We start from the raw sequence: 101346 nt of genomic DNA on the forward strand, positions 1-101346 counted from the left end.
TTAACTGAAAGAAGTCTTAGCCACAGAAAAATCTGTTAATTATTTGACTAATAAGTTATTACGGTCACGAATGAAGATAACACAAGGTCATGCTTATAAAATAGGACTTTAGTTTAAAATTGAGTCATAAATAGAAACTCGTCTCAAATTCTCTCTGGAAACTTAAATTTTAGTGCCTCAATGGTAATGAACTGGTAAATATCTGATTATCTCTTAATTGGTACTAATGGTTTACAACTTATCTGTAATATAGGTAAATTTTCTTAAGGGAGATTCCACACGTATTTAAATTTCGTGAAATATTATACAAAACTGGTAAACTATGTACCAGAAATATTTACAGGTGCAAATGTTTTCTATAAATGGTGTATCAAAACACATCATTAATCAACAAACCAAAACATGTTACACCTGCGATTTATTGGAACTCTGTATTGTAACACAATAATGCCTGTTTGTAAAAACACCGGTAGGCTAAAAAGTCTGCTGCAGTCGGAGCTTCTGACAAAAGTACTGTGAAGTCTACTGCAAAATCTAAAAAAAAAAAACATGGTAGATACTTGTTACAAAGAGCATCTGACATGCAAACGGGAATTATGTATGAGTGTAAAATACGAAAATGATTCCCCTCTAAAATACGTTACGCTTGAAAAGGCTGCAACCTTTTTATATGCTAGGGCATTCTATCCACCAGGAGGCAAAACATCTGTCTGTGACCGTTGCACTTTATATCTTATCAGTATTGCCAATATTTCACTGTACCAATTTTCCCCCAAATTCTGTTTGATAAGGTCCTCACACAGACCAGTGGCTTATTAAGACAGGCAGAATAAGTCTAAACAGGGGATCGGTCTCTCCTTATAACAACAATCTTACTGCCCCGCACCTTACTTAAAGAGGTCATAAAAGCTTCCAAAAGAAGCTGTAACAACTGCAACCTTTCAAGGTCAGAGAATAAGGTTCGAGGAATATCATGAATTATCGAACTAAAATATTTACGATAATACACGTAATCAAAAAGATAAAATTTTGTTAATGATTATTTTTATTCTAGATTTTATGGAAAATATTCCCAATGACTATTAAAAAAATTATGGTTGCCTGTAAAGTCGGTTTTACGGGCGAAGATTTTACGTGACAACGTCTTTTTTCTCGGTAGAATATTTATTGATATGAATATTATTAAATTGCACAATAGGAACAAGGAATTGAATGAAAATAAGAATTGCACAAATTTTAACTATAGAAATATATTTTGTTAACATTGTACATAATTTGAAATTAATTAAAATTTGTTATTGTAAATGGTAAAGTTGAATAAAACATTTACTAAAATTGGAATTTGAAATTCTTGCTAAACACAGTTAAATTCTAACTTCGCGCGTGGTGATTGGTCGGTTTAGTTCGTTTGTTTGGTTGCACTGTTATGACAGGTTAGAGGTTATAATTTGTTATTTTAAATGCTTGACTAGCAATACGCGCTGTTTCTTCTCAATCGACTGAATTACGATTGATTGCAGAGTGATTTAAACTAATAATTTACTTAACACTATCAACATTTGTCAATAGTATGACATAACCTATAAACTCAGTTTCTCAACTTTTGTGTCAATCTAACAATTAATCAATCAATCATAGTTTACGTTTACGATAATGAAATATCAGTGTACAATTATTTACCTTTATTGTTGTAGTTGTTGTAAATGACGAATCTAAGCACTCCACATTTTCACGAATAAACATAGTTATCTGCTTTATCCCGTGCGGCGGACCCACAGTTATCTGCTTTATCCCGTGCGGATCCCGTGCGGCGGACCTACTGGACGGGCATCGTAACGTTACCGGGCGTTACACTTTTTCATGAGTGACTCCGAGCCGCAACCTAATTTAAGACGTTGTCACGTCAAAAAAACTATGGAATTATCATGGTTATCTATAATTCTATTAAAGAAGAGTTAAATATGTTGAAATTAACAAAACAACTTCTATGTTTTTGTTTCTGACAACGTTGAAGAGGTTTCTACTGTTATTGAGTCTTTAAAAACGGATGATCATCGCGCTGGAATGGACTCTTCTGACTTACTTAAGCCTTGTTCTGACGACCTTGTCTCTCTAGATATATCTCTATTTCAAACTCTAACTCTTCATAATCATCGGTGACACTAATAGTGTTATCAACAGATGCATTGTTTATTATATCCGGTTAAAAGAACGCACAAACTAAGGTATAAAAAGAACAACAAACATGGTTGTATTTAAATATTTAATACATAATTACAAAAGAACAAATAATTTAAATGCGAAGTTTTACTATACAACAGTCTTAGTGGAAAGTGTGACACTTAAACTAATATAATGCTATCCCGATTTTACTTTCTCAGTTGAAACCTTGAATCAGCAATAGCAATTGTGGCTAATGGGGATTGGTAAGAATCTAATAAGAAACTACCACCTGGGGCACCATATTCCCGTGCAGGGATAGGGGGAGGAGGTGGTGCATATGGAGCAGGAGGGCCGTATTCTGCTGGAGGTGGTGGTGGTGGGGGAGGAGGAGGTGGTGGTGGCGGTGGCGGCGGCGGTGGTGGTGGTGGAGGAGGAGGTGCATAAGGAGCAGGAGGTCCGTACTCGGCTGGAGGAGGAGGAGGAGGTGGTGGTGGTGGAGGAGGAGGAGGAGGCGGTGGTGGTGGTGGAGGGGGAGGTGCGTAGGGTGCAGGAGGTCCATACTCAGCGGGAGGTGGTGGTGGTGGTGGAGGAGGAGGAGGTGGTGGTGGTGGTGGAGGAGGAGGAGGAGGCGGTGGTGGTGGTGGGGCATAAGGAGCGGGTGGCCCATATTCTACTGGTGGAGGGGGTGGTGGAGGTGGTGGCGGTGGTGGAGGTGGGGGTGGCGGAGGTGGAGGAGGAGGTGGTGCGTAAGGAGCGGGGGGTCCATATTCTGCTGGTGGTGGCGGCGGCGGCGGCGGTGGTGGTGGTGGCGGAGGGGGTGGTGGAGGGGGTGGTGGAGGAGGTGGTGCGTATGGAGCCGGTGGTCCATATTCTGCTGGTGGTGGCGGCGGCGGCGGCGGCGGTGGTGGTGGTGGTGGTGGTGGCGGTGGTGGTGGCGGCGGAGGTGCATAAGGAGCTGGAGGTCCATATTCTACTGGTGGGGGTGGTGGTGGAGGAGGAGGTGGTGGTGGTGGTGGTGGAGGTGGCGGAGGCGGAGGTGGTGGTGGCGCATAAGGAGCGGGTGGCCCATATTCTACTGGTGGAGGGGGTGGTGGAGGTGGTGGCGGTGGTGGAGGTGGGGGTGGCGGAGGTGGAGGAGGAGGTGGCGCGTAAGGAGCGGGGGGTCCATATTCTACTGGTGGGGGTGGTGGCGGAGGTGGTGGTGGAGGTGGTGGTGGTGGTGGGGGAGGCGGAGGAGGAGGTGGTGCGTAAGGAGCGGGGGGTCCATATTCTGCTGGTGGAGGTGGCGGTGGTGGAGGCGGTGGCGGTGGCGGTGGTGGTGGTGGCGGTGGCGGCGGCGGTGGCGGTGGTGCGTACGGAGCCGGTGGTCCATATTCTGCTGGTGGGGGAGGTGGTGGTGGTGGTGGTGGTGGTGGTGGCGGCGGTGGCGGTGGTGGTGGTGGTGGCGGCGGAGGTGGTGGTGCGTAAGGAGCAGGAGGTCCGTACTCAGCATGAGGAGCAGGGTAAGGTGCGTCCTGAATGAACGTTCCAGTGAAGGGCACGAAGCCCCCATCTACGGGTGTCTGTAGAAATGTCTTGACGGATGGGTCGTTCCGGAGATTAAACGTAGGGCTGGCCGAGACAGCCAGGGCCGCATAGGCCCACACCATGAACATCCACTGTAACAAGTAATACTTACTGTACTTAATTTAATGTTTTATTTACTCAATAAAACCCAAGCAAAACATGGTGTGTTTATATTACGGTGTTGTCATAAGGTGTAATAGTGTTGCAGACAATATATACAAATAAATACATAAATTATTTATAAATATCCATCAGAATACGCTATTTTGTCATTAATAAAACTAAATGTTTCGTGTACTGATAGTGACAATAAATGATGATAACAGTTATAGTTTTATAACTGGTGGGGGTTGCAGCCTGTTTTGGCTGCTACCCCCATTTAACACGGTGTCGTAGGAATGAAGAAGAAATGATGTCTATGTGTGTATATTCTCTACATATTTTACATAACAATTTGGAGAATTTAGGGGATTCACTTCTGATCCAAAAGTAAAACATATAATAATATAATATATATTAAAAAAACTAGGGTAAGCGCTAGCAAGTAATTTTTATTATCTACTATTATTTTTATAAATTAATTCATATATAAGAAATCCAGCAAAGTTGTCAAATTATAAGTTTAAATATAGTCAGATCGTTTGTCTTATATTATGAATTTCTTTTAACGCACGCTAATCTATTAATAATTTTTGACAAAATCAAAGTTAGTCAGTTGTGTACCGACGTAGTAATATTAATTCTACCAAAGCGGATAAGAAAGTATATCAACACGGAACAATCTTTTGAATAGTCACGTAATATGATGCTTATTATAGAGTATAAAACATATCTTTACTATTAAGTTATAGACAATACTTGTATTTCAAAATGTTATTATAAATCAAAGTTATATTGAAAGAGAGAATACCATATAATTATACAACTTTCAGACGACATGTTAGGTTTATCGAACATTTCAATGCCCTTGGTAAAGCCCTACTCGTTTTCCGTAGTGTCGGATTGGTACAGAAACCTAGACCAAGAAGAAAATTACCAGAAGGTAAGGCGACAAAATGTGTATCTTAATATTTACCATATTATTATAACACGACATAATATTTTTAAAATGTAGTTTCTGGAATTATCTAATTAATTTAATCAACTGAACCACTCACTAATCCATTTCAATTCGGTTTTCATAGCGTTACAAGTTTTCACAAACTTACATGCATTTCTAAAGATTCAACACAGTCTCGGCTGGTAGACCAATGTTTGGCCGAAATATCCTACTCGTGTTGCTTTAATATTACAATTTTAAAATTAACTAAAAAGTCAAGTAAAGTTTTTTCATATTTTAAACTAAGTAGTGTTTTAAACTGTATGTTTTAAGTAACCGGAAAGTGTAAATTCTTACGAAAATAAATTACTTACTTTTACTCTTATGTTAATTAGTAACGTTTTCACAATAAGTATGTGCGCCACTAAAAATCGTCTTAAATGTAATTGTTACCCAGTCAAATAGCTTTTTTTTTAAATGTTTGAATTTTTAACAACTTCTATTCTTTGGCAATCAAATTATAACAATGAAAAGTGAGAATTATTACTTTATATTTATTATATTACTCGATACACAATTTTAAGAATTTTGTATCCATCTATGGTATTTAATATTTATTTGTAAAAACAACACATTTATTTTATTAATAAAAAATGAAATAGAAAAAAAGTTAATTATCCAATACACCAATGTATTATTTTAAGTTACTAATTACTTATTTTGAAGTTGATACAATTCCATTATGTGCACCTTGTTTTTTTTATATTGATGCGCATGTATTTAATACACGTGTAGTGACTTAAGTACCGACGCCTAAAAACCTTAGCTTGAACAATGGTATCTATAGATTTTACATTATTAAAAGTCATTAAAAGTTTTTTCATGAAAAAATGTATAAAACATTTTTGTTGGAATAAGATAAGCAGTATAGTTTTATAAACAGATGATTAATAGTAAAATAATATATACATTAATTAATTTCACAAATTATTTTATAATTATTTGATTATAATATTTACTCATATTTTATTTTTGTACGAATTGTTTAAATAATATTTTTTAGTGTTTTAATAAATGTTATGTTAACTGCCGTTGTACTCACCATGGCGATGCTGTCGCTGATACACTGTTAACACTGACTGTAGCCTCCATGTTTATATAGGAAGGCCGAGGTATTTCCCAAGAAAGCCCTCTCGGGGTAGCAGCCGCCGTAAACAAGCTGGGGCGATGCGCCGCCTGGCCTGCAGTGCGCAGTGCTGGAGAACCCTGACGTCGGAATGCACAGACCTCTAGTGTGGCTTCCGCATCTTCTGTTCTAGGACACTCTTATCATTATAACTATAAACTCTATGCAAATATGAAAACTATAGATTTTAGAATTATTTGTTTTAAAACCTTTTTTACCGTTAAACACTATAACTTCAACTATGTACATAATGGATTACTTTGTGGATACACAAGATTATCCAAAGATATTCAGATGTGAACTATTATAAAGTCACATGACTGTACAGTGGTCCAATATTTACTGTCAGATGACAGTCCTGCCGCCAGGTGTTATTGTTGTCGGGCAGTTTCGATCATTGATAAGAGATAGAGCAGAACAACGATGTAATACTTTCATCGTAGCTATTTGCTAATAGGTCTGTTTCGATCTGTCTCTGCGAGATCGTTTCAGATGTTTAATGACCTCCTTTTCAATTGGGAAAATATGGGTCAATCTCTTTTAATTTATTGTGAATAAGTATTGAATGACCATAGAAATTCGTGCTTACGCCTCCCCGATTCCGGAGCTCGAGTTTTCTGAGGCCTATTATAATTGCACAATATGTATTTACCATACAAATCTTCGTTATGTACCCCACCTGATTAATCTGTACGAAAAGTAACCAACGATTAAATAGGTTTTATTTACTTTTGCCATACTTGCTACAACTCAGAAATTCCGACAGTTTCATGTGGATATTTTATTTTATTTTCAAATTTGAAAAAGTGTTTTGCCATTAGCAATGGGCCATTCTAGAATGGTTTCCTATGTCGGTCTCTCCAAGTTCATCTAAAACATAGGTTTATAAAGCGGGATAAAAAGACATGAGCAGTCGTGGCTCATATGCATGTATATTTATGGATTTTAATGTGAATAAAATGGCCCCTAGGCATCCGCATTGGGGTCTCTGCTTGGTAGAGGCGCGTGACGTCTCTCATCTTCCAATCTTACAAGTTGCAGCCTGTCTCCTAGGTACGACTTCATCCATAAAACTAAGTATTGTCCATTAAACTAGTATTTATGAGTTCATAGATGTAAGTCGTACTAGAACTAAGTTAGACATTCTTCGGGATTTGGGCTAGAACACGGAGTGGGATTTGTGATGCTTTGGAAACTCATCAATTCGCAATATTGCCACAGTATATTCTACCCGAGAACAGATAAGGAAAACCAAGGATATTAGGGTAAGTTACCTTTGTATGAAATTGTACCCACCTGGTATTGATTTAGCCACATTTTTTCATATATGATCTTGATTTAAAACCGAACTATAGGAAGTTGTCTGCACCTCTTTATTATTCAGAAAAATAATCTTATTCATTAACTGTTCTACACAACAGAGTGGTTATTTGATTCTTTGTTTGTAAAATTCGGTCCAGTATTTATGGAAACATTGTGTTTGAAAAACTTGGTCTTCAAATATTATGCGAAGTATGGTGAAGCAATTTATAAGTTATATAATATAGATGTTAAACATTGTGATGTTTTAATAACTTTCCTCCACATTTGTTTTTTAAATTTTCACTCAAAGGGTGACCATCAGTTGAGTTTGAGCAAAAATCCATCTTTTGTGTTACTCAAACAGTTTGGAAGTTATTTGAAGATGTTGGACTTGCTCTGTATCTTCTCTCAAGATGGTGTTATCTTAAGCTTAATAACAATAGAAGACAATTAATTAAAAAGATTTTTGAATTGAACGAAGTGCGAGAAGTGCAAAATGCCATGCCGAGAGTTTTTAGCGTTGTAAAAGCTTCTGTCATCCAGTATGACACCCATTCCAGTGTCGCTGATTGACTTTACTAGGTTGTATGACGCAATGGACCATCCTAGAATATTCTCCAGGTCGGTTCCCAAGGTTCATCTGACAATTAGCTTTTTGCATTAATGAATAAACAAAATAAATAATGTCTTTATTCAGCAAGGGTTCCTCAAAGTTACAGACTCTGATTTACAAGACAACTCTTGTCATAGCATACAGATAAATAATCATCATTCAAATTTAAAACTAAATAAAATTACATAAAAATCTGTGACATAATTTTTAAACGAACGGTAACTAAGGCTCTTCAAAGTAGGGGGCAAAGTATTGTATATTTGCGGTCCAAAGTATCTAAAAGCTTTCTTGCCGATTTCTAGATAAATGGTAAATGAAGTAGGCCATGAGCAGTTGTAACTCACCTTCAAACTGATAGGTTGTAAAGTTATTAAAATGGGCCCTAAGTAACTGCTTAAAGGAATACCTCTATTTGCAAACAGGTTTAACGTCTCACCCTCCAGTATAATAAGTTGCAACCTGTCTACAAAGTACGACTTTATCCATAAAACTAATTTTCAGTCACAACGATAATACACATCTTCGTAGTCACATGTCATGTGGTTCGTAGAATCAAATATGTTAGAATAGTCTAATACACGGGAACCGTATCTTTCCATGTCCCTGGCATCAATAGATTAAATAGCTTTATACGGGTTGTAACCATCAATCGGAAAAATATTTTATGAAACGTTGTAGGTAATTTTTCCAGCTGGCACATTATTTATTTCTTTACTATTTTATAGAAGGCTTGCTCTATAGAAATAGGGCTTAACTGGTCTACGTTAGTGGATGCACATACATTATACCAGAGCTACCTGAGGCCAAAGTGCTCAGAAACCAAAAGCTCCTAGAGACCGAAAGCTACCAGAGACCGAAAACCAAAAACTGGGAGGTGCCATCAGCCGGACCTGCAAGAAGTAGGGAACTTCTTGACATCAATAGCTCCCAGATTCTGGGTGCTGTTAAAGAGAGTTCAGAGAGATCGGGAACTTCAAGAGTCATGATATAGCAGAAAGCGGAAGCTCTCTTAGTTCTGTTATTTCTAGGAACAGAATTTTTTCCAGACTGGAATTGTTTATAGGCTCTAGCCTTTTATATGACAGGAGATTCTATCTTCCAGGAGGCAGAGACATCTCCTGTCTGTGACCCTTGCACTTCATATTTAAACAGTACTATCAACCTTGTACAAACAGACTCTTATTCTGTTTGATAATATCCACGTACAAGCCAGTAGCCCATAAGGATGGGCAAAATAATGCTGAAAAGACCCCACATACAGGAAATTTCCAATCCGGAAGCTCAATGAAACTGAGATTTCCCAGAGGTCTGGCGCTCCTAGAAATTTGAAGCTCAGAAAGACGAGGAGCTTCTAGAGTTCGGCATCTCCCAAACGCTGTTATCTCTCAGCCACAGAGAGGTCGTAGAGGCTAGGATTTCCAGAGATAAGAGAGAATAGTCTTGCTAACTATCTCGGTATCTAAAGCACCTTCACAAAACGATTGTTGTTGTCTTTGAGTTTATCTAGCTCTGTTTTTTCACTGCGTGTGGGCTTATCTATAGATTCACACCATAATTTAGTATGGGTAGAAATTGTGATAAAATGTTTGTAACTAGTGTACTAGTGTACTCCAGCGCTCTTCATCGTAAACTGAATTATTGCCTGGACTAATATTAGAGCTATGGAAGTTCACGAGTTTTTCGAAATTTTAGAAACGATCACACATTTTTATTGAGGCTACGACAGACCTATTATGTAAAATAATCACATGCATCATTTGAAACTTGGCGAGAAAATGTAATTGGAAATTTAACTCATTAAAATTATTGTCAGTTTACAAACTGAACTTCCAAATTGATTTTGGGACGATTATTTTTTCTAGTAATACAACGTATCTTTGCTTAAATACACGACAATGCCAAGCAAATTAGTCCTTTAACTTTAAACAATTATAAATAAAATGTATTTGATAAAGTCAAACTGTGAATTATTGAATGAATGTCAATCACTATCTCTATCTAGTGAGGGAACATGGGGGAATGATTTGAAAACCAAAGTTCCTCCTTTAAGACATCCAAGTTCCTTGGACAAATGTCATAAAAGGTAAAAAAATTATGAATTATTCCACTTGTGTAATTATAAAATCTTAAAACTGGCTTACAATCTTAAAACTAAATAAAATTGTTAGTCTTGAAGAATACATAGGCTGATCATATTATTTTGTTATCTCAGTCGAGGGTAGGAATGCTCAAGGCCAATCACAAGGAAACCACGTTGAGGTCAGCGCCACGAAGTGTCGTATTGCAAACGTGTTTGTTGCTCTGAATAACTTCAAATAGTTGGGTATCGATTATCGAGACAAGCAGTTATTGAGACTGATATTGTCTTAGGAATACAATACTCACAATACAGTCGAATCGCATTCTCATCGTACACGAAAAACTTATTTATGACCTAAAGCTTATTTAAGTTTTTAAAATGACATTTTTAACAGCATATTCTCACTGTTATGTAAGTACCATATTGTAACAAAAGTTGCAAGATTGCATCGTTTCCCAAATCAATAACACATTAGTGTAATTAATCAATCACCGAGACGAATAAAAATTGTTATGGTACATACTAGTTTGTCAGGTATGGTGGCCATTAAAATCACACTTTTATACGATGTCGATTATTCACTAATTACAATAAGGTTGAAGTGCTAATCTTTAACACGGTAGTTCATTTAACAAGGTTTTTGATATCAGCAATTATATACTCAATTGTGCTTAAATATGGCGAAACGCAGCATAATCGAGTAAGGTGAAACAATGTCAAGAACAGTTTTTAATTAAGGTATTTTATATTAAAAATTGCAAGAAAAAAGAGCGTCCTTAAGGATTTTAAAGTTGGTAACTAATGTATATTAAAAATGCCAGTAAGATTTTGAATTCGAAATTCATATTTGAACTGACTGGCTTATAGGCGACTAACTGAAATCCCTATTGAAATCCTCCACTTAAATTTTAAGTGATATCACTTTTATTTTAAGTGATAGTGCAATTAAGATGGAAATCCTGTATACTATCATCAATACTTAGCAGTAGAGTTAATTATCTATGAATAAATGTATTGAATAAATACATGTTTTGATAGGTCAAAACAATGCTTTTATTGTTAAATGTTAATCGATTACGACAAATAACAATCACCAGATCACAAACATGACCTGGTGATGAACGCACTTCTAAAGAAGTATATAATTTTCGAGGGATACTCGAAAATCTGTAAATAAATCTAAACAAGACATCAAGTTCACCCATCTTGGTAATTCTTCCCAGAATAGAGTTACCATTTCCCAAAATACTCAGAAGTTGTAGATAGAGCCAACGATGGAGTTCTCGGATGGTATTTATTTCATACAATGTTCGTATTAAGCACCAAATTCAATTATTCAGACTCGAGCTCATAGTGGCAAAATCCATTTTGCCAAGTCCTTACAATGTATGCTGACGGAGTGCATAATTTTCAATCCTACCGGATAGTACTCTTCTTTTGACTCAAAATAATCCTGGAAACCCCCAGAGACCAGTCACAGAAGCCAAACCGAAGTTAGTAATTTCATGTGTTCCTTTCACCCTGACCAATCTTGATCTCGGTCCGCACTCACACTGCTATACTTGAATGACGCATAGATATTCACAGATAATTTAAAGAATACCGCCGTTCAAAATTTTAATTCCCTCAAACATATCTGAGCTTTCCAGTAATTATTTCTTCAAAGTATTCATCTAGAATAACAATCATGTAGAATAAATAGTATTAAGTTCAATCGGTTCTTAAGATTGTATATAAATTTAAATGTTTTAATTAAGACTAACAATATAGTCATGTGAAGTCAAATTATCTAATAATGCTTAATTTATGAACAAACACTCCAATAATTAAGACATTTTAAAAATAAATTTCTTAATTATTGGAGTGTTGGTTTATAAATTAAGCATTTGATTCCAATGAGAAGAAGCTGGTAGAATGTGGTATAATAATACATCTATTAGTAGCGTTTTGCAGTGTAAATTTAAGGGTCATATTTAAAAAACAACTACAACCATAAGTAGACTGTACTTGCTAAAACCTCATACATTTTCGTTTTACTTACTACTAATATTATGAAATTGGAAGACTTGATTTCTATTATAACTTAATTGTGGAGGAATATTTTGAAAAAGTCTCCATTTTATGCAAATCCCACCTACTTTTCAAAGAAACTTTGGCTTTGAAACATTCCATTGAACAAGGAATATGGAACGAAAACAAGTAGGTCTTGCACAAATTCAAATCACAAAATTTAATGCCACTTTTGATCGGACTGCTAAAAAGAGATGAGCTCTCAGTAAAAAAAGTCTGTAACTTAATAGTTATATACAAAATAATTCACAATGTTTTAAAAGTTTTAATTAAGTTAAAATTTAGTTAAGATAAAAATGGTTTAACCTAATTTTGAAGGACAAGCTTATTTACCTGTGGAAATTTATAAACTGATATTACAGCAGGTCACAGCTAGTAGAGAAAAATCAAATATTCAGTTGTGAAAATTGTCTCTTTTTTAAGCTGAGGGTTGTTTTTCTTATTAGTAACATACCCTCAGTGTGGAGCTCTGTATCACGTTGCAGAGCTTTTATAACGATTTCAAAATTTATAGTTATAAACGAGCAAAAATATTTATGAATTTGTGAGTAATAAAAACTTTGTTAACAAATGTGAATATTTTCATTTTACGAAGTTCAATAATTAAAGTCAATAATAATCACAATAAAACACCTTCAATAAACACAATAAAAAAGCTCGTTTCTCCCTGTATCGTTACGGTATATAGCTGATGGCGAGAAGAGGCAATCTAAAAGTATCCGTAGTTTTCTCTGGAAGTGTTATTGGTAATTAGACCGAATATAGACCTATTACACCGAGTGAATTGGTAATTAGTAACCACTCAGACAAGCAGAACAAGCTGAACTTTGCCTCTATTTGGCAGAGACAGCTGTTCAGGGGGTTCTTTACTCGCGCTGTTTGATTTAACGGTGTCATAGTTAATATAAGCCCAACACTGCTTTACAATATTTATAGTCTGAATACATTAAGCAATAACTGCAAAACTGTCTTTGTAATTTGTTTATTAGAAGAAGAGTTAGACAAAGATAAACGGGATTCTCACCATGAGGCTTTGTTTATTCAACCAGATGACGTTATTCTACATCACAGAAAACACTGGAAAAAATAGAAATAAACAGCTAATTGTATTCAACATTTGTACAAGCCTGGTTTTTATTAGACAGTGGCATTTAAAAAAATAATGAAATCGACCATAAGCCGCGATAGTTTTGGTGGAGCTCAAAATAAGAGGTTATCGGAAGGTAAAAAAATAAAAAAGATAATATTTTTTTAGACAGCCAGACACATTATATCGCCATCAGACAACTAGATAGGGACCGAAAGTCGTGATAAAATCAGATGACAGTGACTTAGAGTCTGACGGTTTGTTGTTAAGTGTGTCGTTAAAGAAATATTATCTGATAAAAGCTATTATTACATATTTTTACCCTTTTTATACCCTTATATTTCGACCTCCACCAGGAGGCTTTTCTTATTAAAGGAATGGAGATACCGCTTTCTAACCTCAAACATAGGTACAACACCACCTAGAAAACAGTATTATGACCTTAACTCAATTTGAAACTTTTCTGGACTTTTCTGGTATTTTTCCATTGTAGGGCAGTGTTCTCTAAACTGAATATTATTGTAATAAACACATCGGTTCGAACAAGTCTGTGTTCGTGAAAGGGTTCTGATTCAATCCAAAATATAACAATGAAACAGCTGGAATTCTAACTGTAGATGGATGATTAACTCGTTGGTCAACATTTTTATCTGAGATAAATCTGGAAAACAAGTTAAGTGCCAAACGCAGCTGACTGTCACATGATGGTCCTCGGGTTTCCCTTGTGATTGTGTAAGGTTACCTTGGCGTTGACTGAAGTAGATCGACACGTATACGGTCAAGGTCACAGATGAGTTATTTTGGTCTTCTCGAGATGTGGACCGATTGATTCATTCATTGATTGAAGCTGTGCTTGTGTAGGCTGCTTTACAGACCGGAAGTCATGAGTTTGATTATGTACAGTCGGGCCGGATCTTGCGATGAATCAGGGCTTAATTTTCCTCAGTGAGTAAAACCCAAGTACATTTTAGACACCTTGATTTCCCTGATCACTTAGTTAATTCCATTTGTAGAACATCTCCTGAAGCATGTTGAGTCACAGTCAGGATCAAGCAAAAAACAATGAGGTTTCTAATTCCGATTTGGTTTTATTTTTTAAATCATGAACATTTGCTTCATGTTTATAACTATTTCAGAATTAACGTATTCTCCGTGTAGCCTTGATTATGCCAACTGTTTGTACTTTTTTAAGATTTCAGATGATTAAGCTCGGTGGCCGCCTTCTTGAGATGATATTTAAGAATATCAGTTTTGGCCTAGAACATTTTATAATAGTATTTTTAAGAATATATAAATAGTTTTTGCAAATGACAAATTTAGAAAAATGAACAAGAACGAAGTTTGTTATGATCTATACTGAATAACAGCTGAGATGATAATTTAGTACCAATATGAATGGCCGGAAATAAAGAGTGTAGCATGAATAAAAATTTTAATGAAAGGTCTGGCTAACAATCCATTCATTACTTTTGCCACTAATATAGGTACTCATACGGAATGTGCTCTATAAATCAGTTAAAAGTCATGATAGTTACTGTTTACACAAGCTCGTGTTACATTACAATCCATTCATTACTTTTGCCACTAATATACTCATACGGAATGTGCTCTATAAATCAGTTAAAAGTCATGATAGTTACTGTTTACACAAGGTCGTGTTACATTGCATACACACATGAATAAGATAACAACTTATACAGAGTTCGTTTATTATATCTATATGTAATGTCTGCAAGAGTCTATATTCCAATTATTTAATATTGTTATATAACTATAATAACTTATTATAGTTATATAATAAGTTATTCTTGGCTCATTGAGAATTAAAAAGAAGTTATATAAGAACAAAAGTACCTTTCCACTACAGCGAATAGCTCCGTCTCCAAGTTCGTAAATGATTATACATGTTTGAGCGCAACGAGTAAACGAGTAATTCAACATTACTTTCGTTTTTAACAAACTGCTTTCGTTTGCAAGAACTTTAAAATGAGAGTTCACAAGGAATATTCGGTTAAGATACTTGTGAACATCAGTTCGAGGTTTTCGAATACATATTGTATATATACTTTTGAAAGGGGAATGGGAGGTTGGGCACTTTCGAAACTGGTGATCATTACCGGTGAAACATTGTTCGTACTGAAATTATGATTGTTATAAGTAGCCTAGTCGTAGATGTTCTGTGAAATCTGCTTACAACAGAACAAACAAACAATCCTAAAAACAATAGGATGAGTAATTCTTCATCTGTCGCAACAAGCTCTTATTATCTTTCTTTAGACTTTCAGGGCTCTTCCTTTCTCAGAGACTCCTGACCCTCTTAGTAAAGATTTATGCAGGCATGAGTTACAGATCCTTTCCATCTGAAGTTTTTTCCAGTTTCTACTAACAACTAGTTCCTAACTGAAGTCGGTACTTATTTCCTCATTCATAAATATTTTCCCCTATGAGTTGATTCATCACATTCATATCATCTGCTCCCTGTAAGAGAACCATCAACAAAATTATGGATAGGATCGATCTGAATTTGAATTATTTAGTTTTTTCATCCTGAAGTGTGACGTTTAACAATCTATATATACTTAATTCCATTTCTTTATCAACTACTGAAATGTTTCGTTTTTACTTATAAATTTATGTCTTGTATTTTATGTAATTTAAAAATTAAATGGGTGGGTTTTTCTCTTTCTATTTTGGAAACTCAAACGTAGTTAAATTATGCAAAAATTGACATTCCTATTTGAACCCTAGATGTCCTTCACTTGAGGCCTATTTGATTTGCAAAAAAAATCGTGTAAGATAGTTGAACGAAGTATCCAAGAACGAATTTTAAGACAAATACGAGCGCACACTAACTTAGCTTGGTCGTATTATAGTGTAGGATATTTTACAAGGGAAACAAACCAAAACAAAAAATATTTAAACCACATTATGAATCAAATACCAACTTAATGGCTACGAGAGGGGTTGTTTACTTGTCATTAATGTGATTTGTGTCAAACATCCGTAAACATTGGGTAACTAACATCCTTTAATACGGCAAAATACTCCGCGTCATACAATGAAATCAATTGGAAGATGAATCAGATTGTTAAAACTGCGCCAAAATTAGAATCAGAAATCTTTTATTTCGGTAATAACAAAATGTTATATGAAATATTTAAGGGGAAATGGAGCACTAATTGATTTGAGTGTCTAAACTGTAATTGGAAAGAATCTGTTATTAACAAATCCAGTCAATTAATAGGCATTTTAATTCAATCCAAGAATAAAAGTCAAACTTAAAATTGACATAATTAAAATTGTTGCTTACAGCTATGAGGAGATGAATTACAGAACACATCTCAATAAATTTCACTAAGTTTTGAAATGCGGTAAATCTCACCCAAGCTCTGGGTCCTATAGTTATTGCACCTGGAAGATTTGTAATCCCAGCTAAATCGGCAGAAGTTGGAAAATTAATAACTGCACATTTGGAGATGATGGGATACAACATCAGAATTTGTAATTTTACACAGGCCTAGTTGAAGCAAGATAAAAATAAATTAAATGTAGCAACTGTTTTTAACTAACCTTAATATTTGTTTCATGTACTCTGTTCAGCTTAATGTGTTTCGTAGTATGAATAAAGAAATGTTTGAAATACTTGATTTTCTTCCATGCTTGTCTTTTCCTGCAAGGCAATGTTTCAAAGAATAACTTTTTCTATAGTATCATTCAAAACGTGTCTGGTCTAAAATTAGCGTTATGATTAAAATAAATTAATAAACTAAAGTCTATGTTTATTAAATAAACTAAAGATAGTTTTAAAATCTAAATATTTAAAATCTAATTTTTTATCTAATATCGAGCAATAATATAAAATTAAAACACACACTTTGAGCGTTTCCTGAACTCAATTGAAATTTTGGAAATACAGTATGCATTTGTCAAATCACTAATTAGCTTTTAAATCCGTTACACAAATACATTTAAAGGAAGTATATATTAAATTTTAACTTGTGTGTTTGTTCTTGTGTATTGTCACTGTTATATAAGTAAAGTGAGTGAGTAATTAAAATAAGATATTAGTTCTTAATTTAGATGGACCTACAGGCTTGGAAAATTTTGCATGAAAATTTGTATAGGCAATATCCAGTTCGATTTTAGTACGTCACTTAATGGGATTTGGCTGAGGGTTAGTGAACACTTTTACGTTTGTCTTAGGTAACCATGATTGGAATGAGAAAATTGCAGAGTAAATAAATTTATAAACGTACGGAGTACAATCACATTCCACATAGTAAAATAAGTAGCTATAGACTTTCATACAACCTCACGAAGTCTGAAAGCACAGAAAGCCCACATTTGACGAGTTAGACAATTTGTTTTCCACCTTGCACATTTCAATGTCACCACTTTGAATGGACATTGCACGTTTCATGGTACGGGAGGTATTATGGACATTACCCCAAGAGAGGCTGTTGTCAGTAAACAGGACGTGAGGCGCACGAAACGCGTTACATCCGCTCATATAAAAAATCTGGTGCTATTAAAGTTAACCACTATACTCGACCTACAAATGTAGGATTGAAAATTTTCCCAATGACTGAAATCAACATTAACCGGACTCGGAAAATCAAAGGGGTGATAGCGTGCTTCCCCCAAAAAAATCGAGATTGCCAATTTACTGGGGGTACCTATAGTATGAGTATTTATGTAATGTAAATATATTGTTGCTTTTACTATATAATTTAAATATGTGTTCTAAGTTTCAAACACATAAATAATAATAGATAACTATATCGTTCTATAACTACCTATCGCTACCTAAGTGGCATAATGTGAGTATAACAAAGAGGCCAAACGAATCAAATGAGAACGATTCAACGTCAATCTAGTCAGCAGGCTAAATTTACCTTGAAACGGATTAGGTGCTATGATTTGAAAATGTACAACTTTTTGTTCTACAGAATACATTCCATTACGTATATCTCCCTAAATAATGGAGGTTAGGTAGCTAAGGATTAGGATTTAATGTTTAATTTGTAATATATAATATAGATAAGTATGTTGGGAAATCAGATGTTAGGGACTGATTGCATACTTTTGTTTGTGACGTTTTGCATTTTGAGAAATTTTGGCTAAACTTTTGAGGTGTGTACCTTGGCATCTACTAGGCTGATAAAAGTAGCCGATTAGTGGATTTTGAAGTAAATTTATGATATTTCATGTTTTAAAAGAAATTATTCTCTTTGGGACGTGTAGTTTTTCGAGTTATAGGCAACACACAGAAAACAGTTCGAAAATAGCGCGGCCCTTTTGAAGTTTCTACAGACAAATTTAGGTGGAAAATTTGTATATTACATATTATACATACTCAACAAACCAACATTTTATTAACTTTGGAATTGTGTCCAAGTGACAGTCCCTGAATGCTGGGACTATATAGATATTCAATCAAATAATACGAAATGTTGCAGAGAAACTCACAGCTTTTTATACCCACATTTACTTACAACACATGGAGGGTTTCCGACTCCAGGAGCTCAAAACACTGCATTCTAAACATAAATTTCAAATTGATCTGGAGATTGAAATAATTATTTTCTTGTGATCATCACTTTTTAGGAGTGTTTAGAATATCATTAGCTAAGCGTTAGCGAAGCATATCAGTTTAAAAAGGATATGCCTATCATGTTCCTGTTTTTCAGTAGGAAATTACCTTGCGAAAGCCGCGGACAACTGTTTTTACACGAATAGGTTTGAAAACTGTCGGGAATAAATGATAATGCCGGAAGATTTGTTTTAGATTTTATTCATATTTGAGTATTTAGTTACAAATTCAATTAAAGTAAGAATAAATTCCACTGTTAATTTGTGTGATGGTTCTATAAGATCGATAAAGTCAGTATCAAGTTATGTATGTTAAAAGTGTAGATAATTATGATAAGGAGCTATTTTGCGAATAGACAGAAATTAAATGTTTTTGAGTCTCTCGAGTAATAGCTAGCCTTCTTTTGATGTTGTAATTATCTACATGACAGATTATAATTTTAGTATCGGTAAACTATAAGTTATGTATGATAAGAAGATGGTTTATTAAAAAAAGACGCAATTTTATAATTTGATGTTTAACAAACTTTTTGGAATTAGATAAAACATTTAATAATAATTAGTTTAATACACATACATTAATTAGATACCTTTTTATAGAAATTTAACTATATTGTCTGCATGTATTAGAAAGAACTAAACGGGTATATTTGGGCTCTTAGTTTGAGAATCCCGTAAATAATCTCCAGTTTGTTCTTAGTCCGACCCACTAAACTTTATCAAGGGGTTGGGGCTCAAACTGGTAGATTTGGACTGTTAGTGCGAGAATCCCATAAAATAATCCCCAGTTTGTTCTTAGTCCGACCCACTAAATTTTATCAAGGATTGGGGCTCGAACGGGTAGCTTTGGGCTCTTAGTGCAGGAATCCCGTGAATAATCCCCAGTTTTGTTCTTAGTCCGACCCACTACATTTTATCAAGGATTGGGGTTTGAACGGGTAGATTGGGCGCTTAGTGCGGGAATCCCATGAATAATCCCCAGTTTTGTTCTTAGTCCGACCCACTACATTTTATCAAGGATTGGGATTCGAACGGGTAGATTTGGGCTCTTAGTTTGAGAATCCCGTAAATAATCTCCAGTTGTTTCTTAGTCCGACCACTAACACTTTATCAAGGGTTGGGGCTCGAACGGGTAGATTTGGGCTCTTAGTGCGGGAATCCCGTGAATAATCCCCAGTTTTGTTCTTAGTCCGACCTACTACATTTTATCAAGGATTGGGGTTCGAACGGGTAGATTTTGGGGTCTTAGTTTGAGAATCCCATAAATAATCCCCAGTTTGTTCTTAGTTCGACCCACTAAAATTTTATCAAGGATTGGGGCTCGAACGGGTAGATTTGGGCTCTTAGTGCGGGAATCTCGTAAATAATCCGCAGTTTGTTCTTAGTCCGGACCAACTACATTTTATCAAGGATTGGGGCTCTAACGGGTAGATTTGGGCTCTTAGTGCGGGAATCCCGTAAATAATCCCCAGTTTGTTCTTAGTCCGTCCCACTAAATTTTATCAAGGATTGGGGCTCGAACAGGTAGATTTGGGCTCTTAGTGCGGGAATCCCGTGAATAATCCCTAGTTTTGTTCTTAGTCCGACCTACTACATTTTATCAAGGATTGGGATTTTGAACGGGTAGATTTGGGCTCTTAGTTTGAGAATCCCGTAAATAATCTCCAGTTTGTTCTTAGTCCGACCCACTAAACTTTATCAAGGGTTGGGGCTCGAACGGGTAGATTTGGGCTCTTAGTGCGGGAATCCCGTGAATAATCCCCAGTTTGTTCTTAGTCCAACCCACTACATTTTATCAAGGATTGGGGCTCGAACGGGTAGATTTGGGCTCTTAGTGCGGGAATCCCGTAAATAATCCCCAGTTTGTTCTTAATCCGACCCACTACATTTAATCAAGGATTGGGGCTCGAACGGGTAGATTTGGGCTCTTAGTGCGGGAATCCCGTAAATAATCTTCAGTTTGTTCTTAGTCCGACCCAATCCCCAAACTTCATTTATCACTACATTTTATCAAGAATCGGGATTCGAACAGGCAGATTTCGGTTCTAAATCCAGAATCTAACATAAAAACACGTATAATTTGGTGGAACAATATTATGACTTTGTTATCTACGCTTTCTGGTTCATACAGCATTGAATACATTAATATTTTTGAAATATTTCGGTCTCACTGTGAATAGCCAAGGTCTTAAACCGAAATCTGCTGTGTGAACCGAAAAACCTTTGTGTCATTTATGACACCGATCGTGGACTAAGATTATGGCGTAACCTATGCGTGTACATGTACAATATTACAGACGGCTCACGGCACTTCATAACGTTTCTTCTCATAATTAAATGACGATGACAACCAATTTTTTCTCGCTCAAAAGTGTATCGTTGCAATCTAGGCTGGACTTACAAATGTATGAGACCACAAATTATTGCCCTTGCGCCACAAGACGGTATGGAGAGCAGAAGCATAGATTTCTTCCAGTGATCTTTACTAACTTTTGAGACATGTATTTTACAGGCCTGATGGACAGTTACGACTGGATGAATAGATGGTATTCTGAAACTCAGATCAGACATGTCGATGACATTTAACCACCTTGCAATTTTTTTATGGCTGTTAATGAGGGTTTCGATTTGTAACTTTCTTCAATGGCTTAGGAATGCCGTTACACATTTTAACGTCGGGCGAGAGTTCACAGTAAATATGTAAAGATATATTTGGAAGTTGCTATGTCCAATCAGTATTTGATAGAATATGAGTATTTTGAATCTACTCGTAAAATCAATGCAGTCACAGTCAGCGACGGGTAGCAGCTAGTTCAAATAAAAGTAGATAGGTGTTTTAATTATACGAAAAACAAAGGAACTACCCTTAATCTGAATGCATATTTATGTGATAAGCAAAGTATAAAATACGTTAATACAATAATTAAGAATGATTAGCAATTCATATTATGTGTGTATACTTTTATAAACAATATTCAATTCAAGACTTGCTTGAGTTACAGCAGTACAATTTAGATATAACGGTTGTCTAGAAATATTTAAAGGGTTTAATTGAAATATTCTGTAATATTACACATGATTTTAAAATAAAAGTATATCCCGTGTTAGGGTAACGTAATTTTCAGATTTTTTAGATTAATGTGCTGTACAGATTGATGGGTATCATGAAGTTTATTAGAGTCCATAGTTAAAATATTTATTTAACTTAAATTAAATAATCGTACATTTTGTTTCCTATGTGAGTTATTTTAGTTACTCAAGAATCAAGTGTTTTACATTTTTCTTATTGAGTTTTTTATTACTTGGGACCTTGTATTATGTCTCGGTAAATTTATAAAAATTAATTGGGTGAAAAATCATTTCAAGAGTATTTTAAGGATAAAATATCACATAAATTTTCTTTATTGCAGGGTTTTGTAAGTTTTGGAGTAAATACGGTTTGTAAGCCTCTGTCTGGAAAAGAGTACTGCCTTACACCCACAAGCCTATAGTCTTAACATGCTAAAAAACAAGAACAACCCCTGACTAATTTTAACGCTACGTACTCACAAAGTTCATATATTCTAAAAGCCAATAGTTCTGACTATTTGTGTTTGAAATATCATCAATAATTTACTATAAATGTTATGTCTGTTGTATCTATTATTTTATAAAAGAAAACTCATATTTATCCAATATTTTTTTTATTTTCATACGAGGCCTTTCGACATCAAAGATGCCATCGTTAGGTGTGAATAAACAATTCGAGATAGTATAAATATTTTACAATTTAAAACAATTATCAACTGAGTAAAATTTAATACAAGATTTGTATAGTTAAAAGTAAAATAAAATAAATATTAATATATGTATAAAAGTTTGGGTCAAAAAGAATTTAGTTGTATTTTAAAGGAATGGTGAATTTTGAATCGGTCCAGAATCATTACTTAATATTTTATCATTATGTTTATTTATGTATAATGTATCATAAGCATCGAGTCTTCTTGTTTATGGACTTGTATTAATAATGTGAAGTTTTTAATTGTGTAATTTATTTCAAATGCATGTTTGGTAATAGCTGATTTCTCAGTTTGTCCGTTACAATATCTTTCGTGTTCTTTAAATCTTTTATAATGGTTCCTTTTGTCTGGCCAATGTAAATCTTATCACAATCTTTATAAGTTATGAATAAGAAGAGCTCCTCCTTATGTTATGTCTTTGGTATATATTTTAAAAACTTGATTCAAGATTCATTATAAATAACGGGTTGAAATAACAGTCTTGTTCAGAAACGATCCAGCATATCTTCACTGTTAAGTGGACTCATTTAACTCATATATAAGTGACGACGTGCTCTGGTGGCTACAATACTTGTTGTTGTCGGGCCGACACTTTCTCTCTAATGAGTTCCTGAGGCACTTTGCTCATTCCGTCACAACAACCACATCCGCAGTCCTCAGTGACAGGGTGTGGTGGTGGTAGGGGTCGCCATAACTTCTAATGGTAGTGGCAATAATTCATCTGCTTAGTAACAGCAAACAAAACAGCAGAAATCTAAACGTCGGGTTTGTTGGGGGTGATTCACTTACCTCACTCCACATTGACACGTCCATGTCTATTGGGTGGGAGAGATAAAAATTCAATGAGGGGTGAACGCCCAAACGATCTGACGTCTTCCCCTTACCTTAAAGTGACAGGTTCACGGCACTAGGGGAGGGTACAGACACGTTCAGGGGGCCGTCACTCATCATTTGTCGTTTGTCACAAATATTTCCCTTACAAATGAGTTTTGTCGATGAGTTATCACGACATCCGCTGTTGACGCAGACGGTCACAATAAGGAAATTTACTACTTTGAATGTTAATATTGAACTTATCGGTAATATTTATAAACATATTTTGACATCTCGCACAACATTTTGTAATAGAATTTACAAGAAATTAAAATCTTTTAATATTTCACTGTAAAAGATCAAATTACTCAAGTTATTAACTTATCCACAGTCAGTATGTAGATATGTACAAGGGGTTTCAACTACTGAAATTGGAAACTGCAATCAGATAAATTTTTGGTTCAAGAACGAATAAGAAAGTTAGCTTAGTCAGTCAATTCTAGAGACGTGAATTTATACAGCAAGCTATGTGTTAGCCAACTTTGCTATTGGTAATTCTGGATATACACAGATATAATCTAAGATAAAACGTAATTAATATTGTACAGAACAAAAAATATGATTCAAGAAGGATAATGATACTATAGCAAATTGAAACAAATTATACACTAAAAATTTAAATGTATAGCTTCTAGTAATAATTTATATACCATTGAGTGTTAAATATGTAAAATGTATTTATGTAAAAGAGCTAATAACGTTAACTATATAATGTAATTTTCACCTGGAACAAAAATAGGAATGTGTGAGATCATTCCAATAATCAACATTTGGGAATTAGATAATTATTTTAAACTTAAAGTAATTATCTAATTGCCTTATTATCTCAGTATTTATTTACAGACCGGTTTAAAGAAGACGCATGGTGCTTGCGGTTAAAATTGGAAATAACTTTAACCTTCAGATGTTATTTGTTACAGTATATTTATTATTAAATATATTTTTCCTCTTGGGTAATACTTTCAGTGTTATCATGAAGGACGATATTTTCCTTTTCACACTTTTTAATACACTTATATCCTTATTTATGTATCTCTGGTGTTTGTATTGCCAATTTAGTTTTTACGGTTTGCGTTACACTCCCGGAAAAATGTTATGTTTTGAAACATATGTTGAACATTTCATAATTAATTTTTAAAAGGTTTAAATTGATGTTCAAATATAACTTCATGCTTTCGCCAGTTATTAAATATAACGCTTTATAAATGAAATAATTCCTCTAACCACATACCTATGTGGTTCGTTTCCCTGTTTTATTTTTTTTAACTCTGCGAATCTAATGTTTGGCTTAGATTTCCACATAATAATGTTGCTTGCATTCGAAATACTGAGAATTAATGTAACGAAAAATAATACATTTCTATTTACGAATGTAACTTGTTCGTCATATTGGGCATCAAAGTTTTAAAGTCGCCCTTTATAAATACTTAAATTTTTAATTTGTTGCATGAAGTTACGTCGTTTACGTTACCAGTTTGAAAATACCTGTACAATATGTTAATGAAGAGACTTAAATAATTCGTAATTATAAAATAAATATATGTAAACAAATATCTAAAAGACAAGTGATACAGGTGTTAAAGAAACAGAGGATCTTTTTAAAATTTGAAGGCATGACCTTACTCTCAATTTCATAAAACTTGTTTTAAAACATTCCGTATACAATATTACCACGTTATGCATATATACATGAATTTTTGTCTGTATGTCCTTTATAGAATCGTAAACTATGAGACCGATCATTATCAAAATTTGTATGTATATGTATTTTTTCACGGAGAAGGTTTATATGCTACGCCAATTGATGTAACTCGCTACCAGGCGGCGCTGCAAAAGATGTTTTCAAAGCTCCTGCACATTATAAACTGCAATTACGAAACAGTTATGTATATTAAACATCCAAACACTATTTGAAGGTGCTAAGTTATGATTTTATATTTGTCTTTAAATTTAGTTTCTGGTTGAATTTAAAGCTTGAGTGTTAGACCACTTTATAATCAAGTACATGTACGTGTACAATACACTTTTGACAGATCTTATTAATCGTTACATGAAGGAAAACTCTAAACGGCGTTGGAAATATAATTAACTTGAACCGGATGTGCTCATACAAAAGCAAAACTTACGAAAAGAGTTCGATGCCGCAGGAAACAGCTGGTAAAATTAAAAAATAATTTGCCGAAATATTTTTATATGCCCGATGGAAAGTAAAAATTGGAACAAAAGAAAATAAAAACAAGTGGTTCTGGACAATACAAACCATTAATGGCTCAATTTCAGCTGTATTAATACTTTTCCAAAATTTAATTTTGTATAGTGTTTTTTAAATTTTTGGAAAATTGAATGCTTTGCAAGAAGACAATCAGGGATCTCAAATTGGTATCTGTTTTGACTAAAAACAGTTTCTAGGAATATTCTTGTTATTATGCGTGTGAAACAAATCTCATGCATAATAGAGAGGTCGCTATAAGAGCAATATGAGTTTGACGCATTTCGATGCATTCCCCTCCCTCCCCCCTTGAAGGGAGGGGAAATGGATGCATTTTGATGAAGCAGCACCGAAAGGACTAGTATTCTTTGGGGCATTGCATCATTTCCAGTAAAAGTATTATTAAATTTCTAATACGTTAATTTTATTTTTCTATAAATAATGTCAAGTATTTAAAGACTACAAATTTTTTTATATTTTCTGGTAAAAAACCCGTATTGCTTACGATACTGCAATAAAGATAGTAAAATTTACGGGTAATAATATGTTATGGTTGATATACGCGAAGATTAGTTAAGCGATTGATGTGGATAATACAAAACAAATTTTTATTAACATTACTAATTAACTTAAGATTAATTTTTTCTTGATTGTTAAGATCTAATTTTTAATACTTCTGAAAATCAATTTAGATATGATTAAACTAAATAAAGAAGGTGATAAAATTAGGATTCGCGGAACAATAAACATTACTGATCTATGAACTGGTTGTTCTTTGAGTATTATATTGTACTGCGAAAGTGTGATCCTTCAAAGTGAACGATGCAATATACAATCTTAGCAGTTTGTCGCATACATTTCTGCTAAATCACGGCGCACTACATTCAGTGGAACTAACGAGCACAACTCTCGTTTTTATCAAGTAGTTAGGATCCTTTATGATACTCTTTCCATAAATGTTAATTTTAGAAAATATTGGAGTTATTCTACACATAGCTTTCTAGGTGACAATGAATATTTTACTAAGCAGTGATTTTTATTTTGGGTAAATTAATGTTTCGCCACGTTAAACATGAATTGTTCGAGATTTATGGTAAAGCTATAGATAAAATTATTTTAAAACTGTTTAAAAGCTAAATAATAAAATTAAGTACACATAAAACTGGTGTCTTATAATTACTTTTGATGTAAAATCTAACTTCTCACTAAATATAAGTCTAACAAAATGTGAGTGCAAATACTATAGGCACACATGTATTTTTGTGTTTCACAAATTATAGAATTTCCTGTTATTCCAATGAACTTTGCAATAATTGTTATTCAAACTGAACTATACTTGAGCAACGGTACTGAATATGTAAGGGGTAAAATATTAATAATCATGTAATTAGAAACTTTTGTTATGTTTATAAAACCACTTAAAAGCACTCGGTAAAATAGAAAACCTAATGATGCTGAAAAAATAATAAAAAAAACACGTCATGTTTCCTGTATAATTTTAGTGGCTATTACACTCCTTTTACCTCACTAAAATAACTCACTAAGCCAAAATATAAAATATTGACTTTTTAATTTTGCCTTTTTGTAAACTATTATATTCTTTGTTTTACGTATGCTTACATATGTGTGACTTACAAGCACATTTGAATTTAATAGCTTATACAGATGTTTATGTATGTATAAACTAATTTTTTAAATACGGAATTTGCATTACTTTTTTTTGCAGTAGGGCTCGTAAATTTAGTAATGCATTCATAAATACTATAAATAGTACGTTGTTATTTTATATAGTATAATCTCTTGAAGTATACATTAAAAATGCAGATTTAGATTGCATTTTTTGCTACTGTTTCTTTCTTTATATTAAAACCCTCTTCCTTCTTACAGCTTCTTACTTTACCTACATCTTAGATTGTTAAAACGTTATTTTTATAATTCACACAGTGGAATTGTAATTAGAAAGTAATAATTTGGTATGGCAATTTATTTGCTATTTTAGAAGTAGAGTGGTAGAATTTGTACTTTCTTTGAAAAATTACAATTGTTACACAAATTTTGATATGTTTCTTTTTATATATAAATTTATAGGTGTGATTTCTTATTATAAATATTTATATGTGAAAATGTTAGATAATTGCAGATTTCACATGCCTGGACTAACCCTATACCATTGTAACGTCATGAAGGTTTATATAATAAATTGTATAACATAGCAAAGTTTTTAAATGCCGAAAACAAGGCTCGCTTGTTTGACAAGCTCTCTTACAGATTTCACACGTAGTCCAGACAACAGAATTGGTGTGAGAAGGAGGAAGAGTGACCGTGTCGCTTTTCATTTCACTCAGTGAGGCACAGAATATATAACACACACAATACGTGTTAAAAAACTTCATAACTTCGCAAAACATGTAGTTACTGACTGAAACATCAGTATGTAAAAAAGGTTGTTTAATAAACCCGTGCAAAGTAAGAGGGTAGTATAGTTTTCAATATTCATTGGTTGAGCTTACACTAATTTTCATTTTTATTATATTATTTTTAATAAGATAAAAGAAGGATGTCACCCCTGAGCACATAATCAGCTATAACTTTAAACAGTTAATTAACATAATTTTACTAGTTGAGTTAATATATTTGGAGTACAAAATTTAGAATATTTTTGTTCAACTTGTGTTCAGTCCTGAGGGAAAATGGCTCAACAAACGATATTATAGCTGTACAGTTTGTATATAAAATTGACTCATAGGTATGACATAATTTTTATTTGTAAACATCTTTAATTTACTTAAATAAAATTTGATTTAAAGAATTAATCATTCTTAAATTATATATATTTTCAAATTATATAATTAAATCATGGGAATACCTGAAGTAGAAATTTATGTACATACTGTAAAATTCATATTCTTGTCTTCAGTAATGATTTCTTGGGCTTGTTTCTAAAAACTGCCATAAAATATTACTACTTTTAATGTCTATAATAACTGAATGGATTGATTAAAACAATTTTTCTTTGTTTACAGTCATCAGGAAAATTACCTTAAAAAAGGCAATGACTCAAATAAAAAAATAACCCAACCAATAATAGTTTTCATCAATTTAAGAGTGATACTGTCTGAAAATTGTTATCAGTTCTGCCGAGGAATGCTACTGAACTCAAATACCTCCAGTTCACATTACTACTGCAATCACTCAAATATACTCGGACTTATCAAAACATTCACATATCACATCCAAATTTTCTGAAATACTGATTTACTTTGACGAAATAACAGATAAATTTCAGTAAATATGACCGATTACATTGAAATTCAGCCTTCGTAAAACAACAATTGGGCGATACAACATTCGTTATGTAAATGTGAAGAGTTTTTAGAGAACCGTGATAGCATTACGTACATAAAATTAATATTAAGGAAAATGAATTGAATGAAATCTTTAAACTGGGTGTAAAAAACGTCCCGCACTGGCTTGATAATTCCCGAACGATTAACTAAAAAATTATTAACTTTGTATCTTATTATAAAACGTGGAATATAAGAGTAATAAAATGTTATTTTCTAAATTGATAATTTTTCTTATTTTTCTATTTTTAGCATAGCATCTGTGTAGTCTTTCTTTATGTTTAGTGATATATACTGGAGCCCTCTATCCTAAGTGATTAGTAGAGTTAAAGATTTTCACACCTCACTCCCAGAGTATTCAGCTTTTATGAAAATCATTTTGAAAACATTCAGCCTCTAGGATTATCCAGTATCAAATCTTTTCCACCAACTTCAAAATATCCTAAACAACTCACTAACTCCTACCTTTGGCACTGAACCTGCCTACGGATCCTAGTGAGTGCTTTCCATTTCAGGTACTAATGAATAGTTTAAAACTAACAAGTTCTGCGGAACAAGTTTTTATGTTTTCAGCTTACTTATGGAAGTAAGTAAATAAGTTTACTTAAATTCCTTACTTATTCTATTTACATACCTTTAATTCTTGTAACAATTACTTATTTGTATATTAACAATTTCTTATCAACTAAGGTCTTTTATATACCTTTGTCATGCGGTCTTTGATCCAATAGGTATTGTTTCTAATGTTTATTGGAAAAATAAAATTACTAGATTATTCATTTATAAATAACCACTTGATAGTTGGTTGGCCTGCGCGGCGGCTAAGGACGTCAAGTGTTCTGGATTGTCTCCGGTCAGGGACAGGGTTACTCTAGGCTCCAGAACAGCAATGTCATTGTCGACTGGTAGATTAGTGGAACAATGGGCCAGCGAGGTGAGCTGCAGGTGCCGAATGGGATGTGGTGTCACTCATTTCTCCACTTAGCATACCAGCGTTATTGCCACTCTATTATCATGAATACTTCTCAAATCATAATACAACCTAATGTTTTTATTCTTTTTATGTTAAATTATTCTTGCTATTCACTGCAGTTAGTGTACGTTACAAATTTGGATTTGTGCCTTCCGAAAGAATCATAAAATCAGACCGATCTAGGTGAACTCAATTTTGAAATATGGGCGTTTAATCAGGAATACGTTACATTTATCCTATGATTAATGTGCTCTATCATAATTTTCTGATATTAATAACCTATACATTCTTCTCAATAAACTTATCATTGGAATGCCAAGTTTAGGGAGATAGTGAGTAAAATGTATTCTGTAAACTGGATATTCTTGAAGAAATGTCATGGTACTTAAAAAAAATTAGGAATCAAATTCGTAATATAATTCCTTATCCGTTTAAAGATAGTTTCTGTACCATCATATACTGCTAATAAACCATTGTCGATTTTAATAACTGTTGAAAATCCGCAAAGGTTTTGCGGACGCAACTGAGTCAGCAAAAAATGAATGAATCCGAATGTAAAAATTGAACTTGAAAAGACTTCACAATACCTGATTTGACTCGTTGTACCTGATTTGCTGTTTGATCTGTTACTAAACAGATAAAGAGCAAAATCGGTCTTGCTTACCATATGTTTTATATGGCCAATCTTGTGTTAGTTTGAAATTTGTATAAAGTGTCATCAAAGAAAAGTGTAAGAAAAGGTGTGATACGAAATATTTTACATAATTTCGTGTAATAGATAATCCTTTCTAACGTAAAAAAGTAATGGCAACGTTTAATCACTTACAGAAAATTATTAATCACATGCTACACCAAATGGTTTAAGAAAACTCTAAGATCTTTTTATAAAATTGCACTGCTCCTGTATCAAGGATAACCCTGCCTTGCTGTGTGAGGGCTTTTAAGGAGTAAGATCAGGCATATTATACTGTTTTAACATAAATACCAGTACATTAAACAATACATTAAAGCTGAACTTAAACATTATTAATTTCTTTCTACAAATCAGTCTACTAGATCAAAGCCATTTTTGAATGATAAAAATAATATAAATTACATAAACTCAATAATGCTTTTGCTATCGTAAACCTAAATGCACCACTCGTGATCTTCAACTACGTTTTTGGCTAAATAGATGTTAAAGTAGACAGTCTGTATAATGTCCAATTTACAAATTATGGTTTGAATTGAATGGCAAAATTGTATTTTAACATTGCTGACCAATAGCTTACTGAATGGATAAGAAACCATTACATTGTTTTTTTTTTTTTTTTTTTTTTTTTTTTTTTTTTTTTAATACTTCCATTCATTTCTATGCAGTTATTTTTAGCACAGTTTAGCCAGGAATTAAAATGCGAGTTTAATCAAAATGACTTATAAGTCCGCAAACCATGTCAAAAATAAGTTTAACATATTTGCTGACAAGGTTTTCATTATTAAAGTGAGGCGTTAAGGCTGTACCAAGGCACTGTGATGCAAGGCAGTAAAAAGATTAACAATATTGACGGATAAAATACACAACAAGAAACAAGGACTTAATAAAACACAGGCTATTACAATGATTTTAATGAGTGAATTTCTTCAATAAAGTATATTGTAATTACATAAGAGATTTAATTATCTATTCTTAAATCTAGATCACACTTAATACTATCCCTAAATAAAAGTATTGCATCAAGAGAAAGGACGTTGAAACCATAGGTCATTCCGATCATAGATCAGTTTGGCACATTTTGAATTGACTAACCGATAGTAGTATGTCGATAACAGCAAATATTTACAATACCAGAATTTTCACCGTGGCTTTTTTTAAATGAATGAACATTGATTGTCAACATCCAGAACATATCTCTACGTGAACATAAAGCAAGTAAGTTGTACGAAAATGCAAATAATGAACCATGATGATAAAATACTACTTTCAGTTTGTGAACAAAGAATGCTACAAAGTTATAAATATACGTGGATCAGCTTGAGTGGTTTTTCCTGACAGAATCTCTATGGTTTGTAAGAATGCGTAATGGTTCAGCAATTTAAAGGCAGACCATTACAAATTGATAAAAACAACATCTTTGCCGCTAGTTCCAAAGCAGACTGCAACGCATACTACGAATAAGGAGTATATAACACTCCTGCAATAATGGTACAAAAGTGTAGCCTGACACGAGGTGAGGACATTATTCAGACCGGGTGGCCAGCGACCTCGTCACAACACCCTCTCACTCTGCATGGGCGTCACTCGTACTAGAGTAGCCTACACTCACAGAACTGCCCAGTCCTTCGGCAGAGACGCTGGGGCAGTTACCGCAAAGGTCGGGAATAAACTAAAGGATTTTACGAAACATATGTCGCAAAGTGTAGTACAAAGTGTCACGGTAGTGGAGGAAGATATTAATTTCAACCCTCACAGGATAAGTTGGAGTATACATTATTATTTAGTTTCCTCGTGAAAACCAAAACACACTTTTTTTTATTAATAAAGTCAGTTAAATTAGAAAAAAAATCTTCATCTCCTGCATGTGGTTGGTGATTTCCTCATCAATATCGATGGCATTCTGATAAGTTATAGAGCTCACACTCACTTTACTAAAATGACTTGGCTGAATTGATAGGAAACGAAATATCACAATATGGGCATGTAACTGTGGAGTATGGAAGCATAATCAGATAAGACATAATCCAGGATCTGGAGGTAGTCGGCTATTGTGCTCTATATGGTTGTGACATCTAGGCCAGCGTCTCAGTGACCAACGGGCGGCTCTCACATGTGGAATGTCCCATGGCCAGGGGTGGGCGATGGGTGATTCGACGATGGCCAACCGCCTCTCCGTTACAATGGAGGCTGATTTCCTAAAAGAGGTTTCCGAAGGTTTCCGTGTAGTATTTTATTCCTATTATTGCTGAAGCGAATCCATAGCATATTTAAACTTGGTATTTATTAAGTACTTTAAAACCACTTTACTTTATGAACGTAGAGTTATATAAAATAACACCCAAGTTACATAATCGATAAATTAAATTCCTTATAAGCACTTATACGACAGTTATTAACTTAACCTTAAAATATTAACTCTGTAGTTATAACATCATAGCTAAAGCTAAATAAATTATTAGTAGACTTAAATAGAGTGTTCGACATTATTCGTCGTCCTAATTAATGAAGAGAGCGTATTTACAGAAAGTATAAACATACTGTAATACGGATCACAGTTTGTTTTTATAATTTATGACACTTTAATCGATATCAATCGATATGGTATGTTGATTTCGATTTTCTTGGTTAGATTATAAATCTCACAATCTTTAACGTAAATGATTTGATCATCTTACAATTAATTGCTTATAACGCTTGCATATTATGATGCTAATCAAGACTTAAAACTCAACAATTTTTGATCTGCAAGATTTTTCCAGATAAATAGACAACACTGAAAACCTCTAATCACAGATAAAGTTTTATGTCCTTATTTTGTTAAGGATCATAGCACATTACTTATGTCATACCTATGGCTGCACAAAAAAATAAAACTCGGTGGATGTCTTAAAACCTAGGATCGTAAGGAGTCGATTCGAATCCGACGTATCGGTTGTTCTTCCTGTGGACAAAGCCTGAGCCAGGTGACGCGTTATAGTAGATGACTCTGCGAATGCCGAAGGGATCGATGTAGCCGAAGCTGCCGGCCCTCTTATCGCCTGGGAGATTTTCTTCTTCGTGGTAATGCCTGGGAAGGTAGTACCGGAAGCCGTTATGGGTCATGGAGACGCCGTCGTAGAGCGGAAACTGTTGTTCCTGGCCGGAGGAGTAGCTCTGAGCGCCCACGGCATCGTACACCCGCCTGGAAGCGCTGGGTGAGTAGTAATTCTGAGACGATACGGAGTTGGGGTCAAAGTACGGCCGGAAGGTCTGTGCTCTCACGGGAGTGGAGGTAGGGGCGGGAGTTGTGTACTCGTAATAAGGAGAAGGAGTTGGGGTGTTGGTGGGATTGTAGGAGGGAGCGGAGGGATAATAAGAGTTGGGGGTGATGTAGACCTCCGGACCATTGTTGACGTAGGGACTAACCGTCGGGGCAACAGTGGAGGATGGATAGCTCTCGGCCTCCTTGCTCTGCTTCAAGAAGTCGCTGAGGGAAATAGGAGCCACCGTGGACGAAGAGTAGTCCAGAGCGTTAGAGGCCAGTTCAGGCCGGTACGTTGAAGACACGTACGACGGTTTGGGTTTCTCGTATATCTTTGCGTTCTGGACACCAACTCCACCCTGGCTAGGAACTTTCTTGGCGGCGGATACAGCGTTGGATATAGGAGTGTCAGCACCCACCAGGACCTTCTTGGTGCGGACTATTCGGTACCCCTTGCCGTCAGCGATATAGTCTCTGAGTCTGAGGTAGCCGTTGGGGTCGACCCAGCCGTAAGTGCCTACCACCGTTCCATCCTCCAGGCGCTTCTCCTTGCGGTACTGCCCGCTGATGGTCTGGTACTTGAAGTACCGCTCGGGCCCTTCGTCCGTCTGGATGTGGTACTGTGTGTTGGGCGCTGTGTCCCAACCACCGATCTTGGCGCTCGCCACTCCCACCACCACGACCTGCAACAGTACAACTCTGATCAATATGTGGATTAGGTAACATCACTGACCTTGGCGTGTGACCTTGTGTACAGTTTTGGTGTTGGCATTGGCGCTTATAAATGACAAAGTTTACATCAGCTGATCTCATCTAACCCAGTCTGTCGTCACTTTTGTCTTTGGTAAAACATTCACGAATCACCTTAACGAACGTACTGTAGTAGAATATTAAGTGTTGTATTCATATTTATGTACATTATGAATATTTTATATTATTTCTTCCAGAACAATTTCTCAAGCAGATTAAATAAAATAATAGTTTAAATCAGTTCAACGGTGTCTAAACATATATCTATCGCAGTATGCTAATAGTGGTTTGCGACCAAGGTATACTAGAAATTTCCTGTGACACCTGACGTCAATACTAGCACTTTGGTTGTAGTCTAGGCATGGATGGGATTCTATTCGAAAATAGGATTTTAGGGAACTGGTACCTCTTTGGTTTAGATTTCATATGCAACTGTGGGGCATCTTGGTTGCCATTGATAAATTGGCTATTGATTTAGGTTGCTAAGAAAGTCTAGAAATAAAGCTCTCATTACGTAAAAACACATATTTTCTCATCACCGTATCGTATGCATCAACAATGCCTTCAAATACATACTTGGGTATATTGGCGTTCCAATGTGGTAGTTGATAACTACTAGAAAATGGAGGTGCGTATAGAAGTGATTTAAAAAAATACGCTACACGTTTTATTTGAAATGACTTTATACACAGTTTTTATTAAGTCGAGTAACAAAATATAGTGTAAGGAGGCATTTTTATAGATGTAGTGCAAGCTTCTAGAATTTGTAACAACTTGATGTTACGCCGGATATTTAGTATTATGTAAGTTTGTGTCTCCAGTTCCTAGTTTGATAGGAAAGGAACTGGAGCCGAATGATTTAACGTCAATACAATATATATATATATATATATATTTATATAAATATAATATATATTTAACGTAAATATTTATATTAACGTCAATATAAATATATATATATATATTTTGCATGTGTCACATATGTGTTAAAATACGTCCAAATAAACAGTTTAAAGGACTAGAGCAATTTAGTCATCTTTTCAGATCAACTCTCAGTCTTGAAATTGGTCATTGATTGGTCATTGTTAAGATTTTTATTTATCTGAGGCCATTCAACTTCAAGATCTTTGAATTAATATAATAGGGTGTTATATACTCATCTCTCCTGAGATCAAATGCATATCCCATACAATAAGTTTGGGTTCTCTGGAGTTTTTTTTAACCCAAAGCCACAGTCATTTCGTTCATCACAATGTTACAGTAAGAAAAATGAGGTAGTATGAGTATTTTAACTAACAAAAATTTTACGTGAAGCGGCAAAAACCTCTGCACTTTTTTCAGGGAATGTATTGATGCCAAAACTTTCTTACAAGTCTCTCTCACCGCATCAGTCCAGCTAAGAGTACAATTTATTGTCGCCGCAAATAAAAAAAATATTTCATTTCATTTCTCTTTATACCTTACAAGTGTTGTTTCAAGTCGCCCAAGCTACAATTTAAATAACAATAGATACAATTGTAGAGGAGATATTTCATTATTACGAGATAACTATCAGACAATTAGGAAACAAGCTCGGTCTTTGACTCACCCGACCTACACCACCCAACCCAGGATGTTGACGGGAGTCGCCAAGGACGACGGCTTCCTACGGGAGCAGAGGCGGTCTAATATTTCGCAAATTGCCCCTGACTTATGATTAACTCAGCCTTGATTACAATAGAGAATGTTCCATTGTTTATCAGCTGTTTCCATAAACCACACGAGATGCGGCTTGTCATACTCTAGCTTCCTGACAAACAGCAAAGATGGAAAATGAATCCAGGATTGTAAATTGAGACATTTGAAATACCTGAACTACTAAGGGTGTAAATATATGCAATATGTATGCATATATCCTTTAGTTGTAACACGCAATTTAGTTATATACAGTAAGTATTATACTTATACTTCAATGGATCGGGGTGACGTGGAAGTAAAAAAGATTTGTCACAATTCATATGGACACATAGGACTTTCTACTCTTAATAGAAAGATACCAAGAAAATCTCTAAATCCTTTTTGAAAAAATGCTATTTTATCTGGTATTCGGGAAGTATATCTTATCTTGTCCAAGTAACTCTGCAGAATTCTTTAACATTTTCAGACTGTTAAAATGGATAAGAAGATACTTAGCTTTGGAATTTGCCCTAAAAATGGATTAGCACATGGATCACAAATATTCTTACAGTATACTCCTCAAGAACACCGAGATAGAGCCATGGCCTGTTGTATTTGTAAAGTCATGGTTCCGAGAAGTAGAACTTGGTCTATGTTCCTCCCACTAACGTGTCTCCCTGCAAGAGCTTGCTGGGTGGAGCCGAGATAGAGCGATGGCCTCAGATAGTGACATGGAGTGGTCATATGTATCTCGAGGAGTTGCTTGACCTATATGTACACTATAGTAAGTGCCAAAGAGAGAGAAAGCAGGAAAACTAAAACGAAATTAAACTGGGGAGCAGGTCGATGAAAATAAAAAAAAATTAGAAAAAATTTTTTATTGCATTTTTTAATAGTTTTTAAAGTGTGTATTTTAAAAAATATGTAAGTATTAATGCTCAAATAAATTTATAAATTACCAAAAAAAATTCACAAACAAAAGATGTTCACTAGTTTTTTGCAGCAGTTCGTAAGATTTTGGCTGACACAATTCATATATATCATGTGTGTTAGTTATAAGTATGTTATGGCTTTGCTCTGTTGGTCAACCTTGGTACTGACAACTGGGAATACAGATGACAGAAAGAATATTGCTTTATTTGTTTTGATATGCTTAGGAGGTTATGTTTATATGTGTTTGTGTCGGATAATTGTGTTTTACTAAAAGTGTTGCACTTTATTCATAGTTAGTGGTAGATTAGGAGTGTGTATTGTTTCTTGAAGTGTTTTACAACTTCTTATAACCATGCCAAGAGCAAAGGTTAGTTACAAAAACTAAATCTAAACGTGAGTTTAGAGGAAACAAGTACCGTAAGTTGGACTCTAAATCTAGGCCTACCCAAACAGATTCTGCTAGCCCTAGCCCTAGGCCTACTACTAATGCAAACATTAGCTCTGCTTCTAAAAAAACTGTCCTTTGATAAATATGACAATTATGAAGGAACTGGAATGGGTAGTGTTATTTTGGATCTTAGTTTATTTAGTGAGCAATTAAAAAAATTTGTAAAATGTAAATTCTGCGATAGCGAAGACTGCATAGAACTTTGTACTACGGATAAAGAAAAGATTTGGATTGGCTGTGAATATTGAACTTGAAATGTTGTGTTTGTTTGGAATCAACTAATTTTTACAACTCTAAAAAAAAATGAGAATGGAAAATATGAGGTAAACTTGAAATTTATTTACGGCATGAGAACGATCGGAAAAGGTATCAGTGCAGGTAACATTCTGTGTTCATTATTAGACTTACCTTTACCACCTCAAAAATAGGACCTTGTAGTAACATAATATATCAGGCTGTTGAAAATTGTGCTAGTGAAAGTATGAAGCAGGCAATTGAGGAAGCTGTGTCTGTAAATGAGTGTGAAGAAACGTCAAAAAGAGATTTGACGGTTTGTTTAAATGGGTCTTGGCAAAGGAGGGGACACAAGTCACTGAATGGGGTTGTCAGCGTAACATCATTAGATACTGGCAAGGTGTTGGATGTTTCCATAATGTCCAAATACTGTCAAATCTGCACTGTACATGAAAATAAAAAAAATAGTACCTGATCATATATGTTCCAAAAACTACGAAGGGTCAAGTGGCGGCATGGAAGTTGCGGGTGCCCTAGATGTTTTCCGAAAGTCCAGAGATCGAAATGTACGGTATGTACGATACTTAGGAGATGGTGACAGCAATGGTTTTTAAAAAGGTGGTTGATGATAAGCCATATGGAGATGAAGTATAAGTAAGAAAACTGGAATGCGTCAATCATGTCAAGAAGAGAATGGGGAGCAGACTAAGGGAATTGAAAGAAACGGTTGGGAAAAAACAAAACTAAAAGATAATAGAGCAATAGGGGGCAAGAATAGGCTAACAAATAATGACATAGACAAGCTGCAAGAATATTATGGCCTAGCTATAAAAAGAGGTGGATCAGATCTTCAACAAATGGTTAAAAAATGTGTGGGCAACTTTATTTCCACAAAATATCGAATGATGACACTCCGCAACATGGCCTATGTCCAAAGGGGCCGGAGTCGTGGTGCGGTTATAATAAAGCCGAAGCCCTACATCAGACTTTCAGCCATAAGTCACACAATTTGCCATATGAAGTGATGGTACAGATCAAACAAATTTATAGAGATTTAGCCAATCCGGATCTTCTAAAAAAATGCCTTGACCAAAAGACTCAAAACCAGAACGAAAGTTTCAACAATGCCGTCTGGTCTAAGGTGCCTAAAAATGTTTTTGTAAGGCTAAACACTCTAAAACTTGGCATATATGATGCAGTTTTAACTTTTTAATAATGGATTCACCAGCAAATTGGATGTGTATAACAAGCTAGGAATCAAACTGAGCGAGAAGTCTGTTGCCGCATTGCGAAATTTTGATACAATACGATTGAAAAAGGCAGAAAAATCTGCTTTAGACATGACCAAGGAGGCTAGAGTTGCTAGGAGGAAAAGAAAACTTGCATTAGAAGAGGAAAATGAAGACCCAGATGACCCTGAGTACGGAGCTGGGATGTTTTAGCAGCAAAAGGTTAGTTTAGCAGTCATTTTTGCCTTTACCGGACATTTCCCGGAAACTTGGTTTTTTTTCATATAAAGGTACATGTATCTCAAAAACTATAAATGCTAGAGAATTGAAATTTGGTATGAATATAGAACAGTGCAATTCCAAATGGTGTTGCATCTTTTATCATTCTATCTAAAAAAACAAATGAGAAAAAAAAATTTTTTGGTATAAAAAAATAATTTTTTTACACACAATATTTAAAAAATTCCTAAAAAAATTTTTTTTAAAGATTTTTTTACTAAAGTTGCAAAGAGATGTTTATAAAGGAGTACTCTTTGCCTACAAAAAATTTGAAGGTTGTAACTTACTTAGTTTTGACAATACATGTACCTAAAGTTTTGTAAATTTAAACATGCGCGGGATAGGAACGACCCGCTCCCCTTATACGAGTGGGATAAACTCATAATAACTCATTATTATTGCAAGTTTATCAAGTTATTCTCAAAACTAAGATTTATGTATGTACTATCACGAATCTTGAAATATATCGGCCTCACCGTGAAGAATCATCCACACTCAACAAATGTTTTACCAAAGCATGTGAGATTTATAAATGTTTTTGGTAAAACGTTTGTTGATTAAAGACGAGTCTTTATTGCGAGACTGAATTATTTCAGGATATGAGTTAATTGGGTTAGCAGTTTTTTTATACAGTGAGGACCGAAAAGCCTTGATGATGGTCACGACAACGGCCACGTAAGCTTAAGATTAGAATTTTGTATTTATTTGGGTTGAAGATCGATTGCATAAAATACTATTAATTTAGTGTCATTTTGGCCTATTCTAATCTACACAGTAACTTAGGCTTCATTAATAAAGATTTGTTCACCATAGTAAGCGGAAAAGCAACAAAAATGTAAATCAATATATAAATACCTTTGGCGAAGGTAAACCTTTTGCCAAACCTTTCACAAAATAACCTTTGCCAAGTACTAAAACGGCATAAGTTCAGTTACGCTTTTCATGATAAATACCATATATTACAATCTTCTAAAAAGAGACAGACATCTAGAATGCACACAAAATATATTAAACAAAAATAATTCGTGCAAAAGGTGTAGTATGCAATATTATACTATAGTAATTTAAATAAAACCTTAATTTGTTTATAACACTAGTGGAGTTTTTTTAAACAGCATAATTTGAAAACAAAGTTTCAAAATACAAGATCTTTAAGTTACAAGTTTCTTTAATTTATCTTGTTTGTTTTATGAAGTGCGGTGTAGGCTATAAAATGTAGCGTTTCAACTGAAGAAGAAAGTGCTGTAACTAACGTTTCAATCCTGACTGATTAATTTTATGGAGACTTAAACGAACTGCACCGATGTCGTCTTACTTTTAATCAAACATATTCTACTTAATATTGCTATTGGATAGGAATTCACAATGGTTTCATGTTTTAGTACACAGTGCGTGAGGGATATAAAACTGCAAAACAATGGAAAATAATGTCTAATGAAGTTACTGAATGTATATTTAATGTCTGCACTATTAATTATTTAATAGTTTTGATATTAATATAAGTAATATCATTCTTATTGAAAGAATGCGCCCTCAAACACGAACATTCTATCGCTTATTACCTTTATTTCGTAAGTTTTCAAGATACAATCGCCAGGGCGTCTCCCAAGGTGTCATTATGATCTCATTGTTTTCTTGGAAAACTACTGCAACAGTGACGCAACGTTTTATCTTCCGCGGAGAGGAAACAGGCGTGGAAGGAGAGGTTATAGCGCCAGGAAGTAACCTGGGCCTGGAACAGGGACTGTAGTGCCATACAGGGACTGGCGCAGCAACATTGCCTAACAGACGGAGCGGTGCGGTGTAACCGGCCAGCTGACAGTGAAATGTTCCATATCTGGTTCCGCTTCTGGTCGCTACTCCAGCCACTACTGCAGTCGGTACAGTATCATCAGGCAACTGAAGGTTGATAAGTATCAGGTAAAAATGTTTTTTTTTAAGGAGTTGTCATTACCCTTGTTTAATGTCATTCTCTTCGTCCTCATGGACCTCTGGTCTGTGCGAGGATCTTACCAAACAAAATAAGAAGGAGAGCCAGTACAGTACGAGGTCTACGTTCTTGATAAAAGTACAACAGTCAAAGACAGATTTGAACCTGCGCTATCTCTACATGTTAAAATTTCGACGCTTAGACTTTGTGGCCCGGTACTCCATAGTATTGAAACAAAGCAGTTGTTGTTGAAGAACTGTTGTTCAGATGCTAACTACAACGGGAGTTGAAAAATATAACCAAACAAGTAAGATAATATGTTCCACTAAAGAATAACTAAAAAAAATCTATTAAAAAAATAAAGTTATAAGCAAATTTTCTTTTGCGTAAATTATTTTTGACTCAAAAGTAGTTGCCTCAAGAGAGACACGATCGAATAGTTACGGCAATGATATTACATGTGATAATAGCATATGTTTTCATATTGGATGTGTGTGTGTGTGTGTGTGTGTGTGTGTGTGTGTGTGTGTGTGTGTGTGTGTGTGTACGAGCGTTTGTCTAGGTTAACAGAAAACAGCAATAAAATTCCAAATTGAAAATATAAAATACTGGTGACTCCCACGCAAAAACAGAAGAATTAACCTTCTCTTACGTGTGTATTTATTCTCTCAGCAGCTCTGCAACAGCTTAAATTTCTGTTTCGTTTAATAATTCCTATTATAAAATAATTTGTGTTAAAGAATAGAAAAATACATCCTAATTAGTTAACACTTTATTTGATAAAAAACTAGGTATATAAATATAATATTATTGTTGTTTTGTTACAATTAATTGATTGTGAAGAGAGAATAAACGTTTCATTTCATTTCAAGAGAAAATTTGACGGAGTCTTTTCACGTCTTGCGGACGTTTTCAATCAATATGCATTCCTGACTTTGATAGTCTACTCCGGGGAGTAATTCGTAGGGCTCCCTAGGTGTTAAGGGCTGTTGCTAGCCTAGACATAAGGGCGTGTCACCCCTGTCCGCTTTGACTGGAGAGGTTGATACAGAGCTAATCTTCCTTTCTTTTAAGGGGATATCCAGAATACCCTATTACTCTGGAAGCAAAGCAAAAGTCCTTTTCGGACTAATGCAAATTCTCAGTTTCATGTCTTAAGAGAAAAAAGGAAAATACAGTTGTTATTGAAAAATAGGAACTAGGTAGTATGTTATTTTATTCATCTAAGAATAAATGGAATCCAGGTATCCTGGTCACTAGGTTATTGGAAATGTTTAAGTTAGTCTTGATATTTACCGAGAATATGCACAAGAGACGTAGTCAAATGCAATAATTTAATTACACAAAGTTCGATTTGGTGCAATTGAATACCAATATTAGGTAATTGAGACAACATAATTTGTTTATATCCTTATTAGTATTTTATGATGGTTAGATAGGACTTATGGAACAGAATGCTGTTGTAAGGAACCAAGGCTTGTAAAACATTTCAGCATTTAGTACAGTGAGTTAAGTAACCATGGAACCGTTGATGGATACACCTATTTATCTAACTAACGACTACGTTTCAACCACGGACAACATTACTGCACATTAACTTGTGCAATGTAAGAATTGAGCTGTTATTTAACCTTAAATAAACTGAAATATAGTGTAAAAGAACAATTCGTATGAATATATTTCTTGCTTTCAAATGTTCTTGTACTCATATTTTCTATTATGTTAAAAAGTATGTTCCAAACAGTAAATCGAAGAAATTTAGAGACTTGGAATTATAATGTATACGTCATACCAGGAATGCACAAATGCCTGCAAAATGAACACGCTTTAAGACGTTGATATAAATAATTAAAATTTTCTTTATGTATATGTATATTTTCTTTTCAAATTGATATAGGAATCATTAATGATCCCACCGGTCCATCTTAAAATCATTTCGGTGTCTCTCTGTTCTGTACCACTGTTGATGGAAAGCCCGTAGAGGCTTGAACTTTGTACATAGATTCTTCTCGGTTCAAGAAGAACTGTATTGATTTTGGCTCAAAATGTAAAAAGGCAGTCTATACGTATGTTTTTTCGCATGTGCAATAGATTGTTCGTTACGTTCTGTGATGTCCTGCTGTGATGCGTTTTATGGGTTTATACAGGGCTAATACTGCTTTATTTAGTGCACATAAGCGATCTTTATGGCAGACAAGGGCCATGACAGTGATATGAGGAGCTATAAAGATGGCTTCTCTAACTGGCCATAGAACTCGCTTTATGTTACTACACCGATGACGACATATGGCAGTTTTTGCAGGAAGACTCGTCGCTGCGCGCCCACTGTGCTCTATATAAGGCGAGACCGCCTGCCCGCCCATCCACCGGCTACATTGCGATCGTCTCACCAACTCGTATCCGAATAAACCTGCAACGCACTCAGGATCTTTCGTCAATTGTAGCCTGAAAATGGTTTGCTGTACGTTTAGATATTGCAATGTCTTTCTAGAAGACTTTTAAAATTTTGAAAAATTCTTGTTTATAATATGTAATTTCAAAATATTCAGGCAGTTAATTAGCATTAAAGTCAGCTTTAAGATGACTGAATGATAAAGTTATGGGTTGTAACCGGTTAACGGTTACAGACGTCTCTCTGGACTGACTAGGGTAGGTAGGATTTCACATAGTAAGGGAATTTCATGGTGTGTTTATACTAAAGTACTTCAACGTATGTTCAATTTTGAACACGCATTAGAGTTGATCGTTTTACAAATTTAGAGGAACGGCAAACTGAGAATGTAGTTTACAATGTTTGGTAGCAGTTTTAATTACAATTAAAGCAGTTTTAGCTGTCCGAGAAGTTAAATAAATCAGCTTTGTTTGTTTATAATATTTTATACAAAAATATCTTAGTAATAATCCTACATTTCGTTAACTTAATACTACGTAGTGTTAATTTGGCGATAAGCTGGTTTCATGACAGTCACAAACTAACGGGCTAATAAAACAATTTTAAAACATATGAAAGGTTTAAGCTATTATGTAATTCTACCTAATGTCAAAATCTACCCAGGTGGCCCTCAAAATACATTACTTTTAGAGTGATACAGATCAGGGTTTTTGGAAACCACAGGGACTTTTGGCTGATTGCGCCTTGAGTATCACATATTATTTCAAGGTAAATGGAACACCCTGAAAGTAATGTATCTTGAGGAAAGTGATATATCATATGGAGTAATCTGACTACATATAGGATATGGAGTCAGATTAACTTCTGAGAACTCGTATACATAACATTATACGAAAGTTTCAACATTTTGAATCTGAATCTTTGTTATTCTTTCTATCTAACTAAACTAAATACACTACAAACAATAAAAAGTAAATATGTTTTGTAAATAACATTTCCCAAATAAAAATAATTGACTGTTTATATTAGCAAAGGTAACCCAGCAGTTCCGCGTCGATTGACGTTGGAGAGAGACGCCAAGGACAAGATGTCCTTTGATTACTCAAGCAGAGACAAGTACTAAGTAGAGTAGTTAGCCAAGGCCGTGGATTGCGCGGGAGATACTGCTATTAACAGCTGAAGTGGAGCAACTGGCAGCCGGGTTAATGGCAGTTTCCTCATCCGGTACTCAGAGGAACCTGATAGAGGAATGTGTATGAGTGGCTCATGGATAACTCAAAGCTGACATTTCAGCAAATTAAACAATACACGAAAATTGCATTCAAAGGAGGAGCTCTTTTTATTGGAAAAACACTATTTTTCTATTATTTGATAAAAGAAAATTCACAATTATCCAATAATGTTATTTTTCACACGAGGCCTTTCAACATGATGGCATCATTGATATCGAGAAGCCTCGTGTGAAAAATAAAATTATTGGATAATCGTGATTTTTTTATCATATAATAGAAAATACACGAAAAGTTTGTATCCCTTAAATAACCCCCTTAATATGGGCTTTGTATTTCCTTTAATTTTTGTTAGGTTTGTATGTTCTTTTATAGGAAAAGTTACATTATACATGTGCAACTAATGGAGTGTACCATGGTATTTACGCTTGGGTCTTGACTCTTATTTCAATAAATTTACTGGAAATACGACTAATCACAAAGTTATAGTCTTAGGACTACATACGTAAATTAACCATAGATAAATTAACATTGATGGGTTTTTAAGGGGTAGAAATAAAAGGTACCATTTTATAAAATGTAGTTTACCCAATAATTTGAGATTTTCCATTTTAAGACTTGTGTTTATTTTATGAAAACTCTGTTTATAAAATAAATTATTCGATAAAATATTTTACAATTCAATTGAAATAGTCCGAATCATTCGAAACAGCTCTACAAAATATCATGTACAGAGTCAGGAAGCGAAGAACTCATGTTCAACAATAGGTGACCTTGGGATCAGCTGACGAATGCTGATGAGGCACGCCCTTGACAACGAAGAAGGCGGTCCTCATTTACAAGTTATCCAACTGCCACCGTAGTTCAAGTGCGACATATCTCGCCGTATGAGGTCTAGTTGTCAATCAGGTTCCTGTGCTGCAGGGCACCCGTAATGTACGGGAAACCAGTACAATTATTGTTGAGTATTTCGTAATACATGTCATGAAACATGTGGCGTTATTTTCATATGAAGTGAAAAACAGTAAACCGTTTAATATACTACGTAACAATTTATTATAACAAAAAATTAACACTTATAAAGAATAAGACAATATATGAGAGTGTACGAGAACATAAGGTTCAAAGAAAGTGTAAAAAGAAAATGGGACAGTTGAACACAAGTTTCTACATTTTTATATCGACAACTGACGTACATTTTAGATTTGCAGTGAATATTTAACAAGTAAGGTTAACGTAACTGCATAAATTACTAATTTATCTTCTAAATGAAAGTAACGTCTCGAATTATAAAACTGTTTACGTTCGCTTATTATCAAGCGTTATAAATTTAATATACAGTAGTTTGAAATCAAAACCAAAGTATAAAAAATGGAGGATATTATTTCCCTACATACATTTATATGTTGACATTTTCTATAGTCTGAGTAGAATGACTATAGACATCAAGTACTATACACTTTTTTAAGTTAACAGGATGACCATTACATACATTAAATTAACTTTGGAAAAGCTTACTTCAATTAGCACAGAAACTAGTCGCACAAAAGAAAATAATGATTGTATTGAAAGAATAGGTAAGGGTCAAGCGTGGATCCTTGGCACACTCCACCAATTGTGTTCTGGTTGTATTCGTTATGGTATCATTGCGGTCTGGCACCGTTCGGTGGCGGTCCCTGCGGTTCCAGCGATTGCCAGGCGCGGGCGGGCGTGCCACTGGCGACCTTGGGCTACCTAAGACCCCCGCTACCAGGGCTACAAGTGCCGGACTTAAGATGAGCAATTAGCGTTAATTATAGGACAGATGCTTGTGGGAATTAACCGAGATTTGGGTCCCGCAATTTAGACGTGTTGGAGCTATACGGGTCTACATAACACGCGTGAAGGAGAAAAAAGTGTTGGCAACACAAGGACGGCCAAATACCGGTTTTAAGAAGGTGACAGTTGACGTTTTGTAAAAACATGATCACCAAGGCTCACAAAAATCGAACTTTAAACGTCCATTTAATGAATACAGCTATTGAAAACCTTAAAATAGCTTAAAAGTATTATAAGAAATTATTTAATACATTAGGGATCATAGCGTATGTGCAAGCAAAGTTCATATATAAATATTTAATTATATAATTATTGGTTATCATTATTTATTACCAAGGCCCTAATCTGGGTATATGATAGTAAAGAGTGTCTTCGATTAAGCAATATAAATAATCCATACATTCAACTTGATAACATAGTTTTTAAGGTATTGCATTTCGATTTTAGGAATTAAACATTGTAATAGTATAAACCTCACATTACGTAGTATATTATTAGAATTGGTGTGCTTATTAATATTCCAACTATGAAATGAAACAAAACTTTAGAAAGAACATTCAGAAGTAATTAGGTTGTGTCCAAATTTACATAGATATCTATCGATAGAGCATTTGCATCAACGCATTGAATTTGCATCAGCCTTACAGTGACGCAAACCTTAAACACCGTGTCTGAGATAGTTACACGCCTATGATACAGCCACAACCACGGACAATGTGACGTGAGATCGTGTCGTAGCGAGAAATGGGTGATCATAGGCTGCGACAGGGACGGGGCGGGACCGAGCCCCACAGGTCAAGTGCCGACCGTGATAATCTGTGGGAGATGAGAAGGAGGCAATATACTGCACCCGGGCTGCGGTCTTTGGATACAGAGTAGTTGTACGTAATATCAAAAATGTATTTGGTTATATAATAAAAGGAAGTAAAAAAGGCATTACATTATATGCAGTATTTATGAGAGAATTTGGTAAAAAATCTGTTTTTAACGTAATTAAAATATTATATATTACATTCTGTCTGTAGTACAGATTGTTACATTATGTAGATAAAATGTTCATACAATTTGACATTATTAGGTAAAATTTATTTTAACATACCGATACAACGGAATATCGAAGAATGCGACAGAACGTTACGGAACAGGTAGTGGACAGACGGACATTTCTCGAACCTTAAGACCTCAAAATACACAGGGTTCTTTCTTGGACCATGAGCAACATATGTTTGAAGTCTCTAGGACCTTTCTATCAAGAATTATCGCACAAACGGGCAGAAGGACAGATAGACAGGCTGACTGCCCTTTGATCACGTGATCCCAAAATCAATAGAGTTCTTCCTTAGACCGAGAGAAAGCTAAGTATCAAGTTTTATACCTCCAAAACCTTTCTATCACAATTTATAGAAGGACCTCTCGGGTCTAGAATAATACATTAAACTAATACTACAGATAAAGATAAATGACAAAATATTTAATCCAAAGAAATAGACTAGGACAATGGGTGCAAAACAACCAAATTGCTGGTGACAAGGACTTGACGGTCATTATAGACAATGAACCGAAACAGCCATAACGGGACCATCCTTGGCACATTGTCCCGCTCGTGCTGATAGGGATAGGGCAGGTAATCAAGGTCGCCGTCAACAGCGTTCATCCGCGAGATATTTTTGATTATATGTGGTAAAATTGAGGTCCATCAAATTATGAACTGCAATGAACGATGCAAGTATTGAAACTTAAATAATATTCTGATGTTACTGTATAGAGAAGGAATTTTCTCGGTAATTATTTTTGTTTATGGGACTAAAACGATAAGGACAATTTCTGATTGTTTCTATATACATTTTATAACATTATTTCACTCCTAAAAATAAGTTACTAAAATGTCAATTGAGGCAAATTTTATTACAAAAAGAAATGTTCCATGTTGACAATGCTAGTTTTATAGGACTACGCAGAAACGTTGACAACTCGTTCCTGTACTTTTTCACACCATAAACAAGAATCACGATAGTCGTAACATTCCTTTTTTAAATTACACCAGAAAATTACTTAACAGGTAAGTTCCAATACAGCTGTCGCTCATTTCAATTCCTATTTTGGAAGTAACGGCTTCCATTGTGATCATATCTCGTCAGTCTCCTGCGGTTGAAGTACGGTTGACGGCGACCTTGACTCCCGCCCATCACAGTATCAGCACGAGCGGGGCAATATGCCAAGGATGGTCCCGTTATGGCTGCTTCGGTTCATTGTCTGTAATGACCGTCAAGTCGGTGGCACACGAAATTTGGTGTCATTTGCACCCATTGTCCTGTTCTATTTATCATATGTGTTACTTCTATAACAACAACTAGGCACATGGCCGACTTCAGGTCAACGTGAGACAAAGTCTCCCATTTCACCCTTAAAATTAACAATTTCTGTACTCCCTAGACATGTGTTCACCCTAATCAATCACCACTACTTCGTAATAGTCTAAGAGCCAAGCGCCGATTTCCTCTGTGTTGGTTTTTATCGAAATCGATAAACAAATATTTTCTAAGAAAGAAATTGACTGTCAGCCTATCATGAGACGTTGAGTATTAGTTCAGCAAAGTTCACTGGTTACCAATTCACCCATATAGTATCTTATAGCACGCGTCCTTTGTACCTGGAAAACAAGAGACCTTCTAAATCAGTACATAACTCGTCAGGTGTTCGTTTAATTGCCTTCTGTATACTTTAGCTATCGGGTTTGAAGTGAACATTTATTTTAGTATTTTCATGATAGTATAACATTTAATACTAAAAAAATAACACGGTGACCATTTAATAACTGTTTACCCATTTCTAAAAACGTGTTTACCCATATTTCAATAAGTATTTAAAGGATTCCTGTACATGATAATGCACATTTTTGCATTCAATATTTCTGAAATTATTGTTTTCATTTCTAAACATGTTATGAATTCTTTAACACATCTTGTATACATATTAAAATATAGTACCTTAAATTAATTTATCTTCGGTTTTTATATTTAAATGTTAAGTCATTTTAAAATTAAATCAGGGTTACTTTGTTGAAATATTTCAACTTGTGATTAGCTAAGAATGATCATATCTAACCAAACTCTGTAGTATTTCAGAAAAAGTACTTTTTCTCTAAACAAAATAAAAAATATTACATACAGTATGACATGACATGAAGTTTTGAACAAATCTTCAGAACCTTAAACGTCTAAGGCTCTTATAAGTACAATTAACTGAAGATTAGAAATCCAAAATCAAATTTGATGACATAATACATTAAGAATTTTCAAAATAATATAGTAAAAGCTAAACATGCCACATACGTTAGTCGATTCGCCAGATTTTCAATTTATATCTAATAACTAAACATCTTCTTAGTTAGAAGTTCTGCCACTTCTTTTATATTGCTTGTCAATTTGAAATTTCGAAAGAATAAACATATATAATAAATTTTATATTTCCAAATGAAATATTATTTAAAATAAATAAATATTAACGTTATTTAAGGACGGTCCGATTTGCTCAACTCATAGAAGGATGTAACGCATCAATAATCTAGTGGTTTATTGCAACTGAGATATTAACTAACTCTAACATTTCCTGGTGAAACCGGAAGTATTGTTTTCTTTTGGTTCTTTAACTATGCCAATCAACCGGATCTCCTGTACACCGCAATGAAGTAAACACAAATGGACTGTTTCTATGGCATTGACTTAGCTAGCCGGTCGTTTTACATCGATAACATTGATTTCTAGCTGACTTCATCTGCAGTAACGTTTTATACCGGCAGTTACTTTTTTGGAGTGCTGTTTTGAAGAGCATTCAAATTTGATAATTAAAAGACTATGATTGAGTCATATTGCTTCAAGATTACTGTATACATTCTTACAGTATACAGTAAAGTAACTTCATACCCAAATTTAAACCCGTATTACTACACATAAACATGGTGTAAGTAAAATCAGTATCCAGTTCTTCATCAAAACTGTCACCGAACAAATCCACACACAAAAAAATCAATATTGGCTGAAAACAAGATTTAAATATTATTACGTCGATAGAAATAAAACAATATTGAACATAATATTAATAATATATCCTACAGAATTAAAACCGACGAATATCGTATCTATTAAAGTATGCAATGTTTAACGTAGGTAACAAACAGGTTATGTCAAAACAATAATTATGTTATTATGAATTTGCAGTTTATAGCCGTTCGGTTTTAGTTTATTAAATTATTTAATACCTCAATTAAAAGGGGCAATTTATTGAAACCTCAGAAATAATATTTTGACTGAGTATATTTCAATCTTACTATGAGACACGCGAAAGTAAATAGTGTAATTAATAATTTACATTATTAATTCAAATCACTGGAAATGAAAACATATATTTGAACAAATCTCCGTATTTTTGGGGTTTCTATTTACTGTTAATGAAAACTTCTAAGTTAAAAATAGTTTCTTCACATAGTCATTGAAATGCGCCCTTAATTACCATGTAAACAAATTTCAAACCTTAAGGTCCATTTACTTGGTTGTTTTTATGTGTACATGGTATAGATATCGATTATCTCCCGATGTTCGATTCACTTATACGTATCATAAAATTGATAAAAAAACACACTAAAGTTACAATGAAAATTGCGTTGGTTACAGGGATTTTAGAATTATTTTAGAATTTCGTAATACCATCAAGAAAACATTCTCTTTCTAATTAATAAAAGATGTTTAAAATTGATTACAAATTGGAGACTTCTTCGAATATACGCAAGATATATTCGTATTATATATTGCGTATTATATACGCAAGAGTATAGTAAACGTAATAGATAGTCAAGTGAATTGATAAAGTCGGCAAGGACTAGTCAACCTTTAAGAAGACCGCATACTCCAGTGAGACGACCTTGAGAGGCATTCCTGGGTCCGTTAAGCAATAGCCTTGGCTACCAATCACATCTGGACTGAAGAGCGACTGATGGACTGTACTGGACCTAGTCAATGGCAGAAACTCCTTGACATTACAAGATCTCACGATCCGGCTGAAACTGGAGCACAAGTGCTGACCATGACCAAAATCCTCTCTACCTTTCTAAAGATTTGAGCTAATGCGATTAAACGTGTTAAAAAAGTTACTTCCAGCAAGGCTTTATAAAGGATTTTTCAGGTAATTTTCGAAATGACCCTTTCATAAGGTGTTCCGTACTTTCAATAATTTTCTTCCAATGAATTGTTTAGACTTTTTGGAACTCTTACCTCTTCATAGATGAAGTACATGAAAAAATTTTTTTATATGATTAGTCCAAATTTTACTTGTTACTTGAACCATTGTTTGCATCAAATCTTTTCAATATATTTTTCCAATAGCACTATAGGGTTTCCGGAGTGGTATGATGGGTAAGGGTGGGAGGAACAGAACCGTCTCCTGCCGAGTTCTCAGGGTGCAGCTATCATGAAGCCTGATGATGGAATCTTTGATTACGAAAGGCATTGCACAAAATAAAAGTTATATTGGAAAATGTTGTATTCATTTATACTAGTGATAGTACAATAAACCTTTTTTCCAATGCCCCAAGATTCTACTATTATTCATGCCAACTTGGAATAAGGAAAGACCTCTGTTTAAGGATCTACCAATCAAAATTTGTTGGAAAAAGATTCTTACGCATGTCTGGGCATGTTAAAAATTAAGGTAGCGCACCGAACCCAATATAAACAAATATCGCTTAAAACTATTAATCTATCGATCAAATCACCCCTTTACCCCGATATTTTTGGCTAGTAATGGACCGTTCTTGAATATCCGCTCTATTGCCCATATACGAATGACAAACTTATTTTTTCCGTACCCAGTGTTGGTTCTACTGGCAGGAATAAACCAGTCAGAAGTAAATCTCTCTTACTGAATTCCAATACCTTACTGAAAAACAATAATCACTGTATAATTGTATCAGACAAGCAAGGCTGCAAGAATGTCCAGATTGTACGATATACCCTAGCCTATACCTTTGGTGATGACGAATGTATACCTGTTTGTTGTAGCTTCTTCACTTTCTCTCATAAATAAGACCAGGGTCAATCAATATTTTATGCAAATTGATCTCAGTGGATGCTGTTCAGAGTGGTATTTTGTAATCCATTTGATGATGTAAACTCTAAATTTAATATTCTTTCGTTCCAGGTCTAATTACATTAGTTTAATATTACAACACCAAATCATATATTCATAGTTTATTATACGAAATGGCAAATAAATCGGTTGCATATTCGAAACCTTTCCTAATAATGTATATTTTGATAGTAAAAGGTTGATTGAATTGTTATATATTACTGTATATCTAAAAGTCTAATTAAAGTCACCACGGGATAAAGTAAGGTAGTCGTAAACACAAAAATACATGACAGTGAACAAGCAGAACATAAAGTCTCAAAGAACTACTGTAAAGCTGAAGCTTTTGTTTTTGTTTTTTACTTTTAACTCTTGAAAAATAATAAGCATATATTTAATACTACTATTTATACATAGCACAACTGCTAAAATAATACGATTAAAATAGGATAAAATACTATCCTGTTGAAAATATAACAGGACATAGGACAAAGAAATTTACCATCGCTATATGTTATAAGAATAGAAAACGAAGTTTCTAGACTTGGAATTTATCCTCTTCTTCAGCCGACCAAAACAATACATAGGGTTAAGCAAGTACAGATCAATACATGGTGATGGACTCGTAGTCAAAATTCGATACAGGATAAAGTTAGAGCGATAGAGATAAGATAAACAAAGAAGTATATTACTTTTTCAAAATTGATTAATCATATTTTTATCCTATTTTCTTACTACTTATTATCATATTAAGACACCGAAAGGAGATTAACAATTTGCAAAGAAAGTTTCAGGTTCCGGAAATTAAGGAATTTTTAGACTATAAATTAAACAATTAAGACCAACAAGTTCATTTACAGCTGTAATTTAATGAGTTAATGTTTTCCCAGGAACTCTATCACACAGTTCATGTAGTCGTGGTTTACAGAACCAACAAAACTATTTCAATTTTAATGGTTAGAAAGTACGAGCTAAGGTTCCAAAATACTCGGAGCACTTTCACTTCATTTATAGCAAGTAGAGGAAGGTGAAACTGGCTGGTAGATGTAAACATATGGAGGAGATAAACATAAACAAGCTTGGATGGAGTTATATAAAATTAACTACAGAAATGAATTTTGTGACCATAAGGAAAGATTTGATTATAGCCACAGAGACTGATGAAAGCAAGCTGCAGTCTGTTTATGCTTACAGTTAATTTATAAAGAATAAATAATTTACAAAATTATGTTACCGAACAAATTATTAACCGACAATATATTTTAGAAATTAAAAATTAAATTATTAGGGATTTAAATTAAAAAAAATTAATAAACAACATTTTAAACGTTTGTAGCGATGCAAAATAAATTCATTATCCTTATCGATTTCCTAGATCATTGTGCCTCTTTAAATACAAGATTACAGGTTCAATTTTCGGCAGATTTGACAAATTTCCTTTTGAATCTTACATTAAACTAATTACAATGGAATTGATATAGAAAGAACACTAATGAATTATCTACATTATAAAGGAGCAAACAAGTTTACCTTCGAGTATTGTTTATATAGATAAAAAAGCCTGTAAATCTTACAACTTGGTATTAACTTTGTATATTTCAGATCAAATATGTATTCACATGAATAGGTGAAACAGAGGGCAAAAGAACTCCAGTATCACAACCCATATCTTTTGGGTTTATAATAATATTTACACGCAAATAGTTACAGTACAAGGACACAAGTTATTGTTCAGGGTATTTCAAGACCTTACAGTAAACAAGCAAGAACATTTTACATTTTAACGAACCGATGTGATGGGTCGAACCTCACTGTCTAGTTTTTATATCGATTGTGGTGAACAGATTACATAAACCAATCTTAACTTCCATGAAAAAGTCTTTATGAAAAAAGTGCTTTACAAGTTTTAAACATACATCTTTAATAAAAAAATATAATTTATTTATTCATAATTGTCAATGGCTGCAATTATACTTGTGTAGTGCATCATAGGAAAAAGTTAAGCATGCAATATTAAGTGGCACGCGGAGCAAAATAAGTACGTTTGTTTGAATTTGATAAGGAAGAAATACTAGAAGAAAAACATGTTTAGATAGTAAAACTACTACATATTCCGGGAGCAAATATAACGGCTGGGGAGGAACACCCTAGTGCAGATTACCCAGAAGTACTCCAACCTTCCCCAACATTTGTGTCTGAAAAGTGTCCAATCTTCTCCCGTTGATGCCAATATGGGGTTGACCAACACTGGTTATCAAGGACCATGACGATCAGTGAACTGAAAAGTGTTTTAATTGGCTTTTTGCATCTGTCATCTACATAACAGCACCAAAACTGAGTTTGTGGTCTAAGACCGTTCCAATATCTTTGATGGTTGTAAAATCTAAGTGGAATTTCTGAGATGATAGTCAACCACGATAATTTTCCTTGGCAGTGAAATATGAAATATGACAGAACATTTTTCCACGTGTATGCCACTAACACGAGAATGGTCGAGATAAATAAAAGGACGTTATTGTCCAGGTTATTTGGTGATAATTTTATATGGGACAAGGATAAAACTGCGAGGATTTATAACGGTTCTTTGTTCGAGTATATGTCCCTAGATCGCCGAGTAGGTGGAGGTAAGGCGCCCACAGCCAAGGGCTCTCAGCCGTGGGCAGATGTAGCACCACGCCGCCGCCGTGGTGTCCTTACTGTCGCCGGTAAGCGCCAGTACATCTGTGGGCGCAGGCAGAGATCCGGGAGTCAGTTGCAGAAGGAAACCCCAGAGTAGGTGCACCCGTACTTATAGTGATTGATTTAAACTGGAGTAATCCATTATTTTTCTAGTAGGAGGCAGATGGAATAAATTACGAGACCAAGGTCTAGAGAAAATCCAGGATGTAACTGGACGAGTGAAAAACACTACTACGCTTAAGATTTATGATACTGAATAGAATAGATAATAGTCCAATACATAGAAAAACGCTTAACAGAGATCAATTGAAACGGACTTAGAGGATAAATTTAAATATCTAAAATATACATACAAATGTTTAAAAACTGGCAGCCTTTCAAAATGTTCGAAGATAGAGACTCAATCATATGATCGAACAATACTTGAGCAAATCAAAAGTCCTTATTTTTACCCAAGAAAAATATCTCACGCATAATGTTACTATATTTCCAAGAAGATTTAAGTTCTAAAATTCTAAAAGATTTGGCATTTTTGAATATTTAGAAAGCACTATTCCTAGTAGTAATCAAAATCATGACGTTTTTAAAATAATCCATTCAAATCCCCCAACAGATGGTTATCATAACATTTCTGTAGACTTGTAAAACTGTAGAATATGTGGTATTTAAGTTTCAAGCTTCTCCTTTCAAAACTTAAATAGAATTGAAGTTTTATTTCGCAGTAAGTGAAGAGATGTTCGAATAACTTCAATTAGAACAGTGACCACAGGGAGGCGTGGCGCTGCTGCCTGAAAGGTTAACACGGGTTGCATAACGTTGCTCCACTGGAGCTGACCGTACCTCAGCCACAACCTTGATCTGTATCCTGCTTCCCGCCAGACCACTTTCCCTAGCCTCCCGCTATCTCCGACTCCGAGCGTTCACATCGGCTGTTCTCCGTTCACACGCCCTCAAACATACGCATTCTCAGGAAAACGTGAACCAACTACTGAACAATTCTAAAGTATTAATGTGGACGTCAAGTGAAATAAAAAAGATGTAAACGAACATGAACAATTTTAGAATTGGTGTGATTTTAAATATGGCGTTTTAGAATTGGACGCTGAGTATGTGAGGGCGGTAAGAAGAAACATTGACAAATGAGAAAAGTTTTGTTTTAAGGTAGAAGTACGCCACATCACGTGTCGCGTAGGTTTCGCAGAAGCTGCAAGCAAATTCTCGAGTCTATGGCTCATTTAAGTCTCAAGATATTCTGCGGACAGACAGACGAACAGACAGTCATACGGAAGAGAAATGTTACTGGCTTACTGAGTGATTGACTTCAAATGATGTGTAGTTCACATGATATTCCCTAGATTGTTCCCTATAATTCAAATGATGTTCAGTCAAATACCGTGAAGTGAAATGTACCATTATCGAAATCAATAATCTCTGTGGAAATTAAATTTCTTACATAACTTAAATTCTACAGATTACCTATTTCTCGTGATATCAGGTGGATAGTTATGCAACGCTTATACTCAGCCAAATTTCACAGATATTAACAATAATATAAAACGATGTTACCTGTGTAAAATGTTATATCTAAAGCTCAATTCGTTCTCGAGATGTTCTGCGAAAATCAGATAAACGGACAAACAGATGAGCAAACAGGCAGAAGAAGACATTACCAGGCCCTCAGACGATAGCAATACATAAATACTTGAAGTCTCAATTCTTTTTGAGATCCCACCTGGGTTATAGTTTTCGCTCAACAAAATTTCTTGCATGACATACAAAATCATTGATCTTGCTTGATCTTGTCTATATGAAAGAGAACTTCATTCATATTTTCAAATATAAGGCTCAAGTTGTTTTTAAGATACCCTGCGGTATTTAAGCTTCACTAACATACAGCCAAATCCCATTGAAGGAGATTCGAGAATTCCATCTAGCCTGATGAAATAAAAGCTGTATGAAAAATTTCTATTTATAGGTCAATTCTTCTCTAGATACGTGCGGACAGACAGATTAAACATAAATTTTGCCAGCCCCCTTCGTTTACGGTCAGCCAAATATTTAATATAGGACTGTTTTTAGACTTTTTAGGATTTAATTTGCACCATGGAATCTAAAATTGCTGATTATGTCGGAACATAATATCTTGTGTAGATTTTACTTTTTACATTAGGATAGGTTTTTATAACCAGAAATTCTTTGAATTAAAGAGATTTTAAATAAGTCCATCTTAATTAAAGGACTAAGTTATAAAAAAAACCTGAGCAGAGTATTTTTCCTCGTGGTCAACACAATAAATTACCGCAGACAGGCCAATGCCAAAGATCCAGATCCATCCCATATTGGCAAGCGAGAAGGTGTCGTGGGAGTTGAGGACATCGGGCCTATCTATCGAACTTACAAGGCCATGTGTCTCTCTGTTACACCTCGGTTTATAATCCAGGATTAGTGAATGATGTATGGGGATATATCCACAGTAATTTTGTTTGAAATTCTCATGATCGTTAATTGACAATTTAAATGTATACGGTGATTCCGATAAAAGTGAGCATTTTTCAGGGTTGATACAGGATATACAAACATTTTTGTTCAATACACATGGTGTCGCAAATGTTTAGTTTCCGAGAAAATTGAGAATTTGCGAAAAGCCTCCTTGTAGACAACACGTTGTGTTACCTTTGAGATTCGGCCAGAAAAAGCTGCTGAACACAAATGTGCTTTCTTCTTAATAAAAAAAAGACCACTTCATGCAAACAAGAATGGAAAAATATATTATTTAAAATTATACTAAGCAACAGAAGTGGGAGAAAACCCCCAACTCTTTCAAAACGTAAGAGTCGATGTTAAGGTGAGCTCTGATTTGCATCGACACAAACGGGGGAAGTTTTGAACATTTGCTGTAATAATAATGTTTTACGTACTTGTCCTCATTATGTATGTGGTTATGTTATATGTTACTAAGAAGGAAATAAAGATTTTCCAACAGTGAGGCGTTTCACGGATTCTCAATTTTCACGCAAAGAACATATGCGACCCCATGTGTGTTGGAGAAAATTTCTATATTCACATCCTGTATCAACCTTTTATCGAAATCACTCTGTACATCTACTGTAATTTAAAGTTATTGTATGTGTTTATTTAAGAATAAATATATTAAATTAATGTGAACATGCAGTAAATAAATAGCTAGTTTTATAGAAATTGCTTCTCTTTTCAACCCACAATTCTGATAATCCACAATTTTTAATTTTAAATAACGGCGTATACTTCGTGACACTTAAACTTAATTACATCCAGTGGAACAGATGTTAAGGAAATATTGGACTAACACAAATTTGACAGTTTTAAAATGAATATAATCTTCGATTGCATTTGTTACACAGGAAATAAATCATTTATACGGGCAACATGTGCTGTGGTCCAGGTGATTATTTCAGTTAGTTCTGAGATCTGACGCTAAGACTGTGCTGCGTAACTTTGATACCGTTAAAATACGAGCTACCACCTCTCACTCCACAGATGGCTGACCGAGCGTTCAATTTTGCCGTGTGTTTTAATTTATGGCATTGGATGAGTTATCTTTGTCTCTTGCTACACAAACATTACTAAACATAATTTAAAATGTTATGATTAGACTTCCTTAACACCTTCACGTAGTCATAAAAATGATTAGTAACCGATGTATATAAAGTAGGTTCATGTCTACATTATGAATAAATTAATGTATTTTTAAGAAAAATTTTGATTATATAGAAATGACTTTTGCCTTGTAAAAATAAAGTTGTATATAATTGTATTACGAATTAGTATTGTTTCTTTTGAAATGACAACTTTAACGTAATGACAGCAAGAAGTTAAAAAAAGTGGAAGATAAGAGCAATAAGATATTGGTAATAATCAAATGTGAACATTTCGCGGCATTTCAACATGAGGCAATTTCAATCAGTCGCCATATTGACCTTTTCAACAAACCTATCGCCACGTCATATAGTGGAGCGGAAATAGTAAATAAAAGAAGTTACTCACTTTCACTTGAGATCGGTGTGCTGTCCGTTAGTTATTACAGGCGGAGAAAACTTATAGAGAGTCTTTACATATCGATACAATATCTTAAGTAAATTTAAATTTATACAAAATATTTGAAATAATCAAACAAGTGAAAGGAGACAAAACATCGTTAAGCGTTCTACGTTCGTTTTGTCATGTTTACGAAAACTGTAGTGTAGCAAAGTTCCCCTTGGAATTTGCCATACATAACAGGTGAGAACTATTTATGTCAGTATAGACTAAATTAACCATTTCTATGTAGAAACAAACGTGTATTCCGTTTCTGAAAAACATTGCTATTGTTTACTGGAGTAAACAAGTCACTGTACTGTTTAGTGAGATAAAGTAAATTATTATTTAGAATATTCTATTACTGTGTAAGAAATATACCTAACAGATTAAAACAAAATTCTGTGTTTTACACAGAAGTAAATTATTATTTAGAATATTCTATTACTGTGTAAGAAATATACCTAACAGATTAAAACAAAATTCTGTGTTTTACACAGAAGTAAATTATTATTTAGAATATTCTATTACTGTGTAAGAAATATACCTAACAGATTAAAAACAAAATTCTGTGTTTTACACAGAAGTAAATTATTATTTAGAATATTCTATTACTGTGTAAGAAATATACCTAACAGATTAAAACAAAATTCTGTGTTTTACACAGAAGTAAATTATTATTTAGAATATTCTATTACTGTGTAAGAAATATACCTAACAGATTAAAACAAAATTCTGTGTTTTACACAGAAGTAAATTATTATTTAGAATATTCTATTACTGTGTAAGAAATATACCTAACAGATTAAAACAAAATTCTGTGTTTTACACAGAAGTAAATTATTATTTAGAATATTCTATTACTGTGTAAGAAATATACCTAACAGATTAAAACAAAATTCTGTGTTTTACACAGAAGTAAATTATTATTTAGAATATTCTATTACTGTGTAAGAAATATACCTAACAGATTAAAACAAAATTCTGTGTTTTACACAGAAGTAAATTATTATTTAGAATATTCTATTACTGTGTAAGAAATATACCTAACAGATTAAAACAAAATTCTGTGTTTTACACAGAAGTAAATTATTATTTAGAATATTCTATTACTGTGTAAGAAATATACCTAACAGATTAAAACAAAATTCTGTGTTTTACACAGAAGTAAATTATTATTTAGAATATTCTATTACTGTGTAAGAAATATACCTAACAGATTAAAACAAAATTCTGTGTTTTACACTTCTCAGCAGGGATGGGAAAAATCCGATAATTTATGTCTCGATTCTCAGCAGAATCGACGTATCAAAGATTCTCGATTCATCGATTTTTTCAATCGATTATACTAGCATTTTAAAGGCCTGCATTACAAAATTATGGATAAAATCAACAGAAATGCTTAAAATACTCATGGAAAATTATGATTTCACAATATATCGACATGATGTGTCAAATCGGAATCTCGAATCCACCGAATCTTTAAACAATTCAGATAGGATAGGAAGAGCTTGTCTTTAGCATATTGGAATGATATTCCACTTATTTTTCATAGAGTGTGTTCTTTTTAATGTCTCCATGACTAAAAAGAGGAATATCCTTCCGTATAGTAAAGGTAAGTACGTTCTTCCTACCGTATCTTAATTCTTTACTAATGTTTATTTATTAGTTATTGATAATATTTAGTTATTACTTATACAGAACTAGGCATCGAATTCAGAATGGTTAATGGAGACCACATTTTGATATCATTATCGGAATCTGAAGTGAATCTGTTTGGTATCGGCCCATATCTAATAAAAAATTTGGTGAATTTTATTTTGAAAATTGAGCTACATTCTTATTTCTTACTTACAGGAATTGGAATCGAAAACCAATACCATTATTTTGGTACAGGAATACGAATTGAAATCATTTTTTTTTAGAATCTGCTCATCACTACTTCTTAGTTTAACTAAGAATATCCTAACAATATATCATTCTGAGGAATCGTGAATCTATTCTGTCACGAAATTACCGTAGGATCCAAGTTAGGTGTGAAAATGTACTTTGCCCGGTTGACTAACCATCCGCGACCGCATTAGTCACACGCGACACTGTTTGATACACCATCCCATGTCATCGTCACCGGCGTGACACTCGTGTGACCTTCTGGCGAATCGTGACCTCATCCACTTCAGGCTCCAGCACTTTCGTCGTCCTGAGACACCTCCAGTTTACATTCCACTACATTCCGACTCATTACATCGTAATAACTACTACCCTGCATACACTAAGACATTATAAACCACTTTGTGGCATTTTTATCATTTCTTAAAAGAGGAAAGTCCAAAATTTTGTGTCATTTGAATGAAATTGAGAAAGATTTTGAAACTCAAGATTTGTCTTATTATACTATACAAGGTGGTTTGGTACTTCAAGGTATATCAATTAATTAATAGTCCATGCTTCAGGAAAATTATGTGAAGTATGAACCACATAAACTAAACGAATTAAATCGTGAAGTTGATTCTGGTGAAAAGAAACCAATGTTCGGTTGTTAAGCATTGTATATTTTCTACATGTTTAAAAATATTTACTGCAAACTTCACAAAAATCTGTAAGGTTTTATAACTCAATTGGTATTAACAGGTTTTGTCTAAATATTTCCTGGAGCAGCACTATATTCCATGCATATCCGGTTTATCTGTTAATGCTGTCACTTTTAGACATCCATACATGTTTTTTCACTCTGTTGTATTTTTTGTTTGATGAAAAACAATATTTAGGGGTCTTGCTTTAACAGAATCATTATAAGCTTTATTAGGTATCTTCACGGGAATTTGGACTAGATTGTAAAATGTATTTCTACTTTTAGAAACATTCAAACCGAGAACATGACACTGGCAAACTTTAACAAAGGACACATTGCTAATTATTTGGAAGATTTGGACATGATAGTATAAAAAGGGAGGTAAATTCTTGCTCCAGCTGTTAATCTATAGATCTCCCTTATAAGAGATCATATACGGTGTAAATTGACTTCTTTGATTAATTGAAAAAGTGTGATAGGATACGTATTTAAAAATTATGTAAATGAGGTTCAAGAAATTCCGGACAAGAAAAGCAAGAAATGTAATCAAAAGAAACTTTTGGAGTTAAAGGAAGACCCAAAAACCCCATCACCATTACACTATTAAATGATTGTATATGCAATAAAGTAGCGCACTTTTTTCATTTTTCCGTAACTTAGAATTATTAATACTTTTTTCAGAAATCATGCAACATATAAAGCTGAACTCTTCACCACATAGTTTAAGTATAAAAGTACAAATTCGTATAATCTTTATTAGAAAACATACATGCCAGTAATTAAAAACCATTTTTATTACAAAAATTAATAGTCTTAAATATTTCATGACAAGAAGGAACACAACATATTAAAAAATTAACATGGTGAAGTCGCTCTCTACGAGTCCGCTAAAATATTGGTCTCATTGTACTGATACGTTGTTATAACGCCAATAACCGATAAGGAAGTAAATACAATTTTTGTCGCGGTCTTATGACAATGAAAGATATAATAATTGTAATATTTTATCCACGGCTAGCTTTAGAATAATTTACACGAGCTATTATCAACCCATTTATACCAAGTGGAGGATCACACGTTAATAGACGTGAGAGAAAACGAAGCTAAGCTTTTACTTTCTTTGGCTTTGTTCTCAGTTGAATTACTCAGCGGCGCATGCGAAATACGTTTTGAGCGAACAAACAATCCAGTACAATAATGTGCTTCCAAACTTTCGTCGAATAGAATCAAAAATATGGGTGTACTGTAGATAAATTTAATTTTAATGTTTTGGTTGAGTGTTATTGTAAACATTCCAAATGTTAAATTGTAGTCAAGACAAAGGAAAATTTCAAGTGAAAAATACTCCATAATATGTTTATTTGTATATTAGAAAATGTATTTTGGTACAATGTTTAGTAACATATGGTATATAAGTGAATCATATACAGTTAGGTAATCACACAAACATAACGATTTTGTTGTTTTTTTTTTAAGGAGAGGCCGATCCCCTTTCAAGCCCTTTTCTGTCCGTCCTCATGAGCCACTAGACTGTGCGAGGATCTTATTAAACAGAATAAGGGGAAGTGTCGATACAGTACACGGTCAATTATATTGATAAAAATTACTTCAGCCAAAGTCAGGACTTTAACCTGCGCTATCGCTAACTCAGACCCAAACTCCAACGTCTTAGACCGCTCGGCCATCGGCATTGAACAATTATTACGTTAACACAGGGTTTCCAAACATGTTACACCTGGAGTTACCTAAAGTACGGATTATTTCTTTAGTAAATAGACCTTCGACATTTAAAAAAAGAACTAAACAGTACTATTTATTTTGAGTAAATCATAATTTATTGTATTATGAACCAGGTTGTCTGGTGTTATATATATGTATTTTTAATCATGTATTTTTGTATTTGTGTTGGATAGACAACTGCGGCACGATTGTGAATCTCTGAATTGCAGGAATAACCTGAAGGTTTGCTAATTATTATTGCTACAGTGGCCATATGGATACACTCCCATTCATATTTATGGAATGTAGTTTGTACAAATAGTGCGTACTTAGTAATGCTGTACTTCAGTCACATCGAGATTGCAGCTTGGCTGTTACAAATGCACTTGGTTTGCACACTTGTAACTAATTACTTGTGTTGTACTGCACTAGTAGGCTATAGCGTGATACATCAGTATCGGCGGAAGCTAAACCAACGCTACCGCACACTACTTGACGGCTCAGAATGCGCGAAGAGAAACGAACACATGCTTATGTGGGGCAATTAACTGGAGATTTCCATATCAAACTCGCGAGGGTTTCTATCTTAATTTAAAAATCTGTTATTAGCTTTACTCGCGGAGAGTGTATAAGTAGAATGTTACTTCAGAGATAAACAGTTGCGTCTCTCAACACTCACACTTAATTACTGATGTTACTTAATTAATTACTGATCTCTACTTTATACTTTGAATATTAGTATTTACGTTAAAAGAGTTGAATAATGTTAGACACGTTTGTTGATAAATGGTTTAACCTAAATATTATTATAGGTATTTAAGGGATTTAATCTGGGAAATTCTTGATCCAGCTATCAACCCTCAGGTCTCCCCCATTAGAGACCAGATATGGTGTTTTTTATAACTTTTCGAAGACAATTATTGTTGAAAATTATATTACCCGCAGTAACCGAAAGGGCCTTTTTAAAATCATCCAGTCCCGTTCGTCTATCCGTCTCTGGGATAGCTAGCACTTGATAGAACGGTTCTGTAGACCTAAACTTGATGTATGAGTTTCTCTTGGTTCAAAGAATACTACAATGATTTTGGGGTCACCAAGTAAAATGTATGTCCGTCCGTCATTCTTTCTCCCTGTGCGATACCTCTTCGTTACATTCTATCAGTCCTTCGATATACAGTTGTATCGGTTTGTTTATGAATTAGGTGATAGATGTTAATAACTTTATTTGTTATTCCTGCAACACAGTTTACAATCAGATGACATCACAATTGTTCAATGTTGTTATGTGATTTACGTTTAGTAACTGTTAAAAGTTTATAATAGCTGTACTACGAACTCAATAAATGTTCTCCAGGAAATCGACAAAGATTATAGAGCTGCTTTGTCCGTGAGGAAGCAGGAAGCGGTAGCCAGTGCAGGAAGCGGTCCTCCACTCTTGGTACGGACTCTTCTGCACGTCTTCGTACACACCGACAGCGGACAGACGGGCGGTCGGGTGGCGGAGAAAGTGTTGTGGACAGCCCGGTTGGGTCTGATAGCTGGAACCAATTTCAGTAATGAATGGTGCCTCATCAGCTCCTAATGAAGCCGCCTTCAAGTGTCCCTTGGAGCTTAATTCAATCTGGACATTAATGACTTACGGGAGAAAGATGAGTAGAACAGGCGGGTAACCTTGTAAAATGTGTTGGTAATCGATTTTGAAACGGAGAATGTCAAGCAACAGAACTTTTCCTCAGTTGCATCATTTTCTAATTTCTTTGGACATTCAACAAAGACTGGTCCTTGGATATCTCAGATCAATTATCGAAATGATCACGTACAGTCCTCTGAGATAAGCGTTTAAAACTTTAATAGATAAAACAGATTTGTTTTATCATCAAAGCTAAGCTGCTAGAGCTGTGCGGTGTGAAGTGATTATTTTCTCATTTAAAATGTTGAAGTTTAATAAATTAGGAGTCAATATTGTACGTATCGTTTCTTCCTATAGTTCCATTATCTTCCCTTATGTCATATCCCTTGTCTGTTTTGTATATATTATTGGAAATTCAAAAATCTTTACAACGGTGGGAGATTCAGAATAAATTACGATTAAGAAAAATTAACTTATTTGTACAACACATAATGCGTAAAATATTTCATATTTCAGTACACCCTAAAAGCTGAAGGAGGTACACTTAAAAGTAATATAAAAATAATATTACTGCATAAAGAGTGGAGAAATAAACCGATAAATCGGAATATAGAAAGCCGATAGAAGGTAAAGACGTTTCAGGTTTCTTTCGTTAAAAAAGACACCGATCCACTTTCTAACCGTATTATATAAAACCAACTAATTAAACAAAATGTAGTCATCACACGTGTTTGTTAATTACTGGAAATGTCATATGATAATTTTTATAGTGTACTCTTTATCAATGAATAGAGCTTCTTTGGATTAAAGAATCTAAGTACCAAGTTTTAAGTTTTAGGACCTTTCTACCAAGTGTTAATGCACATATATATATATAAACAACATGATTTTAAAAAGGACCTGTCAAGTCCTTAATATGTTAACATATAGTCCAAAAACAATTTTATAACAGTTTAACTCCATGAATTATAACAGAAAAGTATACTGAACAAAAAACGTCACTTTCAAGCAGTGATATTTGAATAAATAAATCAATATTATCATAACAAATTATACATATTAATATGACATTATGTTTTTAATTCGTTTTATTTATCTGTATACTTGTTTCAGACCAAGGTTCGATGCCGTTACTGTCAGATGTAAATAACATAATGGAATTCGGGCCGGTCGTAGTTGTCACCCTTGAAAGCGGTTCGTGTATACATTCAGCATTTCACCGTTCGCCGCGCCTGAGCCCGGGGGTTAGAGTCATGGCCACCACAAGTACTGTTACGGTATCTGATTTATGTTATCTGAACGGCTGTAGTAGTGCTGCTGTAGTATCACGAGCTACAAATGCCTTTGAAGTAACAATAGCATTCAAATGAGGTCACTTCTGTATAAGGATGTTAGAAAAATTACTACTATTTCACTTGATAACAGATTTCCGGACATTTCCCATCGTTAGTGTTACAAAACTAGAACACTACGTTTCGAAGATTAAAATTTATACTCTTCCTCAAAAAAATGTAAAATATATGGTTAAGAAATCATAAGTGAAGAAGAGGATATACTCTAATCCTTAATTATTACATTATCCTCAATACGCTAAATTATTTCACGACTATATTGCTCTAAAATTATCGTATTTCGAGTGAGGCATTCTCGTTGTATTTCTATCCCGGTCGAATTTTAACTGTTGTTTTATACATAAGATATACCACTTTATGTTATATACCGGTGAATAATTTCTTTTTTTTTTTAAACTGAACATTTAATGAGAACAGCAATGTGCAGTCTTGGCGAAGAAGTAAAGTGAGTCAACGCCAGCCAATTTTCAATGTGCCGTCTAGTAAATTTTGAGTTACGTAGTTATTAACACTGAATGTATAGATCAATGACCAGCGACAACCAACTAGACACGTGCAGTGTGTTGTTTTATTATCTCGAGTGTATAAAAAAAAAAAAAAAAAAAAAAAAAAAACCAGAAACGTGGAGTCCTTTATACTTTTTTTTTTTTACTTATTTGACCTTTGTTTTATCTTCCAAGCAATATAGTTACCACGTCTGTGTGGCCAAATAACCACCAACAACCAACTAGAAACGTGGAGGGCTTTGTTTTATATGCGGAGTAATACAGTGACCACGGTCTGTGTGGCCCAATGACCCCCAATGGGCCAACAAGAAACGTAGAGGGCCTTTGTTTTATATGGAGAGTAATGCAGTGACCACGTTCTGTGTGGCCCAATAACAACCAAAAACAAATTAGAAACGTGAAGGGCTTTGTTTTATATGCGGAGTAATACAGTGACCACGGTCTGTGTGGCCCAATAACAACAAAAGCCAACTAGAAACGTAGAAGGACTTTGTTTTATATGCAGAGTAATGCAGTGACCACGGTCTGTGTGGCCCAATAACAACAAAAGACCAACTAGAAACGTGAAGTGTTTTTTTTATATGCAGAGTAATACAGTGACCACGGTCTGTGTGGCCCAATGACCCCCAATGGGCCAACAAGAGACGTGGAGGGCTTCGCTGTGCCACGTTACTGTGTTCGTGACTCTGCTACCCTCCATTCCCACATTCACTTTCACTGTTCTGCTCCGCCACGTGACTTGACTATTCACAAACAAAGTTTCACTTTCAATTTCTGTATTTTTCATAACAGAACTGACCTGTTCAATTCTAATAATAGTATAAATGCGGTAGTGCCTTTGTCTGTTTGTTTTTGCTTTCACACGTAAACTTTTCAATCGATTATAGTGTTACAAGTTTTCCATGGACATTCTTACGGTGCCTGGGATGAATATAGGCTTATTATTATTTCGAGAACTCTGTGGGCTACGCCACACTGGTCTTTAAAGTACCGAAAATTCTCGCCCCTTTATAATATTGAAATATTAATTAAATGAGCATGTATAATGAAACTCTTCTGTGTAAACATTGTTTATTGTTTTCAATTTGTTTGTGTAGTGAGTAATATTCTAATATTAGTAATTTCTAATAATGGTAGTAAAACCATTATTTTTAAAGCCATTTTAGATTTCAGCGATTTGGTAAGTACTCATCTACCTTATAAAATGTCCTAATACATAAGATAGAATTTGACACCCAAGACTCCTTTTGAAGCAGTCGGCAAGAACTATGCTAGATGAAAGTTCGCTGGACTGCGCTTTTGAACTAATATACTAATTCCAGCTTTAGATGTACTAAACGATTTTTCACCTTATAAATAAGCAAACGCGTAGTGCCATTGTTAATATAGTTTTAACTGTACATTTTTACCGAATACTAAGCATTAGGTCTAAAATGCAATGTTACTATCTAGCTTTTACTATAAATAACTCTAATCTTAGTTTACTTTTCAAGGAAGTGGGCTTCCATGATCTGTTATATATATTTTCTTGAACGGGAAACATTACAAAATCAAATATGGAACAAATCATACTGAGAACAAGTAATTAAAGTGGCCATAACTATAAACCTTTTGACGTATTTTCTTGATAGTGCAACAAGGCAAACTCAACATTGGCGTCGGATATATAATAATTCACTTGAACCAGCAGTGGTCATACTCGTGCAACACCTACTAAACTGCGTGCAAAGCGGCGGGCAACTGCTTGCAGTACAGTTATAATAGACGATGTAGTTTAACTTTTACTTTACATTATTAAAGACTATTATGAAACCTAAATTAGTTGTCTATTGACAAAAGTAGGCTTCTCAGAGCTGTGTAAGTATATAGATTTTCTTCACCGGGAAAGAGACAAATTAAACTTTGATGTTAGAAATAAAATTTACTCGAATCAGAGGTGCTCATACAGGTTTAAAACCTGAGAAATTGCGTGCGAAGCCGCGGTTAACTGCTGGTTAGAATACCTACTTTGTATGCAACCAGTATATTTTTCTTTGCTATTGTAAACATTTATTAAATAGTATCGTTATGAACAAATAAATTCCTAATTTTCACATATTACTTCTAATTATCTATAGAAAAGGTTAATCTTAATTTTTTTGAAAAATTGAAAACATTTCATTGTATTTTTAACAGCCGTACATATTATTCCTATCAAGATTCTGAATATACGTGTTGCACACACTCTGCAGTCAACATATGATTCACTCCGTTATGCGCAGTATTGTAAATTTATCAAGTTTAAATTCCGAATATACCCTAAGTTAATGTACCCTAAAATGTATAAGATATACAAGTATCTCTCTAAACACATACCAGGTGCTTCTTGATTTGTTTGAGGCTATGTCATGATTCTCAAAATAGGGCAGGCTAATTTCTTCCTCTACGATTTTATTTATTATACAGGGAAGGCTATCCACTTTCAAGGCTTGTTTCTTAACTAGATGAAGCTGTTTCTCTATTGACTGAGTACCAAAAAAACAAAATTTTTGTAATAATGTGTTTTATAATACGACATCAATTTAGTTAGAGTAAGTCAATCCAACGTTTTCAAAGTAGATTATTGATGGACTAATTAAGGGTTCTTCGACTATGAAAAAATACTATTTCATATTATAATTAATATTCAAATTGAACTTGAATGTATTGCCTTCACAAAAAATATATCACCAAATATAAAGTTGTAATGATTATTAGGCCGCTTAGTTAAACATATTACAGTATATAGTTTTATAGCAGTTTTAAACTCAATACAAACTAATATGACATTAATGTCATTTAATTACTGAAAGTAGTTTTATATAAACAAGACAAGAAACAAAAAAACCATATATAAGCACAGAAAAGAGACTTAAATTTTGCAAAGTAATAACTAATTAATAAAAGCAATTTTAATTTTAAAAGTTACAATAAATAAATTTAATTATGTTTCTGCATTTTAACCAGTTTTTCACAAATTGAGCGTTTTAACAAACGTTATAGTACATTTTGTTAATAAGAATATTAACAAATTACCTTGAGATATGAAAATTAATAAAACCCTCGAATCTAAAATATATTTCCTGGCAATACACACAAATTATATTGTTTCTCCACTGTTTTGCTTTGAGAATATTATGACAGAGAATTTAATTTAGTTTACTAAAACGTAAAACGTATGTGTTTAAAGTATAATTAGCTAAAATATGATTTTTTAATGTTTACAACATGTATTCAAGGTATTGAAAATATTATTAGTGCCACTTTTTGTCTGATTAACCTACTGGTATTAAAGTGGTTTTATGAGAAATACTCCCTGTTTGTTATTAATATCTAAAATATAATTTACAATAAAACGAATAGGCATATGAACGTTCTTGCGTTATTAAATGTATTTATCGTTATTCTCAAAAGCAACTTTAGTCTTAGTATGGGATACACCATATCAGTAAGTGGTGTTAGTAAGAGCCTATAAATGACGTAATCAAAGTTTGCGAGCTCAGGAGTCATTGTCACGGACGTCACGAGAACAATTGACAGTCTGATAGTGACCGTAGTCAGGGCCGTGTTGTTGAGGTCAGGTCGCTGACTGTGTTCGTCATAAATATTACATTGAGTACAATCAACATTTTAGCAATTAATCCGTCAAGATTGTGATGATGATGGTTTATTAATTACGAGTGACGTTGGCTGGAGCCAATGGAGTGGCATTAATAGGCACATGGCCAAGGATATCTTTATACCTTCCTGCGTTTAAGTGTTTTTGTAAAAGGCTGATGACGTGGTCATTGTAAATAATGGTTCACAGCAGGGCTGGTACCTCAATCATCAACGGTAATTTTGTTGATGATGAGCAATATTGTACTTGAACTTGAAAGTTATCAGTGTCAGGGTGTACAAAGATGCTAACCATTGTACATAGAGGAAGTCCTCGCCAAATAGTACTGAATAAAAAGGCCATGTAGTGGTGTTTATGAAATAATCAGAACTTCTGTGTTATCCAGATTACACATGTGTTTCATAACACCTGCGGTTTGAAGTGACAATTTGAGGTCGACCCGTGGTGTGGGTCCTCATAGTAGGATTGTGTAATCACTACACCACGCCTTCACGCACGGCATTTCACTTTGTGGTGGAAATCCGCTTTTTGTCATGTAACTGACAAGGGGACAAACAAGCCATTCTTTCTACATCAAAAGACCCATACGAGTACTGTTTCTAATTATGTATTCACACTATAAGGCTTAAAATTAAAATTTTTCAAAAGCGAATTCTCAGTGGAACAATGGGTTGTTGCGATAGCCATTGTATCAACAACTGAGCCCAAGAGAGTAAACTTGGAACCTGTTCTTTAGCACAAGTTTATCTAATTTATATATATCCTAAATCTGTAACTAATAGATGTCTGCTTCTCTTAACATTTTTCATACACTTTATTTTTTTTTATTAATTAAACATCGGTAAATAGGCCTATGAAACGAAAAGTAGAATGTTTTGTATTGGATTATTTGGGAATCCCCTTCCGTTTCACTCTCTTAAATGAGAACGTCTTTATTATTTAAGACATCATTATCTTTTTAACTTTGATAGTTCTAGAAAAAAAATTAAATTGAACTTTATATTAACAGAAAAGAAGTGTGGCCTCTATGCTTTTTTACTTTTCCCATGCATTGGTCTGTCTTTTAACTCGTTCTATCTAAAATAACGGAAAAAATTGAATCAGATTTTAGACATCTGTTACACAAAAACAATTTTAAATACGCTGTCTAGGGGATTGTTTCAATCATTTACAGGATTCCGATCTGGGAGAGATATGTTTTAAAACCAAGTTTTCAACAAAATGTTTTATTGTCAGCGCTGCTTGCATCAACTTAAACCAAATAGTCATAAAAACTATTTCAATTACTTTACCCGACAATTGCATAGTTTTTTAGTTAGGCTAAGTGTTAAGTCGAAGATTGGTTCAAAAGGTTAAATCTTATCAATGAAAATCTGTTTTACCAAAGCAAGCATTTGGCTTATGTAACAGAATCTGAATCATCATTAGACGAAGGAAATTCGGTAAATCCTGGGAATCCTGAACCTTTTTGGAAGAGTTTCAAATCTCTTTAATTTGCTGCCTTATAAGGACGATAAACTCCGATGAATTGTATGTTGTCTGAAAAAATAGACCACTATGCCGGGGATGATTGTAATTTTGACTGAAGACAATTCGCGGACGTTACAAATCTGCTTGTCGTGTCTCCTCCCTTCATTATACTTCACACTCACTCTGATAACTGTAAAGGCATATATATTGGATCCAATCTGATATGTGCTTAAAGTGTTGGCTGAATCCTCTATGAGAGACTTGGGTAGTCCAAAACCCATCTACCGCTCGCTCAGTGGAACTTTAGAACCTAACGTGTAATTTTAGAAGGAAAGAAACTTATCCCAATTCAACCAAGCTAACGCATAAATATGGCTCGCACTAAGGATAATAAGAAGGAAAAAGCAACCGTCGGGGGTTAGGAATGAAACTGATGCCCACAGAAAACCACAATCAGCTAGCGGTGAGTGTTCTGTGGTCAGATTCTGCAGATACAAGGCCTTGCAAATGGGACACGCAGATCGCTTACAGGCCTCGACCCCGAGGTTTTGCGATTTGGACGTCCGTCTTGTGCTAACGGTTTAAACGCTCAAGGGGATTAACATAGTGGTGAATGGTCTGTGGTCAAATTTTCAGTAGAAACCTTGTACGGTACCACGACTAGAAAGTCATAATTCAAGCACTATGTAAATCTGGGACGAGCAAATTGTTGGCCATAAGTCTCAAGAGAGGCAGTTGCCAAATTTGGTCATTCTTCAAAATTGGTGTTTTGGTGCTGAATTGGGAGGCTCGGCTCATTATTTTCGAATTGTTGGTGGAAAATTCAAAGATTAAATTCCAGACCAAACAAGACTTTGAAAGTTTAGTTATCTATGGTATTATTGAGTTTAATTTTAAAATTGTCTCCTGCTTACAATAATCTGTCAAATCAACCAAATAAATTTCCTGTTAACAAAAGGAGTGCATTATTTATTTTAACCTGGAAACTACTTTGAATAATTAGCCAAACCAAGTACAAAAATAAAAAGGCATTCTGAAATAAGTGAATTAAAAAAAGCTTTTCCAGTTTTTAAAAATCCTTGCCTTGAGTTTTTTGTTACAACACGTTAATTAAACATTTGCAACAGATAGAGTAGTAAGTTAGCAATTGCTATCACAACCCATCGGAACATCGGAACCGAGGGAACAGTGGAGTGGAGTGGCCGTTACGAGCTATTGGCTTGATGGCCGGCACGAATTGACTATCGAACCGAACGTTATAGACGGCTGCGAACTTGATTAGACAACAACGCGGGGAAGATGAAGCAGCGAGAGTGACGTAAGCGTTACCACAGAAGCGAAAGTGGTCCGGGACCGAGGGGGGCATCTGAGTGGTCCACATACACGGACCTTCCTGTTGTCCCATTGTCGCCTCGGCCGCACGCCGCGCGGTCCGGTCAGTAGACCGCACAGTAGCGGCGACTCGCTCTCCCTGCGTGTGTTGTGATCAACACGATAATAGCAGTGAGGTACGAGATCCAATGTGTCACCTGCATCTGATATAATGCTAAATCCGGAAGAATTTTTATCTAAACTTTCCTCTACACAGTTTGGTATTGTAAAACACTATGTAGAATAGCTAGACCCACACTGTATTGAATAAGCTTGATTATGTAAGTAGTAATTTACGGGGACAATGACATAGGATTAGACGGCAAACAAGTACAATAATGAAACTTTAATTACGGTAAAGTACTTGAGCAAAAGGCGTTAACGGAGAGAAAAACTGAGAAGAATAAGATCAGATTCAAGACCGGTTGTAAATGATTTTGGGTTTAAAAATGGTTGTAAAGGTAAACATTATAGTACAACGGAGTATTGAAGAACCCGATGGAATGTAACAAAAGAGTTATTGCCAGAAGAACAGATGGAAGGAATAAGTTTTAACCCCAAATTCAATACAGCTCGATCTTGATCAAGATTGAAGAAGTTTCTAGGACGTTCCTATTAAAAGTTATGGCATAGGCGGACAGACTATGGCACGATTTTAAGAAGGCCTTGTCAGATCCTTGATTCAATAGCTCATTTGAGTTATTCTCATAAACACAGACACAAATTAGTATGGAACTCAATATTAATAAATCATAAAGAACTTATAGTTGTTTCGAAGCCACGATGGTATTTAGCGGCAGAATTTTATAATAAATTGATAAAAATTAGTGGATATGCAATTTTATCTGTCAAGATTTTGTATGTGATTATCACAAGTAAGTCTCAAATATGGTTTTTTTTTAAATATTTTACTGCAAATAACTGCGTGTATATTGTACGCATATTTATTTATTTTGCTATATTAATATGCCTATTTTATATATATATATATATATATATATATATATATATATACCGGGTGAGTTTTTTAAAGTGATCCAATAGCTAACTTTTTAATTACACAACTTAGCACAACACTTTAAATTTGGAACTTGCTCAATTTTAAGTTTCACTCAGGAATACACTTTCAAATTTTTTGAAGAAGGCCGCCATTTTCCAATATGGCAGCCAACTTTAAAATCTTTAATGTAACACCCTGTATTTTATGTTGTTTTTAGATTCTACTCTACAAAATAAGACATTTTTGCTTTTCAAAGTTTTTCAATATCTCTAATGGTTCAGGAGCTACGTGGGACTGGAAGTTTTTATAATTTTTTCCAATATGGCAGCCAACTTTTAAATCTTTAATGGAACACCCTGTATTTTATGTTGTTTTTAGATTCTACTCTACAAAATAAGACATTTTTGCTTTTCAAAGATTTTCAATATCTCTAATGGTTCAGGTGCTACGTGGGCTGGAAGTTTTCGGATTTTTTCGGACTGATGATGAAAAACTTCCAGTCCACGTAGCTCCTGAACAAGTAGAGATATAGAAAAACTTAGAAAAGCAAAAATGTCTTATTTTTAGAGTAGAATCTAAAAACAACATAAAATACAGGGTGTTCCATAAAAGATTTTTAAAGTTGGCTGCCATATTGGAAAAAATTATGAAAACTTCCAGTCCACGTAGCTCCTGAACCATTAATGATATTGAAAAATTCTCAAAATCTAAAATGTCTTATTTTGTAGAGTAGAATCTAAAAACAACATAAAATACAGGGTGTTCCATAAAAGATTTTAAAGTGTGGCTGCCATATTGTGAAAATGGCGGCCTTTTTCAAAAAATTTGAAAGTGTATTCCTGATGAAACTTTAAAATTGAGCAAGTTCCAAATTTAAAGTGTGGTGCTAAGTTGTGTAATTAAAAAGTTAGCTATTGGATCACTTTAAAAAACTCACCCTGTATATATATATATATATATTTACCTGTAAAATGTCCATTATATTTTTAATAATGATCGAAATTTTATCTGTTGACATCTAAAAATGAACCTATCACTGCAAGTAGAAAGAAAAAAACGACATTTCTTAACAATTCTTTAGAATATGAATATAGAGGATCCGACAATAATGATGTTGCCTTTCTGGGCCTGAGCTGCATTGTTATTATGATAACAAGTCATTCTTTTTTTAATACCAAACACACTATCAAAACAAAAGCCTATGAAAAGGATGCTCAATTGGAAGCCCTGAGCTAGAAAAAAGTATGAAAGTTCATCAATCACCTCAGACCCCGACGGGGGGCAGAGGCAACGAACTAGAGGAATGTTATATTGGTCAGTCAACTTCGTTGCATTTTAATCTCGTATGAAAAGAAAGTTGCATGTAGTGCGAAAGTTGCATTAGTGTTGAATTCAAGATAAAAAAACTTTATAGGTGAAAATGATTTTATTAATTATTTGAGGACCATGTGTAAGAAAGTGTCTTCTGGACCTACTTTTGCATTTTTTAGTTTAATTTGATTTTAACAACTTTATTTGTTGTGTGAACATTTTGTAGACGACGACGATACAGAGTGATTTATAAATAATTCGTAGTGAAATTAATTGCTTCCTCAATTCTCCCGTTGCAGGTGAAAGTAGTGTAGGAAACTACAGTAATCAGTAAAATAAAAGAGTGAATGTAGCACTTGAGTCGGAAATATATATATTTGAGTGTTTTATGATTCGTAAAATTTTATTGATGTTTGCTATATTGGTAAGAAACATTCAATAGGGTGACTGTTAATGATAGTTTAATGAATAGAATAGAATAGAATATATTTATTTTTCGAAAGTAATTACAATCCATCACAACTAAAATAATCTGGTGCAAAATTATCAAAAAAGATGGTAATAATATTATTAATTCACATATAGTCTTGAATTAATGACTGCAATTAAACAACACAATATTACAAATTATCATAATTAAAAGAATAAAAATACTATATAGGTTTAAATGCAACACACACATTCTAGTATATATCCAATATATATTTACTTTCAAAAAACATAGGGCCTCTAAGGCAAAGCCTGTGTAGAGGTTCCTTCTCTAATATTAAACATTTTGCGCTACAAAGATTTTTACATTTTATTTAACCACATAAAGTCCCACTACATAAATGCAATCGTGGCAATATAACTTCAACAAACCTAGCCGCTTAGAATAATGTTTGTTTCTTTAAGATATAGATTAAACACAAATTAAACTTGTATATTAATAAGATGATCAATATTATCTTTTTTTAAAAGCCAAAACTTCAATTTTTTTACAAACAACTTAGCATTTGTACAATTTGCAATGCTTTTCGGAATAATATTAAAAATTCTAGGACCCATAAAACAATAACTTTTTGTAAAAAAATGTCAAATTTGGCTTGGGTACTTCCAAACGTTCTTTATACCTCAATTTTTCTTTGTAACAATCATTTAATTCATGAAAATTCCCATTTTTTACGAAAAAAAATGTTTAATACTTTATATACAAACATATATTTTAGAGGGAGAATTCTTAAATCTACAAATAAAGGCCAAGATGGTTCAAGTTTATTTTTTCGTTTAATTAATCTAATAATTTTCTTTTGCTGTGTAAAAACTGGTTTCAAATAGTTGTCAAAAGTCCCACCCCAACAGAAAATACCATATTCCAGTCTACTGTTTACTAATGAAAAATACAACATTCTTAAAACATCTTCCGTGCACATGTTTTTCAAAAAATAGAAACATCTTAGTGTATTGTATAATCTTTCTTTAAACTTTCAATGTGTTTCTTCCAATTTACCTCCCTGTCTAAAATTACTCCCAAATATTTCAAAATATCAGCCTGCGACACAATTGCACATCTACTATCGCAATTTTTAAGCAAACAGTCCATACATTTATATATAAGTTCATTATCAAATTCTTGCTCACTTCTTAAATTTAAATTTATGTATTTTGTTTTTTTCCGGACTTAAAAGCATACAATTGTTTGTAAACCACCATTGAATGGCGTTCAAGTCTGAATTCATGGCTTGCTCTATTTCAGTCCAACTATTTTTTACGTAACACAAAGCTGTGTCGTCCGCAAAAGATGTTCATTTTCCATTTAATTTTGCATTACAAAGATCATTAATGTAAATTAAAAAAAGAATTGCTCCCAAAACTGACCCTTGGGGTACTCCACTACTGATGTAACCAATTTCACTAAAAACGTTGTTAATTTTCACACATTGACTCCTATTTGATAAATAACTTACAAACCAGGAATACGCATTTCCTCTAACCCCGCTCATATATAACTTTTCCAACAGAATTTTGTGATCTACTGTGTCAAATGCCTTTTTTATGTCTAAGAAAATTCCACTAACTTTTTTCAGGAATTTAAGGACTCATAAACTAAATCCATGAAACGTTTTAATGCTACTTCTGTACTCAACCCTTCCCTAAATCCAAACTGATTTTCACTAAAAAACTTGTTTCTTTCAAGAAATGTAACTAATTTCTTTTTCACTAATTTTTCTAATATTTTTGCGAAAGTAGAAAGAAGAGATGATGATAATAGCACATAACGATAAACATTCTGATTGCTTTGAAAATACATCAACATAAACATTTGAATTTATTCGAGCTTCTTTGTATAGATGTGATTTCGTGACACAGAGGATTTCCTGCTCATAGAGATAAGGAAAATCTTACGGAAAATCAAACGACGGTTTCAAGCAGAAAAAATGAAGTTTTTTAGCTTTCAAAGAAAAAACGTTTGAAATTGAACAGGACTAACAAGTTTTAATGAATAAGGTATATAAATATTGAATTTGATAAAATTTAATGAAAACGATTTTAATAGCGGTTGCTTTTAGAGGGATTCAATAATTACACTTAAATAGGAAAATTTAAATAATCAGGTTTTGGGAAAATCATGTAGTGTTATAAACAATATTTAGGAATTAATATTGAGGAGTAGTTTACTGGAAATTAGTTTACACAAATATTGCATTATTATCACCATGTAGAATATACAAAACTTTAAGAATTTGTGTTTAAGTAGTCGGTTATGCTCTCCAATTTCAAGAGTCCGGCGTTGTTTTAAGCTAGAAAGTACTATACTATTATTGCACATGAATAATACATCACATTCGGCATAAATATTCGTGCAACTTCAAAGAATTGGCCACTGAGAAATATCTCTTCAATTTACTACTTCGACCCACTCGCCATAGAATGCTTATGTAGTAAAAACTGAAATTCTCGCCCTGATTGTTGTACATGGGAATATTAACGAACCCGTTAAGCATTATCCTGTACGTCTTAAAATTCGCTCCAAACTTTGTCCATGTTTTTTTGCACTGGGAAACGAATAGATCTTATTTTTCATGTAGGTTCGCAACACTTTGTTTGTAAATAAATAAACAAACAAAAACAATGTATAAAGTATGTGAATAAGTTTAAATACCGTACAGAACAAGTGTTCGTATTTTTGTATTTTCTTTAAATTTACACAAAAATACCTTCATGTGCTCTATTCACTCAGAGCTTGAAGTGTTCCGGAATGCTAATTTCTACCGACAGCATTACCTAACTTGGCCAGGAATTTCTCCTAGCTGACGTGTATTATTCTCTTCTCAGAATGCCTGAGGGCTAAACTAATTAACCCTTATCCAGCAACTGTTGTAATTTATGCGTTTAAACCACCGAGTGCATCTTCTATAACGAACCTTAGTAAGCAGAAATGTTTTAATTAAGCAAGAATGTGATAGTCTACAAGATTATTTTCTCACTTGTAAGAATTTAACTATGCATGACAAATAGATGGGTTAGGACTAGAATAGTTTGTAGTAAATTGCCGTACTATAACATAATATACGGTATGACGGCGGTCTTGAGACATTACAGGGGTTGATTATTTTCGATGTAAATCTTGAAAGATAACAACAATATAGTTTAAATATCTGAATACCAACTATGGGATCTAAAAGTTCAAGTCTTCCTTTAACGTAATTAGACATTCAAGCATAATAGATAACATTGACAGAAAGGAAATATGTAACTGTTTTATCTACTATGTAGCTTACCGAGAGTATGGTGGCAGCGCAGAGGAGGAAATAGTTCATGGCGTTACAACAATGTCACTGTTACACACATCACTGTGACATGAAGTTATGACCTTCGTCACTTTTATCTCCGTAGATTATTCACACTTTTATAACATAGTTCGTCGAATTATGAGCTATTTGTTTTCTAGAAGGCTGGACAAACCCGAGAAAGACAATATAGTAAAGTTTCCTGCCGTAAAATAGTTCTGCTAGTGCTAAAAATAGCTGGTTGGTTACTCTTTATTAAGATTTTCTAAACGATAGAACAATGGAAGAATGTTTTAGGAATAAGTAACACAGTTTAACCACAATACCTATATCGTTTTAAATACTATTAATAAATACACTTTGCGTGACCAAATCAGGTATAGGAAATGATTTTTTTTTAATTTAAGACTCGCTTTGGTCAACTGTACGATTAAACATTTACATTTTATTGCTTAGGTTAATCCATAATTTAAAAAAGTGAACCCGTAACAAAGTAATTTTTTTGAGAAAGTAAACAACAATATTTTAATATCATTAATACAAACGTTTCTATAGTATTTCGTTCACTTCCTACCAGGTAAAACTTTTTATTGCACTTTTTAAAAGCGCCAATGATAACTATGTGCTACATACGACACAATTTCTCGGTAGACCTTTAATTGAAATTTGCAACACGAAGATATTTCACATTGCTAAACGAATTAGCCCAGTTGGAGCTAGCCAAACGTTCTAGTTACTATATATTTAAACAGCACATCAACATTCCGGTCACAGCTCTGCGCCTATAGGTCCGGTACACAATAGAGCTCACAGCAAGGCACGGCACGAATCCGACTGGCACTTTCTACATACCTGCTATGATCCGATCGGAGCCTAATTATTGTAGGGTAGAAAGTGACTAACTAAGACAGTATGTTCCCCGGAACCGAGATATGTTCCACCGGAACTTCCGCCGGCGACTGGTGCGGAGACCCGGTTTTTTCGAGTGACCAAGAATTACTCAACTTGGTCTGGACTTTCACTGGTTTGTCGTTTATCTGCCCTCTTCTCCGTAATGTCTGACTGGACCGATCCAACTGTAGCCGGTACGTGTGGAGTGCGTGTACAATATCACGGAGGTACAACTATTTTCTAGAAACAAAATTCTCTTTTATCACCTTCTCATTCTAATCCCAAAATAAAAATTTATTTATTTAATTTAAAAGGTTACATTATTGAAACCCTGGATCCACGTGTGTACTTCAGAGCATGCATAATATTATTTAACATACATGCAGCTAAGGGCTGAAACTACTGAAAATCATGTTGCTGATTAATTAAAATTTTTACATATGGAAATTCCTTATAAAATAATTAAGATAATTTGTTTTGCTGATATGTTAAAGGCAAACAAAAATTATATATGGTTATAAAAGTAAAAACATTTTTCAATAATCTCTTAAATTGTAGTAAAATTAACGTTTCGCCTCAATAATTTAAAAGTTTATTAAATGGCTTCGTAAATAAATATGTGTTAAATTTACTGTACCCTTTATTTTAGACTGTTAAACTAACGTATGGTATTAAAATACGATAAAGAGATATAAAAAACCAGAATTAATTATAAATCTCTCGAACTATTAATCTTCGAAAAAGTTCGTATCAACTAGATTTTGTGTTAGCCTACGTGCACTCATAACAACCGAATAAAAATATTGACAATGTTGATAAATGTGAGTTTCAGTCATTAAAAGATCATTATTTTGTACATTGCTATTCAATGCCATCTACCTAAACTATTTAAAAAATTTGTTAATATGGGGTTAATTTTCATTTTAATAAGTAAATCTAACACTATACCTATTGTACTGGAAATTTCAAGACTATTGAAGTGAATTCTTGGTAACCAACCAGATATTTGTTTCGCTTGATATTAATTTAAAACTAAAACCGTAATATCAAATATAAAATCGTTCGCCCTTGTTGCACTCAGTATAAAAAAATAGACGCAATATAAAATAAGAGTATACAATAGAGCAAACAAACACAAGCGCTGACGATGTAGACACTAGACAACAGGTAACACAGTCACACTCCCGCACAGCCCGCGGCGCTGCAGAGACTGCCGGCAGGTGAGAGAGAGAGAGAGTGATTAGAGCGAGGTGTTATCAGTCGGCCCTGGTTCCCTCACTGGCCCTCCCCAGCTCTGCGTCATAGAGTAAGGTACACCTCTGTGACGTACTGTGTACTGAACACTGGTAAAACTATTAGTCACGATATTTTTGTGTTCATAAGAAGGCGAGTTCAACGATTGAGTGATAAGGTAGCTCGTAAAAATACATACGTTTAAACTATGATACATTTGTCGTATATAATCCTACAATATGCAGATTCAGATTTCCATTGGCAGTTTGGAAAATAAATATGATAATAATTCAAATTACAATGTTTATTACGTAGTGAGTTTTAAAGATTTTGAGAAAAATGAAGGAAACCGGATTTTCGGACAATTGCCATCGTTCAGTGATACAAACATCCAGTAACATTAACGTACGTGTATCATTACAAATGTCCGAAAATCCTTCACAATCCTTCCATCGCCAAAAAAAACTTCAAACAAAGCATAAAAACGTGGTGTCAATGATTTATAGCTTTTTATTATTTTGCGATGAATAAAAAAAGTTTGCAGATGATAAAATACTCGTGGAAAAAACTAAAAGCCAAAATAATAAATCACGTTATTTCTTTGTCGTATCATATACAGATAATAATTTTATACTTTATGGTCACTCTACTCTTCTCCAACAGTTTCAGATTCACTGAAAATGACACGCGATATAGCTAGTTAACATATAATTCGATTAATTAATTGGTGCCCAAATAAGTGGAGACGTATGCAATTGCCATTATAACGTATGCCATTATAACGTATGCAAGAAGTTACCGCTAAAATATAGCATAGTAGAAGTCAGATAATCCAACTCACTGGGTTAACCTAGGTAACCTGGGTTAACCTTTTTCTAATTAATATGTATGCTCTGAAAAAATTATACTGAGGATACACGTTGATCATAGTATTATATGGTGATATTGTCCATCTACACATTTGATGTTGATTGTTTAAATAACGTTGAGTTAAATAATTCAAGGTCAAACTACAAGAATGCTCCTAGTAACAATAAAAAGTAGTAAAAACATAAACCTGATTATTTAACTTAAATTAGCGCGGTTAAAATTAGCGCATTATACAAGAGTAAAAACTTCACGATATCAGCAATTAGAAGATGAATCTAGAATAAGACAAAATTGTGTTTAATGTATTTACAGTGGATCGCTTCAAATTAAAAAAAAAAAAAAAAACCATTAAAGGCTTAAGTATGGTACTTCAAGTAAATAATCTTATATGGAGGCACCGTATTGTATTTAAATTTTAAGGAGACAAATTTGTCTACAATTATTTCTTATAAAACATAAACCTTGGGGAGCCTCATTAGCTATTCATTATTGTGGTTTCTACAGTCTCGAGGGCTTGTTACATAACGAGGAAGCAATTGGAAGATAGGTGCAGTAAGTGTAGCCACATAAATCGTAACAAAAACTAGACTGGTGATTAACGAGCGCTGAGACAGTTAGCGGCAGTGAACTTCAACTTGACGGAGAAAGTGCGGTTGCCGCCTGCATCGCTGCGAGCGTCACTCCGCACTCGCCCTCATCACAGCGCCTAATGCTGCTCTTGCTTCTTCAGTAGCACTCTTAGTCCGGTACTACACTGTAATATATTTCGCTCATGTTAATAGAAAAATTGATGCTTACTTATAAAATGCCTCCATTAAAAAGTAATAACTATTTACTAAGTTCAGATCAATTGGAATGACTTAAAGCTGGATTTTACTATAAGATTAAGAAGATTGTCAATAAGCTTTGACTATATTAAAGAGTAATTTACTACTTAAAATTTAGTTTAATAATCATTATAAATGTATGCATTTATTTCATTTGCCTACAATTAGAAAAACTATATTGCCCCAAATAGTAAAATCTACGTATATGAGCTCCCGTATAACAGAAAAGGTACTTACTTCAATTCAAATATTAAACAATTGTTTGCAATACGCAGTGTAGAGTTTTTGAATTATAAAATAAAAATAGTGCTTATTTTTATTTGTTATGGCAAAAATAAAGTTTATATTAGTAGATTATAACAAGGACTAATAAATATAAATACAAGGCTGTCAATACAAATATCTGATGGGAAAACTACCCCTGTTAAAATTGATCCTGGGATTGATATTAGTCGATGACAGTAAGTAAATTATAGAAAATATTGTCCTAGCAAATTGGAATGCTTACTTCAGAGAACGTTTTCAGAATCTGAAAACCCCCTTTGATGCAATAACTAAATAATTTTTTTGTAATTGGTTGAGTAAACTACTTATTTAGGAATATAGTAATGTGGCAGATTATATTGTCGATTATTTTTAAGATTGTCCTGATAGCTTTGTGCAATTTTATCTATTGTACAACTACATGTTAATGGATAGCACTTCTTAAGATGGTTGATTGTAGAAAACAGATGATCACATGAGGAGGGTGCCATGTATATAACGACCACTTTCCAGAGAGGTTGTCAATTTTTAGGTCAACTGTAGGGAGAACAATTCAATGCTTTTTGGAAACATAAAGTATTTACGATCGTCCTAGGAGAGGAAGGCCACTTAGTACAAGAAATGAAGAGAAGTCTTGATATGTCTATTGCAGATATGTTATTTAAACAATGTACCAACATCAAATGTGTAGATGGACAATATCACCTTATAATACTATGATCAACAGGTATCTTCAGCGTAATTTTGTTTTGTTTTCTAAAAGAAATATTAATTAGATAAACTACCTTTAGTTAGATTAACCTAGTAAGTTAGATTACCGGACTTCTACTATACTATTTTTCAGCGGTAACTTCTCGCATAAGTTATACTCCACTTTCTTGAGCGCTAATTAATTAATCGAATTTTGTAGATTTTAGCTACATGATTCAATACTCAGTATTAGTATGTTACTGAGAACCCACACGAGTTCTTACACTCAGCAGCACAAATTCATGACGTCTACTCTACATAAGTTAAAAATATTCTGAAAGCGTCTCATTTTAAGCTTTATAAAGTTACATTGGTGCACGAGCTCAACAAAGATGACTTTGATCGATGTATAGAATTTTGCAAAATAATTATGAACAAAATTGATAGCAGAGGAGTTGGTGTTATCAATTTTTTTTCAGGCGAGTGCTCATTTACGTCACATGGGAAAGTAAACATGAACAATAATTGTCTTTACTAAATTAGCGAAAACCCTCAATTAATGCTTGAGACACGCACACAACACCCACATAAGATAAATGTCTGGCTTGGTATGATAGAAACCCAGTTGGTAGGTCTTGTATTTATAGAAGGCAATTTATATACATCATCATATTTACATATGCTCCAAAATGATATTCTTCCTGTATTTCATAACATGTTTGGACAACATTTTCAGAACATCTGCTTACAACAAGACGGAGAACCACCTGTCAATGGCGTTCAAGAGCCTTGAACTTAAACAGAGTTAAGCCTTAAATAACGTTTTTGCACAAAGGTGGGGGACTATAGAGTGGCCACCACGTTCACCAAATTTGTCTTCATTATAATATTTTTCTCAGGGTTACCTTAAGGGCAACGTCTACCAAACAAAGCCAAATAATTTAAACAACTTAGGCAAAGAATATTGCAAGAATTTCAAATGATTCCTACAGTAGCCCTACAACCTTCTGTAAATACTTTTTATGTACGTTTTTCCAACTGTCAAAAACCCGGAGGTTGAACAATTTGTACATTTACTATACAAATATTTGGTAAGTAAATATCACTGAATAAGTAAATAGTTTAAACATTTTGTAATAGCTCAAACTTTTTTTTAAATTTTGGTTTGCTGTATTAATCTTTGCAAAACAACCACTTTGAAATGAAATATATAGTGAGCTATTCTTAAGTTAGATATCTTTACTGAACTCCTTTTAGACCATCGTCCATTGGATGTGAAGTGTCAATAACTACCTTAAAAACCATTTCTGAAGTTCAGTATTTATTTACTAAGTATATATGTCACAACTTGAGCCAAGACAAGAATATTAAACCATCTAGAACGGGACCTACATTGTAAATGTTTCAAATTTCAAACCTTCGTAATTTTGTAAAGAGTTGACATTTTGAGGTCGGATTTTTGGCATTGTACTCTAGTAATAAAGAAAATTTAATTTTGATGTACTACTCGGCCTATATTCTCATGTAAGATTTCTTTCGGACTCCTTGTGGGCAATGACACGACAACAACATGGTAGTTACTTCAAAAAGTAGGTTTATAGGTGCAGTAATGGTGTACCAAAATGTGTTGCTTTACCTGTAATCGTTCGAGAATTACTCTTAAGCTTATGCGGGACTAATCAGAGCCTACATACGAGATATACGATCTCATAAACTTATTTAAGCAAACAAATCATTAGAGGACGGAAAACTCGACCGTAAACAGATAATATTTACAAAAATGTAATGCAATTTTACAAAGAAAATTTGGTATTACTGATATTGGGTTTCCATGGATAATATAGAAACCCAAAAATATCAGGAAGGAATGTATTGTTAATAAATAATAAACTATTAGACTATTACACATCTCCACGTCTTTATATAGATACGTGCATCGTCTTGAATATTATGACTCTAACGCGAGGCCAAAATATCTGAAGATAGTAGTATATTGTGTTAGAAATGTTTTTAAGGTGTAAGAACTAGAAAATTTAAGAGTGTCATGCATCATTGCTGGCAGCGTTATGGAATTTTTTGTTCTTTATGAAGTGTACAACTGTTATGGCATTATATTCAGCACATATGTATTAAGAAGAACTTGGAAAGCCGACATACACGAATAGAAAACGAGTTCTATAACCATAAACTTATCTGCGATGTCCTAGTCAGTATGAAACACTTAGTTATCTATGGATATAAATATATCAAGATAGATATTTAAAGAAAAGAATATCAGGTTCTACTTGTTATTTTACAAGAAAGACAGTTCAACGCGTAACATATTTTCGGTCACGATTTGACAGTGGAGACAATTATCTAAATTTCGGTACATTGAGTACATGAATATGTTTTTAAATACCTTACTTTCAAATACGTATAATGTTATTCTGACCTATTCCATATGGTTTTTGAATATACAAAATTTTATTTATGAAGACATGGTTCTATCTTTGTTTTGCAAGAAGGTTTTTGAAAAACATATAACCTTGCTTTTTAGAATGGATGTATAGCTTCGGCTCTGAGACCTGTAAAATGATAGGCGAATGTTTTCAGGAGCTGGGGTGGCTGTGCGTCATGTAAAATGTTTTCAGAAAAGATTTTAACAGCAGCTACGGGAACATTTTAGCAACAAGTGGATTCCGAAGTATGAAATTTCCGGTCTTGTTAATAGAAATATTTGAAAGTACTGAAATATATTTTTCACATAAACACTCTCCCTTAATTACCAAACAGTGACGTAGATATCCATATGACATTTTATACGATCACCTTGATATCCAAAACGTGGGTAACGTAAAACGTAAAACCGAGTCTAATACAATCCTTGTATTTCAGGATATAACCGCCAGTTCAGAATAGATAGGCAGTTACAATATTAAATAGAGTCTCAAGTTTATAGTTGAAGTTGGAACAATGCAGGGAAAGCCTCGAAATAGGCCGGCCCATTGACTCAGAAAATCGTCTCCTCCAAGAAGGATGCACCGAGGCCAGAGGAAGTCACCAATGTCTCTCCATCTGTCAGTTACTGTTCTGTACTGCAGGAGCTTGCTTTCTTCTCGTTGTGTAACTCGTCATCACCAGTGACAATTCTTTCACTCATTATCCTTAATTAATGAGCTAAGACTGAGGAAGTAAACTAGAGCGGTTATGAAACATCCTCGTGTTACTGGCCGAATCAACGGAACTATTACGCGTACTGTATGATACTGCAGTTTACTCGCTATTTAATTGTCGTTATACTTTAAATATTATTTATACACTGATAGCAACGAAATGTTTATTATTTTCTGACAATTAGCAAGGTGGATTAATTTTCTATAATAAACGAGGGCAAACCATCGTAAAGAAATAAATCGGTTAATGAATGATATAGCAATCAGCTGTTATTAAGTCCAGGAGCCACAATGCCAATTTGCTTTGTATAAGGACACAAGCTGGTTTTTCATGAAATAGATAGATGAATTTACATTTTAACAAAAATCTTATCTTAGTTATGTTAATTTTGGTGGAGGTCGAAAATAGATATAGTCTATCTTTATTATGTTCAATAAATATTCCTACAATGATCTTGTTTTATCTATTTATTACTTGTTTGTTATTATTGTTAGTAAAATTATGTTATAGTTATTTTAACTATGGCTGTTAAAAGAAGGCTCAGATCGAGTTAATAAAATGTAACTGAGAATTCGCTGGAAAAATAAAGGCATTCTTATTTAACTATTTATTAAGTTTTCAAATAATATAGTAGTGTAAGTCTTACTTTATAAATCTTCCATTACTCGAGGGTATCAATTCGGGGAGAGTTAAGAGAATAATAATCTTCTTAAAGTAAATTTTCGAAGTATACATTATACTTTAAATTATACATTAATTTTGCATTAATGTATAAAAAGAATATATAGATTTTTGACAACTAACAAAACAAATAACGTGTCATACTGTAAAACATTTCCAAATAGGTCGCACGCTAGTAACTTAATTAAAAATGATTGTAGTGATATTCATTAAAACATATGTAATGCAGGATGGTCAGACCTTGGATTTTATTAGTGGACAAGAGATAATTCAACCATAGCTATTAATTGAGATTCGGAATATGTGTGCGCTGGAATTGCCCTCTGTGGATTGAGAGGCTCGGCAGTAAATATTTTGAACAGGAACAATAAAAGTTACGTGGCGCAGCCCTAGCGTCGGACCTCAGCACTAAGTGAAATAGTCCTGTACCTCACACGACTCGTCTGTATGAACGTCTTATCACCTGTGCAACTGTATAAGAGAAGCTTTTATTTACTTAATGCCCATTTTTAATTCGACGAATATTTTGTTTTACTATGTGACAATAACAGTAATAACAATAATAATAATTCTAGCAGTGCCCTTATTATTAGTTTTACATCTCTATAGTCAAGAAAGAACCGTAAGTACCGATTGAAAGATGAGCTAGGATAGTGTTAGTTACACGGGATAAGTGTAGTTTTGGCTGTAATGATGCGTTTAACCATTTAAGTAATGGTTACTGAAAATGGAGCAAATAGTATCTATTTTGTGATTTACCTAGGTTCAGGAAATTACGAATTCAGACAACGTTACAGTACGAGATGAAATATCCATATGTACTGGACAGCAGGCAGCACTTCTGAGCCCATCACTACTACCCAACCTCTTTCCAATTCCAAGACAATAGCAAAACTGCAGAGTGAGTACTGAGTAGTTGTTATCTTATTCACCTCAACTACTCATCCTTGATACTCATTGAATGAAAATAATGTCCATTATATGCTACACTTAAAATTGTTAGTTTAAATTGATTTAATTATGTTATTATATTGTCAGTTATGTCATTTTAATAATTATTAGTAATTATGGACATTTGTTTCCCATTAATCATTTTGCCATAGTTTAATTATTATTTAAACTTAAAATACTTAGATAAAGTATAAGTAATATTGAACTCTTCTCTTACATTTAGTTAGTTCTAAGGAAATATTGACAATGGCTTCAGTTACGAGGTCTACAAACTTATTCAGTTATACTGATGGATTGTTTGTATGTATATTTAGTTGATGAAATTATAGATGTCGCCTCTAAATTATATAGTGAGCTTCTTTCTGTAATGTATAATTATTCAGACAATGCAACGCTCATGTCAAAACTAAATAAGACGTAAGAATTAATAATATTTCGAGAAATAAATCTGTTCTATACGAAAAGATCGTATAGTCGAAAATAAATGCCAAGGCCTAAATACTAGTGTTAGTGATAATCATTTGGGTTTTAATTTAATTGAAGATCCGTCCGAAATAAATTAACCAAATGAACTCCTCGACAAATGTATGAACGAAAATATTAAATTAAAATAGTCGTTGAAGAAATTTGTAAGAGTGGATGTGAATCGAATAATCACAGAAGCTGAAGAGAAGCTAATAGAGCGTAGACAGCTGGCCGAGAATGCCTGCTGATGACCGTAAAACTACTGGATACAAAGTTGAGAAGTCTGCAGTCTTAGGTGCACGACATGGAGAAAAGAGCGAGGGGGGCAAGCGTCTGCAAGCCTTCTGTCTGAGTTGCCCTTATCCGAGCTCATCGCCCCAAATGCCAATTATAATGTCGGCATTTCAAATTCCACTGCCATTGCTGATTTCCCCCCGTCCAATGCCACTATTGAAAACTCAGTCAGTAAAAGAGTAGGTTCCCAAAGCCTTAAAAAATGTATTAATAATAGGCGATTCAAATTTGCCATGTTGTGCTAAAAAGTGTGACTCCCTGAGTGCGCATGTAGAATGTTACCCTGAAGTTGCAATTTCAGATATAAAGTATAGACTATTAGAATATATAGATGTAAGACTGTACAAATAAGTTACGTAAAGGTTGCCGCGGAGGTCCGGGGTACAATGGAGGTCATGGCAAAAAAGCAGGTTCTTCACAGCATGACGGATCTGATCACGACTAAAACTATATTTCCAAATTAAAAAATATACACGACTAGCATACTAATCAGGCGTTATACTGGTTTTTAAAGTTATATTTTTACTTCAACAGACAGTTAGATTTAATGTGTAATAATTTTGACGTTACCTTCGTTGAAACAAATTGCCATGTTAGTTAAATGAGACATCTTTGTCGTGACGGTGTACAGTTCAACAAAAAAAAAAAAAATGGTATCTCGATTAGGATTACTATTTTCCAATATTGATTCCGAGGCTTTGTTTAGTTATGACACCGACAGCAATCAACCTTCTCCATTGTGTGTCAGTGATAGGCGATGAATCTAATACAGAATAATATAGAATAAAGAAAATTTCGGCCACCTTGTTTTGGGTGACAAGTTTTAAAGTGACATTAAATTGGACAGTTCGGCCAATGTCAGGATTGATGATGATGGACCAATTTTCTGTGGTTTGACTTAAAAAACAAATACAAAAATAAAGTACAAAATTAAGAGATTAATGAAACTTTGACTCAGAAGAGACGATTACTCGAGTTGCATAAATAAACTGGGATAGTGTTAAGAATATTGCCCATCTAGATCAGATAGAAAAATTCATTACATTAAATATTACTAATAATTATAATAAGTCGACCATAATGGTTTATATGAAAGTAACCAAAGTAAAACCCCCAAAGAAAAATTGAGAAATAAATAAAACAATTAAAATAAAGATTAGTTACAAAACAAGCTTTGGAAGACAAGGCGAAACAGTGATTGAGAGCAATACAAGATAGTAAGAAAATAACTTGATACTATGATCAAGTTATTGCAAAAAGAAATGGTCAAGAAATGCAAAAAGGCATGTTATGATAATACATTAACCTGTTTACATAACCCTAAGAGTGTTGGTCTTGCCTACAACAATATGAAATAAATTCTTGTTGGAAAACTTTGAACCTTCCCAAAAATATAACAGTGAATGATATAAATAAACGTATTTTATTGAGATGGGGTCAAGAAATGAAATAGATAAAGAAATTCATTCAGAACAGTAAAGTAGGTAAATTACCAGAGTGAATTTCATTTTAGCAGAGTCACTGAAACGTGTATAAGATTGACAATAATTGAAATAAAGTCCACAGCATCTGATCATGATGGAATCTCGATTCACATGTTAAAAGCAGAAAGCTCTTATGCATTAGGAGCAGTGATGTATCTAATAAATCAATCGCTACTTGACGGCAAATCCCTTAAGCCCTGGAAGATACAAGTAAACATCAACCAAAAGTAGTAAGACCGACCAGCTGATGTCGAATATATTAGAGAAAGTTGTCATACGACAGATGATGATCCACGTACATTCAGATAAAATTCTTCAGAATTACAGTCTGGTTTCAACATAAATCATTGGAAATGCTCTTGTTAAATTGTTTAGCGATATTTACTATGCTCGGAATAATAGCAGGAACATATACTTTGTAATGTCAGGTTTGTCTCAGGCCTTTGACTGCACAAATTACAAGACGTTGATGGTTAAATGTTAATGGAAAGTTAAAATACTATGGCTTTACCGAAGCAACGAAATCAGATTACTAAACCGGGGAGTGAGACAACTCTACACTTCGCGTAAGGGAGTGTGGGATTCCTCAAAGCACCTGCTTGGACCTTCTCTGTTTAATATCTATTCATCAGATCTGCCTTCCTGTGTAAAGAATTGTAAACATTATCAGAATACAGACGATTGTCATATAAGCCATAGTTTATTAATGTAGCGAATGATAAAATAAACACTGACTTGACTGTAGTGATAAACAGGCAGTGGCTTAAGAGTCTATGCTGAGTGTTTAGAGAGAGTCAATGTAGATAACCAGTTTCGATAACCCTATGTGCATTATCGTGTTTTAGAATAGAACATCGTTTAAAAATATTATTTGCAATGCATTAGATGGTTGGTTACTGATGTAATTTAAAATAACAACTAGATAGTAACTTGCAATCTGCATAACATTATTGATCAAGCACTGTATAATTATTCAATATTTTCTAAACTTTAAATGTAAACAAATGTTTCTGCCACTTTGGTGAACTTCAGATGAAAGTGGCAACAGTTGTTTAGGATCAGTTAACTTTGGATTACGAGTCGAAAATAAAAAAATTATTTTGGAACATTATTACATTTTCTGAGAAACGTTGAAAATGTTTCTCACATTATAAACCTTCCTTGGACTTCTACAAATATTTGAAAACCAAAATTACTCAAATAGGTCTAGCAGTTCTCGAGCTTAAATGAGACTAACAAACACCATTTTTATATATAGAGATTTGCTATCGGCCATCTTGATTACACCTCATAACAAAAATTTTACGACCTTAGTTTTAGCCGTAGAGGTATGTGAGTGTCTAATTTTAAAGATATAATTATTAGGCCTTCGTATCAAAATTCTTTTTACTATTTCGAAATTTTAATAGGTTATTCAGTTCACATATTAAAAAAGTTTACATACACTAAAACAAAACGAAAAAAGTGTAGATGCATATTAATTATATATTTTTTTAATTATTAATTTTCCATAACACTGCCACCAAAAAATAAGGCCGTAAAAGTGCTTGAGGTTTAACACTATTCTTATGGGGAAAACTCACGGTAGTGTCCCTATAGCCGGCTCTTCAATGAACACAATTCTCAGACACAAGCCATTCGCGTGCAGATTCGTGTGTTCTACTTCGTTTCTTTCTGTACCTACTGAGTTGGCTTGAACCAATTATTCTGTTGTTCATAATTAACAGTGGTGAAAACAAATAATGCCAATTGATTGCGTGTTGGCTTCCATGCAATACTTAATAGAGATTGCTTCATAAAGAAATTGAAGACATAAGTTGAAGAATTAAAGTTTTTTTATTTAAGTATATTGATATACATTACTTCCTGATGAATTGGTTAACTTCTGTAAAATTATATTTTATTTTCATTATTATATCTTTTGTTTACACAACAACTCCAACTTTCTTATTCGTAAAATGTGCAGTTTTAAATGTAAGTTAAAGCATTAGTTACCAGAGTGTCTACCCAATAACTAGGTATACGTTATATGAATCGCGTAATGGACCGAACGAAGAACCGAATGATTCGTCAGTTGTTCAAAATTAAATCATCATATTACATTAAAATAAAGTATTAAATCACACTGTCACGGTCCGTTTACCTTTACTACATTTGTTAATAGTATCAACGCGAAGTTAAGACATAATTTAGAGATTTTCATTAATTTATACTATTCTAATCCCGTGGAAATCTACTCTTGGTATATAAGAAACAAGTGTTGTAATTCGCATTAAAAAAAATCTAATTGATGTTTAAAAGTTGCACACGACTAACCGCAATTGAGTCTATACTATAGTAGTCTACTTTACTGGGGAGAATGATTGTTGAAGTGGGTGGGGTTTCCTTAGTGTTTACGATTGCAGTATGCCTAAACACGAGGGAGAACCTAATATAGTTCACTTGAAGTTAAGTGCTAAAAGCTTAAATTAGGACAGACATTAAAATGAATTAATAATAAATGTGGAAACAGTAAAACAGTATACTATGCATTTTTTGTAAACTATTTTGCTCAACACATTTTAATATATAATTATAATTTGCTCGTGCAACTAAACTCATACCGATGTTAATCAGTTATAGTAACTTTGTTGTTATTCCTCTCATTAAGTCTATATCGGGTATAACTTTTTAACAAAATAACTGTATTCTTCATTGTTAATATCAATTAATCCGCATGGATATTAAATAATTCACAATGGAATATAATACCTGGCCATCTATGTTATACTCGTACGTGTGAAATTCAATTTCTACTTTGAATCCTACTTCCTTTCAAAACAAATTTACTTTCTTCATATTAACATTTTAGATAGAGATATGTTAATATGACATATTGTTAACGCGTGTAACCAGATTTCAGGACGTTCCTACGGTCACCGTTGAAAATCTGGTTGAGACTAAGACTAAAATCTTTACATTCCTGTAAAAGTATTATACAAAAGATCTAAAATGACCATAATTTCAGTGACCAAATACCAGTGATATACTAAGATATAATTAAATGCATAAACCGAATAATAACACTAGAAAAACTATAAATGTTCTATTTCAGAATATAATACCGCAAGAACAAAAAAAAAATGACGATTTGAAATATATTACCGGCAAAGTGCCAAATGTTATAAGATAATCGTTTTTATGCAGTTATAAATAAGAATTAGTTTATTATCCATACAAACTATAAATTATACAAGATACCAAAAACGTATACATGGGTCTAGAAGTAATTAAAAGTATTACTATGTGAAATTTGATAACTGCCATGTTATTACACTATTTAATGGGTTATGAGCCGTGTCATAAACATATTTAATAAGATATGTTCCATTTTTATAAATAAAATATAACACTAAGTACTCGATAAGAAAATTCAAACTTTTTTGATGTCTAAGTAGTAACATTTAGTCAGTCACATATGTTAAGCGGGTGCCACACAGTACGTGGCACAATCTGTTAGATATTTTACTGTTTCCAATGCATTTGGCAATGAAGCCTTAATATGGGTGTACCTACAGAAATAGTTTCGTAATATTTGTATTTATATTTTGTATTTTTGTACTTACAATTTCGTAATTGTTGGTACTTATCTCATTTCAAGTCCTGTTGATTTAATCATGAAAATAGTCGAGATGCAGATTCTGTATGAATCAAATACTGTCGTTCCTATCGCACAGTTGTTGCTTTTATGTACTATATTTAATTTTTCTTTATTTCCCAATGAAATAATCATTAAGTACAGACCGTGAGAAGAATGAAGAAACTGGACGTACGCGAGAGGTCGCGTACGGTACCTGTATATGTAAGAGAGGGGAGTTCCTTTTAAGGAACACTCTGCTTGATCTCTTAGTAGCAAATTATGAAACACCAAGTCGAAATGTAGCGCTCTTAAATCTTTCATTTCAATTGAAAATTATTTCTATGCAATATTTATATTTAAATACCGTTTATCTTTCTTTCAGTGACGACAAACGTTTGTTTACTAAGAGTAGAATAGATAATACAGACTTAACCAATGAATACAAAGGATAATAGCTTATGGCGGCATTACTGGTTTACCCATATATGCCCATTACCTGATTCTCATACATCTACGAGTTCCTATTTAAGTTTCTATTCTTACCTCATGCTACCATTATACTTTTTTCATTATGCTTATAACTATATATGCAAAAGCTATTTGTGACACGTAATAATAGAAAAACAAAACAACAAAATAAAATAATAATACAGTTTAGACGTTTAGTTAGCAATATTAAATAAGTAATAAAAATAAAGTTTTTCAATTAAGAGATATTTAATACAAATATTTGAAAGATACATTAATTCATAAATCTAATCTACGACAGACAACTAATTGTAGTAAAGTATTCAAATGCAGAAGTTATCTTTTATATAATGAAAATGGAATAACAAGTTTTCGTAGTGTTTATTACGTTATTGGATACTTGATTTTAAGAATTATTGCTTCTTTTATCAAAATGTATGTAGTGACAAGAAAAAAAAAATCATATTTAATAATGAAAAATTGAGACTATAACCTAGCAATATCACTAAATCAAATTCCAAAAAATGAAAACATCTTATATAATATGGATATAAACAGTGAATATAAAAATGTTTAAATGATTATAAACGGGCGAATTTTAAACTAAATACTAAAAAGTGTTGAGTACCTCACCAAAATTGAATTAAAATATTCTAAATATTTCAAATTTTGAATATCGTTGAAGCAATAAGAATATGAAGTAAAATAGTTTAATATGCCTATGAATTTTCGCATGAGTAAGGTAACAATAATATAGTAACTTGATATTTCAAAATGCCGGGCTTACTCACTATTCTTATAAAAAAATCTTATATCAAAAATACTCGAATCATGAAAATACTTAAAAAAACATATTTTGCTGATCTTTATTATTTTAACCGAACAGTTACGATAATGGAGAAATGTTGCCTATTAGACTCCCATTAATTGGTTTTATTATAACAGGAGCAATTTCATTTTAAAATACTGCATTGTCTTCCAATCTGCCTCCTTTCATTTTGATCTTAATTTAAAGATGGATTTAAAGTACGTACATTTTATATTGAATGCTTCCATGATAAATGTTTCTTAGTTATCATGATATATTTTTGTTTATTTATTTTATAAGTGTTAATGTACAACATCATTGGAGAATAATTTAGCAATAAAATTGATACAATTTTAAAATTGGTCAGGAATTTTTTTATTATTTTATAATCTTGTCCGTGAGCGTATGGAACTCACCCATATCGCGCAGAAGAGAGGCGAGGTCCCCATGGCGATCTGAGGTGAACGCGCACTAGTCACTGACTGACCGCCGCGGCCCGGGGACACGCCCCTGTAGCTCCAAGGCCTCCGCCCTCTGATAACACAGGTCGTCTTGTCGGAGGCCCTCCGAGTGGGAGTTAAGTTGGGTGTGCCGCAGGGGTGCGGGTTTCGGCCGCTTTAGTTACCAACATATGTTTTATCCTCCTCTTTTCTTCTGGAATTTCATAATTTACAATGACTTGAAAAAATAAGTATAATAAGCGATTATGGCCGATTCATTTTATTACTCGCTCAATTAAAAGTGATATAGTGGAAGGATTTGGTAATAACTAGTGTTTGGCATTGAAAGTCGCAAAAGATTATTCTGTACACAGGAGTCTTAAAGAATGATTTTTATTTAAGATTTACAAATGATTATTTTTAAAGCCTGTCACTTGACACGTAGTGTGCCGTACTCTTACCTTGAGTATATAAGTGTCACAAACGATCGTTTTGTTAACAGGAGTTACTACAAATATTCTGTGGATAATAGTTACTAACACAATTTTATAGTGTATCGCTAACAGACTTCTGTGAGGCTATATGCATAATTTCAAGTCTATAGCTTATTAAGGTGTGTTACTATGTAACATGTTAAATTTTCATATGACTGCACTCAGCTTACAAATTTATTTTTTCAATGACTCTCGTTGCCACCATGGTTACCCATAAGTTTAATGCACAAATGTTTCCTTACGCTCTGCCAAATCCCATAGAGAGACATGCACCATCAACAAATTTGACGTGACTTGTATAGCAATGAAGCTTTGTGCATAATTAGTTAGTTCGTTCTCGAGATTTCGTGCGGACAGGCAAATATAAACAGACAGACAGAAATTAAATTTTGTCCAGTTCCTGCGGTAACGCTCAACCGATTATTGTCATTTGAACTACGTAATAACTACAAAATTATGATATAATTATATTTTGATCAGATTCTGTTTATGTAAGTGTATTTTAAAGTCGTTTAATAACGTCTCGAAATAAAAATACGATAGTTGTGAATAGAGAGGTTAAATATCTTAAACGCCACAAGAACCACCGTTATATTTGATAGAGATTTAGTTGTAATTAAATCATCTCCAGGCATGTAATTCTGAACTTCAATCCAATTTACGTTTTCAGCTACTCACCATGTACAACCAAAATAAAATGCTCTTCCTTATTGTCTAATCACAATATAAAATGTAATACGTTTAAAATATCGAATCAGCTGGGAAAATACGAGTAATTCCATCCTAACATAATTCCAAATTCTCTGTTGGACCTTTAGTACATACTAGAAGTTGGAAGGTATTTGTTTCAGATCCGATCCACCGGTCGAATACTCCAGTGCTAGGCACAACGACTTAGCTCCTATTAAGGTACGTCCTCAGAACCGGGATTCCCACTAGTCACCCACGGCCGATGATATCGCTATTTACAAATGCAAATCAAAAACATCTCAACTCTGCTAAAACTCAAGTGCCGGATTAAAGTTCATTGACATTGCATTGCTAAAAATCCCGTTTATAAGTCTAATTTACTACTTAATGACTAATGAAAATGTCAATTCTATAATAACTAAATTGTGCTCTAAGTTTAATTATAGAGTTTCCTTTACGGATTTAGACGATCCGGATTTACCCCAAAATGCCTGTCGATGATGGGCGAAAGCTATACTTTCGCACCCTTCTCGTTTAACTCCATCAGGGACAAAAACAAATCAACAGCTACATAGTCGGACTTCCTAATTGACGTCAGTAATACTAAATTGTGACAAATCTTAACCTCCAAGCTTTAACCTGCCTCACTGTACCATGCCGTAATCCACATAAAAGAGAAATATCCCACAAATTCGGTTAGATATACAACTCTTCCCTATTCACTATTTAGTAAAACTAACCTATTGCTCACAGAATATAGTTACGTTTGTGTAGCTGGTACCATTGAATAGTCGATATTAAATTATATTTTTCTTGTTCTTATCTTTTTCAGTCTACAATAACAAATTTTATTTTGGTATTTTTTTGAATTTGTACACTATGTTTTTGGCAGGTATAATGTAAAAATGTGGTTGAGGGTGGAAAACATTTTTTAGACTAAAACTAAGTTCCATATTAAAACTTTTATTACCTGATCATTAACGAAGTTTATTTCTAAGGAGGGTTGGTAAAATGTTCCCCATGCCAGTCTGTCCGCAGGACATCTCGAGAACGAATTGTGTTATAGAATTTAAATTTTGAAATAAGCTCCATTACTTCATAAGCTGAATAGGTATAATTGACTTTGATAATGATGCTATTCATAGTTTTATAACGTTCTCTATGAATTTTGGTTAAACGTTAGCTAAGAATTATCTGTCTGCAACAGTTTTTTAAGCGTTTTACTATTTATTTCACAGGAAGGTTTACTTCTTGATGGTTTATACTTTTCATTTGAACCTACATTGAATACAGCAAACCCGACGTATCACTTAAGTCTGGCCAACCTTATAGGTGTCCAATAGCGGCACATCACTAACTGCAACTATAGATATTCTGGGGTGCAAGGGTCTGACTGATAGGTCTGGTCTACTGAGGGAGATGACTGTTGGAGTTAGTGGGGCTCCTTAAGTTCTCGCTAATCTATACATAAGGGCGTGCCACTCCTGCTAGCTTTTGCTGAGAGGTTGGTCTAAAGCTGACTTCCCCTTCTTCTGATCCAGAGGAGATATGACTGTGATTAATACCCTAAATGTTTCCTCGTGGATCTCGATAGGAGGCAGCCACTACCCCCAACCTTAGCCATACAGAATATCCTGTCACTCCGGAAGCAGCACAAAGGGCCTTTTAGTACCTTTCACAATAAATGTGAGTTAAGATTATTTAAGGTAAGAACAATTTTTAAAATTTTAACTCGCACTTCTAATTTTCAAACAGTTATCGCATCTAATTAGCTATCTTTTTGGTACATAAAAATAATAGTGAATGCAGGAGGGTGTTGACCCAAAATATAACTTATTTATTATTCAGACCTGATAACAATAATTCAAATCGGGCTGACACTGAAGATGACTACGGCAAACATTCATTCACGTAACGGATAAAAATTCTAGAGGGTCTCATTGTGAGTAATAAACTCATAATCCAGCAGGAAATTATAGTTTTGGATACATACAATGGATTCGAACCTATTTCGCAATACGGTTTTCAAGTTATACGGTTGGAGGAATAAAAAGTTGTATCATTAATGATGTGTAACTACAACTATACATTTATTAATGAAGGTTAGTGAAAATTAATAGAATCATTGAATATCGCGATTGACTTATGTTTAATAATCAAATCAACAAAAATAACTTTGGTAGAAACATACCTTAGCAATCCTCCTTTTCTTTTTTTACATTTAGCCTGAGCCAGTTTTCGATATGGAATCATCATCGTCAATCAGTTGCAATTGGTGTTGTAATAAAATTGAAGTAAAACGCATACGTAAGAACACATGAAAATGTAAAACTGTGTAAGTTACTCCTTAAATAGGAAAAGTTAAGTGTATAACATTTGTGCATTATCTAATAATGGCAGATAAATGAGATACTTGCATAAATTTGACCTTGAACTACTACACACAATGATAATATTATTAATTACCGGTACATTTTGCATATGTATCACAAGAGAGGTCACACGGACGAAGGTTAAGGTACGCTGTATACTTGTTACAATCGCTTTGCAGGAGGCAGTCCTCAATCAATCATTGCAGCTCGGGAGCAGTTGTCATCTAATAATGAGCACGTGTAGCTTCTACTTGTGTACCGCTAACATGCTCTCGTCCTATTGTTGCAGGGCAATCAATTAAAACTAATTGTCTTCTATAGAATACTCGTACATTCTTGAGTGTATCTTAGTCGAGAATATCCCATTACGTAATGCCAGTTTGGAGAGAAGTGTCGATTGTGAAAGCAACTCCTTATAAGTTGCTACAGTGACGGCCCGCGGCCGGACCACATCCAGACAATGAAGGCTTCCTTACATCATTGCATTAATGACCCTTCAAACCATTTCAAGAGAAGAAACTGATTGATTATGTGACTGAGCATTTCAACTACTGTACAACTTTGCGTAAGATATAAAGTAAAGTTAGAAGTCAATTGAAATTGAAATGATTTTCGAGATTAGGTGTGGGAAACTAAAATGTATAGTTTTTCACGTTGATACACTGTCTAGAGCAACCCGCACAAAAGTAATCCGATTGTGGCTGCTGCATATAAATCCCTCCTCTACATCACGTGCAATAATATTTTGCA

General features: G+C 33.9%; 1 protein-coding gene and 1 pseudogene across 3 annotated transcripts; one reads left to right on the forward strand and one right to left on the reverse strand.

The window, feature by feature from the left end:
* The first annotated feature begins 2416 nt into the window (after nucleotides 1–2416).
* LOC124358386 lies at nucleotides 2417–3630 on the forward strand (annotated as a pseudogene).
* A 27836-nt stretch (nucleotides 3631–31466) lies between these two features.
* On the reverse strand, nucleotides 31467–97119 carry LOC124357635 (DNA-directed RNA polymerase II subunit RPB1). 3 transcript variants are annotated; one of them, XM_046809607.1, is made up of 3 exons: nucleotides 81925–82052; nucleotides 79891–80064; nucleotides 31467–34494 (listed from the first exon to the last, which is right to left on the reverse strand). In XM_046809607.1, exons 2-3 carry the CDS (start codon nucleotides 79927–79929, stop codon nucleotides 33457–33459), a joined length of 1077 nt encoding a protein of 358 aa, XP_046665563.1. In that variant the 5' UTR covers nucleotides 79930–80064; nucleotides 81925–82052; the 3' UTR covers nucleotides 31467–33456. The 3 variants fall into 3 exon arrangements, with proteins under 3 accessions (XP_046665563.1, XP_046665562.1, XP_046665564.1); XM_046809606.1 differs by having other exon boundaries at nucleotides 81909–82005; XM_046809608.1 differs by lacking the exons at nucleotides 79891–80064; nucleotides 81925–82052 and adding an exon at nucleotides 97017–97119.
* Nucleotides 97120–101346: the final 4227 nt, after the last annotated feature.

Source organism: Homalodisca vitripennis, chromosome 3 (genome assembly GCF_021130785.1).
Source record: "Homalodisca vitripennis isolate AUS2020 chromosome 3, UT_GWSS_2.1, whole genome shotgun sequence".
NCBI classification, from domain to species: Eukaryota; Metazoa; Arthropoda; class Insecta; order Hemiptera; family Cicadellidae; genus Homalodisca; species Homalodisca vitripennis.

Excerpts from the sequence above, each read along its gene's own strand:
- LOC124357635 (XM_046809607.1), bottom strand. The coding sequence starts at position 79,929 with ATGAACTATTTCCTCCTCTGCGCTGCCACCATACTCTCG. Across the intron at positions 34,495-79,890 it reads GCGCTGCCACCATACTCTCG|GTCGTGGTGGTGGGAGTGGC; the intron begins GTAAGCTACATA and ends GTACTGTTGCAG.